This window comes from Meles meles, chromosome 21, assembly GCF_922984935.1.
Source record: "Meles meles chromosome 21, mMelMel3.1 paternal haplotype, whole genome shotgun sequence".
Lineage (NCBI taxonomy): Eukaryota > Metazoa > Chordata > Mammalia > Carnivora > Mustelidae > Meles > Meles meles.
Window position 1 is genome coordinate 1,688,507 of NC_060086.1, and position 117,440 is coordinate 1,805,946.

Sequence of the window (117,440 nt, forward strand, 5' to 3'; positions counted from 1 at the left end):
AACTGTGGAGGCTAGAAGGCAGTGGGCTGACATATTTGAAAAGCTGAAAGAAAAACCTATTAACCAAGAATTCTGTATATGGCGGTGCCTGGGTGGTGCAGTCAGTTAAGCATCCAGGTCTTGGTTTTGACTCGGGTCGTGATCTCAGGATTGTGAGACTGAGCTCCTCATTGGGCTCTGTCCTCAGCATGGAGGCTGCTTGAGATTCTCACTCCCTCTCCATCGGCCCCTCCTTCTCTCTCTAAAATAAATTATTTTTAAATAAATAAAAAAAAAGATTATATCTGGCAAAACTCCTCTTCAAGAACGAAGGAGAAATTAAGACATGCCCAGATAAACAAAAGCTAAGGGAATCTGTTACTGGTGGAACTGCACTGTAAGAAATGCCCAAAGGAATCCTTCAGATTGAAAAGCAAATGACACTAGACAGTAAACTGAAGCTACATGAAGAAATAAAGACCACTGGGAAAGGTAAATAAGGTAAGTGTAAAAGCCAGCGTTGGGTGCTTGGGTGGCTCAGTCAGTTGAGCATCTGACTTCAGCTCAGACCATAATCTCAAGCTCCTAGGGTCCAGCTCTGCATCAGGCTCCCTGCTCAGCAGGAAGTCTGCCTTCCCTCTCCCTCTGCCCTTTCCTCTGCTCATCCTCTCTTTCTCTCAAATGAATAAATAAAATTTTTAAAATAAATAATTTATTTTATTTTTTAATCCAAGAGAGAGCACAAACACAAGCAGAGGGAGAAGCAGGCTCCCCGCTGAGCAAGGAGCCCAATGTGGGACTCAATCCCAGGACATTAGGATCATGACCTAAGCTGAGGGCAGCTGCTTAACCAGCTGAGCCACCCGGGTGTCCCTAAATAAAATCTTTTTAAAAAAGACTTTTTCCTGGGGCGCCTGGGTGGCTCAGTGGGTTAAAGCCTCTGCCTTCGGCTCAGGTCATGATCCCAGGGTCCTGGGATAGAGCCCCACATCAGGCTTTCTGCTCAGCAGGGAGTCTGCTTCCTCCTCGCTCTCTCTCTGCCTGCTTCTCTGCCTGCTTGTGATCTCTGTCTGTCAAATAAATAAAAATAAAATCTTAAAAAAAAAAAAAAAAACAAACTTTTTCCTATGTGATTTAAAAGGTACAAACATAAAACATTAATTGTAAACCTGTGTTAACAGGCATACAATTTTTAAAGCTGAAATCTGTGACAGTAACATGGGGACAGAGATGTATCTGTACAGAATATAAGCAATTTTAAATAAGTGGTATTCAAACTATGTTGTTTTAAGTTTAAGATGCAAATTACAGTCACAAAGCTAACCACTAAGAAAATGAATTTTAAAATATACAGAAATGAGAATCAAAATGGTAGGCTACAGAAAAACAAGTGCATATGAAAAATGCAGTAATGAAAGAATTGAGGAATAAAAAAAAATATGACCTACAGAGAACAAGTAGCAAAATGGAAGAAGTCATTCTTTATTAGTAATTACTTTAAGTGTAAATGGATGAAACTCTCCAATTAAAAGTCAGAGACTGGCCTCGGAGTATGTTCTCTTAAAAGCTCCATCTATATGCTGTCCAAAAGAGTTTCACTTTAGATTCCAAGACACAAAGAGGTCTAAAGTAAAAGGATGGAAAAACATATTCCATGCAAACAGTAAACAAAGGACTGTATGGGGCGGCTATATTATTAGAGTAAATTTTACATTAGAAAAAGGGTTATAAGAGACAAGAAGGACATTATATACAGAAAAAAATTTAATCCAACAATATGATACAACGATTATAAGCATATATGCATCTGAATCAGAGCACCAAGTACATATGAAACAAGGAGAAAATGAGGGAGAAATTGATGATTCTACAATAACAGTCGGAGAGTTCATTATCCCACTTTTAATAATGGATAGAACCAGAGGAAAGATCAAGAAGGAAAGAGAGTACTTGAATGATGGTATAATCCAAGTATACCTAGCAGACATATATATAGAACTCTTCACCCAACAATAATGGAACACACATTCTTTTCAAACGCACACAGAACGCTGTCCAGAGTAAAACATATTTTAGGCCAGAAAACAAATTTTTTTAAATTAAGAATTTTCAGCTTTATTGAGATATAATTGACATATAACATCATGTAAGTTTAAGGTGTACAATGTGTTGATTTGATATGCTTCTGTACTGCAAATGTTTCCATCAGTAGCATTAGCCAACCTGTATCATATCACATCATCACCAGAGAAAATGAATTTTAATAAATTCTGAGAAATCATAAAAATGTCTTTTCTAATTACAGTGGAACAAAACTAGAAATCAGTAACAGAAGGAAAACTCACAATAATTGAAAAAAATTTTTAAATGCTCTTAAATAACCAGAAGTCAAAGAAGAAATCATAAAGGAAATTAGAAAATATATTGAGACAAATGAAAATAAAAGCACAACATACAAAACATAGTGAATGTACTGAAAGCAGTGCTTAAGTGAAATTTCTACCTGCAAACACCTATCGTTAAGAAATCTCAAATCAATAACCTAACTAAACACCCTAAAAAATGTTTAAAGTAGGCTCCACACCCAATGTGGGGACAGAACTCCTGACCTTGAGATTAAGAGTCTCACGCTTCACCTACTGAGCCAGCCAGGTGCCCCTATACACCTTAAAGGAACTGAAAAAAAAGAGGCACAAACTGAGTCCAAGTTAGCAAAGAGTAGGAAATAAACATTAGAGTGGAGAAAAGTGAAATAATGAATAGGATAAAAAGAGAATATAGGAAACAAAACAAAATTAAAAAAAAAAAATCAGCAAAACTGGGGCTCCTTGATGGCTTGGGTTGGTTATGCATCTGGCTTTGGCTCATGACAGAGCCCCAGGATAGGCTCCCTGCTCAGCAGGGAGTCTGCATCTCCATCTCCCTCTGCCCCTGATTCCTGCTCCAGCTTTCTCTCTCACTCTCTGAAATAAACAAATAAAATATTAAAAAACAGCAGCAATAACAACAATCAGCAAGATTGACAAATATTCAGCTAGAATGGCAGAGAAAAAAGACTCAAATTGCTAAAATCAGAAATTAAAGAGGAGACATTACTACTAACTTTACATAAATAAAAAGGATGATAAGAAAATACTATGAACATACATACACCAACAAATTAACCAAAGGAAATGGAATAATTTTTAGAAATATAACACCTACCAAGTCTGAATCACCAAGAAATGGAGAATCCGGATAGATCTATAACTAGTGACAAGGTTGAACCAGTAATCAAAAACCCTCCAATGAAGAAAAGCCTTGAACTGGATGGTTTTGCTGGAGAAGTCTACAAAACATGTAAAGAACTAATACCAAGCCTTCTCAAACTTTCCCCCAAAACTGAAAGGGCAGGGAATGCTTTCTAACTCACTAACTCATTTGTTGCCCAGATACTGAGCCAGACAAAGACCCTATAGGAAAAAACAGAAACGAAAACAAAAACTACAGATCAACATCCCCTGTGAATATCGATACAAAAATTCTCAACAAAGTATGAACTGAATTCCACAGCGTATCAAAAGGATTATATATTGTGGCCAAGTGGGATATAGCCCTAGAATACAAAGATGGTCTAAAGAGAATTAAGGGTGAAAAAATTACCTTATCTTCTCAATTGACAGAGAAAAACCTTGGGACACAATTCATGAAAAACACTCAACAGACTAGGAATGGAGTGAAACTGACTCAGTATAAGCCACATATGAAAACCCCACAGCTAACATTCTATTCAATGGTGTAAGACAGAAAGTGTTGCCAATGAGATCAAGAATAAAACAAGGATGCCTGTTCCCCCGCCCAATTCTATTCAACATTGTGTTGGAAGTTCTAGCCAGAGCAACTAGTCAAGAAAAAGAAGTAAAAAGCATCCAGGTTAGAAAGGAAAAAGTCAAGTTATTTCTGCTCAAAGAAATGATTTTGTATGTAGAAAACCCTAAGATTCCACAGAAAAAAACCGTTAGAGTAAGTTGAGCAATGTAGTAATACAAAATCAACACACAGAAATCAGTCACCCCTCTAGATACTAACAATGAGCAACCTAAAAGAAATTAAGAAAACAATTCCATTTATAATAGCCTCAAAAGAAGTAAAATACTTAGGAATTAATTTAATCAAGGTAAAAGATTTGTACAATGAAAACTCTTAAAACCTTAGAGAAAACAAATAAAGATGACAAGGAAATGGAAAGAAATCTCATGTAAATTGGGTTGTTTGTTGTTGAGTTTTTTTTTTTTAAGGTTTTTATTTATTTATTTGAGAGAGAATGAGTGAGAGAGAGCATGAGAGAGGGGAAGGTCAGAGGGAGAAGCAGACTCCTAAGGAGCTGGGAGCCCGATGCGGGACTCAATCCTGGAAGTCCGGGATCATAACCTGAGCGGATGGCAGTCACTCAACCAACTGAGCCACCCAGGCACCCTGTTGTTAAATTTTAAGGGTAACAATCCCTTATCAGATAAGTCATTTGCAAATATTTTCTTCTGTGAGTTACCTTTGTATTCTGTTGATTGTGCCCTTTGGTACACAAAAATTTTAAATTTTGATAAGTCCAATTTTTGTTTTTTCCTTTTATTACCTGTGCTTTTGGTGTTGCATAAGATACTACTGTCAAATACAATGTCATGAGGCTTTTCAGCTGTGTTTTCTTCTAAATTTTATATCTTACATTTAGGTCTTTGACCCAGTTTGAGTTAATTTTTGTATATGGTGTTAGGTAAGGGTCCAAATTCATCTGTTAATTTTATGTCACTATATTTTACAACAAACAATTAAGTTTTAAAAACTCTAATACCCTTTCATGAGTTAAAAAACAGCCTGTAAACCAAGAATAGCAGGGAACATCCTCAACACGATAAAGGCCATACACGAAAAACCCATAGGTAACATCATATTCAATGGTCAAAGAGTGAACATTTTCCCACTAAGATCAGGAACAAGACAAGGATGCCTGCTTTTTTCCACTTTCATTAATACGTTTTCATTTCTCTTGGGCAGAGTCACCTTATCTGACCTTTCTATGCATCTGACTCTTCCCATCAATCCTTTTGCTTTCTGTCTTTCCTCTTAGCTTCCACATTATTCCTCTTTTTTGTCTTCCTCTTCTATTTTTTCCCTCACTCTTCTTTTGCTGGCTCTTTTTCTTTTGACCCAAGATGAATCTTTGATTCTCGAATCTTTTGATTCCAAGATGAGTTTTTAGCCCTCTTTTATCCTCACTTTTTCCAATGGGACTGACTTTTATAAATTCATATGCAAAAGGGGCACTGGGTGGCTCCCTCAGTAAAGCGTCTAACTCTTGATTTCAGGTCAGGTCAGGATCTTAGCCTTGTGAGATCAAGCCCTGGGTTGGGCTTGCTTAAGATTTTCTCTCCCTCCTCCCTCCCACAATCAATCAATCGATATCAAAAGAAATTCACAAGCAAAATCACACAAATTGAAATAAAAAACACAATGAATACCCATATCCATATCAAGAGATAAACCACTAAATTCAAGAACTAAAACATCAGTTAAACAGAACCTTGATGCCCCTTCCCAGCAGCCTCCCACCTGGCCGTCTCCGAGGGAGAAGCAAACCCGGCGGCTTGTCCCACTCACGTCCCACCTACCAGCGGCCTCACCCTGGCTCCCTCCCACCCCGACGAGGGGTTGTCCCCGCACTCACTCTGCCCGCTACCTTTGATCCCTTCTGCCTCCCCCAGTTCACCGCGGGGCTCCCGCGCCCGTCCCCCTCCCCCCCAGCACCTGCCCAGGTCCTAGCGCACGCGCGCGACGAGCTCCCTGACCCTTCGCCCGAGTCACCTTCCCCGCCGGGCTCTCCCCTCCACGGCTGCAGACGTTCGCTCCCGTCCCCGCGTCACCTCCGTCTCCTGGGCTCCCGGGAGCTCGTTCGCGGGCCCCCGCCGCCCCCCGGAAGGTCCGACACTCCCGGGTCCTCGCCGGGCACAGGGCACACGCGGGAGGGTTCGTGGCTGGGAAGGAACCGGCCACCGCGGGAAGCACAAACCAGAGTCCACGGACGCCTGCGGCTCACGCGCACCGGCGGCAGCACCGACGTCCGACAGACCAGGGGAGGCGAGGGCCGGGGCCGGGGGGCGGCTGCGGGGCCACTTCTGGGGCGTAGCCGGGGAAGAGGCAAACGCGCCCGAGGCGAAGCTGGCGTGCGGCCACCCGGACGCGGGCGCGTGCCGCGGGCGCCCTCGGCAGCGCAGACCGGAGACCCCTCAGCCGGGACACGTCCTCCGCCGCCGGCTCGCCCTCAGCGCCGCGCCCTCACCCACCTTCCGCCACAAGCCCGCGTCGGCGGGGGCCGCGCTCCGCCCGCGTTCCGGGACCACCGGGGAGCGAGTCCGCCTCGGGTCCGCGGCGCCTGTCCGAGGTCACCGGGGCAGCTCGGAGCGAAGCCGGGCCGGTCTCTGACGCCACAGCTCCGTCCCCTCCGTTGTGCCGCGACCCGCAGACGGCGTCCAGCAGACCGAGGCTCCGCTCGCCGTCAGGACGGCCTCCCGCCCAGCCGACCGCCCCACCGGCCGGGACCTCGGAAACCAGAATTCCCGGCACTGAGAGAGTCAGGGTTCACGGTTTCCCCCGCGGGTCGGCGACCCGGCGACCGCTGCTGGCGCGGCGGCGGCTGTGCGCGGCCTCGGCGGCGTCCGGCTCCCAAGCACGGAGCGGCGGCTTCGAGGGCCGGCGGGAACCGGACGGAGAACCCGCTCTTCCAACAGCCCCGACCGCCGGCCTCGACACCGCCCCCGCGGCCAACAGCGCACCGCGGGCGCCGCCTCCGCCTCGCTCCGCCCAGCGCGGTCCCCGAGGGGCGCCGCGACGACTTCCTCCTTCCGCGCGCCGGGCCCGGAAGTGACGTTGTGAGTGCGTGACGGGCGCTAGCGGCGCCGGGGGCGGGGCGCGAGGGAGGGAGGGCCGGCCGGAGGGCGGGTCGCGGACTGGCGGAGCTGGGACCCCTCGAGCGAGCCGTGGAGGCCGGCGGTTCCGACGCCGTGGAGCCGCAGCGCAGGTACCGGGCGGCGGGGCGCCGGCGGGGCCGCGCGGCTGTCGGCTGCGGGAGGCGCGGCGGGGCGGGGGCGCCGTCCGGGCGGGGGCTGCTGGGTCATCCGCCCGTGCCGCCTCCCCGGCCCGGGCCGTTTCGCTCCGGCGCGTCCAGCCGCCGTCGGGCCCAGCCCCGGGGCGCAGCGGCGCGGCCCTCACCGGCCGCCTCAAGCCTGTAGGGCCCAGCCGGGCGTTCCGGGCGCTCGCGCCGCCTGCTGCGGGCCCGGCCGCGCCCCGACGGACACACGCCTGCCGTTCTCGGCGCCCGCCCCGCGCGACGGCTCCGTCCTCGCTCTCCTGCGCGGAGTCTGCGGGGACCCTGCGGGCTCGGGCCCGTCCGCGTGGACGGCGCAGAGCGGGTCGCAGCCCCGCCGGGCCGGGACGCCGGGACTTCCGAACCCGCCTGGGTGCTGGGGGCGGAGAGGTCCGGAGGCGGAGGGCGTGCGGGCGTTCCCGGTGCGGGGCCTCGAACTCCTGCTAGACTTGCCGGCGGCCGGGGGCCAGGGGCGGCCGGGGAAGCCCCTGCGAGCCGGCCCCGGGGGCCGCGGGGTGATGCCGTCGCGGAAGTTCGGGCGGGCGGGGGCGCATCGAGGGTCACGGGCGCCCGCGTCGGGCTGCGTCCTGCGCTCGTCCTGCCCTGAGGTGACGCGGAAGCCGCCGCGCGGGTCGCGGCCTCACGGCGTTGGGGTGGAGGGCGGCGGCTCGGCTGCTCCGGTTTGCGGGTCGGGGCTGTGGGTCCGGAAACCGCGTCTGGCCGTTCCCCGCGACCCCGGGACTGCGTGCAAAGTCTGTGATCTGGAACCTCGCGCCGAGGAAGCTGCGGGGCGGGGGGCCGGGCCGCACTGTCGGTCCAGGCGGCGGAGATCGCGGTCTCTGCGCGGACGGCCGGACGGGGTCGGGGTCGGAGGGGTCACTCGCTTTCCGAACGGAGTGCGGGTCACGGACAGTGAAGGTCCTTCCGCGCCACGTGCGGGCCGAGCGGAGACGGAGCCCTCGGGCCGACCGCAGGTCCCGAGGGCGTGGGCCCCGTCGGGGAGCTCGTGGTGCGGGGGTCGCGAGGACCGGGTCCCGTGGAGACGAGCGCGGGTGGGGGGATGCGGGGCCGGGACGAGCCCGCGGAAGAGGCCTGTGGCTCCCCGGGCCGCGGATCGTGCGAAGTCAGCGATGCGGGGCGGAGGTGCGGGGCGGGGGGCGTCCGTCTGACGGGGACCAGGCCAGGAGGGACTCGGCGTGGCCGGAGTGCAGCCCGTGGCGCTCACGGCCGGCCGCCTTCCGCGGAGCAGGGCTGTGCGGGCGCGGGGCCTGGTGCGGTGCCCGCTGCGCGTGTGGGCCGCGCGCTCGTTGGCGGCCGGTTCCTGGCGCACCGGGTCGGGCCTGATTCGCGAGCGTCGGTGGCCGGGGTCGCCCTTCCTCTGCCCGCGGGCTCTGTCGGCCGCGCCTGCAGGCTCTGCGGGTCCGTGTCACCCTGGTGAGCGTTCGCTGTTCCGACGCGGGCTTCAGTGGGGCGCACGCCATCAGCCCTCACGGGTCTCGGTGCGCGGGAGCCGAGGTCGCGTTCCACTGCGTGTGCCCGGCTGCGGTCGAGGCCCGGGACGTCCGTCTGGGCGGTGAGCGCCGTCGCGGACCCGTGTGTGCGCTGGAGGCGGAGCGAGCGTCTGCGGCGGCAGCGTGGACGGTGCCGGGCAACCCCCGTCCGACCGCGGCCTCCCAGTGCGCGCTGTGAAGCGGCCCCTTGCCGCGCAGGACGGGACTTGCACGGTGGAGCCTTACTAACGGCCTTTCCCGCCGTCGAGCACCGCAGAGACGCGACGCGTGTCCAGACGACGGCGGTGCCTGCAGAGGACTCGGGTGGCGGTGGACGCGCCCTCGGGAGGCACGCGGTGGCTCAGCGTCACGCACCGATGAGTAACGTAGGTGTTGTTGCACACTGGGTGAGGCTCCTGGGACGCTCCAGGAAAAAGCTGGACTTCATGGTGCTGCTCGCAAGTTGGATGGGGAGCTCACGTGTTGGGGAAGCTCTCGTAGGCAGAAGCCGTGATTCTGACTGTGCGGTAGAGCGTGTTTCCGTGTCTCCGGGGGCTCGCGCGCGAGGCCACCGCGGTGACGAGCTGTGATTGCCCTCCGCGATGCGGATGGGTGCGCAGTTGAAGTCGTGAGTCGCGACCAGAGTGAGTTCAGGAATGGGTGAGAAGGTCCACTGCGATTCCTAAGCTTTATTTTCTCCGATGACGCCGGGGAGACGGGTGGAGTCCCTGAAGCAGGAAGGCAGCGAGAGCCTTCGGGTCTCCAGATTCCGTGTTGCTTCACCTTAAGCCGTGGCTGCGGCCTCCAGTAGGCCGGGCACAGGCAGCTCCGCCGGAGATGGTCCGCAAGCTCCTGAACCGTGTTTTGAAGCTAGTCTCTTCCAGTCCCGAGCAGAATAGATAACCGTAACTGCATTTCTGGTGATTTGGCCTGAATTTTAAAATTAAAAATGACTTTGGGACGCCTGGGTGGCTCAGTTGGTTGGACGACTGCCTTCGGCTCACGTCATGATCCCGGAGTCCCGGGATCAAGTCCCGCATTGGGCTCCCAGCTCTGCGGGGAGGCTGCTTCTCCCTCTGACCTTCTCCTCGCTCATGCTCTCTCTCATTGTCTCTCTCTCAAAGAAATAAATAAAATCTTTAAAAAAAATAAATTAAATTAAATTAAAAATGACTTTTGGGGGATTTTTACATGGGATATATTTGTCATTTTCTGGTGCTCCAGAGTGAAAAAATACATAATGAAACTTTTATTTTTGTAGTTCCTGTTGTTAGAGTTTCCTAATTTTAGACACAATATTTGCAAAAGCGTCTTCTTTTTTCTTTCGGACTACAAAAAAAGGTCATGCGTTTACAAGTTGAACTCATAAAGTACTCATTAATGGAAGAAAATACATTACTGTTACAATGTTTTTTAAGTGGAGCATGTCATTTACTTACATCACATCTTCCAGAAAGCTTTCATGATGGCATCCAGAGATACGGCATGTTACTGAGAACGTGCAGAAGTAAGGGGGTGAGGAACTTAGTTAGCACCAGGGAGAGAAACGAAGATGCACACATATGGGTAAGTGCTCGTTAAGGTGGAAGGAGACCTGTACACAGAGCATGTAGACCGCATTACATACGGGTTAGAGGGCCTCACATTTGACTGCTTTTTAGCAGCCAGTTCAGAGAGAAGCATAATCAGTTGCACAGTTCAGTGACTATAAAAAAAAAAGGCCAATTTCTCTTTTGGATTCTGAGACTCCTTGTACTGACAGACTCCTCAGCTACATCCTTAAGGGCATAACAGCATTTCAGAGGACTATGTTGTGCTTTACTTTGTTTTTTAGTTAGAGGTCTTCGTTGCCTCGTTGTGTAGGTTGATGACAGAATATCAGCGAAAGCAGTTCTGGTGCTGGCGAAATACTGTGATCTAAGTACTTAGATTTCTACACCAATTTAATTTAAGCGTCTGTTTTAGACTATCTGGATAAGTCAGTGGGGATCATACGATCTTCAGGTCACCTTCTGTAAGCACATTCTCCGTGGAGCCTTCTGGGACAGACTTAGAGCAGTGGGGGTCTTGCTTCCTGACAAGCTCCTCGAGTACCTCTGTTTGTATGTTGTTGTATATTGTTTCACCACAGAGCCATGTTTTTGGCAGGCGTGCTTTATTTTCATCAGCATTATGAACGTGGAAGTGTCTGACGAGGAGGAATGCTTGAATGAAAGTCACCTCACCTCCACACAGAGATGGGCTTAGGGAATACCCAACCATTTCTAGAAGGAGGTTTGGGCTGTTAGCTGGGGCATAGAGAACGTTGGCTTGAAAAGTCCAGGCCTATAATTTATTTTTTTAATATGAACAGATCCATTCATCTTAGATGGAGTGCCTAGAAAATTCATATATTTGTATTTTGCTTAAGGTAAAAAACTGCCTGTTTAAGGAACAATGGTTCAGATTTATCAGTGGTAGCATGGGCCAGGCACTGTGTGAGTAGGAAGTCCTTCGGTTCTGTGATCTGTGTTGTCCTCTGTCTTCACCCTCCTTGAAGACACAGAGAAACGTGGCTCAGCGCCGTGGCTTGTTTCAGGTCATACAAGAGGTGGTGGAGATCTGAACTCTGGTAGTCTGACCGAATCAGTGGTCAGCACTTAACCATGACTTTGCAATACCTGCCGCAGACTAGACTGTGAGCTCCCAAGGGGAGAGCAGACATACACAGTTGATAGAGTGAGCATGTGGGCAAGTATTGAAACCCACTATTACAGAAGGGCCTTGAACAGTTTGGGATCTTTCTATCCAGATAATGGTTGGGGAGCTGCAACTTTTAAGGCATTTGGTCATAGTCTGTAAAACTGGGAGAGGGGGAGTCTTCTGAGCATTTATCAGGATTGGCAAAGTGGAGATGTTTTTTCATGTGTTTGCACCTAAAATACATATATTTTTTCTTTCTCTTGGCTCTAAATTTGTCTTGACATCAGGAAAGCCACCATAATATTTATAAAGATCGTGCACCACTGGGGGCGCCTGGGTGGCTCAGTGGGTTAAAGCCTCTGCCTTCGCTCGGCTCATGGTCTCAGGGTCCTGGGATCGAGCCCCGCATCGGGCTCTCTGCTCAGCAGGGAGCCTGCTCCCTCCTCTCTCTCTGCCTGCCTCTCTGCCTACTTGTGATCTCTCTCTGTCAAATAAATAAAATATTAAAAAAAAGAGTTGCTGTAGGATTAAATAGGATAATTTAATTTAAAAAAAAAGATAGTGCACCATTCTAGAAAAAGAGGTTGATATTCAGATTTTTTTTTAAGATTTTATTTATTTATTTGACAAAGATCACAAGTAGGCAGAGAGGCAGACAGAGAGAGAGGGGGAAGCAGGCTCCCTGCTGAGCAGAGCCCAATGCCGGTCTTGATCCCAGGACCCTGGGATCATGACCTGTGCGGAAGGCAGACATGTAATTGACTGAGTCACCAGGTGCCCCAACACTGCTGTGATTTGGGATGAATTTAGGTTATGCTTTTGTTGTAATGCCATTGCAAGGTGTGTGTGTTCTTAACTGTCATTCCGTTTCATTAGGAAGTGTATTGCACGAAAGTTGTACAGTTAAGTAAACCATTATTTTTTTTAAAGATTTTATTTATTTATTTATTTGACACATAGAGAAATCAAAAGTAGGCAGAGAGGCAGGCAGAGAGAGAGAGGGGCATGCAGGCTCCCCGCTGAGCAGAGAGCCCGATGTGGGGCTCGATGCCAGGACCCTGCGATCATGACCTGAGCCGAAGGCAGAGGCTTAACCCACTGAGCCACCCAGGCACCCGAGTAAACCATTTTGTGCACTTTCATATGCAGCTATTTCAGGTAATTCCAAATTATTTTTTTTTGAAGTATTCTAATACAGTTCCTCCGGTATATCCTAAATTATGACCTGGCTTATGAAACTGCAGAATCAAGAACATCCTTATTCATCTTTAGTCAGTAAACAAGAGGTGGAAGTGTTGTTGCCTAAATGCAGTTATGTAACTTAGCGGTTCCTTAATTGCATTTCCATAGAGCTTTTGACATTGTTTTTTAACCATGTCCCTGAAAAATGACTTGGGCTAGTGACCACAGTTTTGAATAGGGTATTACAAGAAGAATGCACATTAAAAAATGTGAAAACAAAAACAGAATTGTATGCTGATGAGATAAAATGTCTAAAATCCATTGTAATTAGTGTCTCAGGAAGTAATATGCTTGGCTTCTGCTTAGCGAGTTGAGCTGTATCTTTATTTGTATAAATCAAGTAGCCACTGCGATTGTAGTTGTAGTGTGGTAAGTGTAGGTTTTTTTGTCTAGGCTTTCAAATGTTGTACAGTCACGGGCGCACACGTCTTAAGTATTTACGAGGATTAATCAGATGTCAAAGTGCGTTCATACCCATATGCTAAAACTGCTCCATATTTAAGTTCTTTGAATAGCAACTGTATGTAAACACTGGATTCTTCCAAGAGCCTGCTTTGTTCTTGGACATACTTGGGAATAAATTGCAGATACTTTTTTGTCATTGTTGTTACCCACAAGAGGGTATAGGCTATTTATTTCAAGAAGAACTTTCCCATCCCTGTGTAGACCATCAAAAAAAAAAAAAAAGAGGAGAAATAAGAACTTTTGCTTTCTTAGTACTTAGGGCTAGTAATTGAATAAGTAAATTAGAAAATAAAAATCTCAATTTCTTATTTTGTTTAAAGTAGTGCTTGAGAAATAAGCTAAGATTCTTTGATGTTTAAATAAAGTTCTTAGATTCTAACAAAAAAACTGATCAGGAGCTTGGATTTTAGGCCCAGCCAGTTCCAGCCCCAAACACAACCACTAAGGGTTGCGATGGTGTGTCTGCCATTTATGTAAGTGTGATGCAAAGATGTCGGTTTCATTCTTCAGTCAAAGCTTGAACTATATTTGGAGAAAAATTAAGTGCTTTTTAAAAGATTTTTTTAGAAGACTTTATTTATTTGACCGATCACAAGCAGGCAGAGAGGCAGGCAGAGGGGGACGGGGGAAGCAGGCTTCCTGCTGAGCAGAGAGCCCGATGTGGAGCTCGGTCCCAGGACCCTGAGACCATGACCTGAGCGGAAGGCAGAGGCCCAACCCACTGAGCCACCCAGGTGCCCCTCTACTTATTAAGACCCACAAGAAATGATTGTTTTTTATAATCAGTATTTATGTGTATTTACTTACATGTTTACTGTTTCCATTACTTTTTGATCCTTCCTTATTTCTGTATTTATTTCTCTTTGGGATAGACTGATTTTTCTTTCCATTTGAAGAGTTCTCTCTCCTATTTCTTCTAATGCTAGTAGGCCCATAATGAATTCTTTATAATTTTTATTTTTTACTTTTAGAGAGAGAGTGCATGAATGGTGGTGAGTGGGTGGGTGGGGGGGTGGATAGTGTGGAGAGGCACAGAGGGAGAGAGAGAATCCCAAACAGGCTCAACGTGGAGCCTGACGCAGGGCTGGATCTCACCACCCTGAGATCATGACCTGAGCTGAAATCTAGAGTCAGACGCTTAACTGACTGAGCCACCCAGGTGCCCCTATTCTGCCTTTATTCTTAAGGGAAACAATTATTAAACACCACATTCTAGGTGGGCTTTTTTTTTTTTTTCAGCACTTTCAATAGGTCATTCTATTGTCTTTTTTTTTTTTTTTTAAGATTTCATTTATTTGACAGAGAAAGAGAGAGATCACAAGTAGGCAGGGAGGCAGGCAGAGAGAGAGGGGGAAGCAGGCTCCCCACTGAGCGGAGAGCCAGATGCGGGGCTTGATCCCAGGACCCTGAGATCATGACCCGAGCTGAAGGCAGAGGCCTAACCCACTGAGCCACCCAGGCTCCCCGGTTATTCTGTTGTCTTTTTTTTTTTTTTTTAAGATTTATTTATTTATTTGACAGAGAGAGATCACGAGTAAGCAGAGAGGCAGGCAGAGAGAGAGGAGGAAGCAGGCTCCTGCCAAGCAGAGAGCCTGATGTGGGGCTCGATCCCAGGACCCTGAGGTCATGACCTGAGCTGAAGGCAGAGGCTTAACCCACTTAGCCACCCAGGTGCCCCTATTCTGTTGTCTTAAGGCATTTATGATTTCTTTCGAAAATTTAGCTCTTAGTTTTATTGTCACACCTATGAAAGTAATGTGTTTTCTTTTCCTCTAGCTACTTTCAAAAGTTTCTCTTTGTTTTTGATTATCAGCTGTTAAGTATGCTGTATCTCTGTGTTGTGTTTTCTGCTTTGGGGTTCACAGAATTTCTTGGATTTGTTAGTTGTCTTTTTATCAGTTTTAAAAATTTCATTAATATTGGTTCTTATTCATTCTTTCCTCTTCTTTTGAGGAACTTCAGTTACGTACTCCATAGACTTTTCCACAGTGTCCCTGATTCTCTTTACACTCCTCCCCACCACTGTATTTCTTATTAGTTTTTCCTTCTGCGTCAGTGTGGGTGTATTTTATTGACTTGGGTTCCAGTTCTTATCCTCTCTTCTGTTAGGTCTGGTCTGTTCTTAAATCTACCCTTTGAAGTCTTAGTTTTAGTTATTATATTTTTCAGCATTTATATTTCTAGCATTTCATTTCGATTTTTAGGGATTACAAGTCTCAGTTAAAATTCTTCATTTTTAAAATATGTTCTTTCCTCTTTTTCTCACCTACTTTTAATTTATTTTTCACCTTTTAAATTTTGATTTTAATTTTTTTAAATATTTTATTTATTTAGATTACAAGTAGGCAGAGAGAGGAGGAAGCAGGCTCCCTGATGAGCAGAGAGCCAGATGCGGGGCTTGATCCCAGAACCCTGGGATCATGACCTGAGCCAAAGACAGAGGCTTAACCCGCTGAGCCACCCAGGTGCCCCTATTTTTCACCTTTTTTTTAAAAATAGGGCATTTAAATAAATACCTATTTAAAAGTCTTTCTGCTAATTTCATTGTCTGGTTGGACTGAGCATCTCTTTCTATTGTCTATTTTTTTCTTTTTGGTTTTTAATTATGTAAATGCTGGGAGTTGTGAATAAAATGAAGCTCAGGGTGGTACTCTTTTTGTTTTCGGAGAGGAAATCTCCCTGCCCTTTTGAGTAAGGGCTTATCACCTAATCCTATTAGGGCCTGAGCTAACGGTTGAAGTTGTGTTGCTGGGTTGATAAGGCTTTGTTTCCTTGATTTACCTTTACTACTATCAAGTAGTCATCCAGGGCTTCTGACTTGTAGGGTAGTGGATTCACTGGGGTCTCTTCCCCTGGTGGCTTATATACTGTAATCTTTGTTTCTTGAGAATAGTGAGATTACTGAAAATTCCACCTTTTTTGGTAAGGATTTTATTGATTTGAGAGAGCGTGGGCGGGGAGCAAGCACCTGCACACAAGCAGCGGGAGAGCGGCAGAAGGAGAGGGAGAAGCAGACTTCCTCCTAAGCAGGGAGCCTGACCCACTCAGGTGCTCTATCTCGGGATCCTGGGGTCATGACCTGAGCCAAAAAAGACTGAGCCACCCAGGCCCCCCAACTTTAAAAAAAAAAAAAAAGATTTTGTTTTTAAGTAATCTCTACACCCAACATGGGGGTTGAACTTAACAACCCCAAGATCAAGAGGTACATGCTCCACGAACTGAGCCCACCAGGCGCCCCTGTAAATTCTGCTCTAGATTTTCAGAGGTTTTCAGTTTGGTTTTAGGAAGCCCTCTCTTTGCAGCTGCAAAATTTGGTATATGTCCTCGGGGGGCGGTGGGTGGGGAGCCAGCCTTATTTTAAACCCAGCTTCTTTGACTCTGTTTAACTAGGATTTTGGCTCCTTGAGTCTTGCCTTTCCTCTTTCCCAAAAGCTCTTGTAGTTCTTCTGCCTAAAGTAAGTCTGGATTCTCATTATTTTGTCCCAGAATCAGCAGATACACTTGGGGCAAAAGTGACTGCAGAATGTCGCTTTGTTTCTCCACAGTTCTCTCTTTTTCCAGAATCCAGAGGCACCTGGATTTCTGATTTTCTGATTTTCTGATGCCTTTAAGTAATGGATTTTAAACATGTATCCAGCTTTCCTTGTTCTCAGCAGGAGTGTTGGTCGCCACAAACTACTCCATGGTATTTAGAAAAGAAGGTCTTCTACCAGTAAGGAAGTCAGGAGAAGAAATTGGTCTTTTAATAATTGTTGTGCTTACCTTATAATTCTAGTTCTCAAAGAGTAGTCCTTAGTCACATCATCTGGGAACTTGTTAGGAATGTGGATTCTCAGGCCCTGCCCCTGACCTCCTGAATCAGAAACTCTGGGTTGGGACCCAGTACTCTGTATTTTAGTAAGTCCTCCATGTGATACTGATTGCATGCTAAAATTTGAGAATAACTGCTTCATAAGATAGTTGTTTTGCTGTTTAAATTTCTACTTCTACCTTCACTGGGCCCTGGAGAGTGTATATGGGGGAAAAAAATGAAAGAAAATGGTCTGTATAGGTACTTTTTAGTCTTCTGAATAAATAATTCAGTAAATTTACAAAATGTGTATTGATTAGTCAGTCTGTTCTGGACACTGTGCTGTGTGTCTGTGAACACAGAATGGACATGTAAGCAAGCATTTATAATAGAACGTATTACAATAGCAGTATTTATAAAATCCTCTATGAACCAGAAAGAATTATTCTATTAGTGGGAAAAGGGGAGTCAGATGTTATTTGAACGGGGTGGAATTTGAAGGTGAACTAACAGGAGGGTTTTGTAGGCTTTTGTTCATGAATACGATGCAGTGTAAGTTACTGTGCAGAGCAGGTCATTTTTGAGGACCCAAAGGGGTGCCTTTCTGCTAGGATAGCAGATGGAAGCCAGGACTGTTCTCATGAACTGGGATACGCGATTAACCAGTTTATAAAGAGCCAAGTGATGCTGCGAACCCACAGTTCTGTGTTACCTTGTGAAAAACTCATTGCTTTCAACTATTTGTTTACAGTTACTGTTTATAGTTCTTATTGGATGATTTTTGTAGTTTTCCTAGGAGTGCTCTAAACAGACTAGCGCAGGGTGACTTAAAGCTATACAAATTCATTCTTCCGTAGTTATGGAGGCTAGAAATCTGAAATCAAGGTGTCCACAGGGCCCCTGTTCTCTCCGAAGGCTATAGGAAAGGTGATTGCTGGCTGCCTTGTAGCTCCTTGGCTTGCAGCCACATCATTCTGATTTCCACCTCTATGGCCACATGGCCTCTGTGTCTTTATACCTCGGTGCCTCTCAGGGCCTTTTTATAAGGATACCAGTTACTGGATTTAGGGCCCACCCTAATCAGTGTGACCTCATTCTATAATTACATCTGCCTAGAGCTGATTTCCAAATCAGGTTTCTTCCGCAGTATTGAGTTCAGCTTGTCTTTTGGGGGGCCACAATTCAACCCACAACAGATGGTATGGTTTTTATTTTAGTCTGTCTTAAGGTTTTATTTATTTGAGGGGGGGAGATAGCAAGAGAGAACATGAGTGGGGGAGAGGGGCAGAGGGAGAGGGAGAAGCAGGCTCCATGCTGAGCAGGGAGTGCAATGTGGGGCTCAGTCCCGGGACCCCAGGAGCATGACCTGAGCTGAAGGCAGATGTTCAACCAACTGAGCCATTCAGGCACCCCAGGAGGGTATGGTTTTAGCAACTTTTGAAAGTTTCTGCAGTTTAATGGGATTATATTTTTATTATACACAAGATACTTCTCAGCGGTTTAGAACATAATGTATTTCACTGAGCTGTCTAACGAATCTGAATGAATAGCAGTTGTTTTCGTAGCTCTCGTCTCATAGGGGGGGGGGGTGGGGGGGGTGGTGTGTGTGTGTGTGTGTGTGTGTGTGTGTGTGTGTGTGTGTGTGTGACTTTGTGCAGCTGCAGCCGGGTGAGGCCGAGGCGGTGTGACTCTGAGGGAAACCCGCTGTTCATGGTTGAGACCACATAATGTGGTGCAGTTTGGTGCTGGTTTAAATGGCTGAAGAGAGGGAGTATCTGGTCATTTACTTTCCGAAGAAACTGACCCGTTGGAGGCTTGACTGCTCCCAGGGAAGGGAGGCCTGAATGGCAGGAAGTAGAGCAGAGTGTGGGTCGTTAGCCTGGGGAACCGCAAGCTCAGGTCGGAGTCCTGATTGCACTCCGCCGGAGAGGCTGCGACTTGGTGCGGTGGGAGGCTGTAGCCGGAGCTCACTCCGGAAGAATGCTGCTCTGCTGCTCTGCTCCCGCCGCGCAGGGACGCCCCTTTATCGTCCCAGGTCCATTTCGAAGTGGGCAGGCTGGTGTTTGGATGCTTTGTTTTGTTAAATTTGACACTGGAACTCTGCCACTGATTCTCAGTGTGATATATTTTTTAAAGATTTATTTATTCATTTATGAGAGAGCCTGAGCCCAGGCTGGGGAGGGGCAGAGGGAGGTGGACCGGGAATCTCAGGCGCTGCCAGAGCCTGAGGCTGGGGCTCGACTCCCGACCCAGAGATCATGACCTGAGCCAAGTGAGAGTCTGATGCTGTGCCCTGAGCCACCCAGGTGCCCCCTCAGTGTGATACTTGCATTCATTTTGGAAGCAATGTAATTAATAATATAAAAGTCGGTGAAATTTGGGGGCGCCTGGGTGGCTCAGTGGTTTAAGCCTCTGCCTTCGGCTCAGGTCATGACCTCAGGGTCCTGGGATCGAGTCCCGCATCGGGCTCTCTGCTCCGCAGGGAGCCTGCTTCCCTCTCACTCTCTCTGCCTGCCTCTCTGCCTACTTGTGATCTCTCTCTGTCAAATAAATAAATAAAATCTAAAAAAAAAAAGTCAGTGAAATTTGGATATGGATTTTAAATATTGTCTGATTAAAACGGTGATAATGTCTTCATAATATAAAGTCAAGGACTAAAAGATAACATAAAAAAAGAACACCTATAGGGGCGCCTCAGTGGCTCAGTGGGTTGAGCCTCTGCCTTCAGCTCAGGTCATGATCTCAGGGTCCTGGGATCGAGCCCCGCATCAGGCTCTCTGCTCAGCGGGGAGACTGCTTCCCTTCCCCCCAACCCCCGCCTGCCTCTTTGCTTACTTGTGATCTCTCTCTGTCAAATAAATAAACAAAATCTTAAAAAAAAAAAAAAAGATCATGACCTGGGCCAAAACCAAGATCAGACACTTAACTGATTGAAGCACCCAGACATACTCCTCTGGCCCTTGTTTTCGGGGGTACCTCGACCCAGATTGAATCCTAGTTCTGGAGCAGAATTCACAGGAATCTAACTGTCTCAGAAATAGAGATAATTCTTACTCTGTCTTCCCTAATGTGAATGGGTCAGTTGAATTATGCATTCTGTATGCCCAGGTTGTTCAGTAAAAGCGTATTTTTACTTCCTCCTAAGAGGAAGTAAAGTAAAGTAAAGTAAAAATACGATTTTACTGAACAGATGTGCCCCTCTCACCTTCCTCCTGGGTGCAGTAACTTGCCTCTGGAGTATGGCTTTACTAATGAGGGGTAGATCTTGTGGGGCAGGAAAGACAGAATCGAGTCTCGGGCATTTGATCCCCTTGTGTTTTTCCCTAACTGAAGAGGATATGCTGCTTATATAGCTCTGATATCTAATCCGGGTGTGTTGAATATACGTGCTTTGCCCCCCTGAAACAGAGCTATCATCACACTGTGGTAGCCTTTCAAATCATGGCATGTACTTTGGAGATTCACTTGCCCTCTCTGTTTTCCATGTTTAGAAATAATCTGAGTGATATGCTTAACTGTCTGATACACATTGGTTCAATCATAAGTATTATTTGAATTTTTAAGTGGAATTTTTAATAACTCCCTAACTTGAAATTACAGATTAACAGAAAATTGCAAAGATAATCAGAGAGATGCTGTAGTACGCTACCAGGTTGTCCCAGTGGCTGCATTTTACGTAACCATAGTACAACATCAGAACCGAGAAATTGATTTCTGTGCTGTGTGCATGTTTAGCACTTCTGTGGCATTTTTTGTCGCATATGTAGATTCCTGTAACTACCACCATAGTCAAGATACAGAACTATTCTGTTACCACTAAGATCTCCCTCATGCCCCCCCCCTTTATAATCATAGTGCGGCTTGAAGCTCCAAGCATACAAACACAAGTACACTTCCAAGACCTCCATTCCCCTAGAAGCTGACCAAGAGCCAGTCACATAATAAGCAGGCCCTTCTGAGAATGTGCATAATTTTTTTTTAGCAATTTATCCTGCTTGGTTAACTCTTTCCTTTCCCTTCCTTGTTAGACATGTATAGGATGGAGAGAAGCAATGCCGAGCCAGTGTGGAGGTGAGGGTCGGAGGTTGGAGAGGTGCTCCTTGAGATAGAGTGGCCGGGGGAGGCCTTTCTGGAAGCATGACATGGAAGCCGCAGCCTTCATGCTCGGAAAAGTTCCCCCTGTGAACAGCAGGGCGCACAGCAATCTAGACACTGGAACACAAGGCAAAGGCCCCCAGAAGACAAATGGAAAGGAGGCTTGTGTTAGTTTTCTGTCGTTGCCATAATACACTGCCATAAATTTAGCGGCCTGGAAGCACACCCATTTATTATCCCTAAGTTCTGTAAGTGCGGACTCTTGGCTCGCTCCGGTTGGGCACTCTGTTAAGGATCTCCCAGGTCAGAATTAAGGAGTCAGCCAGCCTGGGCTCTGCTTCCAGACACACTCATGTTGGCAGAATTGAGTTCCATGCGATTATAGCACTGAGGTCTTCATTTCTTTGCTGGCTGTCAGCCAGGGGTTATTCACAGCTTCTAGAAGCCACCCACATTCCTCGGCTTAGAGTCTGTCCACCGTGGAAGCTGATAGTTCTTTGAGTCTGACTTCCCACTCTGCCTTCCTTTCTGATTGGACAAGTACACCTTGTTTCCTTGCACTTTGCTTTATTGAGTTTGACAAATACTGCATTTTTTTTTTAAATTGAAGGTGTAAGGCAGTCCTGCATGGAACAAATCTGTTGGCACCATTTTTCCAACAGCATTTGCTCACTTTGTGTTTCTGTGTCATAAGATCTGGTAGTACTTGGAATATTTCAAATGATTTCATTATTATTTGTTACGGTATTTGTGGTCCGTGATTAGAACTCACTGAAAGCTCAGATGGTGGTTAGTAGGTTTTAGCGATAAAGGTTGTTTTTTTTTTAAAGCAATAAAGTATTTTTAATTGAAGATGTACTTTTTTTTAGACATAATACTATTAAACACCTGATAGACTACGGTATCGTGTAAACCTAACATTTACATACATTGAGAACCAAAACATTTATTTGACTCACTTTATTGTGACATTTGCTTTATTGTAGTCTGGGATCCAACTGACAATATCTCCAACATATGCCTGTAATTAATTAATTTATTTATTTATTTATTTTTAAGATGTTATTCATTTTTGAGAGAGAGACAGAGGGAGCACACACAGGGGCAGAGGGAGAGGGAGAAGCAGAATCATTCAGCTGGGAGCTCGACCTGGAGCTCGATTCCAGGACCTGGAGATCATGACCCAGGCCAAAGGCAGATGCTTAACCATCTTAGCCACCCACGTCCCTCTATACCTATATTTTAAGAACAACTTTATTAGGTACATCATTTCCATATCGCAGAACTCAGCTGTTTAAAGGCCAAACAGTTCAGTGGCAACCATCATGACAGCTTTAAAATACTTTCATTATCTTCATTATCTCAAAAGAAACCTCATACTCTTTAGCTACTCCCTTTATTCCCATCCCCCCACACCACCCCTAGTCCTAAGCAACTGCTCAGCTGCTTTCTGTCTTTATAGATTTACCTGTTCTGGATGTTCATATGAAGGGAGTCATATAAGATGTGTTTTTTTATCATTGACTTCTTTAATTTAGCATAATGTTTTCAAGGTTGATCTTGTGGCATATATCGATACTTAATTCCTTTTTATGACCAAGTAAAATCCATTGTAGGATATACTACAATTGTTTATCCATTTATCAGTTGGTGGACTTTTTGGGGGGGGGGGTATTTCCACCTTTTGGCTATTGTGGATGTTGTTATAAACGTTTGTTACTGGGGTTCCTGGGTGGCTCAGTCCGTTAAGCGTCTGCCTTTAGCTCAGGTCATAATGTTAGTTAGGGTCCTGGGATCGAGCCCCACGTTGGTCTGTTTGGCAGGGAGTCTGCTTCTCCCTCTCCCTCTGCCCCACCCCTTCTGCCATGCTTACGTTTGATACAGTCACATTTGCGTATTTTTCCTTTTGTTGCTTACCTTACTTTTGGTGTCATATCCAAGAAATTTTTGCCAAATCTGATGTCATGGAGTTTTTTCCTTATGTTTTCTTCTAGGAGTTTTATAGGTTCGTGTACATTTAGGTCTTTAATCTAATATTAGTCCTTTCTTAAAGTGTTCTTTATATTATTGAGAAGGGAGTAAGAAGTGTTTTCTTTAGTATGACAGTGTCAGGACCAGCCTTCCTCCCCTCCCTTCTTCCTTTCCTTCCTTCCAGATTTTAAGTAATCCCTAACCTAGTGTGGGGCTCAAACCCACAACCCCGAGATCAAGATCTCATGCTTCACCAGGCGAGCCACCCAGGTACCCCAGGAACTTGTTCTATTTAAATTCCTTTTCCCCTCCCTCTAAGCCTGCCTCCCTCCCTCATAGCTTGAAGATTATGGACTCACATTTTTGTTAGTTGCTGTGCTGATAGAGGAATGATAGTGACTTCATTTGCAACATCACGTTCTTATTTGTTTGATTAGCAGGAAGAAGATGAGCCTTAAGTCTGAACGCCGAGGGATTCATGTGGATCAGTCCGAGCTCCTGTGCAAGAAAGGATGTGGTTACTATGGCAACCCTGCTTGGCAGGGTTTCTGCTCCAAGTGCTGGAGGGAGGAGTACCACAAAGCAAGGCAGAAGCAGATTCAGGAGGACTGGGAGCTGGCAGAGCGGTAAAAGGACTAAAGAGGGAGTTTAACTGGGAAACGGTTGGATGTGCAGTTCCGCCACTGACAGAATCCGCTTTTCGCTCCTCTTGCCAGCTGCCAGCACGGCGGCTTAATACTAAGAGAAATGAATTTTTTTACCCTTTTCTTCTCAGTCAGTATTTAATGAACAGCTTTCAGCGACTTACTTATTTTCATCTTTGTCTTGTAATTATTTTGTGTTTAGAGTGCGTTAGTCTGAGTTCTCTCATTAGATAATAGGCTTCTTGGACTGGAGGAATGCAAAACACATACTTGATAGGGCACGTCAACTGTGGTTATATCTGGGATGTCCCTAGCACAGTTCCCGGCACGCGGCTCTCACCAAACATCCTTTTCCTCATTCTTGTCATATCTCCAGCGTGGCATCTGACACGGTGATGAACACCCTGGTAGAAACTTGTTGATTTGTATACATGGCCCTTGCAGTTTGGAAATTTAACCTTTTCTTTAAAATGGGGTTTGTTAGTGAAAAGTAGTTTATTTTACCCAGACAGAGGACTGTGGTAAAAGATGGAATGGCTGGTGAGCACGGGGATGGATAAAACACCACGCATGATGCTAGTCTTTTTTTGCCAGAATATCCTAGAAACAGTAAAACTTCTCCATAAAAGAAAGTCAGGCTGAGCTCGGACAACTTTTGTTAGTTTTTATCAGCCGTGTTTGTTGGGGACCACTTCGCTAGCGTTTGCGGTGAACTCAGGATGGCAGTGCGTGCCCACTGCTGGCAGCCACTGTGCGGTCGGAGACAGAACATGTAGACAAAGAAGGTTGCCTGTTTCCCCTGGTTTCAGTAGAGGTCAGTGGGCATGAAATCCCTTAGCTTTCTCCCCTCTCCACAGCAAAATGCACTACCGTCTTTATGTTAATTCGGTTGTGTCAGAGAGAGAGGCGGGTCCCTGTTCCACGCTCAGACTAACACTTCTGCCTGTGACTTCCTTGCTGTTTCTTCCTCCTTCCGTCTGTGACCTTGCTTGAGATTTCCTGCAGCGCTGTGTCTCAGACTGGAGCAAGCCTGAGAATCACCTGGAAAGCTTATAAAAAGTGGCATCCCTGGACCTCTGCTCAGAGTCTCTGACTTGAGGAGGGTGGGAGTGAGCTCTGAGAGTTTGCATTTCTAACAAGTTCCCGGGTGACTGCTGGGACAGCCGCCTGCACTGGCTATCATTGAGCAATAGGTGGAGCTTACTCAGCTCAGGGAAGTCCTTAGAATTTCACCCTTTCTTAGTTTCCTGGTCTTTATTTTCTCTCACTTAAATCTTTGTATAATACAGTCTTAATCATTGCCCCTCAGGTTATAACATAGCTCCCTGTAGTATTTTTCTGAAGCACAGAGCTCATAATGGTAATTTACTGGATTTATGGCCATTCTTGGTTCACCACGGCACAGTAAAATGTAGGGTTCTGATGGACTGGCATTCAGGCTTCCTTACCGTCTGGTCATACCATCAGTGACTTCGTTAACTTAGGCCGCAGAAGAAACCAAGGCCTTCACGTTTGTCGTTCCCTCTCCCTGGAATATCCTTTCACTCAGTGGAACCTTGTTTATCTCTTCAGATTAGCCTGGCATATTCCATCACGGGGGGACGGGAGGGAAGAAATGAAACAAGGTGGGACCGGGGAGGGAGAGAGACCATAAGAGACTCGATCTCAGGAAACAAACTGAGCGTTGCTGGAGGTGGGGGGTGGGAGGATGGGGTGGCTGGGAGATGGACCTGGGGGAGGGTATGTGCTGTGGTGAGTGCCGTGGATGTGAGCCTGACGATCCACACACCTGTACCCCTGGAGCGAATGCTACATCATATGTTAATAAAATTTTAAAAGAAAGATAAGCCTAAATTGTGAAACCTCGGACTTCTCTAGCAGATTAAGTTGTTCTTCCCTGTGTTCTGGTAGCAGTGGGGTTTCCCTCTCTACGGCAGGAGCTGTCACGTTTTATGGTCATGACTTACTTTCTCCTTTTCAGCCTTGAGCTTGTTAGTGGGAGGTAGAGTTTAGTTCTTTTATGCAACCTTAGTTACAATCGCTAAATGAATGTCCACGGAGAAGGTCCCTTTTGAATCATGTACGGGACAGTTTCTATCAGACACCTCAGACCTGCTTGGTGTGTTTAGCCTCCAGTTTTAAAACTTCTACACCCTCCTGCAGTTCAGATACAAGGAAAATGGAGGCGTCCAGCTCATTCTCAATCCTCTCTTGAATTGCAGACTTCAGCGGGAGGAGGAAGAGGCCTTTGCCAGCAGCCAGAGCAGCCAAGGGGCCCAATCCCTCACATTTTCCAAGTTCGAAGAAAAGAAAACCAATGAGAAGACCCGCAAAGTGACCACAGTAAAGAAATTCTTCAGTGCTTCATCCAGGGTTGGATCAAAAAAGGGTAATTTTCTGATTCTTTTTTTCCTCTGTGCTCAAGTGAGATGCAGAGTAGACCCACAGTGCATATGGGCTCTACTTTTCAGTTTCTGTAAGCATCCAGGACGTACCAACCCAGATTTGAAACCGAAATGGGGTTTAAGGATCAGATAATACATAAAACCAAAAGTCATCTTTAGTTGGAGGACATTGTGTGTTGGAGAAGCTTGTTTTTACTCTATAGGACTACAAAAATGTAATTTTGTTTATAAAATGCATTACCATCCAAATGTATATCTTTTTGGATGTTTTTTTGTGCCTTTAATTTTTGGATTCTGGTCTGTTCTCCTTGTATAATATCCTTAGTAAACGTCCCTTATCAGAAATGACTGTCTCTGGGCTTAAAGTACATAGACAAGAGGTTTTCTGAGCGCTTGAGGGACAGCTTGCCTCATGAAGACCTACATAGAGAACACACAGGAAGAGGCTCGCTTTGGGCTTCTGGAGGGCAGAAGTAAGCCATGTAGGTATTTTCTAGTGCATGGATTTGTCTGTGCATTATCTCTTTCATCTGCTCCTTAAAATGCTCAATACCCGTAAAAGGACTGTCCCTAACGTTACTCGTGTTCTGTCAGTTGGCGGATGGCAGCTGGCACGGCCTAGCTGCAAGCGAGAAGGCCAGTCTGTTGGGAGGGCTTAGCCTTTGAACCTCCGCGTTGGTTATCAGAGTTGGCAGTAGATTTGAAATGCTAGTGGAGACTGACTGTCGCAAGAGATGGTCTCCCCAACGAACCCCACCACCTGAGGGAACTCTCAGGAGGTTCTTTGTTTTGTTTCTGTATTTGAGTAACAATCTCACACCTTAAGATCCTTGCTGGCCTTTCAGATTTAATGTGTTTCGTTTTGTTAGAAGGAAAGGTTGCTTATTACCCAAAACACGGCCCTTCTCCTTAATAAAAGCAAACCTTTTGTTGTTGTTGTTAAGATGTTATTTATTAATTTGTCACAGAGAGAGAGGCAAATGCCTGAGCAGGGGGAGCGGCAGGCAGAGGGGGAAGCAGGCTCCCTGCTGAGCAAGGAGCCTGGTGTGGGACTCGATCCCAGGACCCTGGGACCATGACCTGAGCTGAAAGCAGACGCTTAACCAACAGAGCCACCCAGGAGCCCCAATAAAAGCAAACCTTGGAATAATCTTTTTGTTCACATAATTAATTTGGAGTTGTTTCTTGGTTGGCTGTCATTCATGGTGGTTTTCTCTACTGTAATTAGAAAGGGAATAATTAGTACCTGTTAGAGATTAAATTAAGCATAAATTCGGCTTATCATTATTTATTAGGAGGTAGGCGGGGGGTGCATAAGCTTTGGAGTCCCCTTGTTTTGAGTCTGAGTTCTGTGGTTTACTAGCCCTTGTGACCTTGAGCAAGCTAATCTCTTTAAGCTCTGTTCGGAGGAGACAGTCGTACCCACTAGAGGTACATCTTAAGAATTAAATGAGGCGAGGCAGTTAAAAGAGTTGAGCAACAATACCTGACAGAGACGCCTCCGATAAATGTTAGCGAGAAAAATACAGGTGGTTTCTCTGGTAGAATAAGCTGTGGTAGTAGGGAGCACAGCGGTGTGAAAGCCGCTCCCTCCTGGTAAGCTTAAATTCTGTTTCTTGCTTTGGGAAAGTCTCATTAACCTTATGAAATTATGATATACAGTGAAATGGTCAAATATGGTGGAATATGAAACAGTAAAGAAGCTATAAAACCAGTGGCTGTAACGGCTTCTTTTAGGTAACTGACTCAAGGTCATAGAGTAAGTTGGTGTATTAGAACTCGGGTCTCCTAACTCCTGGTTCCGTTTTTTCCCACTATATCCCTTGATCTCTAGTAAGTGTGTGTGTGTGTGTGTGTGTGTGTGTGTGTGTCTATATCTGTGGAAAGATAGTCGGTGAGGTCTCTGTTCTTAAGTGCATAATAGTCATGTATATTCGGTGACTGTCCTTGGTACTAAAACTGGTGTCCTGAGAGTGTCTGTGCAACTGCATTATTTATGAAAGATCCGTACTTTAAAAGTTCTAAGTTGTTTTTGTTTTTAAAAATTGTATTGGTGTACTTCTTAGCTTCTTTTCTTTTCAAATGGTAGGTTATTACCTTGGATTTTTAATCTTTAGTTGGCTTTGGTCTTTATGAAAGCATAGGAAGATAAAGACCTCAAAAGTATTGAAAAAACCTGATGTGTGTGTATTAGACAAGAAGACCCTATTTGATGTTTATAGCCTGCTTATGCAACTTTGCATTTCAGACTGATTATTTGGTCTTTGCCTGTGGATAAAGTTAGCCTATACTAAATGTGGTTTTCATTTATTGAGTCTCAGCTAAAATAGGCCTTTTGTGTTCTGTCTTCTCTGCTTTATTAATACATGATGTTCTCGCTCTTGATGTTTTTCTTGCTTCTGTCGGTGGCATGAAAGAAAGCTCTTACACCAAGGCAGGTCGGTGTTAAGCAGAACATAAATTTAGCCTTCTAAGGAGTTTGAAGAATATTTAATACCCTGTTAAGACTTGGATGCCCTTCAGAGAAGGTTAATGAAATAGCTTGACTGTGAGTAAACTCAGAGAGTCTACTCACAGATTTTACATTTCCAGAGTAAGGGTGGGTGAGCTAACGTAGCTCCCAGAACAAGTCGGGGTTGGCCAAGTTGGAGTACTCACGCGTCCACCTTGAAAGCCCTTCTCCTTTACAGCTCAAGCGGACTGTTGCCGGCCGGAGCAGGCTCTTCTGCACATCTGAAGGCAGTGCTTGGAGGAGGGACAGCTTTTCCTTTCTTAGGGTTAAAATACCGGTTTTTTCACCCAGACCTTAGATTCTAAATACTAGTTCTTACCAAAGTGAACTCAAGGGTTCCTTGGAGAAAAGACTGATTCAGGGGCTGGAGCAGGGCAAGAAGGGCGTCCCGAAATCCAGGGACATGTCAAAGACCCGGAAGTCAGTTTCTGTGCATTTGTACCGGCCAAATTTGCGTCTTGAGTAAGGGCAGTAAGTGGAGTGTAACTGATGGAGTAGAACAGTGCCGTAGTCCTTTCACCTAATAAAATACAGAAATGAGTAAATAAAGGAGAAGAGAAGGCTTTTTTTTTTTTTTTTGTAAGATTTGTTTGTTTATTTGAGAGAGCGTGCTCCAGAGTGCGGGTGGGGAAGGGGAAGGGACAGCGGGAAAGGGAAAGAGAATCTCAGGCAGACTCCCCTCTGAGCGCGGCTGTGGATGTGGACGGATGAGACGCGGGGCTCCGTCTCATGACCTGAGCTCGTGATCTGAGTGAAATCAGGACCCGTAACTGACTGAGCCACCCAGGAGCCCAGAGAAGCCTTTTTCCCTCTGCCATAGAATGTTGACTAATAAATAAGGAGTAAGGGGTGTGAAATCAGCATTTTGCAGTCGTCATAGGAAGAATTGGCTCAGATTCCATCAGTGGATGCTAAATCTGGGGTGAGAGGAGAGAGTTTCCTGAGGAACAAATTGTGAACATGATCTCAAATTAACCCCACAGCTAATTAATTGATTACACATAGAGAAATGGTGACCATGTAATTGTGGGAAATGGGCATTATGTGCCTCTAGATATGATACTCTGAGAAGAACATACCATGAATTATGACCTATTCAAGCTAAAAACTTATAACCCAGATCCAGTCATGAGGAAGCAGCAGAGAAGCCCAAAATGAGGGGTATTCAATAAAAATGACTTGCCAATAGTCTTTAAAATTGTCAGTATGTTGAAAACACAGAAGGCTGAGAGTTCTCGGAGGTTAAAGTAGACTAAGTACGCTTGACCACCAAGTGAAGACATGACCCTCAGTTGAATCCTGTGTGAGAGAAAAACACGCTTTTCCGGGAACGATAGCACGGTAATGCAAAAGCATGTTCTTGTTTCAGGAAGCATGCATAGAACGGACTAAAAAGCATGGTACATACAATTTACCTGAAACAATTCAGAAAAAAATAATAGTGATAGAGCGAAGTGTTACAATTTTGTGAATCTGAGTAAGGGGTATAAAGAAATTATTTTTTCAAAGATTTATTTATTTATTTAAAAGATTTCATGTATTTATTTGACAGAAAGAGAGAGAGAGAGAGAGCGCCTCCACAGCAGGGGGAGTGGGAGAGGGAGAAGCAGGCTTCCCGCCAAGCAGGGAACATGACGTGGGGCTCGATCCCAGGACTCTGGGATCATGACCTGAACCGAAGGCAGACGCTTAACCGACTGAGCCACCCAGACGTCCCTAAATTTTTATTTAAATTCCAGTTAGTTAACATACAACGTAGTAGTATTAGTTTCAGATACAGTGACTCAGCACTTCTGTACACAGCCTGTGCTCATCGTGACACACGCACTCCTCCATCCCCGCCACACACTGAACCCATCCCTCTCCAGCTCCCCTCGGCTGACCGTCAGTTTGTTCTCTGTAAAGTCTGCTTCTTGTGTTGCCCCTCTCCCTCTCTCTCCCCCCCTCTCTTGTTTCTCCCTTTGCTTTTTTGTTTCTTAAATTCCACGTATGAGTAGAATCATACGGTATTTGTCTTTCTCTGACTTATTTTACTTAGCATAGTACTCTCTAGCTCCCTCAGTGTTGTGCAAATGTCAAGATTTCATTCTCTTTATGGCTAATATTTCATTGCATATATAGGCAGCATCTTCCTTACCCATTCGTCAGTCAGTGGACACAACTGTTTCCAGAATTCGGCTGTTGTAGATAAGCTGCTATAAATATCAGGGTGCACAAATCCCTTTGAATTAGTATTTTTGTGTTCTTTGGGTAAGTAACTTCCAAAAACTTCCATAACTTCCAAAAACTATCTTCCAAAAAAAGTGTGATGGCTGGATTATAGGCTATAGTTCTATTTTTAACTTTTTAAAAACATTTATTTATCTATTTGATAGAGAAAGCATAAGTAGGTGGAGTGGCAGGCAGAGGCAGAGGCAGAAGTAGGCACCTCGCGCGCAAGGAGCCCGATGCAGTGCTCCTTGTTAAGTCACGCAGACGCTCAACTGACTGAGCCCCCCAGGCACCCCAGGAAGACTTCTTATTTTATTTATTTATTTATTTTTTAAGATTTTATTTATTTATTGGACAGACAGATCACAAGTAGGCAGAGAGGCAGGCAGAGAGAGAGGAGGAAGCAGGCTCCCCGCTGAGCAGAGAGCCCGATGTGGGACTCGATCCCAGGACCCTGAGATCATGACCTGAGCCGAAGGCAGAGGCTTAACCCACTGAGCCACCCAGGCGCCCCCCAGGAAGACTTTTTAAAGTGTAGATGGGGTAATGAAAAGCTTGATACTCATGGCAGACTCGTGATTCTTGAATATAATATTATATATAATATTATAAATATATACTAATATTTTAATATTAAACATAAATATTTATATTATGTGACATGTGGTATGTACATATAGTATATATATGTACATTATACAATGAACATTCTACATTAAAAATTTTCTGCATTAAAACCTTAAGATTAGGGACGCCTGGGTGGCTCAGTTGGTTAAGCCACTGCCTTTGGCTCAGGTCATGATCCTAGAGTCCTGGGATCGAGTCCCGCATCGGGCTCCTTGCTCAGTGGGGAGCCTGCTTCTCTTTCTGCCTCTGCCTGTCACCCAGCCTGCTTTTGTGTACTCTCTCTCTCTCTGACAAATAAACAAATAAAATCTTTAAAATAAATAAATAAAACCTTAAGATTAGAAGTTGAAACGCAAACCATCTGGAACCTCGCTGAAATGTTATATAGGAAAAGTTATTCCTTTCTGTCTTCCCTTCTGAATACCCATTGGGCCTCATCACCTTCCTCTGTACCTGAACTCTGGCTCTCGGTTTCCACTCCATAATCCAAACTTCAAACTTCTGTTCTGTTACTGGGGAGTGAGTTTTTAGGAAGGTCAGAGAGAAACAACCAAATGTTAATTTTCATAATTTGTACTAATTAATACTAGTGAGCAGAATTAATCTTGATTTATTTTTTCTTTTATATTTTAAGATTTTAATTTTTTTAAAGATTCTAACTTACTTGAGAGTGAGAGCGCATGCCCGGGGGGAGCAGAAGGGGAAGTAGGGCCAAGCAGGAGTGCGACTAGCAGATTGTGCCGAGCACAGAGCCCGATGCGGGGCTTGATCCCAGGACCCTGGATCATGACCTGAGTGGAAACAGGAGTCCCATGCTCAACCAGCTGAACCACCCAGGTGCCCCTAAGATTTTAGTTTTTTTAAGAGCAGCTTTAGATTCACAGTAAAATTGAGAGGAGGGTCCAGAGATCTCCCATGTAGCCCTCACCCCCACACACGCACAGCCTCTCCCATTACCAGCATTCTGCCCCACAATGGGAAGTTTTATGCTGCAACTCAGGAGCCTGCATCGACACGTCGCCATCATCCACAGTCTGCAGTTTCCGTTAGGGTTCATTCACTCGTGCTGGTGTGTATTTTGTGGGTTTGGACAATGTATAATGACATGCATCTGCCAGGATGGTATCAGACAGAACATCCTCACTTATGTTTTATTTTCATTTACATTTTGAAGGACTTTCTAAACATCAAAATTATCTGTCTTTGAAGAGAAGTGTTTGTTGGAGGGGAGAGTATACACGCAAAGCAGTAAGGGGGTGGCTAATGTTCCTACCCTTGGCTGACCGACAGACCTCCCAAGTCTCCGGGGTTGCTGTTCCTTTGAAGAATTAACCCCTTTTTTGTTGGCACATGCCCCTGTTTATCCTTGGTAAGGTTCCATGTCTGGAAATGTACTTTGTCCAGTATTGATAAAACCACGTAAACTCTTTTTGTTTATTTGGATGGTGTATCCTTTTTCTTTCTTTAATTTTTAATACATCCGTGTATTTATATTTAAACTGGATTTCTTTTTTTTAAAGTGGATTTCTTAAAGACAAATTATATAGGGACTGTGGCCTATTCAGGCTACTTACATTAGTAAAATTTTTGATAACATGGTGTGGAATCTTACCATCTTGCTCTCTGTCTTCTGTTTGTCCCATCTGGACTTAGTTATCTCCTCTTTTCCTACCCTTTTATTTCTGTTTTTTTGTAGCTTGTTTTTTATGATTACATCTTTATTTTCACTATTGGCTTATTAGCTGTATCTCTTTTCTCTCTCTCTCTTTCTTTCTTTTTTAAGTGGCTGTTTCGAGGTGTAAAAAATGCCTTCTGACTACTCTGCCTTCAGATGGTGTTATCCCAGTTTGCGTACAAGACCCTACCAACAGTGTTCTTGGGCTTCTTCTTCTTCCCTCCCTTTGCGCTGCTGTTGTCATAGATTTCACTTACACATATGATACAAATCCCACTCTCTATTATTACTACTTTAAACAGTTAGTTTTCTTCTAAAAAATTTTTTTAAGGATTTATTTATTTGACAGAGATCACAAGTAGGCAGAGAGACAGGCAGAGAGGAGGAAGCAGGCTCCCCGCTGAGCACGGAGCCACATGTGGGGCTCGATCCCAGGACCCTGAGATCATGACCTGAGCCGAAGGCAGAGGTTTAACCCACTGAGCCACCCAGGTGCCCCTAAAATTTTTTTTAAATAAGAAAATGCTTTTTATATTTGCCATTGCTGATGTTCTTTGTTCCTGGCTGCTGGGACATGAATTATTCCCAGTCATGTCTGCCCTGGGGATTGTTCTGCCTGCTTCCGTATGCAGTCATTGGTAGTTTTCTAATTTGCACACGCAGTACTCAGTCGTAGACTTGAGGGAACCCCCTGTGTGGTTATCTGGAATTTTTTCTGTGCAGCCCCATCCTCTCATTTTGCCATGCGGTTTCTAGGGACTTTGGCCTCCCTTAGCTCTAAACGCTCTTTCCACAGTTCAGTGGTCTGCTAGACTCTGAGTTGTCTTGCATCCCCCTGTGCCATGGGCTAAAAATTCTCCCTGCAGTGAGCTGGGGTGCTTGTAAGACTTACCATATCAGTCAGCTTCTCTCATGAGTTACTCTCCCATCTGCCTCTTGACCAGTGTCTAAAAAAACCACCATTTCATATATTTTTTCTGATGCTCTAGTTGTTAAGGCCGTAGGGTAAACCCAATCCCTGTTACTCCATCGTGACTAAGATTGGAATTAATAGTTTGAGTAAGGGATTAAACTCTTAAGTATTAAAGAGCTTTTTCTAATCATAACCAGGGTGTTTGGTTTTCCTTATTGGTAAAAAATATTTCAGAAAGGATGTTGCCAGTTTTGTTTTAAGTTAAATTGTACCTGATTTATTTATTTGCTTAAAAAGAAAAGTAGTACATTCAAATGTCTCCAGAAAAAAAGGTGTGTGGTCCCTTATCCATCTAGTTTCCAGCCACTACCGCCATCATTCTCCCCGTATGCAGACAACCTTTGTCATTAATTTCTTGTGTATCCTTATGTGCTTTTGTTTCCATTGTAGACACGTGTATCTTTATTACAGGTACTGTGCTCTGCATTCTTAGTCACATGCTGTCCTTTTTTTTCTCGCTTGAGCATTAGTGTAAGAACTTTTTTAGTGTATTAAAAATAGTTTATTTTAAAACTATATAGTGTTCCATTTTATGGATTAAACCACAATTTATTTAGTCCCTTAGTGGTAGATATCTGTGACATTTTTAGTCTTCTGCTGTTAGAAGTGGTGCTAAAATGAGTGGCCTTGTACATATTTCATTTTGTCCATGTGCTGTTACATCAGTAGGTGATTTCTGAGAAATGGAATTGTTGGGTCATAGGATAAATGTATTTTTAATTTTGATGATGATTGCCACATTGCTCTCCATTGCACTTACATCATTTTACGTTCTCACCTCCACAGTATGGGAGTGCCCCCCCATCCTCACCAGCATCAGAGTTTTGTCTCTTTGTTCATTTTTTTAAAATGGCATCTCGTGTAGTTTTAATTTGTTTCCTACATTTAAGGTCCATTTATGTTTCCTTTCTGTGCAGTTATTATTCTCTGCCCATTTTCCTGTTGAACTGTTAGATTTCTTCTCTCTTTCTTTTTTTTAAGATTGATTTATTTATTAGAGAGCAGCACATGTGAGCCGGGGCAGGGGCAGAGGGAGGAGAGAGGGAGAATTCTCAAGCAGGCTCCCTGCTGAGGGTGGAGCCTGACGTGGGGCTCGACCTCAGGACCCCAGATCGTGACCCGAGCTGAAGGCAGCCGCTTCACCCACTGAGCCCCCATGTGCCCCTTAAATAATCCAGTCTTGTCTTAAAGCTTCAGTGAAGCCGCATCATTCAAATGTGTCCCAGGTACTAAAGTTCAGAAAGTGGAATTATACAGAGTCACCGTGAGAAAGCAGGTAATAAGCTGATCTCGGGACCTTCAAAGGGTACTTTGTTTTCATGGGGTATGAGGGCATTTACTTCGTTACAGCTATTGAATTAGCTGAATTAGCGCAGTTCAAAATCAGGAGGCTCAGAATGGGGTCAGAGATCAGGGGATGGTTCACACTGCCCGGGAGCACTGAACTCTATGGCAACCCTCTTATCTTTGTTCTGGAAAGGTCCCATTTTCCTTTCAGTGTACTGACTTGAAGAGATGAAGGAGTTGTGTGGCGGGTGATGAGGCACGTTTGTCTGTCCCGCTTGCCGCCTTTGCTGTTGCTCTGTCGCGCTCACGGTGCTGCGCTGGGTGTGTCCGTTCCCCTTGAGCAGGCTGACTTGAAAACTGGATGGTGGGAAATAACTGTCAGTCTCCACGTAAACAGACGAGCCTGTTCGACTAGTAGAATGGATTTGGAAGAGTTAACCTAAGTAATGTAGCATTTTTGTCCTGCTGATGGCTGTGTTATTTGCTGACCAGCTTTGTAAACTCGGGCAGTCTTTGAGAAAGTTCAAGACAGTAGTGCTCTTTCAGTATTTACAGTTAAGTATGCAAATCAAAGCATGATGTATTTTGGCTGAGAAAATATTAGTAGAACCACTTTTATTTGAATGGAAATTTTATATAGTTTTATCTGCTTGTGCGTCCTAGTCATAAAATAGATTTAGTGCACTTTAAGTGAAGTTGTCCAAATATTGAAACATAAAGTAATTTAAATTCAAGTTTAACTTTGATTAAGCATAATTTAAGTAATTTAAGTTACATACTTAAAGTAATTCCATGCATAGATCTTCTGTGTAATGAAACTCATTATGTTTAATTTTCCCAGCAGAAATTCAGGAAGCAAAAGCTCCCAGTCCTTCCATAAACCGGCAAACCAGCATTGAAACGGATAGAGTGTCTAAAGAGTTCATAGAATTTCTCAAGACCTTCCACAAGACAGGCCAAGAAATCTATAAGCAGACCAAGATGTTTTTGGAAACAATGCATTACAAAAGGGTAGGTTGAGAGTAACACTTAGAAACATAGAGTTCTGGTTTTAGGAAAGGTCTTAGAGACAATCTGGTGTAACTTTGTCACTTTATACCTGGAAGAATCAAGACCCAGAGATGTTAAGTTACTCACCTAAGAAATGTCACCGAGCCAAGTGAAAACCCAGCTCCCAGGCTAGTACTTTTCCACTGCAAGTCAACGTGTTTGGGTCATCTTTGCACGGAAAGTCTGACATTGAAGCCACTTACATTGTGTACTTTAGTAATAAGCCTTCCTAACGGGTCACCTTGTAAGTAATACAGACGGCCAAGAGAAAGAGCAGAGTAGACCTTGAACTCTAAGTAACGGTTGTTAGACCAAGTAGCATTCATGTCAGGGTGTTTTGGTTTTGTTTGTTTTGTATTTTGTTACAAAATACTCTCTTTCTCTGCTCAGGTGGAAGAGGGAAAGCTAGAATTTAGATGTGGAAAGGGACCTTAGCAGATATCCCTTTATTTTATAGATGGGGAAGGTGAGAGCCAGAGAAGGTAAGTGACTTGTCAAGGTTACACAGCTACATATTCTGCCCGTGTCAGAACTAGAACTCGTGCCTTCCACACGTGTGTCCTAACCCGTAGTTTCTAAACTCTAATTTCAGTTGCAGTAATTCATAAGACTACTTGTAAAGGGACTCATTTTTTAAACAATGATCAGTTTGTTTGTAACATTCTTCACCCATTAAACTCAGAATTAGCACTAAAGGCCCCTTCTGTGAAGTGAGGGAGCCTTGAGAAGAAAAAGAGAGTAAAGAAAGCAGTGAGGTGAGAAACGGCTTGCTGTGTTCCAGCGTGGTCAGAATCGCTAGGCTAAGAAGGGGTCATCTTCTGCCAGAATATTTTTTTTTTTTTAACAGTAATGTACTTAAATATCTGTGACTGATAGTACATCTATATAATTCAGTAAGTCTCCCACTGCAATTATTTTTTTTTTTAATTTTATGTATTTATTTGACAGAGAGAGAGATCACAAGTAGGCAGAGAGGCAGGCAGAGAGAGAGGAGGAAGCAGGCTCCCCGCAGAGCAGAGAGCCCGATGCGGGGCTTGATCCCAGAACCCTGAGACCATGACCCGAGCCAAAGGCAGCGGCTTAATCCACTGAGCCACCCAGGCGCCCCTGCCAGAATATTTTTTAAATACCAAATTCAGTTAGTAAAGGAGAAAAGAAGCTTTTTTGTTCTTGGATGTGTAGTTACACTGAGAATAAGTAAGCACCCCCCCCCATTTTTTGCTCAAAGTATTCGTAAGCAGATAGTAACATTTTTTTTTTAAAGATTATTTATTTATTTATTTATTTATTTGACAGACAGAGATCACAAGTAGGCAGAGAGAGAGAAGGGGAAGCTGAGCAGAGAGCCCGATGTGGGACTCGATCCCGGGACTCTGGGATCCTGACCCGAGCCGAAGGCAGAGCCGCCCAGGCGCCCAGATGGTGACATTTAAAGAAAGCACAGATCAGTGAGGTCTTGAGTTACAGGCACTGATAGACTCCATCAGTAGGGACACGGCAGAGCTCATGTGGTTGCAACCTCGAGTTTTTTACCAGAGGTAAGAGCTGAGGCTTTGTGGTTCTTTATCCTTCCGCCCGCAGTGTTTCTGGGACATCGTGCTCTGCCGGCGTGTGCTGCAGCATGTACGGCGCACACTTGGGTGTTGCTGGATGTCGGAGGCTGGTCTGCCCGCGCGATCGGCCCTTCCGAGCCAGTTTACTCCTTCTTTTGCTCAGACCGTAATGTGCTCTTGTTCTGTAACAGTTAGTTGACTTCCGAATCAGTGCGAACGTGGAAGGTAAGGAACTGGTGCAGATGCCATCTGGCCTGTTCTCAGGGTGTTTGCAGCCTGTTCTGCGTGTCTGCACGAGCCCGGGGTGTGCGCTGGCTGAGCGGCCCAGGCTTATGTCAGGCGCACCCTGATAAGGAACAGGCGTTTGTTCGACTGAAATGTCCCTGGAGAAGCCCTTTTGCCTTTGGCTGCAGGTTACATTTCTTTTCAAATACATGAAACGGTTCTTAAACCAGAATGAACCAGTCTTAACTAACTGGCTTCAGACCGCTGAATCAAATGATTATAAATAATAATAATAATAAATAATAATAAATAAGTTTCTTCGGAGATTTGACTGGGTACAGTTTGGGATGGTTGCTGTGAGGTAGTGAAGTGTGTGTCAGTGGAAGGTGCCTGCCCTCTGTACTCAGTTCACCGAAACTCCAAACCTTAACTTTGGCTTAGACTTAAGACGCCAAAAACCTTAACTTAATGTTACTCTCACCAAGTAGACGTTCCGTCGTCTTACTCTAATGACCTACACAATATGAAAACTCATTCTTGTATGTTTGAACCCACTCTGGTGACATTGCCATTTACTGGTAGTTTTTTTTGTTTTTTTTTTTTTTAAGATTTTATGTATTGATTTGAGAGAGTTCCAGAGAGAGCACAAACAGGGGGAGGGGCAGAGGGAGAGAAGCAGACTCTGAGCGGCGAGCCCAACTCAGGGCTCTGTCCCTGGACCTGAGATCATGACCTGAGCCGAAATCAAGAATCAGCTGCTTAACCAAGTGAGCCACCCAGGCACCCCAACTGGTAATTCTTTCTACTGTGTCCCACAGTTGCAGCCTTCCCAACATTTCTGAGGTCCACAGCAGTGAGCCAGTCTTGCCCATTTCTTTTTCTACTACATTCGTGTTTTCTCCAGTCCTGGTGTATGCCAGTGGTGAGCAGCCTTTTCCACATATGGATCAAGTCTAGAAAACCAAATATTTACAGAATTGCATTAAAAGGATTGGGGTTTTTTCCCCCAGCCATTTTATCTTTGTCATAAAATACCTTATCTGTAGCAGGCTTCTTTGTTTTTTTTAATTTCCTCATTCCAAAGGGTATCTCTTTGGGTTGAAATCTCATTCGGGTCCTGCATAATTCATGCCCAGTGCCTAATGCAGCATCTGCCTCACTGTCCCAAAGATGCTGTTGTTTGCGGAGACTCTTCTGAAGCTCGTTTATTTTGCCATTTTTCCTTTTCCATTAAACATATTAGCTATTTAATATTAATATATGTATTTCTTATAGTTCATTTTCGTGTTTAGAATAAGATGTGTTTATTGCAAACCGGATAGGCAGCTACGTCATTAACACAAAGTTCATTTATATTTATGTTATTATCAAACACTTTTCTTAGAACTCATCTTAGCAAGAATTTGAATTTTACTGAGAAAGTGGCTGATGGGGGGTGGCATATACAGAAGGCGCTAAGAAGAATTTGTGAGGTTTAGTTTTTTTGGACTTCTTATCATTATAAAAATAACCAGGATTTAAGAATCGCACTGTAGGGGCACCTGGGTGGCTCAGTGGGTTAAGCCTCTGCCTTTGGTTCAGGTCATGATCTCAGGTTCCTGGGATCGAGCCCCGCATCGGGCTCTCTGCTCCGCAGGGAGCCTGCTTCCTCCTCTCTCTGCCTGCCTCTCTGCCTAGTTGTGATCTCTCTGTCTGTCAAATAAATAGTCTTTAAAAAAAAAAAAAAGAATTTCACTGTAAGAACAAAGCTTTACATAGGCCTAAGAGTGACCACAGATTCCAGGATGTATATGGTCACCAAAGAAATGAAGGGTGTATAGGTTTCTTTTGTCATTTGGACAAAACCTTATGTGCCCAGGATAATTTAACATATTATAGAGACCCAACCAGATGTTAACCTTTTCTGTCATAACTAGAAAATCCTATTTTTTAATTTTTTTTTAAAGATTTTATTTATTTATTTGACAGAGAGAGTGAGATCACAGGGAGGCAGGGAGGCAGACAGAGGAGGAAGCAGGCTGTCCGAGGAGCAGAGAGCCAGATGTGGGGCTCGATCCCAGGACCCTGAGATCATGACCTGAGCCGAAGGCAGAGGCTTTAACCCACTGAGCCACCCAGGCGCCCCTCCTATTTTTTTTTTTTAACTTAATGAGATCCTTGCCAAAAGTGAAGACCTTTTTCCCCACAGGTTTATTTATATGAAAACAATTTCAAAACACACACAAAACAGACTGCAATTAAATAAAAAAGATACTTTTGCTGCTCAAATTGTTTAAATCCTGCCCTTGTTAATTATTAATAAAGCCTTTAGAAACAGTCTCCCCTCTTCTGAAAGCATAGCTTGTTATGTTCCCCTCGACTTCCTGAAAACACATGCCCTTTAATTTACTGGATATTGAATTAAAGCTCTTTAATAAGTGAATTTTGTGGGTTTCTCAGTGCAGCTTTTAAAAAGATTTATTTATTTGAGAGAGAGAGAGAAAGAGAGCAAGGGAAGGGGCAGAAGAGGAGGGAAAGAGAAACCGAAGCACGCTTTGTGCTGAGTCCAGAGCCCGACATGGGGCTCATGACCCTGAGATCATGACCTGAAACCAGAACCAGGAGTCGGAGGCTTAACCAGCCGCACCACCCACGCATCCCTCTCAGTGCACTTTTTAAAGAAGACATCTGTATCAGCAGTCATTCAGATGCGCTTTTTTCCCTTACTACAGAAGTCAGACACGGTGGAAGACCTTTTACTGCTCATTATTCTGTTCCCAACCGTTCTTTCTCTAAAATTCTGATACTATTACATACATAAATTTAAAATTTCTCCCATAGTAATTCTCTTGAAAAACTGTTTTTCTAAACCTGAGAAAGGAGAAAAAGAGTTTAAAATGTGGCTATATCTTCACTTGCCTTCTCTTTCTCAGAATAGAGATAGATGTCCTTCTGTGCCTTAAAATGTCCTCACTATTCTAAACCACATGTATGTGCGAGGAGTTTTCCCTGCTATGTAGTTACTGCTAAGAGAGCAGAAGTATGTGTCCAAGACAGAGAAACTTTAATTAACAAAATGGGCTTTAATCGTGGTCAGAAAACTGGGGAACAGGGATGGGGGAGTAAGCCAGGACACAGTTTCAGGATCAGGAGCACAGAGGATGAGAAGTGAGGTGACAAGCGATGGGAAAGCGTCTGAGCCGGTACCGTCTGTAGATCTTAAGACCTAAAAGTAGGTACAAGGTTGAGTTGCTAACTGTGTTGAAAGTGCTGAATGAATAATATAAGAACATACACAGAATACGGTGACATGTGAGAGAAAATGTGAAACACTGTGGAGTTGAAGCATGACTCGGTGGGTGAGGCTGGCAAGACAGGCCCCGGCATTGGCATCGCCTCTCGGGCCCTCTCCTGTTGTGCTCAGCTACGAGACGAAAGGATGATGGCCAGAGTGGAAGGGAGAACATGGATGGAAATGGAACAGAAGGGAGATGCTTTCTCTGTGGAGATGCTGCTCCTGGAAGAGAAGGTCATGTTAGAAGAGCGACTAAAAGAGCCCGTGGAAGAGCAACAGTGAGGCTTGGCAGATGCGAGAACTTGCTGCGGAGGAGCCGAAGCTGGTGAAGGAGGCAAAATTACGTGGTATTTTGTAATTCTGCAAGGACTTGCTAGAGGTTGTAGGCATTTTGGAGAAAGCAACGCAGTGTGTGTTCCACAAGGAAAAACCAAAGATGGTAACCCTGTAAGACCTACAGAAGAGCCTCGTGTTGCCTGAAGTCCTCGTTCCGAAGGTGCCAGAAAGCACAGCTGACTCACACTGAGCCAGTCATGGTCCACGTTTGACCCTACAGGTGTGAGGCAAGGTTCTGCCTTCTTGGTGGAGGGAAGGAGCTGGGCTCGCGGTGCTCGTTAGCCAGCTGAGGTCAGGCTGATGGCCCGCACCGAGGCCGACCCTGGTGGGCGTGGCGAGGGAAGGGTAACTGCCTCTCCACGAGCCGCTGTAGCTCTTGAAAGGCATCTTTTCTTATCTATGAGTGGTTTTGACCTTTTCTCAAACCTTGTTAGACAACCCGAGTGGCTAAAACACGCAAGTGCATGGATGAACTCTAACTCAGGAGTCTGTTCACTGATTTTTTTAGGATTCCGTGTTTCACAGTGGCACATACTCAGAGCAGAGGCCAGTGGGACACTGCTCGGCCTCCGGAGGTTCACAGAGCAGCTGTACCTGCTCAAACTCTGGTGGCATCAAGGTATCTTAGACGAACACGGTGTCTCTGGGATTCTGTGTGGTTACTTGGCCCTGCCTGGCTGCACTGCGGTTCTGCGTCTCAATGTAGCGTGAGTTACCGGAATACTTCCCCCAAGACCCGTTGCGTTCAGTGAATGAAAGGCAAGAAGTTAAAGATTTTTATTGCTAAAGAAAGTTTAATGATGACCTTTGTAAAGAACATACTTGAGCACATTTGTAATTAGTAACTAACCAGATGCTAGAAATGATCAACTATTGGCTTTTCCCTAGAGATGTGGAAAGAACAGGTGTACCTTAACAATTCCCACCACCTTTATATTGCCAGTAATTGACTTTGACAAAAATCAGTTACTTTTGCCCTGTTTTGTTCCTCTAAATGTAGAAATGTTTAAATCTGTGTTCAGCTAACTACTAATGACCTTGGGGTATATTCCCCGGTAAGATGAACTATGGCAAAATATGAAACCACGTGCTTGGTCTACTTGAGATGTTAATTTTTAAATTTTACTTGAGAGGATTAAAGGCCTAATATGTTTGTTTTCCTTAAAAAAAAATTACTGAAGGCAACAGGAACCAGCAATTCAAAAAATATGAACATCAGAAGCTAACACCTAAATAAATCAAAAAGTTAACTACAGTACAAAAGAAACTTAACCCAGAAAACATATCATGGAATTCCAGATTGTAAAGATGAGAGTTTCAGATGGACAATAAAGAAAACACAATTAAGGAATAGTCAGTTTTCAAAACACATTAGGAAAAAAAAAGATTTCAACCAGACCATTAAGAAAGTATACAGAATACCTCTCAGTATTCAAAGGAATTCACCCACTTGTCAAACTTTTAAACTACAAAGGAAAATTTCTAGGAAGGAATAAATAAGATAACTTTATATGCAGACATAATAGAAAAGATGATCCCAGCAATAGCTTAAAAATACTTAAGGATAAGAGGTTCATTTACATGACTAGATTGATTTTTCTTAGAAACCTGAAAAAACATTTTGGAATTTGGCAGAATCTAACCATTTACCAACACAGACCTGACATCACTTAGCTCCTTTGACAAGAACTGTGAAGGATCTGCGATTTTCCCTACTTGCACGTTTACAAGTTAGGCTGCCACCATTTTGTGGGTGCGGCAGCAGGCACGAGTCTCCGGGTCAGAAGAGAAGGCCGGTTTCTGACTCATAGCAGTAGCCGTATCAAGCCGGTTTCTGACTCACAGCAGTAGCCGTATCAAGAGTGTATCGCATTCGCACCAGTTCCCTGAGTGTCCGTTCCCACGGGCCTGCGAAGACCAGTAGTGCCTGTGCGTGCAGGGAGGAGCGCTAGATAAGAGGGTATTTTATAACGGGCCGTAAGCTCGCTGGACCCTCACCTCGCATGGACACATTATCTTTGTTAGAGTGGACGATAGACAGTCTGCCCTTTTGCTTGAGGGAGGCACTATCTCTGTCCTCCAAGGATGGCCTGTATAGCTATCCTTGAAAAGATGGTGGGTGCGGAACAGAGGCAGTCCACGGCTCGCCTCACAAGATACGTAGAAATAGAAGAGCTCTTTGTAGAATTGTCTCCCAGTGTTCTTACAGTATTATAAAGGGAGGGGCGATGATGGATGGTCACGTTTATTTATTCTTTCTTTCGCCTAATTGAGCACTAGCCCTGTGCCTGGCCCTGTTGTGGGCACTGAGGATATGGTGGTCAGCAGTGCCCTTGCGGAGCTCACATTTCAGTGGAGAAAAGAGACAATAAACAGATTGGTAATACAGTATAGTGCTATAGTGGCAGGTCCTACAAAGAATCTGAAATAAGAGGACAGAGTGGTAGGGGAGCTATTTATAATTATAAAATAAACACCGTAATGAACTGTAAGTCATGCCCTAGAAGGAGAGATCTGCAAAGATTCTGCGTGGAACAGAGTCGCCGCAATTGCGAGGAGCAGGGCAGGAACAGGTAACTCATTGCCACTAGTAAGAAGGCCTTTGAGGCCTTTAGACGGTCACAGTTTTTTCTAGTTAGAAGTGAGTCCTGGTAATAACCAGAAGAGTCAATGTAATTTGCTCTAAGTGTTGAGATTTGGTACTTAGGAAATGCAGCCAAATTGTTTGGTCCATGGATATATTCGTCTGGTGATCTAAGGCTTAGAGAATTTACAGTATAAATTTTATTGATTGACTCATAATAAGGGCTGATGAGAAACAGAAGTTTGAAGTCTTATGGGAAGGAGCGGTACAGAAAGGAAAGCCACGTACGGACAGACTGAGCGTGGTTGGTTCGAGTCCCGTCGTGCCTCCCCAGGGACGAGTGGCAGTGAATCTGCGGGAGTTTACACCCAGGGCGTGGAGGAGACATTTTCTCGTGGGCATTGCTTGGGGCGTCACTCGGCACCCACGCGGCTGGTAGAGTGGAACATGAATACTTACTGCTCTGCCCGTGCCTATTGAGAGAGGCTCGTAGAAGGTAGACGGAACGAGATAAGTCAGAGATTCCCCACGTGCGCCATGGCACTTTGTCATTCTGGCTCACAATTTCCGTAGAATATTGTAATTACTTCTTTGCATTCAGTCTTCCCATTCAGGTTGAGTGTTCTCGGAGCATTTCATTAATTTTTTTATGTTTGGTACAGTGGCTGGCAATTCCGGTCATGTAGCAAATGCTTTCAGAGTGGATACAAATACACTTTTCATGAAATCCAGGAAAAATGATCTCATCAGGAAAATCCAGGTGTACTCATAGCAGTATCAAATCGGCAGCATGACAAGATAAATTCACAGAATTCAGTTGCAGTATGACGTGCAGGTGATAAAGGCTGAAGAGCTGAGCACAGCACTGAAAACGAGTTCCCTTTCAAGATAATAGCAACGAATGGTGTTAAATGTTGATAGCATTCTAATAAGGAAAGTTAGTTCATAGTTCATTCAAAGAATTAAGACTGAGGATTGTAAGAAAACTTGAAATTATAATGTTACATTTATTCTAGAAAAAACAAACCGTATAATCTTTTTGTGAGGGGGCGTGGGGAGCGTGAATTTGGTGGAAGAGATTTCTAAATCTGGCCAACTTTCCTAAAATGAAAGACATCACAAGTAGGTGAGATTTTGATTAAAAAATTAAAATATAGGACAGTGAAATAAACCAGGGATCCCAGAAATAAATTCGGTTTTTCAGGAGCCGGTTACGTGACAGCTGGGGAAGGGAGGGGCAGTGTGGCTTCACCACCTGCCGCTGAAAAAGATGGGGGGGGTCTGTGTCGATGACTTCCCGTGTTCCGTGCTGTGCGCCCGCACCTCCTCCAGATAAAGAGTTAAACATGAGAAAACTTAGAAGTAAATTAATAAAGTAGATTAGGATATTTATTTTAACTGTAGATACTTACTTCTGTGGAGAAATTTAGAACAGTTTTTTCCCCCCAAAGAAGGTAAAATGTATTTTTTTAAATTAACATGTAATGTAGTATTTGCCCCAGGGGTACAGGTCTGTGAATCATCAGGCTTACACACTTCACAGCACTCACCACAGCACATACCCTCCCCAGTGTCCATCACCCACCACCTCCCCCCGCACTCCCCCCAGCAACCCTCAGTTTGTTTTGTGAGATTAAGAGTCTCTCATGGTTTGTCTCCCTCCTGATCCCATCTTGTTTCATTTTTTCCCTCCCTACCCCCTGCCCTGCCGTTCAAATTCCTCATATCAGAGTAGAACAGTTTTCAAGGTGCAGCTGAACTGTTAAAGAATTATCCTTAAGGACCAGTTAAGATGGTTAGTGGCATTAACTTTTTTAAAAGCTGTGTAAAAGCTTTTAAAAGTAAAAGACAAAGTAGAAAGTAGCACTGGGAAATTGTGGTGAACATAAATAAACGCTTAACATTTCAAAATGGATGAAATTTACTTAGTACTGAGTTCTCACTAGACAAGGGATCGATTCTGATTCCACCAGATGGCTCTTACATGCATAACCAGTTAAGAAAGCAACCCGACTTGCTGCCGGCGTTGTCAGAGAACTCTGTAAGCCCTGTGAGACCCGCAGTTATTTTGAATGAGGAAATGAAGGACAACTTCTTAGAAGAGGGAAGCATGAGCGGAGCCTTCCCTGCGCAGCTCTTGGAAAACCGGAGAGCAGCAGAAGTAGTCAGGAAGAGAATGACTTTGTAGTGTTCGAGACACAGGCCGCTAAAAGCAGAGCCTCAGGACCGGTGCTCGCCCGGCAGAGTAAGCAGCCACAGGGCGGGGACGATGCTGGGCGCGGGCCAAGGCATCATCCCACCGACGGCCCTTGGTGGTGCGGAGCTCCGCTGCTGACGCAGTTGTGCCCCGGTCTGAATCCGAGATGACCGCTGGGACTGGTGTGCAGGACAGATTGGAAAATGAGGTCAGGGTTGGGGAGAGCAGCTCTACTCGAGATGAGGGGTGACGAGGGCCCAAACCAGGCAAAGATGGGTGGGACAGACATCGTAAAGGCAGAAGGGCATGGTCTGGACCCCACGGCGTACTTCGGGATTTAAGCCGGGGCGGCAGGGTCTGCATGCTCTCCCCAGAGCCTTCTCCCGAGCCCTTGCTGTGTGCTTGCCCGCCCTGCGTGGCGGCCGTCTGAGACTCAGTCCTGTGGAATCTGTCCCTGGCCATAGTCGTGCCCTTCTGCAGTGACTTCTTCATGAAAAGCTTTGGGAGAAATTTCTGGTTTGGTGCTAGAATATCATCTGAAGATTAGTTTACTTTTACATTTTTGGACCCCCAGTTTTGTGACCGGTTCGTCTTAGTGCTGGTTGCTAGGCCTTGTTGGAGACCAGTGGCTGGGCTGACCCCACCTCTGTGTCTTTGAGGACTGTGCCTCTGTCGCTCCCAGCTCCGTCCCCTGGTCTCGCCGTGGTTTTTTTTCATCTAGTTGACTGTGCTGAACTGGGCTGGCATTTTGTGTAGATCATACTCTTCGGGAGAAAATAGGGAATAAATACACATATTGTACATGTGTAATCAGTAAACCGAAAGGGAAATTATGAAGCCCAGTGGCGTAGAGGCTGTAGAGAAATAAACACACGTGTGGCTAACGGCCGGACACGCGTTTCTGAGGCTTGCATCCAGCAGCAGATGCTGAGAGCCATAAAGTTCGTGTTTATCAAACTCTTAGTGTCAGTCTTGAATATGCATCACCAAGAAATAGCCCCAGAGAACTAGTCCACATGGTTGCTTGTGCTGCCGTACATGGTAGTGAGAAAGAGAAGGAACCCGAAGGCACAGGGCAGACCGGCTTAGTAAATCACTTAACACAATGGGGTGTGAGAAGCCCCCAGAAAGGACTGAGTAGATCCGATAAATAGAAATGTACATAAATGTGTCATTATCAAGATGTGCATTGTACCCATGTAAGAAAAATATACATGTATATGAATACCATATTATGTACACACACACACACACACGGAAGTGAGAGGTCATGGGAGTTGTAAGTAATAGGGTTTCTCCTCTGCAGAGTTGGTATAATTGGTAGGTACTTTCGAGATTAGCACCAGTTAAGGAGTGGGTTCTGGAAATTTCATAAAATTGAGAGATTTGCTCATGATCTTTCTTGAGCTACCAACAGCCTCTTTGTCCCTTTGTTTTCAGGATTTAAGCATTGAGGAACAGTCAGAGTGTACTCAAGACTTTTACCAGAATGTGGCTGAAAGAATGCAGACTCGTGGAAAAGGTAATGCTCTGTTCACCCGCCGTAAAAGGATTGCTGGTAATTGTACAGAGTCTGATTGCTCTGTCTGTTGGAACTTTCTCTGTTTCTCTGATGGCCTGGCTGGTTTGCCAACTCCATCCTGTAAACAACTCCGCCGACGTGCTGGTGGCACGTCTTGTCCTGAGAGGGCCTTTGAATGCCACCATGTGTATCACTCCAAAGTGATCACAGCAGTTGGGTAGTTTATTAAACATTGTTTAATTAGCCCGTTGGGGTAAGGGTAGAGTCCATTAAAACCCCGTAGGAGGCTTCTAAATGAAATGCCCATCTTGGAATCACCATTTTGGTGAGTCATTTTTCATGATGATATATTCCTCAGATGGGTGGAGGGATGGAAAAAAATTGAGAATCACTGACTTAGCTTAGATTTGTATTTTATTTATTTTTTTTTTGGTAAATATTTTAGAGCTTAGGTTTTTAGTGCATTTTCTTGACTTTGACTTCCATTGGTGTTGGGCTTTAGTGATATACGTAGCACGTATGTCTGTCTGAGAAATAAGCCCCACTGCGCATCTCTAAGAGCTCTCCAAGGTTGTACAGTAAACCTCAGAAAAGTGGAAGCGTGGGCTGCCAACATTCTTGGTCTTGGGAATTTCAAGTGCTTCTCTAATGTAGCAGTGCGGAGGGACCCGTGCTGGGGTGTCCCCACTTGGCGCGGCGTACCATGTTTGGTCCTGCCAGAACAGTTTTCGGTTCGAGGTGGTGACTCTGTGAAGGGCAGTCCCAGAAGTTGAGGTAGATTTTTAAAGGGTATTTTTTAATGTAACATCTTACACTTCTGTTTCTGGGTATATTTAATGCATCACTAGTAAATTAGCTTTCTGCCACATAGGGAAAGGGAAAGCTGTGAAGACATCTCTTCCTTTAACCCGTCCACCCTTCCCTTGAGCTTTTATGTCCGTTTGCATATTCCAGTGCCTCCCGAAAGAGTTGAGAAGATAATGGATCAGATTGAAAAGTACATCATGACTCGTCTCTATAAATACGTGTTCTGTCCAGAGACTACCGATGACGAGAAGAAGGATCTCGCTATTCAGAAGAGGATCAGGTAGCCGGTTGTTTTTCTGTCTTGTATTTACTGCCGCCAGCAGGGGAACACACTTGGATTTCAGGCCTTGACAGCGACGAACAGCCCAGGTCCCCACTGTCCTTAGCATCTCCGCGGCTGCGGGGTGTCAGGAGGAAAAGCATCTGGTGAACTGCAGGAGGGAAGACCCGACATCACAGACGACTCCAAGAAGCTTTAGAAAGGAAGCAGATCTGATGCTTCAGATTGTTTCAGGTTCAGGTCTCCAGAATTTCCAAGGAACGGGGGGAAATGTCATTATTTTCTCATTTCCTTATACTGTCTTGTCAGGCAAGAAGCTGTGATTATCCACATGAAGGCGGTAGGTGTCATTGTTCCTCCTCCCTGTCACTCATTATTCAGCTGTTCTCATCACAGCCTGCACTCACACTGGGTTGATAACACTTCCCAAAGCGCTCCCTCTTCCCTGGGCAGCACAGGGAGCCCCAGGGCTCTGTATTGCCAGTGGCAGCGAAACCCGTAGGAAATAGGCCATCCGATGTGGGGATGGGTCCAAGACTGGTCGTGCTAGGGTGCTCCTAGAGGAGGGGGTCTTAGAATCCAAACAGGGTTCCTTGACAGCATGGCTGCTAATTGGTAGACCGTCTTGATGTGTCACCGCAGAAGCAAGGAGTCGGTATTAGGAAGGTGGCACATCGAGCCCTAAGGAACTAGGTGGGCCTTGGACTGATGTGCGGGGCGGGAGCATCCGTCAGTCGGAATCCCTGCTCTGAAGATGGGGAGAGCAGGAAACGCAGGAATCCTGATTGGGGCGACACATGCTTGGTGACCTTTATTCACTCGTTCTGCTGTGCCTCCGAAGTTGAGGGTAGAGCCTCAATGACATTAGGTGATCAACGATGGAGAGAGGGAGTGGTGGGTTCTTCTCAGATCTTCAGTCTCAGATCACGTCTGTTTTTCCTGTGATAAGAGAAGCCTCATTGGAGGGTTCTGGTCACTTCGCCTGAGCTCCTGATAGTTCGGGGCAACGTGCTGGGGCCTAGGATTGCCTCATTAGTCAGTGGTGCCCCAGTATTTTCCCTTAACTGAAGGAAATGACAAGACAAATGACTGTGGTCCATTCTTGGAATTTTTTTTTTACTGTCTCTCCCTCTTTGTAGAGCCCTGCACTGGGTCACACCTCAGATGCTTTGTGTCCCTGTTAATGAAGAAATTTCAGAAGTGTCTGATATGGTGGTGAAAGCAATCACAGGTCAGTGACACGGAGAGCTTTTTTGTCTGGATGTTTACCCCTTGAAGCTGACGTAAATCCATACAAGGCAGTAAAGTGCTTCTAAAAGGTAGACTGCCAAAAACATACTGAAATATGGTAAAAGCAGCTTGTAAATGTGCCGGTTTTATGAGTTTGGACCATTCGTTTTAGCAGGTGAACGTTTCCTCTGTGCTTTCTGTGACCAGGTCTCGTCTCGTGGGCATCGAACTAAACTGAGGTCAGATGGAGCTAGGGCAGATTTCTTGCCTTTTTTCTTTTCTTTTTTCTTTTTTTTTAGAGTGAGAGATGGAGTGTGTGACTGGGGCAGTGGGAGGGTGGAGAAGGGGCAGAAAGAGGGTGAGAATCTCAAGCAGGCTCCATGCCCAGCGCAGCCCAGTACCGGGCTTGAGACCATGACCTGAGCCGAAGTCAAAAGTCAGACGCTTAACCCACTGAGCCACCCAGGCGCCCCAGCTAGGGAAGATTTCTGAAAACCCTGTTGCATCTACATATTCAGAATAAATCTGGAGGGAGGAAGCGAATTGAGAAAGTAATCCCCATACTACAGTTACATATGAAAATGAAAATTCTCTGACTGGTTGTTAGTCAGAGACGTGCTTTGGATGACTTTCCTGGTCTGTGCAGTGTAGAAATAAAGGGCCCAGATGCGGCACCACCATCCGGGACAGGTCCAGGCACCCGATAAGGTTTCCATTTCTTGCTCATAGGAATAGCCCACGGAAGTTTAAAAAAAAAAGAACCAAAACAAATTCAGCCTGATGGAGAAGACACCCAGACACTTCTTAATTAAGAAGAGTTGGAAAGACTTCCCTATTAGAGCTGTTAGTGGAAATCCGCTGAGAGAGAAAGTTAGCTGCTGTTAGCCGTGGCTTGGGGCAAGCCATTAGGTAGGTTGGCTCTAGGAACTAGAGACTCAAGTTACGGGAAGAAATGGGGATTTGCTTAAGATACTCTCGAGGTAGGAAAGGGAGCAGGGCTCTCCCAGAAACTTAGCCCTGCTGGGCACTGGGTCATCTGCTCCTAACATGATTCTTCCACTTTCTCAGATTCTGCTTCTCTTTGTATAGCTCTGCTTTTTAACTCCCATTATTAAATGAATTACTTTCTGAGTGAACGATTTAATTCCGCTTGCTTGCAGAGTCTAACTGGCCTAGCTAAATACCGTTCTCTCTGTTACTCAGAGCTTTTCTCTAAGGCTGTGTTGTAGGTTTCATGAATTGTCTCCTTTGGGTCCAGACCCACTCCCACTCCTGCCTTTCGCTCAGGGAACATCATAAGAGATTGAAGGTGAGAAGCCCGGATGTAGGCCTCGTACTTGTGTTTTTTTCCAAAGATTCTTGCCAAGTTCAAGACCAGCTGGTTTATGTTTAAAGTACTTCATAGGAATTTACATCCGGGACTCTTTCCTGAAGTGCCATAGGGTTAGACCTTGTAAAACCAGAAACTACAAAGGCCAGACCATTGTTCGCTTAAAAATAGAACTGAAAGGACTTCAGTATTTCAACAGTTTGTTAATAGAATTTGAGGTGAAACTCATCCCAAGGCCTCTGAGTTGGAGTTTGAAGAGATGTGTCGATAATAGAAATTTGGCCACAGAATTTTAAAAGCCTCCTTACTTTTTCTCATGTTAGCCCCTGTATCTTGCCAGTCCGAGTGCATATACATTCTGCAAGGGCCACAGGCTGTATGATCACTTTTTCCTCATCTCCAGGTGTTAGCCCAAGTACAGGAACAAACACGGAGTACGGTGTCTAACACTGGTCTTCAAAACGGAGATGCCAGTTAAATTTCTCAGAATCACCCCATGCGCTGCTGATCAGCGCTGGCCGTTTTGTTGATAAATAGGCTGAATGAGGCATTTTCCATTGCATTTGACATCTGTCCTCCAGGAGCTGGAGGCCGGGGATGCTGTTAAACTTCCTGCAGGACCGGACAGTCCGCTCACACAAGAGATGATCCAGTCCAGAGTGTCGTCGGTACCAAGGTTGAGAAGTCATGACTTAGAGGGCTAGCCTGCTTTGTTTTCAGAACTCGTTAAAGCTAAAGCTGGACTTCTGCCAGATGCAGGACCACACGCAGCCTGGCTTGCGTCCTGCCCACCCTAAAACCCCGAACAGCAGACGCGCAGCCGTTATCTGAGGACTGTGAAGTGACCGCAGGCAGACTGGGGTGGGGAATCATTTAGTGGAAGAAGTTGACACGATGGGGAATTTCCTGTTCTGTCGTTTCCTCCCGGATCCCCTCGGTTAGGCTTTAGAGCAGTGCAGATCACGGAGCTCACTACACGTGGTGGGGGGCTCAGCAGCATTCCCCCCAAAAATCTTCTTTCCGTCTTGAAGGGTGCTAGGAAGGGGAAGCTTCGCTGCAGGACAGGGTGTGGGAGAAATCTCCGCACTGCACCCCCGACCCCCGCTTTCTTTTCTTCTTCCCTTCTCTTCTGGTTCACACTCTTGGCCCTCCCTCCTGGCGTCGGCAGCTACACATGCTTCCGGATAAAAAGTGATTCTTTTTTATTCACTTTAATACTTAAAGAATAAACATTAATGAGAGATTGGCTAAAAGTTTAAACTAAGAGTAAAAACCGGTAATAAAAGGTAGGAAGGTAAATAGCATAAATGAAAGTAGTGAAATTGGTTTAAAAAAGTCTTCCCCCAAGTCTCTTGTGATATGTTCTACTCAGAGAAAACAAGCTGAGATGTATTAACAATAATTACAGCCCATAATTAAAACTAAAGGAACCAAACTATAAAATAAGGAAAAATCACACAATAGACTCATGAGTTCGGGGAATGAAAGCATCAGTAGTTGTTTTTTTTTTTTTTTTTAAGATTTTATTTATTTGACAGAGATCACAAGTAGGCAGAGAGGCAGGCAGAGAGAGGGGGAAGCAGGCTCCCCGCTGAGCAGAGAGCCTGATGCGGGACTCGATCCTGGGACTCTGGGATCATGACCCGAGCCAAGGGCAGAGGCTTTAACCCACTGAGCCACCCAGGCGCCCCTGTCAGTAAGTGAAAATGCGGCCTCAGCACAGCCAGGTGGCTCTGTCCACCACAGGCTCCCCTTCTGCGGCTGGTGGTCCCGTGAGGGCTCCCTGGGAGCCGACCGCAGGGATGGAGCTGGGAGCGGAAGGAACCCTGATGCGCACCACTGTCCCCCCAAACTGGAAACCGGTTCCCGCTACGGGCAGCTACTGCTGTCAGAGGAATCCGCCGCCGTTTCTCCCCCAGCCGCAGGTGCAGGCAGAAAAGCACATCTGAGGGCGCCCAACCCCTTCCCTTGCGCCGCGTCCACGGGGCTGACTCCTGTTCCCGGCCACACAGGACGGTTTGTAAGAGCCACTTAGGGGGTTAGGGACGGTGAAGCGGGTTTTCTGAGGGAAGTGAATGGTGTGTGTGAGATGAAATGTGTATCCGCGCTCGTCCCCGTGCTGGCCGGCAGCTGCGAATGTCGTCGAGGGGCCCTGCCGGTTTCTGGCTGGCGGGGATGGGTACGTCCTGTAAACGGGGCTTGGGCATGACTGATGTCCGATGCGGCAATGCTGCGTCGTTCCCACCTTCCCGAAGAGCAGCAGCGTTCTGCATGGCTTCCCCGGGTGGCAGAGGAGCAGAAGCAGGAGAAAGACTCGGTCACCCGGTGAGCTCACCAGCAGCTTACACCGTGGTTAGGAGCATGGGTTTCAGATCCCCCCTCCGTCCCTTGCTGTCGGTATGATTTGGGCAAATCACCAGGCTTCTCTAGACCTCAGTTGCCTTCCTCCCAGCTATATCCCTTGCCCAGTGTGAGGCTGGGAAGGCAGCGGGCTTGTGGGGCACAGAAGTAACGCGCGTAGCATCCGCTTCGTGGTCGCGCGTCCTGAAGGGACGAGCTGAGCTCACGGTGTTTCGTGGTCAGTTTTCACACACGGACTTGGCTGGCGGGCGGCTTAGCGGGGCCTCCACGCACTGCTCGGTTAAAAAATGCCGATTCGGGGGCCGCATGTATGTAGTTGTCCTCACTGGAAGCCGTGTCTTCCCGCTGCGCAGATATCATCGAGATGGACTCGCAGCGCGTGCCGCGGGACAAGCTGGCCTGCGTCACCCGCTGCAGCAAGCACATCTTCAACGCCATCAAGATCACCAAGAACGAGCCAGCCTCGGCCGACGACTTCTTACCGACCCTCATCTACATCGTCTTGAAGGGCAACCCACCGCGCCTCCAGTCCAACATCCAGTACATCACCCGCTTCTGCAACCCGAGCCGGCTGATGACTGGCGAGGACGGCTACTACTTCACCAACCTGGTAAGCCTCGCGCCCCAGGGCCTTACGGTGACGGTCACGGAGGTTCTTACTTCAGGATGTAACAGGGCACTTCGGGCCTGAGACGGTTCCGTGCCGTTGCGTCGGCACAGCTGAGCGTGCTTGCTTGGTGTCGCAGAGGTCACGCGACCGCGCCACGCGGACACTGCACCTCTCCGTCCTCGGCCGGAGACGGCGCTTCTCTGCCGGCCAGCACGTGGCCACGTGGGGAGCGTCTGCTCCGCTCGGCCGTCCTGGTCCCGGTCGAAGGGCCACTCGCTCAGTTGGGTTGTTTACCAGGAATGAATCAGATCATGGATTTTGATTTATTAAAAGACCGAGGAATTATTTTTTGCTTTATTTTTGTAAGTGACCTCTTAGAATTGAATACTGAGATTTTTTAAAAGCTTGGTTTAGAGGATGTGAGATGATTTTTAAGTATCGTTAGTAGTGCTCGTTGATTCTTGGTGAGACAGTGTTCGAGAACGCGCGTCTGAGTCGTGAGGCAGAGTACTTCTCCTGACCACTGAACTCGTCTGCTGTTTACTTTAGACTCGATTTGCTAATGAATTTGCGCCTCGAACTTTAAAGGCTTTCCTTCCTGTGTTTGAAGTCGTACAGGATAATAGGGAGAGGACGCCACGTTGCTAAAGGAAGTGTTTCTAGTCAATTCTAGTAAATTGCCTAAAAAGACGATACATGAATCCTCAAGGCTTCCAGAAAGTTGTTGTGATTTATTTCTACATCCCAAATACGTACTCACCTTTGTACCTAATTTTGTGTCGTGTTTTCCTTTAAGTGGGTTCCCAAAAGTGTGTAAGCTTCCGGTCCCTCGTCACCCTCAGCCGGTGGGTTCAGCCACTGGACTTCGAGTGCTCTCCCTTGTGTCCGGGTTTTACTTGAATTCCAGTGAGTTAACATACAGGGACATGCTGGTATCAGAAGCAGAACGTAGGCAGTCGTCACTTAGAGACGGCCGGTGCTCATCAACGGTGCCCTCCTCCGTGCCCGTCTCCACCCAGCCCATCGCAGGAGTGCTTTCCGGAATGCGCTCGAGCTGCTGTGCGCAGGATCTGTCATCTTCCGGGCGCAGCGTTGCGTCGGCTGCGGCCCCAGAAGGTGAGGCGGCCGGTAGGCCGGAGCAGCGTGCCGACCGACTGCTGGCTTTGGTCCTCACTCTGCGGAACCTCGCACCGCCCGAAGAGCTCGGAGAAGGCGGAGGCGGAGACGCTGCGGGTAGGAGCACGAGCAGGCCCGGGAGGTGGAGCCCTTGTGGTCAGCAGCGGAGGCTGCCGCTTGGCCTCTTCCTGCTGCGTCCGGGGTGGCGACCTTCTCTCTCAGCCTCCTCTCGTCAGGCTCCGGGAAGTCAAACCCATGCCAGCTCCCGCCCGCGTCCCGCTCCCTCACGGCCACCGCCTGGAGAACTCGTTCTGCCGCTTCTAGGGCTTCAGTTCACCGTCCCGCCCCTTCCTCGCTGTTCCCCGCTTCCTCTCGACGGTGTCGCTCTCCGCGTTCTTCCTCCGCCGCTCCTCTCCCGGCGGCGCCGTTTGGTCCTGCCCCACGTTGGGCTTCCCCACCCACAGCCTCCCGAGCGGCGGCGGCGTCTTTTCTAGCGGCCGTTGCTCCCGCGCGCGGCGCTGGCTCCCGCGCGGACCGGAAGCGTCTGCGGTCCCTCCGCGCCCGCAGGTGCCGGCCGGGGGCGCAGTTCCGGTCCGGCGCGTCTGCGCAGTAGGTTCGCCAACCGCCTTCCGCAGAGCCGCCTTCAGAGCCTCCTTCAGAGCCCGACTCCGGCCGGGAACGGGCGCCGCAGAGGAAACTCAGAGCCGCGCCTGCCGCCGCGATCGTGCGCTATGGGTTCGAGCTCCGTGTCGGGATGGAGGTTGCTTAAAAAATAAAAATAAAAATGAACGAATAAATAATAAAAATGAAAATTTTCCTTGTAGAAGAGTCAGTATAGGAAAGGCCGACAGTCTGCTCAACGGAGCGTTCGCCCGAGGGGTTCTGGGCCAGTCCCTGCTCCCGTGGACTCGCTGCCTGCTGCCGACCTGTGGCGCTGCCGACCCGTGCGCCGAGCGGGCTGCGCGGCGGGTGCTGGTGCCTCCCGGTCTTACAGGCGCACGGATGTCAGGGCGTGGGGAGACTTGCAGGCTCACAGACTCTTGGACTGTCACTTGACAGAGGGGACAGCTCGGGTTGCCTGATTTCAAAGCTTATTCTTCTAAACACTTGATGTGGAAGGACCAAGGGCCCTTTGAGGCCCAGAGGGCCGTGAGCCACAGCCGTCCCCAAAGATCGCAGGCGCTGCCGAGCCCTGAGGGAACGCTGTGAGACTGGCTCGACCTCGTGGGGCACGTTCCCCGGCCTCCCGGCCCCTGCACGATTCCTCCGCCCTGCGGCGCAGCAGGAACTGTTCGGGTTTGTCCACGGAAGCTCTGCGGTAGCCAGTGTGGGACAGACCCTGAAGGTGCTGCTCTAGCATTTCACGCTGTACGAGACCCCCGGACCTTTGAACAACCCAAGGAAAGGAATGAATTTCTGACAGACCCAGTGAGAATTAGCAATTTGACTTTTTAAAGATTTTATTTATTTATTTGACAGAGATCACAAGCAGGCAGAGAGAGAGGAGGAAGCAGGCTCCCTGCTGAGCAGAGAGCCCAATGCGGGACTCGATCCCAGGACCCTGAGATCATGACCTGAGCCGAAGGCAGAGGCTTGAACCCACTCAGCCACCCAGGTTCCCCTGACTTTTTTTTTTTTTTTAAGGAGGAAATGTATCGTTTCAAATGGGATTATAAAGGAAACGTGATTGGCACTGAGTTGTAATTTTTGAAGCCGAAGTCCCTGCAGGGTCGTTAGACTCTTGTGTGTCCTTTTGATTCTGTTTTAAATGCACCATACTGAAAGGATTTAAAAATACGTATTTGAGAATCTGAGTCTTTCTTGGGTGACCAGAGTGAATAACGTTCTCGGGCTTTTTTGTTTCTCTAGTGCTGTGCTGTGGCTTTCATCGAGAAGTTAGATGCTCAGTCTTTGAATTTAAGTCAGGAAGATTTTGATCGATACATGTCCGGCCAGACTTCTCCCCGGAAGCAGGAATCTGAGAACTGGTCTCCTGACGCTTGCCTGGGGGTCAAGCAAATGTACAAGAACTTGGATCTTCTGTCTCAGTTGAATGAACGGCAAGAAAGGATCCTGAGTGAAGCCAAGAAACTGGAAAAAGATCTCATAGAGTGGACAGATGGAATCGCTAAAGAGGTTCAAGACATTGTTGAGAAATATCCCCTTGAAATCAAGCCCCCGAATCCGTCTTTAGCAGCTATTGACTCTGAAAATGTTGAAAATGATAAACTTCCTCCACCACTGCAACCTCAGGTGTATGCAGGATGAGCAGAACGCACGGGACGGCACTGATTGGAGCCTACACTAGTTAGTCCTTACTACAGCCCTGGTTGGGGTCTAGACTGTAACTTAATCGCTTCTTTGTGTCAGAGCATTTTTAAAGGTACAGTGTGTGGGGGTTGTTTTGTTTGTTTTGTTTTGTTTTTCCTGGCGGGGAAGCTTAGTAAGTAATAAAATACTATTTATTTGAGTTATGGAAATAGATTCATTTAAGGTTTATGTGGAAGTTTTGTCTAAATCTGTTTTTTCTCCATGATTTTCCTAAGTGCTTCCTCTGTGGCATTCACTGTGGTTTGGATTTGGGTAAATAATGGCCTTTAAAGGATAAAACAAATGAATGCTACAAAATGTATGTTGAAGGGAATTCAATGGTACCACTGTTCTACAGTTTGAAATATTTTATAATTGTAAAGATAGAAGATATATTGATAAGTAAATATGTAAAATTGTAAATATGTAAAAACAAAAAAAGGAATGGTGTCTGCTGTGCATGGCATTTCATGTGTTAATTTGTTTAGTTCAAAATGAAGTATATTGACTGTTTGCCTTTAACTCCGTTCTGTTCGGTTTGCCCCACCTCAGCGAACCCAGAAGTGCTGAGACAGACTCCCTTGAAGTCTCGGCTCCATCTTCAACAGTACGTCAGCCCCGACCTGGCCTCCATACGGTCAGAGACTGTGACGCCACTGAGGTTCAGAGTAGTTTTTAGGTCCCGTGAAGTTGCTGTTCAGGGTCATTGAAGAGTTTGAACCGTGCTTCCTGCATCTTTTTCCTGCACTCATTCAGGAAGTACTTACCGAGTTCTTCTGAAGGTGCTGGTCCTGGGTCTGGGCCAGACGACTGGAGTGGACAGGACGGCCCTGGGGAGAGCGATGGGGGACCCCTCCAAGCTCTGACGTGCACAGCTGCCTTTCTGCCTCAGTGGCGGACATTCGACTTGACGGACAGCCCAGACACACGTCCTGTAAAGCTCTTCCAGGGCTTCTCCACCTCAGTGCTACTGACATTTGGGACCGGAGGATTTTTTGTTACGGGGGCTTCCCTGTGCATTGTGGGTGTTTAGCAATATTCCTGGCTTCTGACCCACTAGACACTAGTGGGTCCCCCCACAGTGATGCAGAGTTTTGTCCAGACATTGCCAGATGTTTCCAGGTCGGAGTGGGGTGGCAAAATCGCCCCCAGCTAGGAGCTGGATCTGTCCCTAAGTCAGGAAGTTCTCCTGCTGGTGGGGAATACAATGTAACCAAAGAAGATCGCATTAAATGCACAGAACAGTGAACTGATAGTCATGGAGGCTTTTCAGCCACTGGCACTGTGGAACCTTTTCTAACCCTAACGGAACCCTTCGTCACCCAAGTATGCCATGTGTGGTCCTCGCCCCAGCCAGTGATTTCTACAGATGACCAGTGGACCTGTGAAACTGTGCGGCCTGCCCAGGGCCCCATTCTGAAACGAGGTCACATCACAAGCAGTTAAGGTCTCTTTGCTTTCCCAGTATCTTCCTAGTAGTGTACCACGGATTGTAGTGCAATAGTTTTGGAATAAAAATACAACTTTTTATCACGTAAGGCTCATCAGGTTGACACACTTGTCATAACACACTGAAGACGAGAAGCAGTGACCCGAGTCACTTGTCACTGCGCTCACATGGAGTGCAGTGAGTTACTGTGATGGGCCAGTGAGGATCTGCGCTTCGAAACCCGGGCCCCACTGACGTCTGTAGAAGGCGCAGCCCTTTCCCGTTGTTCTTTTCTATGTACTTTCTAGGTGCTAATCCAGGTATACAGACTCTTAATTCTCCTGGGAATACGGTTCTTTCAGTTATTGTACACTCTGTTTGTTAAATAAAATGTGCACATCGGCCTCCCACAAAAGCTGTCTTCTTTTGATTTCTCACTATTGCTCAGGTAAGCTGTTGCACTGATTTCTTTGTATGTCTCCCGTCAGTTGGATTCTGTAGGTGTGAGCTCGTGCCTCTGGGAAGCTTCTGTTCCTCTTGGGTCCGCTTCAACACTACGGCCGTAGTCCTCTGTCTCCTCAGCAAGAATGCGTTGCTGTTTTACGTACATAAACGTAACCGGAATAACCCTTTGAACAGAAGTCCATATTAATAAGGTTTCATGATCCATCCGTCTTCCAAACAGATTGATTTTTAGCTCTTTGTCTTAGGAAAATGACATTACTGATATTCTCACGTTACAAAGTGTTCCTGTTGAAGCCACGTTACCTGTTCCAGAAAGGAAACATCGCAGACATCCGTGTGAAAATTAAGAACAAGAGAAGGAAGTTTGCTGTCTCTGCTATTTGCATTGTTCTCGGAGTTTTACCCCAGCTACTCAGTCTTCAAACAGAAGGAAACAGGGACTTAATCTTTTTTATTTTTATTTTTTAGAAGATTTTGTTTGAGAGAGAGGAGTGGAGGGAGAGGGAGAAGCAGACTCCCCGCTGAGCAGGGAGCCCACGGGCAGGGTTCAATCCCAGGACCCTGGGGTCAGGACCTGAGCCGGAGGCAGACACTTGCGGCAAGGAGTCCCCCAGGCAAAGGGAGCTGAATGTAATCACGGAAATGTCCTAGCCGGCGGCTGAGGACGGGAACTCGAACTGGGAGGTGCGGTGCTGCTTTTGACTTTGGGCCGCCACTTAGATCTCAGCTCTCCGGCCTTGGGCAAGTCTCTCATGTGTCACATCCCTAGTCTGTGACTTGGGATCATGGTCGTGTCTGCTTCAAAGGCTCATGAGGGTGAAATGACCTGCAACAGTGACCAGCAGTGCTAAGTGCTCAAGTTATAGGTGATTTTTCTGTGCAGAAAACCCAAGAGAACTGATTTTGAAACATTAAATTTAACTAAAACAGTAAGACAGAAAATGCTAGGAAAAGCCATCAAAAGTAACTGCACAAAATGACACTTCTGTGTCTTGTTACTAGCCAGTTAGCAAATATAATGGGAAAATTTTACTCACAATGGCAACATAAATCAAGTATTAAGAGCTTTTAAGATGTATATGGAAGGGGCGCCTGGGTGGCTCAGTGGTTTAGGCCGCTGCCTTCGGCTCGGGTCGTGATCTCAGGGTCCTGGGATCGAGTCCCGCATCGGGTTCTCTGCTCGGCAGGGAGCCTGCTTCCCTCTCACTCTCTCTGCCTGCCTCTCTGCCTACTTATGATCTCTCTCTGTCAAATAAATAAATAAAATCTTTAAAAAAAAAAAAGCTGTATATGGAAAAAAATATAAAGTTGAGAAAAAAAAATAGACCTACACAGAGCCTATGCTCAAGTTCCCGCACTTGGGCTATACAGTTCTATCTCTGCCATCTTGGAAATTCTTTAAGATTTTTTTATTTTTATTTTTTTGTATTTCTTAGAGAGCATGAGCAGGGGGAGAGGCAGAGGAAGAGGGAGAAAAAGATACCTCGCTAAGCGGGAAGCCTGATGCAAGCCTCGATCCCAGGAACCTGGGATCATGACCTGAGCGGAAGGCAGCCGCTTAACCGACTGAGCCCCCCAGGCGCCCCTGTCATTGAATTTCTGTTTTTCAGTGAAGTTCGATGGGACAATGGATCATGCACAGTGAGGCTTAGATTAGCTCATTCACAGTCTCGCTTCTGACTACCCTCCAAGAATGAGCTCTTGGTCTTACGCCTTCCAGCCTCTGACCACTCTAGCCACGGCCTGGGCACTTAGGAATGGTCCGTGCTGGGTGTGCTCACTTGGGGCGCTGGACCAGGATGTGATACGCAACGGGTGGTCTGTCTGAGAGCTGCATCTTGGCCAGTTCAGGCCTGGGGAGGAGCTTCATTCACCCTTTGTCCAGCATGCTCCATGGAGAAAAGGCTGAATCCAGGTAAGTTAAAAACTAATAAGGAAAATAAGTCTTTTTGGTCTGAAAGCAAGAAAGTGAGAAATGACTTTAAGGCTAATGGGCATAGGAGTCAGCTTGAAGGGTTCTCACTGGCCGATTTGGGGGCAGTTGGAATAAAAACTATGAAGGGTAATTATGAAAAACATCGAATAAATTTTTAAAACCTCCACACATTACAGGTTACCAGTATGCCAACACATTTGGAGGAAGAACTATCACTGGAACCCAGATGATGGAGGGAAAGCCTTCCTCACAGTAAAATGATAGCTAGTAACTGTAGGGGCTGGAAATGCAATTTTAAATCTCAGTCTTTTAGCCCAGGACCAGATGGCTTCACTGCTGAATTCTACCATTTAAGGAACTAAGTCATTCCTGTTCAAGCTCTTCTAAAACATCAAAGAGGGAATACTTTTTTTTTAAGATTTTTTTTTTTTATTTGACAGAGATCACAAGTAGGCTGAGAGAGAGAGAGAGGAGGAAGCAGGCTCCCCACTGAGCTGAGAGCCCGACATGGGGCTCTATCCCAGGACCCTGGGATCATGACGTGAGCCAAAGGCAAAGGCTTTAACCCACTGAGCCACCCAGGCGCCCCCAAGAGGGAACACTTCTTAAGAGACCAGCATTACCTTGAAACCAAAGTGAGTTAAGGACACTATGAGAAGTCTACAGACCAATTTCCCTGGTGACTACAGATGCAAAAATTCTCAACAAAATATTAGCAAACTAAGTTCAACAACGCATTAAAAGGATTATACACCATGACCAAGTAGGACTGACTCCTGGAATATGCAAAAATGGTTCAACATACAAAACCAGTCGATGCAATACATACATAGTCATCTCAACTGAAGCAGAAAAAGCCTTTAACAAAATTTAATATACCCTTGGAGAAAAAAACAATAAACTAAGAATAGAAGGAAACCACAGCATAATAAAAGGTTTATATAAAAACCCAAAGCTATACTCAATGGTGAAAGACTGAAAGCTCTTCCGTTAAGACCAGGAGCAAGACAAGGATGGCTGCTGACATCACTTCTAGGCAAGATGACATGCATGTTGGAATTATCTAATGAGGAACTTTAAGACGCCGTCCTAAGAACGCATTGAGGAGCAAAGATGAGCATGCCTGAAAAAACTGAAAAAGTAGAAAGTCCCAGCAAAACAAAGAAATAGGAAAGAACCAAAAAAAAAAAAAAAAAGTGTTAGAACTGAAAACTACAATCACTGAACTTTGAAAAGAAAAGACTATCACTGATGGCTTTCATATTAGGATGGAAATATCAGGAATGGACCTGTGCACTGAAGACAGATGAACAGAAATTATTCAATCTGACAATAATAGACTGAAAATAGGCTGAAATTTAAAAAGTGAATGTAGCCTCAGGGACCTCTGGGACAATAATGAAATACCTAGCATTCTGGTCATTAGAGGCCTAGAAGGAGGGAAGAAAAAAGGTATGGGTAAAAAATTGTTAAAATAAATAGTGGCTTTACCAAATTTGGCCAAAGGTATAGAAACCTATAAATTCACAAAGCTGAGTGAACTCCAATAAAAAGTGAATTTTGTCCAAAGTGAACTTCGGATAAACCCAAAGAAACCCATGCAAATTCACATTTTACAAACTTCTCAAAATTAAAACGAAATCTTCCAAGTTGTTAACAAATATACATTACCTATGATAGAGCAATTATCTGAGTGACATTGGATTTGTCATCAGAAACCATGGAGGCCAGAAGGAGATGCTGACAAGGATGTGGGGAAGGTGGATCACTTGCACAGTCTGATGGAAATCTAGCACAGACGCTCTGGAAAATGTTTCGGCAACTTCTCATAAGACTAAACGTCATGATCGCACAACTCACCAATGCATCATTGGGCATTTATCCCAGAGAAATGGAAACTTGTGTTCACACAGAAACGTGTACGCAAATGCTCCTGGCACTTTTATTCATGATGGCCCCAAACTGGACACCAAATATCCTTCAACAGGTGAATGGTTACACAAACTGGTCCGTTCATACACTAGAATACTACTACTCAACAATAAGGAATTAACTGCATATAAGGCTACTTGGGCGGATGTCAAGGGATGTATATGGAGTGAAAAATCCATCTGAGAAGATTACATACGGTACGATTCCATTTATTTTTATTCCGTTAAAATCTTTAACATGTAACATACCAAAATTAAATAATATTCTTAACATGATAAGTACAGAGCTAAAGAACAGATGGCTGGATTGCGGGGGCTCAGGATGGGATGGGGAGGGAGCTGAATGCTGCTTGAAGAAGGCAGCAGGATGGATCCCTTTGGTGTGAAATTGTTCTGTGTTTTGATTATGGTGGTGATTACACCAATTTGCACGTGATAAAATTGCATAGAACAAAACCGCAAATAATATTATGTACAACTGGCAAAATCTGTATAAAATCAGTGTATTGTTTCAGTGTCAGTTTCCTGCTGGTGTTATTGTACCATAGTTTTGCAAGATGTTACCCTTGGGAGAACCTAGTTTGCAGAGTTCACAGGATCTCCAGTATTTCCTACTCCTGTGTGTGAATTCACAATTATCCTGACATAAGAAGTCTGATTTTTAGAATCTATTAGGTCATGTGGAAACAACCTATATGCCCATCCAGTGATGGGTAGATAAAAACGGTATATGCATACAATCGAATACTCTTTGGCCATAAAAATAGAATGAAATGGGGCGCCTGGGTGGCTCAGTGGTTTAAGCCTCTGCCTTCGGCTCAGGTCATGATCTCAGGGTCCTGGGATGGAGCCCCGCATCGGGCTCTCTGCTCAGTGGGGAGTCTGTTTCTCCCTCTCTCTCTGCCTGCCTCTCTGCCTAGTTGTGATTTCTCTCTGTTAAATAAATAAAATATTTTTAAAAAAAGAGTACCTAAATGGTAAATTTTGTTATGTCTATTTTACCACATTATAAAAATTTTAAATAAAAATAAAAAACAAGTAGAAGGAAATACACTTGATAAAAGGGAAAATGAATCCAAGAAAAAAACAAAACATGGAATCAGAAGAGAGAAATGGTCGTGTGCATACAGCGTGTACGCACAAGGGTACAAAACGGACCTGCGATGGACCACTGCTAACAAAAAGGAAGAACTCAGTGCACGCAACAACCAGAGTGAAAAAAAAATCCAGCTTCGAAGAGTTACATACTGTATGATTCCATTTTCATAACATTGCTAAAATGATAAAATTACAGACAAGGACAAAAGATCAGTGGTCGCTAGGGGTTAGGGACAGGAGGGGACGATAGCACGAGGGAGTTGCTTTGTGATGGCAGTTCTTGGTTTCGTGCTGTATCTTGGTGTTGTTGGTGATGCTTACACAAATCTGGATGTGCTAAACTGCGCAGAGCTACACACGTGTGCAGACACCAATCAGTGCATGTAAAAATGGTGAAATGGGAATAAGGTTTGTAAATTTTACCGATATGGATTTTCTGGTATGATACTGTATTGTAGTTGTGTACGGTATCACCACTGGAGGTAAGTATGTACAGGAGGTCTCTACTATTTTACCTACTTCTACCAACTATGAGTCTTTCAAAACTAGAAGTTTAATCATGTTGGCTATCCTTATTTCTGTATGTAGATATGGAAGGAAATGAAATCACAGTATCTCAAAGAGGATCTGTGCCTCGTGTTCATTGCAGCATTATTCACAACAGCCAAAGCTTGGAAACAACCTATGTGTCTATTCATAGAGAATGAATAAAGAAATGTTATAAATATATAAAATTCAGTCATAGAAAAGAAGGAAATCCTGCCATTTGCAACAACATGGATGGACCTCGAGAGCATTAATGCTAAGCAAAATAAACCAGAAAAGACAAATACTGTATGATTTCACTCGTAGAATCCATATGTGGAATCTAAAAAGGCTGAACTTGGGTTGCCTGGGGGGTTCAGTTGGTTGGGTGTCCAAATCTTGATCTCAGCTTGGGGCATGATCTCAGAGTCCTGGGATATATCCCAAGTTGGGCTCTGCACTTGGTGGGGGCAGCAAGGGGAGGGTCTGCTTGGGGATTCTCTCTCTCCCTCTGCTCCTCCCCTTGCTCTCTCTCTCTCTCAAATAAATACGTCTCAAAAAAAAAAAAAAAGATATGTAATGAAGTGAGAATCATTCATTTTCCTCTGGATCACTCAGCACGGAATATGGTAATCATATAGTAAGTAAACACACTCAGGGTCTTCATCTCTGATCAGTATGAATAATGGAGTTCTGGGGCACTCGGTGGCTCAGTTGGTTAAGCAGCCACTCTTGATCTCCGCTCAGGTCATGATCTCAGGCTCATGAGATCCCGTCCTGGGTCAAGCTCTCCCATTCAGTGGGGAGTCGACTTGAAATTCTTTCCCTCTGCACCCCCAAGTTTCTCTCAAACTCTCTCTCTCAAATAAATAAATCATTTAAAAGCAAAAAAAAAAAAAAAAAAAAAAAAAAAGAACTCATGGAAATAGTAAAATTGTGGTTGTCAACAGATGAGGGGTGGGAACTGGGGAGGCCAACATGTACAAACCTCCAGTTACAAGATGAGAAGTTCTGAGGATCTAAAGAACAGCATGGTGACCGCGGTTAACAATACTGCGTTACATACTTGACAACTGCTAAGAAATTAGATTGTAAATGTTCTCACCAAAAAAATTAAATTGAAAAGGTAGTTGTGTGAGGTGATGGATGTGTGAGCTAACCACTTTGTGCTAATCATTTTACAACATTAGTATGTGTTAAATCATGCTGTATACCTTAAACTTATACAATGTTACATGTCAGTTCTATCACAATGAAGTTGGGGGAAAAAAAGAAAAAGACAAATTACCAATACAAATACGAAAAAAAATTTACATACTTCTTCAAATAAGAAAATTAAGAGCATTTTAACCATTTTAAAAATGCACAAACTGCTGGGGCTAATAGTACATTATATGTTAATTAAAAAAAAACTACAAGCCGATCGCAAAAAAGAAAAAAAAAATGCACAAAGTTGGGTGTCTGTCTGGGTGGTTCAGTCTGACTCTGGATTTTGGCTCCAGTCATGATCTCAGGGTTATGGGATTAAGCCTTGAGTCAGTCTCCATGCTGGGTGTGAGCCTGACGTAAGATTCTCTCTTCCTTCCCCTCTGTCCCTCCCCACCCCGGCTCTCTCTGTCAAACAAACAAACAAACAAAAAACATATAAAAACAAAAATGCGCAAAGGACAGGAACAAACAATTGACCATTTTTATACTTACAAATGGACAGCAACAGATGAAAAATTTCAACCTCATTAGTAATCAGAAAAATGTAAAATAATTTAACAACATAATTTTTCTCTTGTCAAATTGGCAAAAGCAACATTTTATGAAGCATGTTATGACTATGAATGTACAGAGAAACGTGCCTCATTGATGGAAGTGCAGATTATAAGATTTTCAGATAACAAATCGGCACTATATATATATATATATATATATATAAACCTTTTTACTTTTTGGCAGTAATCCCATTTCTGGAAGACTATGATAAGAAAATAATTTTTGAAAAACAATAAAAATTATATAAAAATATTGACTACAGAAGTTAAAAATTTTTAGTGTTTTAATTGTGTAGAGGGGGGATGTTTAAATTAAATAGTAATTATGTAGAATTATCCTACCATGATGTTAAGCATATTCCAAATTTGTTTTACAATTCCATGCAATGCTAGGAAAAAAGAAATAGGAATACAGGAATAGAGGAATACAGCAAAAAACACAGCAAAAAAAAAAAAAAGAATACAGCAAAATCTTATCAGTAGTTGCCATTGTGTTGGTCATTACAGATGGTTTTAATTTCCTTTTTAATATTCTCTAAATTTCCCCAACTTTACACAATGCCATGGTTGTTTTATGAAAATGAAGGAAATTACTCCCAGAGTGTAAGAACCACAGCTATCCAAACCACCACACAACACAGAATTGTCATAGAGCATATTAGCTCTTAAAGGGACACGTTTGTTTTAAAAGGGACACAGCTGGTCCCTAAACAGAATGCCACCTCTAGGGGTAGCGTCCCTCTCCTGGAAGGTCTGAAGCCCACCTCTTCCTAGGAGAATAATGAGCTGTGGCAGGGGTAGGCGTCTGGATCACATTCCCGCTACAGCAGTGCACGCCTGCGAACAGCCGGAAGAAAACTGCTCCCTCCCTTAGGAAAAAGTCAGCGAAGCTGGAAGAAATCTCGTTTCTCGGACTTGGGTGGCAGCTGGAAGAGTGGTGAGATCCTTAAACACGGAGGCACCTCACCTAAGCGCAGAGCCCGTCGTCTGAATTGACTTGAACTTCTGGCGGACACGTGGGGTAGGGCAGGGGGAGAAGTCTGGTCATGTTCTCATTTGAGAAGTCAGAAGGGTGGACAGACAGGACCGCTCTCTCAGGGAAGACCTTCTCGTGCGATCAGAGGAAACAGTGACTCCTGGAAGCTCTGTCTTTGCAGCCTTTGCATGGACCGGGCACCAGGGCACTGAACTGGTGGTCGGCTTGAGGTTCTTCCTTGAAAAAGTCCGTGCCCCAGGTGTGCCCCAGCCCAGACCGCGCGTGCGGAAGGTGGTGGTGGGGCTGCAAAAAGGCGTGTGCCCCAGAGCCGGCCTCCACGTGTGTTTGTTTTACAACCAGGCGAAAAGGGAAGGTTGTAAAAACATGAAAACTTAAATAGCTCAGGAGTTCGTTGGATGGAAGCTACCAGGGAAGTCATGCTGTCTAGCTGCCTCGTGGAAAAAGGACGACGTCTCCAGTGTTCTGGGCCCTGACGGACTGTGCGTGCGAAGCAAGCGTTTAAAAGGTGTCACCTCTTGGACGGGTCCAGCGAGCCGAGGCTGGCCGCAGTGGCTGGTGCGGGGCACAGGCTAGTCACCGCGCTCAGGGCTTCACGTGGAAGAGCTCGTTTAATCCCGCAGGGTTAGTAAAACCAGGTACCCTGAGGTGCAGAGAGGAAGGTGGTGCAGGGGCATGAGAACGTCGTCTTGCTCAGGATCGCAGAGCTGGAGGGGGAGCCGGGATTCAGACCCGGGCAGACGCGCTCCAGGGCCCCCGCGCTTTCTATGTCGTTGCCTTTTATGGTGATAACAACGCTTGGCATGAAATCTGTCCACTTCACAAAGCTGGACACGTGCCTTACTGTTGACTCCAAATGTAAGATGTTGGACCCCCGCTGTCTAGGTCCTGCTCATCTTTCTTCACTGAATCTTTCTGACCGTTAATAACTCCGAACTTTCTATCCCCCTGTCAGCCCCTGGTAACCACCATCCCAGCCTTTGATTTTATGAATTTGGCTATTTTTCATACCTCATATAAATGGAATCATGCCTCATGTCCTAAGGTTCATCCATGTTGTCCCATTTTGCAGAATTTTATTTTCTTTCAGGTCAACTATCATTCCAGTGTATTATGCACACATTTTCTTTTTCTTTCTTTCTTTCTCTCTTTCTTTTTTAGGGTCTTATTTATTTATTTAGAGTAGGGCAGGGTAGGAGCAGAGGGGGAGGGAGAGGGAACCTCAAGCAGGCTCCAAGCCTAGCAAGGAGGTGTTACGAGGCTTGAACTCAGGACCCTGAGATCGTGACCTGAGCCAAAACCAAGAGTCAGATGCTTAACCGACTGTGCCTCCCAGGTGCTCCCACATGTTTTCTTTTATCCATTCATCTGTTGGCGGCCATTTAGATTATTTCTTGGTCTTCGCGACTGTGAATAGTGCTACAACGAACACGGGAATGCGGATACCTCAAGACCTCGACTTTGAGTTCTGTTGGAGTAAACCCAGAAGTGCTGGATGGTCCGGTAGTTCTATTTTTAACATTTTGAGAAACTGCTGTACAGTTTTCCCTAGTGGCTGCACCATTCTACCTTTCCACAGGGCCCCCCATTTCTAACCACCATTTGATGACACTAACTCTTCCCAAGATCTCAGAGAACCCAGAAAGGAGAAAATGGCAGGCATTGGGGCTTGGGCCTGGGTGTTGGGAAGATGGGATTGAAGAGTTTTTTATTAGGGACAAGATGAAAAAGAGGACAGGATGTTTTAAGCGGGATGTGGCTGTCGGCCACCAGTCATTGGGAGATTAGGATAACACTTTCGCATTTGATTCACGTTGTAACAATTTGTCAATTCCCGAGCACCCATGAAATTCTAATGGACCGTAAGATGCAACGGAATTGCCCTGAGTTGGCCACAGTCTAAAGCAGGGGTCAGAAAATATGGCCGGCAGCCAAATCTGGCCACCACCTGCTTTTGCAAATAAGGTTTTGTTGGAATACAGCCACTCCCATTCATTCTGTGGCGTTCACAGGGCATGGCAGAGGTGAGTATTTGCAACAGAGACCATATGGTCTGTAAAGCTTAAAATATTTTTTTGCAGAAAAGCTTGCTGACTTCAGCCTCATGTATTACAGTGATTATTATTTTTCTTCTTCTAAATTTTTATTTTGAGAAATGTCAAGTCTACAGAAATACGGCAAGGATACTATAATGAATATTTATATGCCCTTCTCCCTGATTCAACACTTAACATTTTGTCACATTCGCTTCCTCTTTCTCTCTCTCAGATGCAGATAACTCAATATTCCAATTTAGTGTAGATTTAAATAAGTATGTACGTGTATATATAGATTGTATATACGTATAATGCATTAGTATGTATCTCCTAAGGATAAGGACAGTCATGTAACAACAGAAATTTACCACTGATGCAAGCAGACCACATCCGTATTTTCCAGTCCATGTTCCTGTGCAGTATTAATCAGTGCTTTGAGTGGTCACGTGTCTTTTGTGTTCTTTGATCTAGAACCATTGCCCAGCCTTATTTCTTTTTCCCCTCAGCTTATTAAGGTATAATTGACAAGCAAAACGGTAAGATTTTGGAAGTGTACATCATGAGGATTTGATACACATCGTGGAAGTATGATTTCCCGTTTTCATGACACAGGCATGTGGAGAGCGGGAACTAGATATTTTGCAGAACGTCCCTCATCCTGAATTTATTTGCTCATTTCCTGAGGATTCGATTCTGGTTTTAGCATTTTGGCAGGAATGCCAAAGAGGTGATGGACGTGTCCTTGTCTCAGGACCCCGTCAGAAGCCCAGGGATTGTTAGTGCAGCAAAACAACCCCAATGGTGGTAGTCAGGTGGGTTTGACTTGCTCAGACCCAAAATGACAGGACTCAGCATGGCGATGCTTACACAGCTACAGTTTATTCAAGGAATAAAGGGCACAACGGCAGCATTAAAGTAAGGAAATGTATCACAGGCAAAAGCCATTTTACCCCCAGGATCTGGAAAATCCAAGTGCAAGGTCCTGTTACCCTGCTTTTGGCTCAGGAACCACCCACATGTGCACAGAACACCCTGGAGCAGGCACTGTGTTCCTATAGAGAATCTGAGTGTGCACACGGGTCCCAAAGGTTTGCAGTTATGGGGGGGGGGGGGGTTGGTACACATTTATTTTATTTTTAATCTTGTTTTCTCAGTGTTCCAGAATTCATTGTTTATGCACCACACCCAGTGCTCCATGCAATACCTGCCCTCTTTAATACCCACCAGCAGGCTTGCCCAACCCCCATCGCCGCCCCTCCAAAACCCTCAGCTTGTTTCTCAGAGTCCACAGTCTCTCATGGTTTGTCTCCCCCTCTGATTTCCCCCAACTCCCTTCTCTCCATCTCCCAGTGTCCTCCGTGTTATTCCTTATGCTCCACAAATAAGCAAAACCATATGATACTTGACTCTCTCTGCTTGACTTATTTCGCTCAGCATAATCTCTTCGAGTCCCGTCCATGTTGCTACAAAAGTTGGGTGTTCATCCTTTCTGATGGAGGCATCATACTCCATAGTGTATATGGACCACATCATCCTTGTCCATTCATCCGTTGAAGGGCATCTTGGTTCTTTCCACAGTTTGGCGATCGTGGCCATTGCTGCTATAAACATTGGGGTACAGATGGCCCTTCTTTTCACTACATCTGTATCTTTGGGGTAAATACCCAGTAGTGCAATTGCAGGGTCATAGGGAAGCTCTATTCTTAATTTCTTGAGGAATCTCCACACTGTTCTCCAAAGTGGCTGCACCAACTTGCATTCCCACCAGCAGTGTAAGCGGGTTCCCTTTCCGGGGCTGGGACCCATGACACGAGCACTAACTTTTTTCACACTCGAGCACGTGTGATGCACCAGACGGAAACACGCGGCGCGCGGGCGTGCGGACGGACACACGGTTCACGCGCGGACGGACACACGGTTCACGCGCGGACGGACACACGGTTCACGCGCGGAGGCCCACAGGCACTGCAGGCGGTTCAGACGCTGTAGGTGAGACACTCGGCGGACTCAACCGTTTAACACTGAAAATAAAACCTTAAAAAAGGAGAACTTTTACAATACACATAAGAATGTATTAAAACCGACTTCCAGGGGCGCCTGGGTGGCTCAGTGGGTTAAAGCCTCTGCCTTCGGCTCAGGTCATGGTCTCGGGGTCCTGGGATCGAGCCCCGCATCCGCTCTCTGCTCCGCGGGGAACCTGCTTCCTCCTCTCTCTCTGCCTGCCCCTCCGCCTGCTTGTGGCGCGTCTGTCAGATAAATAAATAAAATCGTTAAAAACACACACTAAAGCGTGTTTCCCGTTTGGCCGCGGGCACCTCCGTCCTCCGCGCGATCCGGGTCCACCGCGGCTCCGAACGACTCGCTCCCGGCACGGGCGGGCGCCCTCGGCTCCCGGGGAGATGACGCCGTCGCTGCCCCGCGCCTTCAAGGCACTCGCGCGCACACGCGGGCACACGCGGGCACACCCACGCGCGGAAAGGGCACGGCGCGCCATCTACGCCGGACGCACGCAAGTCCCCGGCACGTGACCCGACGGGGGCGTGGCCTCCGGCGCTCGCGACGGAGGACTCTTGTCCCGGCCGAGCCCCCGTCGGACGCCCGGTGTCGGAGGTCACGGCGGCGTTGGCGGTGGCGTTTTTTCTACCCGGAAACCGCGGCTGCCGGACCCGGAGACGAGTCTGTGTCGCCACAGCGTGAGCCGGACTGGCCTCTGGGCCTCGCCTGGGCCCCGCGGAGCCCGACGCCGTCCCCGGCGCGGCGGGGAGGATGGTGCCGAGCGGTCCCGGGCCCGCCGCGCGCCGCCGCGAGTGAGCTCTGAGCGGCCGCCCGCGTCCGCCGACCAGCTGGCCCGGCTGGGCCCGGGGCGCGCCGCTGCCCACCGGGGCGGGGTGAGCGGGGGCTGGCGGGCCGGGGTCGGGGTCGCCGAGGCCGAGCGCGGGGCCGAGTGGGGACCGCGCTGCTTGGGGCGGACCGGCTGGCCGGTGTCTCCGTAGCGTCTCGGGTCCGCAGCCGCCGCCCGGGTCGCGGTGGGGGTCGCTCCGCTCGGGCAGGGTCCGGCCTGCGCCGCCGGCTGGCCACCCGCACCCGGAGCAGGGGTGCCGGCGCCCGCGAGAGGGCGGGACCTCCCCGTCCGCACCCGAGGCCTGGGCGGTCTGGACTCGGCGCGGGCGCGTTGGGTGGTGGCCGCGTCCGACTGGGTCGCGCCGGCGTCCCCGTGCCCCGCGAGGTAGCGTCGGCGAGAGAAGACGGGGGGCGCGGGGGCGCGGAAGCGAAGCGCTGGGGCGGCGCGGCTGGGTGGGTGCCCGGGCGGCGGGTGACCGGCCTCACGCGCACTTTGACGAACTCAGGGGTGGCCGCGGGGGGACCTGGAGGCGCGCAGTTTCGTTTCTGCCGAGCCCGCTGGGCCGCTTCGAATCTGTGAGCACCAGAGCCGGGGACAGCTGGTGGGGGGCTCCGTCCGGGGCCCGGGGCCTGCGCCGTCCGGCCGCGCCCTCGGGACGGGTGGGCGCTTCCTCGCAGCCCGCTCCGAAGCGGGAAGGACCGGCTCCTCCCGAGCGGCTGTTCTCCTGCCTCTCGGGTGAGCCGCGGGGTCCCAGCGCTGGACTTGGATGACGAACGTTTCGGGAATTGTTTGTCCCCAGAGCTCTCCGGGTCGCTCGGGGTCCGAGCTCGCCAGCTGTCTCCGTGCCGCTGCTTGGACACCTTCCGGCTTCCCTCGTGTAAGAAAAGGAAACTGACCTGTTGTGCAGCAGAGGTGCGCTTCGTGACCCCAAGCCCGCTTTCTCTGTAGCGTACGGACGCACTGTGTGGACTTCCCAGTAGAGGTGTGGGAAGAATGGCTGTGGCCTCGTTGAGGGGACTGGACGCGGGGGCTGCACCCACGCCCGGGTTCGGAGATCCCCACATGCTGAGGGAGCACAGCTCTGTCTGGGCTGCAGGGAAGAGAGACCCAGACCTGCAAATAGTTCTGCCTGCAGGGAACAGCTTAGGGCAGTAAGAAGTGGCAGTCCGCAGTTGCCATATGGCTTTGTTATGGTTAAGTTCATAAAGGAAGTGACTTTTAAGGTGGACCTCAGGGGGCCTGGAGCATTTGGGTCTTTCAGAATTAACCCGTGAAATGAAAAAGCGAGGGCCAGTTAATGGAACAGCATCCAGACTAGGTAGCTGGACAGTGGGGTCCCACAGTCATTGGCCTCCGAAGTCCGTTAAGGGTTAAATGCTTCTCCGGTGCCTGGGTGCTCTGTTGGTTAAGCGACTACCTTCAGCTCAGGTCATGATCCTGGAGTCCTGGGATCAAGTCCTGCATCAGGCTCCCTGCTTGGCAGGGAGTCTGCTTCTCCCTCTGACTCTCCCTGTTCTTATGCTCTCTCTCTCTCAAATACATAATAAAAATTTTTTTAAAGAAAGGATTAAATTCTTCTCTTCTGCTGCTTCTGATTCTTTAGGATTTATTTATTTGGGAGGGGGAGAGGGAGAGAAGCCTCATACAGACTCCCCGCTGAGCATGGGGTCCAACTCCAGGCACCATCCCAGGACCCTGAGATATGACCTGAGCTTAAATCAAGAGTTGGGCACTTAACTGACTCAGCCACCCAAGTGCTCCAGTTAAATGCTTTTCTAAGACAAAAAAAGCCGAGGCTACGCAGTCTGGCTGCTGGTAGATTTCTGGGTTCTAAAGAATTGTTTTCATGTGGTGGGTCTCTTTTGTTCTTTTATGCCGCCAGTGACACAAAGCGGTGCTTGATTTATTTTAAGGACAATGAAAAAGATGCTGATGGTGATTTCTGTCCGGTATTAGCAATCAGGAAATTAGATTTGGTGTCTGTACGTTGTTTCCGCGCCTGTGTTTAGTTTGCAAGAACACAGCTCTGGTGTGGTCTCTGCCGCTCTGGCTGCAGCCGGGTGATGGATGGCGCTTCCGCTGGTTCCCCAGCGTTTTCACTGACATCAGTTCACTTCCCAGACGTTCGGTTTCTCTGACCCAGTATCCTTCAAGGAGGATGCCCTGTAATTGCTTCGCAACATTGTAACCAGTCTCAGGACCTCACTGACTTCAGCCTTATCCTTTCTTTGAACATTGCTCAGGACTGCACTCTCTTGACTTTTTTTTTTTTTTTTAAGATTTTATTTATTTATTTGACAGAGAGAGAGATCACAAGCAGGCAGAGAGGCAGGGAGAGAGAGAGAGGGGGAACAGACTCCCTGCTGGACAGAGAACCCGATGTGGGGCTCAATCCCAGGACCCTGACATCATGACCTGAGCTGAAGGCAGAGGCTTAACCCACTGAGCCACTCAGGCACCCCTCTCTTGACTTTTTAATGCTTCTTTTAGATGACTCTTCTCTTTCTACCCACTGCTCAGCTTCCTTGCTACAGATGAGCATCTGAAAAAGAGTGGTTTTAACAGGGGCACAGCACGACATTAGTCCAGGGATGGACAACCTGCGTGATGTTTTTTTTGTCAATAATATGCCACAGAATTCTGTTGCCATGTAAGAGGGTTTTTAAAAAAGTATCTTACTGTGACACAACAATTAATATAAAAAATGATATGTGGAATTTAAGAAACAAAACAGGTGATCATAGGGGAAAAAAGAGAGGCCAACCAAGGAACAGATTCTTAATCATGGGGAACCAACTGATGGGTACCGGAGGGGAGGTGAGCGAGGGCGCGGGTGGAAAAGGTGGTAGGGAGTAAGGAAGGCGCTGTTTTCCATGAGCGCTGGGCGACATATGTGAGTGTTGAATCACTAAATTGTACGCCTATATTACTATCTGTTAACTAACTGGAATTTAAATAAACTTGAAAAAAATAAACCGAGCACAGTATCATAGTGATAAAAAAAAGGAAATGGAGGAAAGAGAGTTTTTAGCAAATTGATTTTCCATTTCAGATTTATTTTAATAAATATGGAAATCTTTAAATTATCCTTCCCTGGTACAAATTGAATGAATTTGACCACAGATCTCAGTGTAGTCCTGGGGACTACAGAAGCCTTTGGCGATGACGGTCTACAGAGTACGGTCATTTGCCAGTTGGTCTTTTATGCTCGTTGGTTAAAAGTGCTGTTTTCATGGCATCTCCCACTTGTTAGACTGAATTTGGATGTTACAGTATAATTTCGTATTGAATATTGAGTGTTCATTTAATCTTGTCATCACTCATGATTTATTTTTTTAATATCTGTTAATTAAACTCCCAAGTCATTAAACTTCAATGTGGGGATACTTTTAATTTGGTTTTTAAGATGGTCAGCAGTTTAAAAATATTAAAGAACAAAGATAAATTATTTTCCATTTTGGAACTATGGTGAATTAATTTTTTTAAAAAGGGAGAGGGGCATGTTGGAGGTTACCGTGATTTTTCATTATGACTTTGAAAATGGAGCCATGCATTCGTTAATTATAAGTGAGTACAAGTACAGCCTGAGTCTGAATTTTGAAAGTAAGTCTGGTTATAAACATGTAATTACATCAGCCTGTGTTGTTCCCTTCCTTTTTGTCTTTGAGTACTGGTGTTGCCTAAAATGCACGTTTAGCAACTAAAACTTTATGCTTTCTGTTGTAATTTCTCTTTTGATCATTTAAACTTTGTAGTTAATGATGAAAGTTTTTTCTACACTGAATTATATTAGCTTGAGAAACGAGCCATTGACAAAATTCTACTCATCTTTGCTTTGTACTCTAATGGATGAGCATTTTGAGACATGAATTACCTTGTTTATAGAGATGGAAAGTAAGTTCACCATTTTAAACTTCAAAAAGGTCGATTTTGTGCTTTTTGAATTCCATGACTAAAAACATTTTATATATCCGTGGCTTGTAAAAAATTTTGTTTCTTTTCAACTTGACATTGGACTTGAAACCTACTTATCAACCCTGGTATTGTGACTGATGACACAGCTTTAGGGCTCGGATGAATTAAGGCAGAGTCTATCTCTGCCACTTATTACCTTGCACAAATTACTTAACCTCTTTTGACTCAGTTTCCCCTTCTATAAAATCAGGATAGTAGGATCTACCTAGCATTGTTGTAGGATTAAGAAGTACAACGTGAGTAGTGCTCTGGCCACGTGAGTGGTGTCTGGCACAGGGCATGCTGTAGGTAGTCGCCGTTAGACAGGATACTCTCTCCTTAACCCTTGGTAGTCTGGTTTCTGCCTTCCTCATATCCCCTTAAAGGGAGGGTTGTTGCTTGTATCGCTACTGATGTCTTAACTGCAAAGTTATATGTGTACCCTCGGTTTTTACCTCATTTGCTGGGGGTTGACTAGGCTTGACTCTTTATCCAAATCCGTAACATGTACTGGGAGGCTGCCGTGCTTACTGGTTAATGCGCTGGCTGTGGGGGTGGACTGGATTCGAGTCTTGGTTCACGTCCTGCTGTATGACCTTGGGTAAGTTAGCTGACTTACTTAGGCCTTAATTTCCTCGTCTGTGCAATACAGATGTTGTAGGGCTCGTGCACAGTATGTGCGGGACTCCTGGAACCGTGTGCCGCTCGCGGGAAAAGTGGGCAGTCGTGTTCGACGTTATGTTAAGCACCTGCTCTGTGCCAGGCGGTGCCTGTCCGGGGGGCAGTGCAGAAAAATCATGAAAAGGAGAGGCAACACGAGCAGGATACATGTGGCTTTCGGTTTGGCTAAAGGAGGCAGTGTCCGTGGGGAGGGCGGAGCAGCTGCTCGTGAGCGAGGTTACAGGTGGGAACTGCTGGACGGTGACTGTGGGAGGGACAGACTCAGGAACGGCAGGCAGTGGTCACTGGGGGGATGGCTGTGTCTGTCTGGGGGGAGGAACTGATTTGGTGACAGCGGATGCGATTGGACCCGGTCGGCTCCAGGTACCTGTGGGTTAGCTCAGTAGAGGGCTTCGGTGGGCGGCTGTTTGGAGCTGGGGTGGGAGATCGGTGCGGAAACTTGACGGAAAGCTGGGAATGAGTGTGTCTGCCTTGCGTAGAGGCCCAGCGTGAGCTTGGGGCGGAGGCTGAGCTGCAGCCGCTCTTGGAGCAGAGTAAGGAGGACAGGGTGGCCTCGACCTGAGCGAAAGGAGAGCCTGGCGAGTGAGAGCCTGGACGTAGAAGCTGTTGTGACCCTCTGTGTCCCATTCTGCAGGGACGTGAGCAGGGACTGCAGTTCTGACTTTGGCTTTAGCATCGGAGACCTCACTGGAGACCTGCAGTTGGTCTTCATCACTACTTCCTTGCCTCTCTGAGGGTCTGTCTGCACTCGCTGCCTCTTGGTCGGGGCGGAAGGATGGCAGCTGGATGCTCGAGATTGCCCAGGGTTTCTTTGAAGCCAGCAAGTGTGTCCTAGCCGTGAGTGCTCTTTAGTAGGCTCAGCACATCCGAGAGATGCTGCTTCAGCTTTTACATTCGAAGTGTCCTCTCTCCCACATCCAGGTGCGTTCCGGCTCTTCCCTTAGCGCAAGAGCAGGGTGTTCCTGGGGTGGGCATGCAGAACAGGCTCTCCAAGCCTCCTCCCACACTGTCCCTTTGGCATGCCCCCACCCCCCACCCCAACTCCCAGTCTCTTCCAAACTTAGAAAAGGCCATGAGTTTACAGGAGAGATCTAAGGAATTTCTCATTTAGCTTGAGGCCGAAAACCTGGTTTAAGACGAACAGCGTTTTTTTTCATGTAAAGTGAACTTTTAGATCGGGTCACAGGTAGTGGTTTCGCAGATCTAAGTTCTAGTTTTAGGTTGTAGTTTTCAACTTGAGCATGTAGCTCTGTGGTGTACTTGGAGAGAGGGAGACCCTGTGGAAGGCTCATCATCTGACATGATCAGTGTTAATTTCTTTTCTTTCTAATAAGATGCTAAACCCAGATGCAGAGTTGCTTATTTCAGCTCCGCTGCCTGGTCCCTTGGGCAGCTCTCTTGTTGGAGTGGCTCCTTTCTGTCCCATTTGCTCACTTCCCCTGACCCCGCCTCTTGTCCTGTCACTCGAAGCGCTGGGGTGCACCTGTTGCCTGTCTCCTCATCCTTGTGCTTACCTCCTTCCTGTTTGATTTCCCTCCGCCAGAACGGTGGGAAAGGTCACCGGTGATCTTGCCGGGTGCAGGATTATGCAAGCTCAGGTTCAACTAAGCACGTTTTCAAGCACAGAGAGACTCATATCCTTCTTTTCTTACTCCTTGTACTTACTCACTTCTCAGTTCCGACCGCTTCCTTGACGCTCTTCTCTCGTGCCTTGCAAGATGCCTTACCGTCCTGGGCACCTCTCTGCTCGTGGGCCACCTGCTCCCCTCCGTGCCCTCCCCTGGCCTCTCAGTCTCTGCCCCAGTGGAGGAGCCCATGCTTGTTGGGAGGACCTCTAGGCACCACCTGCCCCAGGAGCACATAGTAGTGGGTGGTCTAGAGGAACCTCACCTAAGTATTCTTTTGTTTTTAAATATATTTATTTTTTTAAAGATTTATTTATTTATTTATTTGACAGGCAGAGATCATAAGCAGGCTAGAGGCAGGCAGAGAAAAAGGTGGAAGCAGGCTCCCCGCTGTGCAGAGAGCCTGATGCGGGACTCGATCCCAGGACCCTGAGATCGTGACCTGAGCCGAAGGCAGAGGCTTTAACCCACGGAGCCACCCAGGCGCCCCTCACCTAAGTATTTCATTTTATTCTTGGTTTCCTACAGATCCCTCTGTGTACAGATCACTGCGAGTTAAGATTTGCCTTTCTTTAGCACCAGGACATATTAGAGGACCATCCTGTTTCCTATTTATTTTTTTCCTAGTTTGATATAAAAAAGGTATGTTATTCTTTTATCACCTTTATCATTTTTTAAAGAATTATTTATTTTAGAGAGAAAGAACATGAGCGGGAGGGGCAGAGAGACAGGGACAGAGATTCTCAAGCAGCCTCTGCACCCAGCACGGAGCCTGACTCAGGGTTCAGTCCCACACGACCCTGAGATCATGACTGAGTTGAGACCAAGAGTTGGACTCTCGGGGCGCCTGGGTGGCTCAGTGGAGTAAGCCTCTGCCTTCGGCTCAGGTCATGATCTCAGGGTCCTGGGCTCAAGCCCCTCATCCGGCTCTCTCTGCTCAGCAGGGAGCCTGCTTCCCCCTCTATCTCTGCCTACTTGTGATCTGTGTCTGTCAAATAAATAAATAAAACCTTAAAAAAAAAAAAAAAAGAGTTGGAGTCTCGACCGACAGCGCCACCCAGGCACCGCATTACCTTTATTACTGAAGAAACTGAATAGAATTAAGATTTAATGAAGTTTTTATTTTGGCCGTGACAGCAACAGGATCTATTGGGGATTAGATATATAAATTTTATTGTTAGAAATTATTACAAAGAGAATACATACTCATTACGGAAAATCTTTTTAAAGATTTATTTATTATGTGAGAGAGAGTGCGTCATGCCTGAGCCGGAAGAGGAGAGGGGGAGAGAACATCCAGGAGATTCCCCGCTGAGCCAGGAGCCCAGTGCGAGGCTCGATTTCACGACCCTGACGTCAGGACCTGAGCTGAAACCAGGAGTTGGTTGCTTAACTGACTGAGCCACCCAGGCGCCCCTCATTTGGAAATGTTTTAAAAAGAAGATGTATGTAGGGCGCCTGGGTGGCTCGGTGGATTGGGCCGCTGCCTTCGGCTCAGGTCATGATCTCGGGGTCCTGGGATCGGGCCCCGCGTCGGGCTCTCTGCTCAGCGGGGAGCCTGCTTCCTCCTCTCTCTCTGCCTGCCTCTCTGCCTACTTGTGATCTCTCTCTGTCAAATAAATAAATAAAATCTTTAAAAAAAAAAAAAAAAAGAAGAAGATGTATGTAATCTCACCAGCTAGAGAGAACCGCCACTGTTCACGGTTTGAGGGTAGACTGTCTTTTCTCCCCGCTGTGGGTGCTTAGGCGCACACACACTCTCGTCCTTAAACCTGCTGAGCCTCATTCTGTGTGTGTCACTGTAGGTCCTGGGTGTCTGATGACCGTGATGTTTCTGCTGGGAGTCTATCCTCCTGTAACCGCTGCCCTGCTGTTGGGTAGCTGGTTTTTCTTTCCTTTTCTCTCTCTCTCTCTCTCTCTCTTTTTTTTTTTTTTTTTTAACCTTTTAAACACTCCTGAGGGAACTGTGTTAGTTAAATCTTTGGTTTCATCAAGGAATATTTTCTCAGGTGGAGTTTTTAGAAGTCACGTAGCAGAAGTAAGAGTGTGCTCGGCTTTAATGCTGTTGATACGTGTGGCCAAGCTGGTCTCTAGCAAGGTTAACAGCCCTTTTTCTCCCCTTTTAAAGTGACTGGTGTTTCTCCTGACTTGTAGGTTGTTTGAGGTAACTCCGCAATAATCTTAGCCTTTTGTCTCCTTAAATTGCCACCTGATGGGGGCGCCTGGGTGGCTCAGTGGGTTAAAAGCCTCTGCCTTTGGCTCAGGTCGTGATCCCATGGTCCTGGGATCGAGCCCCACATCAGGCTCTCTGCTCAGTGGGGAGCTTGCTTCCTCCTCTCTCTGCCTGCGTCTCTGCCTACTTGTGATCTCTGTCTGTCAAATAAATAAAATCTTTAAAAAAAAAAAAAATTGCCCCCTGATGTGTAGTGTTGGCGTTGAACTCGTGCCAGTAGACTCGAGTCACGTGCTTGTGAAATTGCCTTTTGGCGTGTTCTGGTACCTTAAATGCCTAGACTTTGCCAAGAGGCAGCATCACAAGCCCTGGCGGTTTCTCATCTTTATCTTTGTGAACGTCTCTAATTGAAGTTGGGATGAATTTAGGGGAGGGGATCGGAGAGTGTGCTTTCCCTCTGATCTACTTTTCGTATCCCTGTACGGACTTAACTTACTCTTTATTTAGTGACATTTACTATGATGAAGGTTACAGAAAGGTTCTTGTCATTTTTTTTTTGCAAAGAAATAAATTTGTTTAGCTTTTGTTAACTTTGTATTTGAAAATGCTTGTAGGAAAGGAATTTTAAGTTTGTGAAATATTTGGACTTTTCATGGTTTTATTAAAAATTTTTTAAAAAGCTTGAGGCACCTGGGTGGTTCAGTTGGTTAAGTGTCTGACTCTTGATTTCAGCTCAGATCATGATCTCAGGGTTGTGAGATCGAGCCCCACATTTTTGGGTTCCGTGCTGGCCTTGGAGCCTGCTTGGGATTCTCTTCCTTTCTGCTCCTTTCCCTTTCTCGTTCTTATGCGTGCTCTCTAAAGAAAGAAAGAAAGAAAAAGCTTTTACTTTTAAGTAAATACAGTTGGCCTCCTCTGGAACTTTCTCTAATTAAATTAGCTGTGTTGATGTTGTTTGCTAATTCTTAGGTGTTTATGTTGATACTTATCTGAGTGTTTACATTCTGGTGTGACATGGCTTTAATGACTTCGTTTTCTCTAAAAGCTTATTTTAGATTTTTCTATTTTTCTAGATGTTTCATAATTGTAGTTTCAGGTGTTTAAGTTTATATATGATTCAGATTTTGTTCTCTTTCTTTTTTTTTTTTTTTTTTTATTTTTATTTTTTTTTAAGATTTTATCTATTTATTTGACAGAGAGAGAGATCACAAGTATGCAGAGAGGCAGGCAGAGAGAGAGGAGGAAGCAGGCTCCCTGCGGAGCAGAGAGCCCGATGCGGGGCTCGATCCCAGGACCCTGAGATCATGACCTGAGCTGAAGGCAGCAGCTTAATCCACTGAGCCACCCAGGTGCCCCTTGTTCTCTTTCTTAATAAATTTTATAAGCGTATAGAAGAGGCTTCCAACTTTAAACTTACCGAACTCTAAGTTACTACTGATGTTTTTGTTTCTGAATCTTACGACTCTTAACCTAAGTGATGCTACTTCTAGATTTTTTTTTAAATACTCAAGTCTTGGGGCGCCTGGGTGGCTCAGTGGGTTAAAGCCTCTGCCTTCGGCTCAGGTCATGATCCCAGGGTCCTGGGATCGAGCCCCACATCGGGCTCTCTGCTCAGCAGGGAGCCTGCTTCCCTCTCGCTCTCTGCCTGCCTCTCTGCCTACTTGTGATCTCTGTCAAATAAATAAAGAAAAATCTTAAAAAACAATACATGTAGAAATGACTGAAATAGAAAGCAAATTATTTAGACACAGTCTACAAACCCAAATACTGGTTCTTAGAAAACACCAGTGCGATGCAGCTGTGGAAGGGTTGGTCAAAAAGGGAGAAGCCAAACACACAAGAACATTGTAGTGAGAGAAACACGGCTACAGGTAAATAAAAAGTAAACGAATCACAGAATGATACTGTGCCTAGAAATACTAAAAACCAATATCAAATGGGTGGTTTCCTAGAGTAGCACATCTTACCAAAATCAACTCAGCTGAAGTAGAAAATACAGACTGTCATTAAAGCCATGGTGAAGCAGTTAAGGCAGCTCACCCAGACGTAAAGCCAAAGAAAAACACGGTGAATCCTGATTTTTTTTTTTTTTTTTTTTTGGTCAAGTTCTGTTAAGATTCTCAGAAATACTCACATCTTCTACATATCTTGCACGTTCATGTCTGATGCACAGTTTAGAAAATGCGTGTCCAGATAATTGAGTTAATTTCGTGATACTGGGATGACTTAGTCCTACTAGTGAAGGAGAGCGTGATCGTGGCTGATCATTTCCTTATCTGTTACGAATAGAAATTAAAAGGTCCAGATAAAATGTGGCAGACATAAACCAGGCATGTGGTTTTAAAAAATCACAGTCATGTTAAGTTTATCCGAGGAATGCACATACGAGTTAGCATGGGAATGTCAGCATACAGTTGATGTCAGCAGATCAAAGAGAAAAAGTTGGAAAGAAGTTGCAGAGAAAGCGATCATTAAAATGTGACTCCTATTTGTAAGAAAAGTCTCTTTGCATGCTTAAAATGGAGGAGTACTTTTTTTTTTAAGATTATATTTATTTATTTGACAGAGAGAGATCACAAGTAGGCAGAGGGGCAGGCAGAGAGGAGGAAGCAGGCTCCCCACTGAGTAGAGAGCCTGACTCGGGACTCCATCCCAGGACCCCAGGATCATGACCTGAGTCAAAGGCAGAGGCTTTAACCCACTGAGCCACCCAGGCGCCCCGGAGGAGTACTTTCTTAACCTGGCAAGGGGTTTCTTTCAGAAACCTTTAACATACACGGAATTTATACTGAAACATGTAGAAGCAATCCTTCCCTTTAAAGGCAGGAATCGACTGTTGCCACTTCTCTTCATCATTTCACTGAAGATTTTAGTCAAAGTTGTAAGAAAAAGAAGTAGGGGCTGGAAAGGAAGAAATATTTACTAGTTTGCACTGTGACTTTCTGCACAAAATCCAGAAGAAGCTACAAATAACCTAGTTAGAATTTAAAAGATTTCAGCAGTATGTCTGGAATGAGATCAGTATACCAAAGCCTGTTGCTTTTATATACATCAGCAGTAGAAAACGTAATTTTTAGGAGATGCTGTCAATAATAGCTGCATAAATCAGTATTTTTTTGAATCTGTCTAATAAGGTACATAGAAGAAGTTTTAAAAAATTACTGAAAAAGATAAATGGATCCAAGTAAATTAAGACAGATTCTGTTCAGAGACTGGGGACCTCTGTTACAAAGATGTCATTTCTTCCCCAAATTAGTAGTCTGTTTGTTACAGTTCCAGTTTAAAACTCAGCTGGATTTTCTTGAGACTTTACTGGTAGGACCTAAAATTCATACGGCAGAGTAAAGGGCCAAGAAGAGCTCGGACGATTTTGAATAAAAGTAAAATGTTAGACTTCTTGTAGTAGGTGGCAAGATTTCAAACAGTACCAACGTGGGGAGATGCAGACACCATGATGGGACATTCGAAAAGCCTAGAGACAAACCCACATTCATCTGGGAGCTTCGTGTGTATGAGCGGCAACGTTACAAATCTGTGGGAAATCCATGTTCAGTATAAAACCACCTTCAGTGCGTGGTATTGGGCGATTGGCCTCCTATATCGAAAAAGATGAAACAAGCCTACTAGATTCTGGAATCCCAAATCAATTCCAAGTCGATAAGAGACTAAAAGTCAAACTCTAAGACTTGAAGAGGAAAATAATGAAAGAGTCTTAAATAATGTCTGTATGCACATAATGGTAAGAGGAAAAGGGTGATAAACACATCGGAATCAAGCACTCGCAGCCATCGAGGAAACGCAGACCACACCACAGGGAGCTGCCACCTCACCCCCATCAAGAGGACAGTAATGGACAAGGCAGTGACAAGCGTGGGTGAGGCGGTGGGGAAAGCACTCACTCTCCGGCCGCTGAGAGTGCGGAGTGGGGCGGTTGCTTTGGAAAACAGCCCGGCAGGTTCTGAGAAGGTTAAACCTGTGGTTACCATTTGACCCAGAGGTGCCACTCTTGGGGTCTGTAGGACAGACAGCAGCCGGGAGAAGTGGACGCTTGTGTCCCTACAATATACAACACGTGCATGTTCATAGCAGCTTGACTCACAGTGGATGAAAGGTAGAAACCGATGTCTGTCAGCTGACGCGTGGATATGCAAAATACACGAATAAAATATTTCATACAGTGGAGTATTTTGGGCAGCAAAAAGGAAGTACTGATACATGCGACATCACGGGCCAGCCTGGAGACACCGCTAGGGGAGAGCAGCCAGTCAGCAAAGGCCACGTACTGCAAGTCCAGTCCTGCGCACTGATCGGAATGGGCAGATCTGTAGAGACAACTGTGTTTGTGGTTGTCTTAGGGCCGGAGGGAATGGGGGTTACTCCTAACGCGTGGGGGGTTTCTTTATGAGACGATGAAAATGTTTGAAAATTGATTATAGTGAAGGTTGCCGAGTTTTGTGAGTCGATTTGTACATGTAAAATGGGTGAATTGTACGTGAATTATATATCAACAGAGTTGTTGAAAAAATACAAGAACCTTTCATGTGTTAAAAGATACCATAAACTGTATTAAAGAAAGTCCACAGAAGTCGGCAAGTATAATGTACACAGAACACATGTACAGATACGTATATATGTAACGTATACATAACGTATGTGTACATTACGTTACGTGTAACGTAAAAAACCAGAAAAGGCTTAGGATCCAGAATATAAAAACTCCTAAGCGTTAATGAGAAATGGATGAAAGGCTGGTAAGTAGCCGAAAGACAGAGGCAGTTTTCCTAGGAAGAGCCTAAATGGCCAAGAACGCAGTGAAAACGGTCAGTTTGAGGGAGATGCAGTTTAAATAGTGAGGAGGGTGCCTGGGGGCTCAGTCGTGAAGCCTCTGCCTTCTGCTCAGGTCACGATCCCAGGGTCCTGCCCTGGGCTCCCTGCTCTGCCGAGTCTGCTTCTCCCTCTGCCTCCCTCCCGTTCACGCACGTGCTCTCTCGCAAAAATAAAAATGAAAAAAAAAAAAATAATAAAATAACGGTGAGATCCCACTTCGCAGCGATCTTCCTGGTCCCAGTCAGTACGTTTGCTTCAGAATGCCCAGTGTCGGTCGGGAGCGGAGCGAGCCCTTCTGTCCCTGGTAGCAGCACCTTAGAGAGCTGCATGGCGTGACCCGCGAGGGGGGCGGCGAGGGGGGCGGGGGCTGCTCTGTGCAAGCGGCAGGGCCTGGTGTGGGAAACTGGGAGGACCGCGAGGCTCAGCCGCACTTGCACACGGTGTAGCCGGTGCATCCCGCAGCCGCGATTTGCAGAGACCAGCGGAGATAAAGCTCCAACCGTGTGAATGAGACTAGCGTCAGAATATAGTCAATGTGTCGTGTTCCACAAGTTTCCATGTGTGGTGCCAGTAAGAGTGTGTGTGTGTGTGTGTGTGTGTGTGTGTAGTAAAAGTACACGAAACACGCGGGGATGTTGCTCTGGGAGGAGCACAAAGGATATTACTTTACATCTCAAAGGACTCTTGGTGAGGACGAGGGAGGACACAGCCTTGCTTATTGCACGAGGTCGCTGTTGGTTCCTAGGGCGGGTTGATGCATCTTTTTCTATCAGACTTAAAAGCTGTTACAGATTTTTTTTTTTAGTTGCTTTTTTTAGTGTTGTCGTTTGTTCATGTATAGAATTGCTCATTCTGTGTCAGCTCTTGTTCTGGGGGCCAGGAACCAGGGGGCTAGAGCAGTGTGTAGGACTGGCAAGATTTCGGGGCGCCTGGGTGGCTCAGTGGGTTAAGCCTCTGCCTTCGGCTCAGGTCATCATCTCAGGGTCCTGGGATCGAGCCCCGCATCGGGCTCTCTGCTCTGCAGGGAGCCTGCTTCCTCCTCTCTCTGCCTGCCTCTCTGCCTACTTGTGATCTCTGTCTGCCAAATAAATAAATAAAATCATAAGGAAAAGAAAAAAGAAATATGGCAATATCTGTTAAAACATACAGATGTTTGGGGCGCCTGGGTGGCTCAGTGGATTAAGCCGCTGCCTTTGGCTCAGGTCATGATCTCAGGGTCCTGGGATCGAGCCCCGCATCGGGCTCTCTGCTCTGCAGGGAGCCTGCTTCCTCCTCTCTCTCTGCCTGCATCTCTGCCTACTTGTGATCTCTCTCTCTGTCAAATAAATAAATAAAATCTTTTAAAAAAAAAACCAAACATACAGATCTTTAAAAAAAAAAAAATATCGGCAAGATTTCTGCTGTCACAGAGCTCAGAGACCAGCAGGGAGAGACAGCAAACAAGTAGAGAATTAATTGTCCTCTCGACCGGCACTGAACAGTGTGAGAGAGGCGGGGGCTCACGGTGGTCAGGGAAGGGCTCTCTGAGGAGCGGACTGACTGCTGAGTGGAAACCTGCATCTTAAGAAGAGCAGGCATGTGGGGATTTGGGGGGAAATGGCTTCATATAGGAAATTCAGAATTTCTAAGAAGAATAAAATACTTAGGAATACATTTGGCAAAAGAAGTGTAGAGGTGTACTTTGGAAGCTACAGAAGTTGTTTATTAGAGAAAACCGAAGTAAGTGGGAAGGTTTGCGGACTGGAAGCCAGTATTGTTTTGTTTTGTTTTGTTTTAAAGATTTTATTTATTTGACAGACAGAGATCACAAGTAGGCAGAGAGGCAGGCAGAGAGAGAGAGAGGAGGAAGCAGGCTCCCTGTGGAGCAGAGAGCCTGATGTGGGTCTCGATCCCAGGACCCTGGGATCATGACCTGAGCCGAAGGCAGAGGCTTCAACCCACTGAGCCACCCAGGCGCCCCTGAAAACCAGTATTGTTAAGAAGGCTGGTCCGCAAACTGATCTGCGGGGCCAGTGTGGTCCCCAGGCCAGTCCCAGCTAACGTCCTTGCACAAAGTGACAGACTGATCCTAGGAGACCGGAAGGCCGGTGTGGCCAGAGCCCAGTGAGGGAGGACGGGAAGTTGCCGATCCTACGGTCGCTGAGGTTGGTAGGGCTTCTGGAACGTGGAACCTGTGTGCCGCGATAGAGCTGTCCCTCATCTCCGAGGCCCTATGGGAAGCCGCAGGGGGGCTTTAAGCGGGGAAGTGGTTCAGTTAAACATTGATTACGTGTCTCTCGGTGTCAGTTGCTGGGATGGGCGTGAGGATGGCAGGGAACAGGCCAGAATGTTGAACCTTCCAGTGGTAGGGAATGAGCACATCCTCACTTGCTTTCTGTGCGTGTTGGCCTGTGTTTGTGTCGTGTTAGGGACCTCCTTCAGCGTTAAGTGGAAACAGCTGGTGCTGTTGTTAGTGGGCCTTACGGGAGCAGCAGGTGTTCATCATGGAATAAGTAGAAGATTCAGACGGAAGGAGAGAAACGCGTAGCTTTTAAGCTCTTACCACTGTGACAGAGTGACAGTTCACTTTAGTGTTTTTCCTTCTAGTCTTTGCAGTAGATTTGTGATCCGACGTTTCTCAAGTTCGTAGTGAGTGACCTCACGCGCCCAGCACCAGGAAAGGAAACAACGGCGGGGATCATAGGGTTTCTTTGGGGAGACGGTCCATGAGTCTAATGATTCGTCCCTTTCAGGTGGAGCTGATGAGAATAATGTTCGGCACCAGCCCCCTGGAGAACCTGAAGCTGTACAGCAGCAGCCGGCCCCCCCTCGTGGTCTTCATGATCAGTGTCAGCGCTATGGCGATAGCTTTCCTGACCTTGGGCTATTTCTTCAAAATCAAGGAGATTAAGTCACCGGAAATGGCGGAGGTATCGTATGTTCCAAGTCCTCCTCTCGGGCTGGCCAGACCTTCCACAGTAGGGGAACAGCCTTGGGCTCTCCACATACCTTTCCTTCTAACGCAGTGAGAAAGCAGCGTTTTCCCCAGCATCTGTCTTCCATCTCCCTGTGGTTCACTGTGGATATATCTAGTCGGACAAGCTGGTGATTTAAATAACGGTACCAGTTTCGGTTAGACTGCTTCAGCAATGAAACATGCGTTTTGGAAATGTATTTGTAAAGTGTGTCAAGAACATAGAGAACTAACATGCTTGCTATTATTAACTTAATAAATCGTAACAAATTTATTATTAAAGTTTTGAATTAGCTAATTGCTATTTTTAAAAACTGTAAACATTTGTTCTTCTGTAAACCCGTATGTCATCACGGGGTTTTAGTAGCTGTACTGATAGCTTTTCTGCTGCCCGAGAAAGGCCACTGAAGAAATACAGAGCTGGGTTTTATTTCCAAATGTATTTGTTCTTATTAAGCAGAGCTTCCGTTTTCTACAAACGGGCCTTCTAGATTTTACATTGTGATCAGTTTAAATAAATTATTAGGGTGTTGCCCTTTAAACCTTAATCTAGGCAAATAATAGTTTGAACACTCATCATACAGATTTTAAAAGGTGTATTTTTGCATATACGAAGAAAACAACACGAAGTTAACAGTTCTTATTTAATGGAGCTGAGTGATAATGTACCTATTACAAAATGTATTTGACACGTTAGGAATTACGCTGAATTAAAGGTATGGTAAATTACTGGTGGTTGCGGTTTCTTTTAGGACAGATGAGTTCCTGCCTTAGTAGACTCCTGGGGTGCCTTCTCTTACCCTTTTTCTTCTGGGGTGCGTGCCTTGGTGGGAGCGGGAACGGGGGTGGGGATTGGGATCGCGCTGTGCCTGCCTTGGGTGCGCCCCGTGCAGGAGAGGAGGGTTCTTCCTTGGTGTAGTGGGGGGCATGGCTTGTCTGCGCTCAGCGCTCTAGATCCTAGAATACCTTGGCAGGAGGGGTCCCCTTCACAAGTGAACTTTTCCACACAGTTTAAGTGACAAGTGTTAGCTGTTCCTGCCATGAAACCCTTTCAAACCGTTTCTAACCAAGAAGCGTACAGGCTGGCTCACTTCTCCCTCTGCCCTGACTCTGCCCGAGTCTTTAAAGGTCGTGCAGATAGCCTGTGCCCACATTAGGGCTAAAAACGGATATTCTCGTCACAACCAGGACTCTGCGGCATCCTGGCATCACTTTCCCTCAGAGCCCAAGGCCACGTTGAACACCTGGCCGGCGCAAGTGATGAAGGCAGCCTGGGTGATTAGTCCTTAGTACTCGGAATGGGGCCGACGTTGGCTTTGGCTGTCTGTTCAGAATGGACTCGAGGTCTGCAGGAAGGCAGTGCCAAGCTGGTGCAGAACTGTGGTCATGATTGACTTCGTGATTTTCTTTTCTTTTTTTAAGAATTTTTTATTTATTTGACAGAGATCACAAGTAGGCAGAGAGGCAGGCAGAGAGAGAGGGGGAAGCAGGCCCCCTGCTGAGCAAAGAGCCCGATTTGGGGCTTGATCCCAGGACCCTGAGATCATGACCTGAGCCGAAGGCAGAGGCTTAACCGACTGAGCCACCCAGGCACCCCGTGATTTTATTTTCAAATGAGGATCTTAGGAATATGGGAAAAGTTCAGGGCTATGAATCAAAAAACTTAATCCGGCTTCTGCCGTCACCTGTGGAATTAGAGAGTCCATAAAGCTGCCCTCGGCCTCAGTTCCCTCGTGTCTGGAATATGAAGGAATGTACTAGAATGTTCCCGTTCGGCCCCACTGTTTTTGAGTGGTTGGTCGGCTCTGCAGGCCGGGGGAGAGTGTGGTTCGATGTACCGGCTGCAGTCGTAGCAGATGCCGCAGACTGGTGGACCGGGTTCTCTGAGGGTAGACTGGCTGGCCGCTCCAGGACTGCTCCGGCAGCACCCTGCCCTCCCTTCCCCTGCCCTGCCCTCCTCTCCCCTTCTCCTCGTGCAGGGACATGGTGCAGCCCTTTGAGGCAAGGCTGGTGTTAGTGATCGAAGTGTAACTCGGTTAGTCCCACATCTGACGGCTTCTTGTAGACTGACATTGCCTGCAGGAAGTCAGGGTCACAGCCGGGGCTCGTTCTTCCCTTTCAGCCCGAGTTCATCTTTGCTTTTTTGTGAAAATTAAATTAAAATAGAACCCGGTGAGTACATTATTCTTGTTGGTTTCAGTTGAACCATGACATAAGCAGCCGTATATGTATTTAAAACTGCTTATGATTTAAGCCGCCAGGACAGACCAGAAAACATCTTTTCTCCTCCTTTTTTAAGTTGTTCTGCTTTGAGGTGGTCATGATTCAAAGGCATGACAAGGGGGTCGTACTGGTTGGTGTTGGTATTGATGTGGTTTTGCATTCTGCAGAGAGAAAGCAAGGTGCATAGAACTGACCTTTCCAGGAATTATTTTAAGGCAGCTTATTTATTTTTTTAGTTTCATTTATTTAAGTAATCTTTGCACCCAACGTGGACCTCAAACTCATGACCCTGACCGAGAGACCAGGAGTCGCATGCTTCTCTGACTGAGCCAGCCAGGCACCCTAATCACGGGGCACCGGGCGGGTTCTGTCAGGGGAGTGGGTGACTCGATCTCAGGGTTGTGAGTCTGAACTGCACGTTGGGTGTAGAGATTACTTAAAAGCAAAGTCTTAGAAAAAACAAGTAACTCATCACATCTGCTAAGTGAATTTGGATTAATGCTTTTAATGTTTTACTACTTTCATTCAAGCTTTCTTTTCAGGTTTTGTTCTCAAGCTAGATCATTTTCTCTAAGTATAATATGCTATTTTTTTACACATTTTCTTGAATAAGCTGGTTTAATCTCCTAGTTTATTTACTATCTCATGCCATGAAGAGTTCGTATTTTAGATTGTGAATGTGAGAGCATTTGGAAAACCAGCACCGTTACCCCAGTGCAAGAGCTGATGGCTCTTTTGTCATTGGTATTTCCAGTGCTTAGCTCTGTGGCCCAGTGACCCCACCCAGGGTGCCAGGGGCAGCGCTTTCAGACGGCTAACACCTGCTTCCCCTACACCTCTGTTTCCTCCCACCGCAGGACTGGAATACGTTTCTGCTGCGGTTCAACGATCTGGACTTGTGTGTATCCGAAAACGAAACACTGAAGCATCTCACAAACGACACCACAACCCCGGAGAGCACGGCGGCCAGCGGGCAGGCCAGGGCGTCCACCCAGTCCCCACAGGCCCTGGAGGACGCGGGCCCACTGAACATCTCAGTGGCCATCACGCTGACCTTGGACCCACTGAAGCCCTTCGGAGGCTACTCGCGCAACGTCACGCATCTGTGCTCGACCATCCTGGGGCATCAGATTGGACTGTCAGGTGTGTAGTGTTGCCCTTTTCCGTTCAGGTCTGCATAGGCAGCAGCTTCCAAGACGGAGTATCGGTGGTATATGGCTTTTACTCGTCAGATTACTGTTTTTACTCGCGTCCTCTTTTCTTGAGTTTGAGCTGAGTGAAGTCAGGAAGGAGCTGTTCTTGCTACTCTTTGCCTGAAGGGCTTGGTGTACAGTAGGTTCTGAACACAGCGGCGGAGAGGAGACTTGAAGGCCGAGCTCTGGTTTTAATTTTTACAGACACAAAATTTTTATTCAGGTTTTTCATCTTAGAGTTTTCAGTACATACTACAAATGTTGTTACTAGTCTACGAATCTTGGAGTGCCCACCCACCTTAGCTCAGCACTGTGCGAGCTGCTGGGAAGAACACGAAAAAGCCCAAGACCTGGTCTTGTCTGTTGGAATTTAGGATCACGGAAGAGACAAACGTAACATGAGTTAATATTCATCAAACAACAGTAGTTCCTGGCACGAAGGAGATGCTCTACTAAGTGCCAGGCTCCCCTCTCAGCAGGGAGTCTGCTTCTTTCTCTCCCTCTGCCCCTCCCCCTGCTTGTGCTCTTTCCCTCTCTCTTAAATAAATTAAAAAAAAAAAAAGGATAAAAATAACCATCAGTAGAACATTGAGCCCTGCTGTTGGACCAGTTGGGCGCCCTGACCGTGACAGACAGTTGAGGACGTAGCAGGAGCTGGAGTGACTAGGAAAGCCTTCCTACGGAGGCCCAGACCTTAAAAGAATAGTCTTTGGTTCTTTGTTACCAACGGCCTCTCCGTCCTCGGAGGGACTCGGGAGCGCCTGGCCGACCTCTGCCGGCTCTTCCAGCTGAGCGCGTCTGCACGGGAGCGAGGGAAGGTGACTCTGGGAGCGGGTGGACCGTCCCCTTCTGCTGTGGTACTAGACCTTGGTTTTCGTTGAAGCTTCCTTATCCCTTGTCCATTCCCGACCTTCCTGAGGTTCGCTAGACCCCCCGATCCTTGGTCTGCTCGCATGTGGAAGGGAGCAGTAACGCCTCCCTGGTCATGTTTGTGGGATGGCCTGTGTTTTATGTGAAGCGATACGCATAAAAGCACTTTGGAAACGGCACGAGTGCCGTACAGGTGCTAAAACAGCAGAGGTAATAACTCAGCCCCGACTTTCCACCTTGGGCGCGGGGGCGCGCGTTGCCTGGCATCTCCGGGCGCTGGCTAACAGCGGCTCCTTCCCGTTTGCCACACTCTGGCTCTCCCGGGTGAGCAGGCCTCGGAGTCCGGCTCCAAGCTCTAGTTCCTGAAATCCCACACAGGCAGGTCTTGTTCCTGGGTGGGTTTGATTCCGGGATTCCTTGGAATCCCAGAGCATGATACATAGATGCGTTCCGACCTCGATTTACCAACGCTCTCCCTCCCTGCCCCGCCCCCCCCGCCGTTTCTCTTTCGTAGGCAGGGAAGCCCACGAGGAGATCAACATTACCTTTACCCTGCCTACAGCCTGGAGTTCGGACGACTGTGCCCTTCACGGTCACTGCGAGCAGGTGGTGTTCACCACGTGCATGACCCTCACAGCCAACCCTGGTGTGTTCCCCGTCACCGTGTAAGTGTGGCTGCGCGCCAGAAGCCCCGTTTACCAGGAGTGGGACTGGGGCGCTTGGGCAGGTTCTGGGGAAGCTGGCGGTAAACGCCCCGGCACGGCTGTCCCCGCGGGCCTGTCTGAAGGACTATTTGAGTTGAGTTGGGAATCCTAAAGGTAGAACTCGGCATCGGAGGATCAGAGAGTGAGTGAGTGCTTGAGCAGGCAGTGAAAGCATCGCTCGGCTTACCCGTGCTGGGGCCGCCTGTCCTGCCGGTGCAGGCGAGTCACACCGAGTAAGTAGGAGCTGATCGTGTCACCAGCACGACTTACAAGGAAGCCTCCGAAAGATGAAGCTTTAGTCATTCCGGCCGAGAGCATAAATGAATCTTTCCACGAAACAGTTGCTGAAATTTACGCCTCATGTGTTTTGAGCAGCTGTCCATGTCGCCATGGATAAGTTTAAGGTTTGGGTTTTTTTTTTGCCTCTTTGTAATGGAGATAATGATGTGTAAGATGTAGCCTATTTAAGAGAATTCGAAGATGAATTCTGGTTTTTTATTTATTTTTATTAACATGCAATGTAGATGAGTTTGTTTTTTTTTTTAAAGATTTTATTTATTTATTTGACAGACAGAGATCACAAGTAGGCAGAGAGGCAGGCAGAGAGAGAGGAGGAAGCAGGCTCCCCGCTAAGCAGAGAGCCTGATGAGGGGCTCGATCCCAGGACCCTGAGATCATGACCTGAGCCAAAGGCAGAGGCCCTAACCCACTGAGCCACCCAAGTGCCCCAATGAATTCTTTTTAAAGAAGAGTTACTCTGGGGGGCGCCTGGGTGGTTCAGTCAGTAGACATCTGACGTGATTTCGGCTCAGGTCATGATCTCGGGGTCGTGAGGTAGAGCCCCACCTTGGGCTCTGTGCTGGGCATGAGTCTGCTTGAGAGTCTCCCTCTGCCTGTCCCCATACGCACTTGGACGTGCTCTCTGTCTCTCGCTGTCTCTCAAAAAATAATTACTCTGGGATTTATCTGTTTTAGATATTTGGAGGTTTGTAGGACAAGATCAGATAAGTTAAATGTTATTTGCTGTTAGAGAAGTTTGTGTATAAAACTTTCAATTGTGACTCAGAATTTAGATAATTTGCGAAAATGGGCCTAAAAGGACCAGGCTACATCCTAGGAAAGAGAACCATGGTTGGTTGACTTGTGAAGCCAGAATCTTAACAAGCAAACTTGTAAATGTCGGATGCCTGTTTCTTACTCCGTTAGGTGTTTGTTAAATTAAAAAAAAAAAAAAAAAAGGGGGCGCCTGGGTGGCTCAGTGGGTTGAAGCCTCTGCCTTCGGCTCACGTCATGGCCTCAGGGTCCTGGGATCGAGCCCCGCATGGGGCTCTCTGCTCCACAGGGAGCCTGCTTCCTCCTCTCTCTCTGCCTCTCTGCCTACTTGTAATCTCTGTCTGTCAAATAAATAAAATCTTAAAAAAAGAAAAACACAAAAAAACCCCAAAAAAACCTGTGAGCTAAAAAGAGCCTAACAGTCTCCATCTTAAAGAAATGTATGTCTTTTTCTCTTCTCCACACGGACGCCGTGCTCAGTGCGGCGCCAGGGCCATTGGGGAGGCCCAGGTGAGGGCGCCAGGCTGCTGAGCCCTGTCTTGTGCTCTCTTCCCCGCAGACAGCCACCACACTGTGTTCCCGACACATACAGCAACGCCACACTCTGGTACAAGATCTTCACGACCGCGAGAGACGCAAACACAAAATACGCTCAGGATTACAACCCTTTCTGGTGTTACAAGGGGGCCATCGGAAAAGTCTATCACGCTTTGAATCCCAAGCTTACGGTTATTGTTCCGGACGTAAGTGAGAGAAGTTGTGTGTCTGTGTGTCTGCCTGTCTGTCTCTCCGCATCTGGGGACAGTCAACTAGGCCCTCTCTGCCTCCTTGAGTGCGCTTGGTCCGTGCCCTGCTAGATTTCCAGCTGGGCCCGGAGATGAGGGGTGGTGGCGGGGCCTGGGCGGAGCTGCCACCCCGTTAGTTGAGGATGCTCCGCATCTCTTCTTCGTTTTCTGCTTTGGTCACCAGCGGTTCCATTTGTCACGCGGCCGTCGTGTGCCAGGAGGGGTCGTGTGCCAGGGACGCACGTACCGTCTGCGCACTTGGGCGGTCACTCTGGGGATGTTGGGTTGCTATGAACACGAATAGTAAATCGTGTGGAATTCAGAAAGGTGGGAGTAAATCGGAGGAGAAGAGTCTTTGGCGAGATACCGAGCGCTGGTAGGGTTTTACCTAACGAGGAGGACACTGTAACCCGCCTGCTGGGGCTCGTTCGGCCTCCTGCCCAGCCTTGAACTCGCTTTTAGCAGCCTGCATGGATTTCTCTAAGTGTCCGTACTTTTCTTCCTGTCGGTATGGGGTAGCTGATTCTTTTCTCTTTCTTCTGTCAAGTGGTAGCAGTTAGTGGGCTGGGGCTGTGGGACTGAGCAACGGAGCCAGGATGGGCGCCGGGCAGGGCCAGGGTCCAGAAGACGTGTCGGTGCCTCGCCGAGGCTTTCGGACTTTGTGCGTTTGCACAGCAGAGCGTGAGGGAGACGGGTCTGCCCAACCGATGATCGTTTGTGGGCTGGAGCCCAAGGGCCCAAGGCTGATGTTTCGAGGCATGGAGGTGTGTGTGTGTGGGTGCGTATGTGAAGGAAAGGGGACAGAAGCAGGGCGGCCTGGTGACGGTGACCGCGAGCGGGAGGTCAGAGGAGTGAATCAAGGACTTGGAAAGTGAGAAGAAGACAGAAGGAAGCTGCCCGTGGGGAGAGGCCTTCTTGGCGGGAGAGTAGTGACGAATGGGGAAGACAGGCTTGGGCTGTCAGAGGAAGGGACGGAGGAGAGGGGTAAGGGTTAAAGCCCCTGGGTCTCTGGGGCTTTCTGGGGGCGGCGGTCCTGGGGCAGGGTCCCGGGCAGTATGGGAGCGCAGAAGCCAGGGCAGGGGCTGCCTTAGGAAGAAGTGGGTGGCCCCAGGAGCAGCGTCTTTACTTAGTTTTGATAGTTTTAGAAGAGGAAAAGAGAAACCTCTCTCCTTCCAGTTAAGAATCAAGTTGAGGCAAGTCTGGAGGTTATGAACTCTGTTTCCAGAATCCTAGCAGTGACGTCTTCCAGCAACTCAATGCGACGTTTCTGGCTTGTTCTCTTTATTCAGGACGACCGTTCATTAATAAATTTGCATCTCATGCACACCAGTTACTTCCTCTTCGTGATGGTGATCACCATGTTTTGCTACGCGGTCGTCAGAGGCAGACCCAGCAAGCTGCGTCCGAGCAGTCCCGACTTCTGTCCTGAGAAGGTGAGCAGTGGACGGGTGTGGCCCAGCGCTGTTGCTGGGGTCTCTGCAGACCGAAAGACCCGCGCGGCCCTGATTCCCCTATGGCTGGTGGCTTGTCTCCTGCAGAGAGCTTAGGTCCTGTGTGTTTCTGTAGCGGTCTGCCCTTGGCCTAGACCGTGCTGGTGGGTTTTCCGCCGCATACCCCCTGCGTAGCTGGGCACTGGGAACTGTGCTTAGAGCCCTGGGGAGGGGAGCAGCGGCCCTGCCAGGGCTGCTTCCCATCTGCTTCTGTTAGCTGGAGGCGCCCCCTCACAGAATCCTGACCGCGGTTTCAAAACCGTGACCTCTGTCTCGGCACGGGTTTCCGCTGGCTCGGCCGCTCACTGCGGAGACTTTTGGGTTGCTGTTCATGCCCCGCCAAGTGAGATCTTTTTTTCTTAGGGAGTTAGTAGTTCCTCCTCCCGCTAGATGCCTGCCATGTCGCTCCTGGTGTTTGGTTGGAGACTGGAACCCAGTGAGAGCTCTGGTGGGACTGAGTTACGTGGGCTCTGCTATGTGGTGGGATCGCTCATCGTGTTCTCTTTCAGGTGGCTTTGGCGGATGCCTAATCCCACAACTGCCCGTTCTCTGAGAGAGACTGAGAGAACCATAATCATTGCCTGCTGAACCCAGCCTGGGCCTGGACACTCTGTGAATATATTATCTCGCAATGTTGGGTTATTCCAGCCAAAGACATTTCAAGTGCCTGTAACTGATTTGTATATATTTATAAAAATCTATTCAGAAATTGGTCCAATGATGCACGTGCTTCGCACTGGGTGCAGCCGAAAGCCTTCAGCCCCATCGCAGACTTGGTGGGATGAGCCTGCGCCGCCGGGGAGGACGGGGAGCTCGCTGTGGTGGAGCGGACCGACCTGTCTTCGCCACGGTCACAGGCATTTCATTGCTGGCGGGGTTGAGGTTTGCTTCGGTCCTTGTCTCAGCCCGTATGTACAGAATGTTCGAAACCGTCTGCACCTTCAATGTGATACTGCGTTCCAAGGCCACCGATCCATTTCGTGGATTTGACGTGTCTGTGGCTTAATAATCATGGTGACAACAATAAGCCCTTTTTCTCCGTTTTGCTTGCAAGGAAACATGCCTGTCTTTCTTAGTTTCTTGTTTTGTTTGTTTGTTTTTCTTTGAAAAGAAAAGTAAAATCGTCACATTTTAATACTACTCTAGTTAGGACAGACTTGTGCTTTCATCTTGAGTAAAAAGTTAACTATTGAAAAATCACCTACATGGTAAAGATCTAAGTTTCATTTTCCATATGGACGGTGAGGAACCTGGTCTTGTGTGAGTCGAGTTGGCACAGAATCTCCCTCTGTCTTCTTCTCTCTTGTCCCTTTCCTCGATTATAAAAGTTAAAGCAGCATCCTCACTCAAAAGAGCTTAAAAATGAAGTAAATGGCTCTAGAGTAGAAATTAGCTATTCTGTTTGCTGGAATGCTGACGGCAGTTCGGAAAGAGAAAGCTGATTCAGCCTAATAGCTGTGCAGGAGTTTCTTGTCTTCCTTGCAGAGGGAGTGGGTTTTCTTCCTTCTACTTTTTGCATCTATGTCTTCGCAGTGAACTGTCTTCGGAAGGAAATGGCAGCTGGTAGATCCGGGGCGTGTGGTGGTGCCTGTGGAACTGGAAGGAAGGCAGCTCTGATCTGCCGTGTCTGAGGAAAACAAAAAGCATTTTTCTTTCCTGTGGCACTTTGATGATCTAGGCCCTTTATCCCTTTTTCCTTCTAATCCATCTTGAAAAAAAAAATTGCGTGGTCTTTCCTAGTCCTTTCTTGCACTTGTATTCTTACTGTTTCTTGTAATAGCTCTTTGCATTAAAAACACATTGTCGTGACTGACCTCTGTGTTCCCCCAAGCCGTGGTGTGGAGCCAAAGGGCAGTTAAAACCTTGGACATGACTGTCAGCACTTCTTCCCCTCAACGTCAGGTCTGTAGTCTGCTCCGATTGCAGATCAGTCCTACGTCTAAAATAGTTGGCCTCGAACATGTGGTCCCAGGCGTTCTCGAATGGAAGACAGTTGTGGGCTCTTAACGAAGATTGTTAATCACTGTCGTAACTTAATATGTCAGTATCCCCCCTTTTTTCCCTTTCGGTACATCTCAAGCCCAGTAATCATACTTGTCTATTCAGTTTTTTTGAGTTGCTCACGTGATGCGTGGCTAACCCGTTCATTTAGTTTCTCTGTAGAGACTGTGAGACTTTTACGAGACAAGATGGAGAGAGAGCCATTTAGCTTGACCTGTAGAAACATCAGTATCAAGACCAACAGACTTTAGATTAAGCTGCTACTGAATTCATGAAATCCCAGTGAAGTGGAGTTAGAGGGAGAGGTTTGTAACTGGCAGAGTACCGTGAAAGGAGAAAGACAGGTGAAAAAAGTCAGTTTCACTGGCGTGTTCAATCCAGCTGTTGCTAATATTAATGTCCCTTGTTTTAATGACAGGGAGTGGCTGGAATCTGTAGCCAGGGGAGGAGGGACTCTGTTAGGCATGAGGGAAGGAAATGCCAAAAATGCCTCGACAGTATGACTTGTCATGAGGGGAGGACACACACTTTGAAATCCAGCGTTCACTCTGGCAGGTAATTTCTCAAAGATGTTACGGAATCCCAGAGTCCGTCGGTGTCTGAAGGAGGGCGGGCAAGTGGAGAGGCCGTGGACCTGCGCGCAGAGGTCTAGGCACCGAAGAGACTCCTGTGGGCTCTGGGACATCTGGAGTCCTGTCACATCCGGGCGCTTGCAGACGAGGCCCAGTCCTCCACCGGGTCTCGCCGGGGGACCTCGGGATCAGAAGAGCGTCCCAGCAGGGCCCAGGTGCCATTGCGAGTGATGCCGCGCGGGAGCCCTGGGCGTTCTCAGGCGTCTTGGACTGGAGGCCCAGTCAGGGTCAGCAGCTCTAAATGGTTGTTTCAGATCATATTGATCTCTTTCCTTTTTCCTTTTGTCCTTTCACTGTATGACTTGAATCAGTTTTGATTCTATTTGTAAGTTTTTCTTGTTACTAGGAGCCTGCGTTTGGGTTGCATTTTCTTTGGCAGTCTGTGGGGATTCCGCGTCCCGGTTTCCAGCCCTCCTGCAGGCACCGCAGGGCTGCGAGGCCAGCGGACCCGTCTCGCTTACCTTCTGCATGGTGGTCAACAGCTGATCTGTTACGGCGTTCGCTCGCAGATTAGTTTTCCCTGTTTGGAGTATGTGCATATGTGCTTTACAGAATAAAACCTCTGAATTCATTTGCCGTGTCTCCCGTTTCCTGCCATCTGCTGGGTGTTGTCTAAGGCGAGAACATCTGCCATAAGTCATTGAGGGCGTCTTGCAAGCTGTTCCCTCTGAGGGTCACCCGTCCTCGGGATGTGGGGTGGCCGCGGTTCCCACTACGCTGGCCTCAGCAAGCACCCGGCGTGTCTCCCCAAGTGCGGGACCTCCTTGCGTGCACTGGACCGACAGGTCCTCACAGATGGGGCCCAAATCCTGCCCAGAAGTAGGTAAAGGAAGGAACAGAGCACGAGGGAGCCTGAGCAGAGGGGTGGGCATTTGAAGACCCCCGCTCAGTTACATAAGCCCTTTGCGTGCACTTGGCCTGAGTTAGGAGAAGCAGACTTCCGGCCGCGCTGCCTCCTGCCGTGGGACCCCCCGTGTGCCATGCTGCCTCCGCCACGTCCCCTGCAGCGATTCGTGGAGGAGATCGCGTTCACCAGCGTGACTTCTCCCTCCTGCAGTGGGCGGGGGCTCCGTGGGTCTCTCCTCCCTCCCCAGAAGGTGCAGGGTCGTAGGGGTCAGCTTCAGACACCGTGGGACAGGACACCTCCCCAGGCCTGTGTTTCCACCTCCCTCCCCTCTCTGGCCTTCTCTGTCCTGGGTCGGGCGCTGCCACTCTCTGCTCCCTCCTCGTCCCCGGCGGCCCATGTGCTCTGCTGGCTCAGCGCAGCACGGACGAGCGAGGAGAGCTCGCGTCTCCTGTCCGCTGTGTGTGAAATCTGACATGCCGGGTCCCAGATAACGCCTTGAAACTACTTCATGTCCCGGGGGGTGCGCAGAGCCTGAAGGTGCTGATCCCGGATGAGCCCGGATCACGGAGAAAGCGGAAACTCTCAGGATGAACGCACAGACCTGGGGCAGCGTGGAGTCTGGTCGGTCTCGTGGCAAACTTGCTCAAAGAAACTCCCCTCTAAGAGCCTTTTTTCCTTCCTCTTCCCTCCTGAGGACTCCAGGTTCCTTCCCTTGGCGTGAACCGGAGTGGGTCTGCCGTTGCAGGAACAGATGGCAAGTGCGGTGTCCTGTCCGCAGGGAACGGGGATGAGCTCTGCTTCCGGTTTTCTGCCGACTTTCCCCTCCCAACTCCTGCTCACTCGGTAACACATAGTTCTGCGGTTTCTCTGAAATGCCACCCCTGTTCCGGGAGCAAGAGGCACAGTAGTGCCGGCACAAAGTACTTGTCCTTTTGGCACGTCCTTCTAGTTGGCGAGAACGTCCATGAGCCGGTATTTGTCATCTCATGGCAGGTAGTGATGGGCTACAGAGGCTTGTCGGGATCGAGGCTGCCCTAGAGCTCGGACGCTGTGCCCCAGGGGCCCTGGCTCCTTGCTGGGTGGAGAAGGGAAAGCCTGTGGGGACGTCCGTCCCCTCCCGAGGACAGGATTCCTCCAGGCTGCTGCCAGCGAGGCCCTGCAGGGACAGGTCCAGGAAGAGAGCTCTCAGAGCGGATGTCCCGCATGACCAGAATGAGCCGCAGCTCCAGCCCCGTGCGGGGGGCTCTGGCAGGGCCTAGCAGCCTCACCTCTCCGTGACCCCGCTTCCTCACCTGGAAAATAAGGGTAACGGTGCCCGCTGGCGTGCGGCGAGGACGCAGCAGATTGACGCCAAGCGCCGTGAACAGTGTGTGGTGCATTGTACGCGCTGCTTAGAAGGAAGAGCTGAGGGCCTGCGTGCGGGAGTGAGGCCGGCGGGTCTCCACGTGTCGCCTGGGGGTAGACGCGCAGGGACAACCCAAGGCGACTGTTCCGGGGCCGCTTCTCACTCAGTGAGGACGGGAACCAACGCCCGAAAGGAATTTGATATTTTTAAAGTTGAGTTTCTTCCATTTAACTTAAAAACCGAGCTTGAGCACTAGACCGATTACCTGGCTGCTAATGGAAGGCAGCCTGTGGTACAAAACCACCGATCTGGATAATTTGTGAGCACCCCACGGCGGTGAGGTGTCAGGGTCTGGACGCCACGAGTCTAGTGGTCAAGGATGCGTTTCGCCGTTTTGAGAAAACTGCGGTCTGTCTGGGTCGCAGAGCTTGGGAGCCTGACGTCTCGAAATCACACTGACCACACCTTCGTTTTGAAGATGAAGTAGCTATTAATCTAAAAAGATAATCCAAAAAAATTCAAAGGCAGGGGCACCTGGGTGGCTCAGTCAGTTAAGTGTCTGCCTGCAGCTCAGGTCATGATCCCAGGCATGGGATCGAGTTCTCTGTCCGGCTCCCTGCTTGGCGGGGAGCCTGCTTCTCGCTCTCCCTGGGCCCTCTCCCCTTGCTTGTACTTTGGCAAATGAATGAAATCTTTTTTTTTTTTTTTTAGATTTTGTTTATTTTCTTGACAGAGTGAGAGAGGGAACACAAGCAGAGGCAGTGGGAGGAGAAGCCGGCTTCCCGCCGAGCAGGGAGCCTGACATGCGGCTGGATCCCAGGACCCTGGGATCATGACCTGAGCCAAAGGCAGAGGCTTAATGACTGAGCCACCCAGGTACCCCCATAAATAAAATCCTTAAAAACAAAACAAAACAAAACTCAGAGGCACACAGAAGGGGCTAGGGAAGATACTTCCAGTGAAAACCTTTTGTGCCCTGAGGTTTTCGGTCAAACACCATTCACCGTCCTGTCATCTCCAGCCTGGCTCCTGGGTCACCTCCTGAATCTGGAAGATTCCAGATTCCTCCCAAAGACACCTGAGTCTCTGTCCTTCAGCCAAGTCCAGCTGCCTACCCCGCACCACATCCATGACCATGTGACTGGTTCACGTGCCGCATCTGTGTACTGGCGGGGTCATCTAACACCTTGGCACGGGGCCCCCACGCAGGCACACGTGATGAACACTGCTACCTCGAATGGGACCCCTTGCTTTCCCTCCAGTCCGGGCACCCGTTCCAGACTTGGCCTGGCTGCTTTCCTGCCCCAGCACTGCCCAGGGGCCCCTTGTGCTGGGCCAGCTGCAGGCCACCCGTGAGCACGCTGACGAGCGCAATCAAGGTCACACTTAGGGCAACAGCGACCCCATGGCTTTCACTGGCACCTTGAGCTCAACCTGATCAGTCCTAAGCTTTTCTTTTTATAAATTTTACTATCCCGCAAAGAGAGATCATAGCATTTGCCAACAGGTAACTTAAAAACAGAGGACTACCAAAATATAAAAGTAAAGTGAAGGGAAGCAGCATGTCATGAACTCGGGTGCGTGTTAAGTAAGGGTCTGGGCACGACTACCCTGGAAGTGAGGACAGTGGGATTAGATCTTGGCCTGCGAGAGGATCCCACGCACGGAGAGTGACAGGCGGGTTTCGGATGGGCCGCCCCGATGCCTGCGGCAGGGCTGGAGATGGGATTTTTGTTCGATTTCCCAGAAAGTACAGTGTGTGTCTTAAAAGTACTCGTGCGAAATAGATTTGGGTTCCAGGCTCCAAGGACTATAAGCATGTTTCATCCCCACATGAAGGATGGATCACACACCGGAAGGCTTCGGGAAGAGACAGGTCTTTGCACTGTCCTGCGGCTGGCCCCCACACCCGAGGACAAGCCCCCTGTTACTGCGATAACCAAAAAAACCCCTAAAGAAAAGGTCCCCTGCGGTGGCGTCCCCTGTGGTTGACAACCAGGGCCCTGGCATACTGAACCCGTGCACTTGGCCCCAGACTGCGCTCTCCCCAGTGCCTCGGCTTTTGGCTTCCAGGCAACGCTGTCGTTCCCGGCCCCTCCGGCCCAGGGCCACCAGTCTAGTACCTGTGCCTCTCCCCGGTTTGCCTGACTGTGGCCCACACTCCGAGGCTGCCGTGGACCAGAGAGAGGTGCTGGCTTGTCCCTAGTCCTCCAGGAGGAAGAGCTTGGTCCAGGAGGGCAGGCCCGTGATTTGCTTCCTGCCTCGAAGGTATCTGTCCAGCTACTCGTGAAAGCCAAGATTCCACCGGGCAGGGCATTGGGAGGGGGAGCAGTGGTGCGCTTCCTGTCCCCAGCCCTCCTCCCGTGTGCACCCCCACCCCACCACATCCCCCCAGTGCACAGGAGACCAGGAGAGCTAGGAAAGGGAATAACTCATCTTAACCCACATTCATGGATGTGCCTCTCTGCCATACCCAGATGGAAAACCGAGCCTGGAGCTCTGAGGTGTGAGAAATGTGCCCAGAGGGGCGTCTGGGTGGCTCAGTTGGTCAAGCAGTTGCCTTGGGCTTTGGTCATGAACTTGAGGTTCTGGGATCGAGCCCCGAGTCAGGCTCCCTGCCCAGCAAGGAGTCTGCTTATCTCCCTCTCCCTCTGCTCCTCCCCACCGCTCGTGCTCTCTCGTTCTCAAATAAAATCTTTAAAAACAACAAAAAAGAAATTTGCCCATGAAGTTGCTGGTGCCACAGAAACATGCTGTATATTGGACTGGGAGGTGGGGGGTTGGATGACTCGTGGTGAGGTAGAAGTAGTTTGAGCTGGAAATGTTACAAATACACCCAAGAATTTGGCTAGAACCGCACGATACCCAGAGAATGGGGGATTTGCAACTCGGTGATAATGACGCTAACGGTTTTGGCGTGGGTTGGACTCGGAAAACATGAGATGTCAAGAACCTAGGCCAGGCAGGGGAAGCAAAGCCCATCTTTGAGGGGGTCTGCCCAGAATGTGAAGGTACCGGCAGCCAGCGGAGGACGCGAGATGCGTGTGTGGGGCGTGTGGTTTCTGGATGGGACCCTCCCAAGTACACCTTCGTGTATCGTAAGCCCCAGCACTGTAAGCCTGCAACACGCTTGCCTTATTAGAGTGGACGACCGTGCGCATCCCTCTGGTCGCCAGCTCTAGTGACCAGGGCGTGGACAGAGAGCCTGTCTGCAGGAGAACACGGTGGGTGGGAGGCTGGGTTTAGGATTTGTTGCCCAAGTAGGATTCCCATTCTGACAGTGCCGCTTTTCTCTTGGTAGCCTTGGCCAAATCTCATTCGCACTCTGCTTCCGTTTCCTCCTCTGTAGAGAATGATTAACAATAGTGTTTATTTCCTCGGGGTCTGAGAGGATCCAGTGAATCCAAGTATGGGGGGCCTGCCGGTGACAAGGGTTAGCGGGGGCGGCGGGCGCCTGCAGCTGGCCTGCTGACCTCACCCCTGTCCACGCCGGAATATGGTGCGGGTGCGGGACAGCTCTTGGGGCACGGGGGCAGTCGGTTGGTGCAGACGGGACCAGAGCTGAGCCCGTAAGTCCTGCCTCACCACTTCAGTCCCTGGAAATGTTAAAGGTTAGCAGCCCGGTTCACAGAGATCCCTTCCGTTGTCCCGGTCACACTGTGTGACAGATGACCTCTCTCCTGACTCCTCCAACCCGATGGAGATGTGGAAGACGTGGAGGTCGCCCAGCTGGAGTCCCGAGTCCCTGCTGCTGAAGCAGGCGCTCGGGGTCGGGCAGAGGAGTGGCGTGGGGCTGCAGGGCACAGTCGGCCGACGACGGATCGAGTTCTGGTCCTGCAAGTCCCACCGCCTGACAGGGGCACCGGGTGGAGAGCCTTCGGGACTTGCCAGCCCGTGGCAGAGTCCCCAGCGTGTGCAGTGGCAGCGTCCTAACACGGAATCCCGTCCAAGGGCACCCGGAGACCGCGGGACTGTCTCTCCCACCTCACGCGGTAACGAACTTTGCCTCACGCACTGGACAGGACTTTGCTTAGGACGTTATGGACATGCACGACTCATGTGCCTGATACGCGGTGATACGCGTAAAAGTGGAAACACGAAACCCAGTGTTTAAACTGCCCTGACAGTGGGATGACATCGTGGTGTCCGTTAGCTGGTATCTCAAGCCTCATGCGTAGTTTGGGGTGAGAGTCGTCGCTCAGAATCTGCCAGTCTCTCAGCGTGGGAGGGCGCGCCTGGACGGGGCTGGGACCTCTCAGCGGCAAACCTGAAGCCCTCGGAGCCTCCCCGCCAGCGGAGGGAGGTCCGCCCTGAACCGACGGCTTCCCTCGAAGGAGGCAGCTTCCCCGTCCGAGCTGCGGCTGGGAGGGCGGAGTGTGGATCCCAGCGGGTTCCCGAGACAGGTCCAGCCTGGAAGGTTCCGTCAAGCGTATCTCCGGTGAAGTGTTTGGCAGCTGCAGAACATGACAAAATTGGCAAAACCAACCGTTTCAGGGCTCGGGAAGCTGACCCAAGGCAGGTAGACAAAAAGTTGGGAAGCACCTGTTTATGGAAAACCTGAGCTTCGGGAAAGAGCAGCGGGGGTCTTGCCAGGAGCTCTTTTCCATTTCTTCCCCGGCCCCCGCCGATTGTGCTGCCAGGCTGAGGGGGCCTTGGAGAACTGGCAGTTTCCTCGCTGGATTTGCTTTGTAGGGGAGGGAGAAACACCCGTGCTCAGTGGCCTGGTCGGTGAAAGCAGCAAACTCCGTAGGAAATGAAAATGAAATGAAAGCCGCAGCGTGGTAGCCTGAGGTGGCAGACCCCCAGGGCAGGGGCAGACCAGTGGGCTCCGTAGGAATTTACCAGGAAGTCCCAGAAGACAGGAGAACCAGAGAGGGCGACCAAGCTTCCCGCGCATCCCTGCTTGAATTGGGGGCTTGTGTGTTTACACAGGGGAGACCCAGGAAGCCTCAGGCTCTGCGGTGGAGAGAAAAAGCTCGGAAAGACTTGAAAACAGTCATTTTGAACAGCCTCCCCCACTGGCCCCCAGGCCCGTCGGCAAATGGCGAAAGCCTCGTTGGCTCAAGTGTTTGAGCAGAATCTCCAACCAATCATGACCTGGCCCCTCTAGTAGACAGGCTCAGGGACAATTTCTAGGCAGATTTTATTTCACAAAAAATGAAAATATAAGTTAAAAAGCAAGTGGAGACATGGTGAGTGTGTGCATGGGGAGGCGATTCCAAACGGTCTAGGCAGATTGCTAAAAATAAAACAGTAACAACAAACTTCAGGGGAAAAATCAGAATTCACAGCTGCTATAGTATGTCGTGTGAAATGTCTGGTGTTCGGGGCGCCTGGGTGGCTCCATCGGTTAAGCATCCACCTTTGGCTCAGGTCATGATCCCAGGGTCCTGGTCAGCGGGGAGCCTGCTTCTCCCTCTGCTCCTTCCCCCACTCATTCTCTCTCTCTCAAATAAATAAAATATTTTTTAAAAAATGTCTGATGTTGAACAAAAAATAGACACCAAGTGGAAACTACATTAGCATTAACAACCACTTAAGTAGACTTCGGCATGAAGCTGACGAAGCAGGCACAGAGCTGATGGAAGAAGTCAAAGCCGGATAAACGGGGAGATGCACCGGGCCCACGACCGCAAGACTCAGAGGTCAGTGCTCGCCAGAGCGATGTGGAGATTTGATGCAATTCCTGTCAAAATGCCAGCAAAGATTCATCTGGTAGACATAGACAAGCTTGTTATAAAATTTATAAGAATAGGCATAGGCTAGAATATCTTAAATAATCTTTTTAAAAAAGATTTTATTTGTTTATTTGACAGAGAGACACAGCGAGAGAGGGAACACAAGCAGGGGGAGTAGGAGAGGGAGGAGCCAGCTCCCCGCTGAGTAAGGAGCCCCATGTAGGACTCGATCCCAGGACTCTGGGATCGTGACCTGAGCTGAAGGCAGATGCTTAACCCACTGAGCCACCCAGGTGCCCCAAATTAATCTTTTTAAAAGAGATTTATTTACTCATTTTAGAGAGCAGGTGTGCATGGGTGAGTGAGGGGAAGGGCAGAGGCAGGGGGAGAGGGAGACTCTCAAGCAGACTGCCCCGCCCCGAGTGTGGAGCCGGAGGTGGGACTTGATCTCAAGACCCTGAGATCTTGACCCGAACTGCAGCCAAGAGTCGGACGCTCAACCAACCCAAGGCCCCCCTGAGAAATCTCAAAGTAGGATAAAAGGGGTAGTCACTGCAAGTACTAAGGCTCACTAGACAGCTATGGAAACAGCTTCGTACTGGTGGGAGGACAGACGCTGGGACCAGACGTAGAACAGAGACCCCAGGAGTCGACCCACACCAGGACGCCCAGGGGGTTTCTCTTTTCTTTTTTACAAAGGTGCTAGAAACATTTCAGCACAGGACGGAGAGTCCTTTCAGCCAACGGTGATGGAGCAACTGGACACGGAGAGAAACAAAAATGAACCTTTGCCTAACGCCCACATGTGGTGCAAAAGTTCACTCGAAGCCCTTAGACATGACCCTGCAAACAGAATCCGTAAAAGGAACATTTGGCACATCGAACCTCATCTTAATGTAAGACTCTTGGTGCCTGAAGGACACTGTGGAAAGGGTGAAAAGACAAGCTCACGACTTGGAGAAAATATTTGCAAACCACACACCCGGCAAAGAACTATGATTGAGGACGCGTAAAGAGGTCTCCAGCCTCAACAATACGGAAGTCAGCAGCAATTAATTAGCAGATGAGCAGAGGATACGAACAGACGCTTCACTGAAGGGATGGCGAGTGAGCAGGAGGAAGACGGTTAACACCGCCAGGGGTGGGGAAGTGCAGATTAAAGCCACAACAGGGCCCCATTACACACGCCTCTGAACCGCGACTGGGTGAATGGTTAGCGGCGACAGCACATGCTGGTTCGAGCGGAGAAAACCGGCCGCTCGGGCGTCGCGGCGGGAAGGTACAATTGGCGTCCGCTCCGGGAGTCCGGAGCTGAACTGAACATCCAGCTACAACCCAGAAGTGATACTTTTGGGCATTTATCCCAGAGAAATCAAAAATACATGTTTACGCAAAAACCCATGCATGAGTGTTTGCGGCAGCTTTATTCATAATGACCCCAAGCTGGAAGTGACCGCAGACGGTCTTCAGTGGGTGACCGGTTAAGGCTCCGGCCGCTGTAACACACGACCAGACTGGGTGCCTCGTTAGCAACGGAAACGACCGTCTCACGGTTCTGAAGACGGGGAAGTCCGAGATCCAGCCTCCAGCAGACGTGGTGCCTGGTGAGGGCCTGCGTCCTCGCGCAGGGACAGTCGGGGCAAGGGAACTCTCTGGAGTCTCTGTTGCAAGGGCACTGGCCCCGTTCCTGCGGGTTCTGCCCTCAGGAGCGAATCACTTCCCGAGGGCCAAGGGAAACCCCGCCTCTACTACCATCCCGGGGCAGTAGGTTTCAGCACGAATTTCGAGGTGACACAAAAATCCAGCCCGTGGCGCTGAGGTACCTCCGTATCACGAAACCCTACTCAGGAATAAAAGGAGGGAGCGGTCAGGACGGCAACAGCGAGCGAACGTCAAAGGCCTTGTGCCAAGTCGAGACGCCAGTCTTAGAGGGACACAAGTGATTCCTCTCAGGGAACTTTGTTGAAATGGCAATTACAGAATTAGAAAACATTTCCTAGTAGTTTCCAGGAGTGGAGGAGGGAGGGCGGGGTGGGGGTGGCTGTACAGGAGCCACAGGAGGGATCCTTCTGAGGGAAGATGTTCACCATCAACGTCAGCATCCTGGCCGTGATATCATACTGTCGTTCTACGAGACGCCACCGCTGGGGGAGACTGGGCATCTCTCTGTGTTATTAAGACCACGTGTGAGAGTCGCCTGGTGGCTCAGTGGGTTAAGCCTCTGCCTTCGGCTCAGGTCATGATCTCAAGGTCCTGGGATCGAGCCCCACATCGGGCTCTCTGCTCAGCGGGGAGCCTGCTTCCTCCTCTCTCTCTGCCTGCCTCTCTGCCTACTTGTGATCTCTGTCAAATAAATAAATAAAACTTAAAAAAAAAAGACTGCCTGGGAATCTACAATTTCCTGAAAGTAAAAATATTGATTAAAAAAATTCTGAGCAAAGACATCAGTCTCCTTCACACTATGGAGGGAGAAATATTTCACCGATTAACTTTGGCGAGTTACTAAAAACAAAACAATAGCAACTCTCGGGGAGAATTCAGAACTCCAAGTTGCTACAATATATTATCCAAAATGTCCCGTTCTCAACAAAAAAGTGTGATGTGTGTACGCAAACACAATAGAATTCGTATTTGGTGAAAAGCCGGCCAGCGGAAGCTGTCTCTAAGTGGACCCAGATGTTGGGTTCAGCAGGCCAAGTCTTCAAGGCCACACTCAGAGAATTAAAGGAAAATATAATCGAAGAATTGAATTAAAATGTAATTACAACTAAAAACAGGGTGTCTCAATAAAAACAATGAAAAAAAATAACAAAGAACCAAGTGAAAATTCTAGAGTTGAAAACTGCAATCATTTCAAAGAAATGTTTACCACAGTCTTAACAGTAGATTCGAACTCTTAGGAGATTCCGTGAACTTGAACATCGATCATAAAAACCGCCCAATCCTGAACACTGGAGAGGGAGAAACAAAACACAACGATGAGCTTGAAGGAAAGTGCACTGAGGTTCGAGACCTGGGATCCGCACCACCAAAGCGACACAGGGAAATGACAGCCACAGACGAAAAGAGACAGAAAAGGACGGGAACATATTTGAAGCAATAATGGCCGAAACGTTCAAACTTGATAAATACGATAGATGCAAGAATCCCCATGAATCCAGGTCAGAATAAATACAAAGAAACCCCCACCTGAGTCCGTCGTGGTCAAACCTGGAAAAACAAAGAGCAGATCTTGAAAGCAACAAGAGAAAGTGGCCTGGGGGTCCGCGATGCAGTCCGCAGCGGCATCCAGGAAGACGAAGGGTGTCGCGTCCAGAGAGGGGAGGAAACGCGGCCAGCCAAGACCCCCACACGCAGATCGTCCCTCTGACTGCAAGCCGACGGTACTCCCAGGTCAGCCAAGTCCGGGAGGACCCACCGCCCGCAGAGGTGCTTTCTGAGAAGGCACAAGGCAGTTCCTCAGGCTGAAAGCAGGTGACAGCAGGTGACAATGGAAATCCGCGCGGAGGAAGGGAGAAGGGAGAGCCACCGAAATGGTGAATCAGCGGGAAGATAAAAGACTGTTAAAAAAGTGTGTGTTTTTCTCAATTCCTTTGAAGGACATATGATTGGTTAAAACAATCATTATGACACTGTTTTTGGAGGTTATGAGGGGCTCAAGGGGCGCCTGGGGGGCTCCGTGGGTGAAGCGTGGGTCCCGGGATCGAGCCCCCGTCGGGCTCCCTCCCCCACCCCCCAGTTCACCCCGTGGTGTTCTCCCCCCAACCCAGAACCTGTTCTGACCATGGGAATCTCTCAGAAAAACCCAAACTGACAGACGTGTCACACAACACTTGGCCAGGTTTCTTCTCAAGTGTCAAGGTCGTAAAAATTATGGAAAGATTGAGAAACCGTCACAGATCAGTAGAGACTCAGGGAACACAAAGATGAAATGTTACGGGCACCCTGGGCCGTGTCCTGAAACAGGAAAAGGACAGTCACGGACCAGCAGGAACCCGGAGCAACTCTGTAGTCTAGTTAAGAGCCTCGTTCCAGTGACAACTTCTTGGTCTTGACAACATAGTTTTGTTAGGTATTAATATAAAAATAAAAAAATATATATATATAAAATATATCGTACATTATATAGAATATCTATAAATATAAAAATAAGTAGAAAATAGAAAATATTTAAATATTTTATTAAAATATAAATAAATTTTAAAAAGCTGAGTGCAGGGGGCGCCTGGGTGGCTCAGTGGGTTAAGCCTCTGCCTTCGGTTCAGGTCATGATCTCAGAGTCCTGGGATCGAGTCCTGCATCAATCCTAACCCTAACCCTGAGAAGCTGTGGGCCTGGGGCTGGTCGGGAGCTTTTCCCTCAAGGACAGACACCACGATCTTCCGTTCTGTGTCTCTGCCCCTCATTCTTGCTCGCTGTTTCCTCCGATCGGGTTTGCCGGCCTCACTTGCGGCCTTACCCAGCTCTGCTCTTCCTGGGAACACTCACTCACGTTCCCTACGGCAGACACTGCATTGTATGGTAACTTGCTCTGGGCAGATTCTGCTGCTTAACAAACCATCCCAGACTCAAGAGATAACAACCCTTTTATTACGCTCGTGGATTCTGTGGGTCGGGAATTTGGACAAGGCACAGCAAGGATGATCGTCTCTGCTCCGTGAGGCCTAGGGTCTCCGTTGGGGTGACGCCAGGGACTGGGGCTAGAATCACACGTCTGGTTCCCGCATGCTGGGAAGAAGATGGCCCTGGGGACTGAATGGAATGTCCCCATGGGGGCTTTCCACCTGGTCTGTGTGTCCCATAGAGCCGTGAGCCTCCGTTCTCTCCTGGCTGAGCAGTCACAGGCCTGCCCAGGTTCAAGAGGAAGGGCACGGACTCCGCGTCTCCCGGGGAGGAGTGCCGAGGGACGTCGGCTCTGCTCGGAGACCCGCACACTTGTTTGTCTTCTGTGTCCTTTCGTGAGGACAGGGGCTTCCTGAGTTCTGTGTTCTGCTGCCTCCCCCGAAGGCGCCCGAGGAGAAGTTGCCGCTGGATGCCGTGTGGGGATCGCACGAGGGCAGCGTCCCTTTACTCCCCATTTTAGAAGTTTTTATTCAGAAAACTCAAAAGGTGAGAGCAACTTCTCAAATGTCTGGAGCAACCCGATGCCCTCCCCTCCTCCCGATTGGCAGGTGATCCCACAGCCCCGCGTCCTGCTGTGTCCCCAAGCGGTCAGGGCCCCTCAGACCCGCGGGTGCCGGCGGAGCTGCCCATCCCTGCGGCCCAGCGTGGCCAGCCCGGGAGGGCCCCTGGGGTGCGCGGGGCCCCCGGCTCTTCCCCACATGGTCCATGCCAGTCCCCGCAGCACCGATTCCCGGGACCCCACACGCTGGAGGAGCTCAGGGACCGTCTGAGCAGAGCAAGACCCCCAGAAGGACGCGTCACCTCAGCGCCCGTGGAGTCTGGTCCCCGGGCCAGAGCCTGAGCTTCTCTGCACGTTGTGGCCCGAGCTCCGAGCAGAGCCAGAGTCTGTCACGTCTGGGACGCGCGAGCCTTTCCGGACGAGCCACGTCAGTCCGGTCCCGCCATGCGTCGCCGCCGGGCGCAGTCCTGCTGGGATGGCGAAGCCAGGTCCCCCGTCCTCCTGTCGCCCGCCCTCCTGCCGCAGCAACCAGAGACCCCGTGACGGTCCCCCTGAGGGACACAGTCTCTCCCAGCCCTTGCCAAGCACCTTTCCACTCTGTGTCCCCGTGGTTTCAGGTGTCACAAACAGCGCTTCTGAGCAGGCCCGCGCAGGGTTGGTGTTTGGTGACGGAGCCTGCGATTTCGCAGTAAATGTCAGAATTTCCTTCTGTCCCAGACTGCATGGCACGCACGTGCTGCGTGGTGCGCGCTCGGCCATTCGGACACTCGGGGTCGCTTCCACGAATGTCCCCGTCCCAGAGCGTCAGTGCACGGCAGCGCTCACAGGCTCGCGGGTGCCTGGGGGTTGAGAGACCGACCGTGTGCAGAGACTTTACACACGCATCTGCATGCAGGCAGGGGTCAGAGCGGCCCCCTTCCTGCCGCCTCCTCCTCGTCGTCTTCCTCCTCATGTTTTATTTTTATTATTTATGTGACAGACAGAGATCACAGGCAGGCAGAGAGAGAGGGGGAAGCAGGCTCCCCGCGGAGCAGAGAGCCCGATGCGGGGCTCGACCCCAGGACCCTGAGATCATGACCTGAGCTGAAGGCAGAGGCTTAACCCTGCCCCCTAAGAGGCTTAACCCACGCGCCCCTAAAATATATATTTTTTAATTACTGTAAGGTCAGTAGTCATGTTCCCAGTCTCAATCCTGATTTTAGGAATTGGAATTATTGCCCTTTTATCCCTGGGTCAGTGTAGCTTATCAATTGTGCAGATGTTTTCAAAGAATTCTTGATTTCCTTGTTCTTCTTTATTGTTTTCTATTCTTTATTTCACTTGTGTCCACTTTCATGTTTATTATTTTCTTTTTTCTATTTATTATTATTATTTTAGAGAGAGAGAGCGCGCATGTGTGAGTGGGGTTTGAGGGGTAGGGACAGAGGGAGAGGGAGAGAGAGAATCCCAAGCAGCCTCCATGCCCAGTGTGAGCCTGACCTGGGGCTCGACCTCAAAATCCCGAGATCTTGACCTGGGCCGAAATCAGGAGTCAGTGGCTCAACTGACCGCGCCCCCCTGGCACCCCCTTTCCGTCTATTTGCTTTGGACTTCGTTTGCTCTTCTTTTTCTGGTTTCTTCAGGTGGAAGTTTACATTATTGGTTTGAGATCTCAGTTCTTCTTAAGGCAGGTTTTATGGCTATAAATTTCCCTGTGAACACTTATACTACGTCCCGTAAGTTTTGTTATGTTGTATTTTCATGTTCATCCTATTAATGACTCTTTAATTCCCCTTGTAATTTTTTCTTCTTTTTTTAAGATTTTATTTATTTGTTTGAGAGAGAGCGAGCTTGAGAGTGAGAGAGAACAAGCAGGGGGAACAGCAGAGGAGCGGAGAGGCAGGCTCCCCGCAGAGCGGGGCGCCCAACGCGGGGCTCGATCCCAGGACCCTGGGACCATGACCTGAGCTGAAGACAGACGCTTAATGACTGAGCCACCCAGGCGCCCACAGAAGTATTCTGTTTCGTTTAGTTTTTCTAGTTGTTTCCATTTGTAAGATTTGTCTGATCTTTCTAGTTTATTATTTCTGTTAATTTTTAAAGATAACTTTAAAATGTTTGCTTAAAAACAAACTGTGCGGCGCAGGGAACTGTGATTTAGCCTGTGCGTGTGTTTTCCTGAGGGGACCTACCTGGGATGCAGTGGACTCTCACAACTTCCTTCCCTGATCTGTCTGTGAAATGCGTCCCTTTCAAGCCAAGAGAAAGTTTGGAGCATCTGGCAATGGAAAACCAGGCAATGGCCTCGTTTTCATACCCCGGGCTGGACCAACGGCATGTGTGGGCCACACACTCCTAGACATGTCCTGGATTTTCATCGCCAGGTTAAGCACGAATATAAACTCTGGAATTTGAGTGAGCAATATTAGCACTTATCAATAGCTAACATATCCTATTTATACCCGTTTCTTTCCTTTTTTTCCCCCTTTCTTTTTTTCTTTCTTTCTTTCTTCTTTTTTTGTTTTGTTTTGTTCATCTTCCTCCCTTGGAATGGGCAGAAAAATTTGTTTTTTTCACTGCTCTGTCACCAATACCTAAAACAGTGGCTCAACCAGTATTTACAGAATGAGTGAATAATGAAAATGGGTAGTTGACTCCAACAAGATGAAAATCAGTAGAGATCAGTATAAATAGTTGAAGTTAGATTTTAGAAACTAATACCACAGGTACAGAATTCAGTAGTTCTGGCTTAGAATAACAGTGTGATAAAATTATCACAAAAATGAGTTGCATTTGCATTGTTACCCTGAAATAATGGACATTTTGTTCCCGAAGAGAGAGGCAATGTAGGGTCTCTCAGCATTCTGTACCAGGCAGGGGCGAGACTGTATGAGGGGCGCGGTGTCTAGTGTGCAGCTCTGCGTTTGAAGGAGGATGCTGGCAGATGAACATACCCACGGGAGGCAAGCAGACTGGAAAGGACGTAGACAATGTACCCTGTTGAGCAACATGGAAAAAGTGGGGGTGTTTAGTTTAGAAACAACAACAAACAACTAAGAACACAAAAACACGACTCAAGAGCGTAGAATCTATTATGAAAACTTAATTTTTCACCTTACGTAAGTGAGATAAAAAGCCCATAGCGTGGTCTGTAAGACCCTACCTGATCTGGATTCAAGCCACCCCTCTGTCCCTACCTTTTGCCATTCCCTCACACTGGCTACTTTCAGTAGCCCCGACTTTTGTGTTATTTCTCAAGCACTTCAGTCTTCTTTCCACCTCCAGGCCATTGGACCTGCTGTTTTCTTTGCTTGCCTTCCCACCCCACGCCCATTTCTGTGGCATGGGGCTCCTTTGTTCTCACCATTAGGTCACAGCCTAGATGTGATGTTCTCAGGGAGGACTTTCCCACTGGCACCTGTCCACAGGCATGCAGACACACCCAAGGCTGTGTCTCTGCAGCATGCCCTACTCACCTGTCCCTTCTTGACTGCAGTCACAGCAGTAACGACGCACTTGTGTGTGAGAATGTGTCTAATTTGCCCCTTTCCCATTAGACTATTTGTTTTGTGAAGGCAGGGATGATGCCTTGCTCACTGTCACGTTCTGGAACCTGGTGGGTGCTTGGTAAACATTTACTGAATGAAGAGATAAATGTAACCGTTCTCACACCAGTCCTCACCTTCCCATCTCTCTCTCCTACTACTGCTCTAGCCAGACCAAGATATCCTCTCTCGTGGGACAATCGCAGCGGCCTTCTGGTCTCCATCTCCAGTCTTCTTCCAGGGGATTTAATGATTCTTCAACCCTTAGCTGGAACAAAACATGAAGCCTTGTAACCCAGTTATCTGTTTGGTCTTCATCTTTAGCTCTGTGGGGAGGTTCTGGAGGCTTCTGAGATGAAATGGCACAAGATCACTCTGCTTGCCCTGTGAGGACCGATGGCGGGGGGCCGGCCCCGGGTGGAGTGTGTATCGGGAATCGAGGTGCTGAATGATAATGTGTGGGTTCGCAGAGACAAGAGAGATACCATAAAGAAGTGGGATCTAGGCATCTGGCTGGCACAGGTGGGTAAGCATCTGACTTCAGCTCGGGTCATGATCTCAGGGTCATGGGATCAGGATTGTGCCCCGCCGTGGTCTCCCTGCTCAGAGAGGCGTCTGCTTCTCCCATTCACTCTGCCCGTCCCCATGCTCATGCCCTCTCTCTCTCTTTCCCTCAGATAAATAAATACGATCTTATAAAAAAGAAAGAAGTGTGGTTGATAGGTGCTGCGATTGCCTGGATGTGGGTGATGACCATGCAGTGGACATACTTGGGTCTCTGACTTGGACTG

General features: G+C 47.6%; 2 protein-coding genes across 7 annotated transcripts; both read left to right on the forward strand.

The window, feature by feature from the left end:
- Positions 1 to 6,926: 6,926 nt before the first annotated feature.
- RABGEF1 (RAB guanine nucleotide exchange factor 1) lies at positions 6,927 to 58,966 on the forward strand. 5 transcript variants are annotated; one of them, XM_045993395.1, is made up of 9 exons: positions 6,927 to 7,030; positions 23,272 to 23,457; positions 25,698 to 25,864; positions 36,007 to 36,176; positions 47,825 to 47,906; positions 48,861 to 48,993; positions 50,133 to 50,224; positions 54,268 to 54,524; positions 57,510 to 58,966. In XM_045993395.1, exons 2-9 carry the CDS (start codon positions 23,279 to 23,281, stop codon positions 57,906 to 57,908), a joined length of 1,479 nt encoding a protein of 492 aa, XP_045849351.1. In that variant the 5' UTR covers positions 6,927 to 7,030; positions 23,272 to 23,278; the 3' UTR covers positions 57,909 to 58,966. The 5 variants fall into 5 exon arrangements, with proteins under 5 accessions (XP_045849351.1, XP_045849350.1, XP_045849348.1 ...); XM_045993394.1 differs by having other exon boundaries at positions 6,932 to 7,030; positions 23,269 to 23,457; XM_045993392.1 differs by lacking the exon at positions 6,927 to 7,030 and adding an exon at positions 19,971 to 21,027 and having other exon boundaries at positions 23,269 to 23,457.
- Positions 58,967 to 72,760: 13,794 nt separating this feature from the next.
- On the forward strand, positions 72,761 to 100,704 carry TMEM248 (transmembrane protein 248). Of its 2 annotated transcripts, none has more exons than XM_045993726.1 (7): positions 72,761 to 73,015; positions 88,962 to 89,138; positions 92,263 to 92,548; positions 93,983 to 94,133; positions 95,785 to 95,968; positions 97,300 to 97,443; positions 98,010 to 100,704. In XM_045993726.1, exons 2-7 carry the CDS (start codon positions 88,971 to 88,973, stop codon positions 98,028 to 98,030), a joined length of 954 nt encoding a protein of 317 aa, XP_045849682.1. In that variant the 5' UTR covers positions 72,761 to 73,015; positions 88,962 to 88,970; the 3' UTR covers positions 98,031 to 100,704. The 2 variants fall into 2 exon arrangements, with proteins under 2 accessions (XP_045849682.1, XP_045849683.1); XM_045993727.1 differs by lacking the exon at positions 72,761 to 73,015 and adding an exon at positions 73,862 to 73,881.
- Positions 100,705 to 117,440: the final 16,736 nt, after the last annotated feature.

What these genes read in the sequence shown, in the direction of transcription:
- RABGEF1 (XM_045993392.1), top strand. An exon ending in GACTGGGAGCTGGCAGAGCG is followed by an intron (nt 23,458 to 25,697) that starts GTAAAAGGACTA and finishes CTTGAATTGCAG; the next exon opens with ACTTCAGCGGGAGGAGGAAG. An exon ending in GGTGGTGAAAGCAATCACAG is followed by an intron (nt 50,225 to 54,267) that starts GTCAGTGACACG and finishes CCCGCTGCGCAG; the next exon opens with ATATCATCGAGATGGACTCG.
- TMEM248 (XM_045993726.1), top strand. Translation starts at nt 88,971, where the DNA reads ATGAGAATAATGTTCGGCACCAGCCCCCTGGAGAACCTGAAGCTGTAC. An exon ending in GCATCAGATTGGACTGTCAG is followed by an intron (nt 92,549 to 93,982) that starts GTGTGTAGTGTT and finishes TCTCTTTCGTAG; the next exon opens with GCAGGGAAGCCCACGAGGAG. An exon ending in TTACGGTTATTGTTCCGGAC is followed by an intron (nt 95,969 to 97,299) that starts GTAAGTGAGAGA and finishes CTCTTTATTCAG; the next exon opens with GACGACCGTTCATTAATAAA.